Source organism: Strongylocentrotus purpuratus, unplaced genomic scaffold, assembly GCF_000002235.5.
Source record: "Strongylocentrotus purpuratus isolate Spur 01 unplaced genomic scaffold, Spur_5.0 spur5_scaffold_15, whole genome shotgun sequence".
In the NCBI taxonomy this organism is placed as follows: domain Eukaryota; kingdom Metazoa; phylum Echinodermata; class Echinoidea; order Camarodonta; family Strongylocentrotidae; genus Strongylocentrotus; species Strongylocentrotus purpuratus.
In genome coordinates this window covers 30,625,642-30,769,820 of record NW_022145600.1, presented here as the reverse complement: position 1 = coordinate 30,769,820, position 144,179 = coordinate 30,625,642, and the positions used below count along the sequence as shown (strand labels likewise).

The 144,179-nt window shown below is 36.4% G+C and overlaps 5 protein-coding genes across 13 annotated transcripts; 4 read left to right on the top strand and 1 right to left on the bottom strand.

The window, feature by feature from the left end:
* The first annotated feature begins 8,081 nt into the window (after window positions 1-8,081).
* On the top strand, window positions 8,082-45,875 carry LOC756811 (disintegrin and metalloproteinase domain-containing protein 12). Of its 3 annotated transcripts, none has more exons than XM_030986176.1 (19): window positions 8,082-8,112; window positions 9,073-9,149; window positions 14,494-14,606; window positions 16,489-16,613; window positions 17,632-17,700; window positions 18,129-18,295; window positions 19,809-19,893; window positions 20,841-20,971; window positions 21,877-22,048; window positions 23,628-23,801; window positions 25,065-25,194; window positions 25,820-25,916; window positions 26,949-26,990; window positions 27,589-27,787; window positions 28,341-28,418; window positions 29,632-29,749; window positions 36,035-36,079; window positions 38,703-38,844; window positions 43,096-45,875. In XM_030986176.1, exons 3-19 carry the CDS (start codon window positions 14,498-14,500, stop codon window positions 43,850-43,852), a joined length of 2,640 nt encoding a protein of 879 aa, XP_030842036.1. In that variant the 5' UTR covers window positions 8,082-8,112; window positions 9,073-9,149; window positions 14,494-14,497; the 3' UTR covers window positions 43,853-45,875. The 3 variants fall into 3 exon arrangements, with proteins under 3 accessions (XP_030842036.1, XP_030842035.1, XP_030842037.1); XM_030986175.1 differs by lacking the exon at window positions 36,035-36,079 and adding an exon at window positions 31,737-31,805; XM_030986177.1 differs by lacking the exon at window positions 36,035-36,079.
* Window positions 45,876-61,811: 15,936 nt separating this feature from the next.
* On the top strand, window positions 61,812-68,642 carry LOC105441785. The gene is made up of 2 exons (XM_011673251.2): window positions 61,812-62,082; window positions 66,551-68,642. Exon 2 carries the CDS (start codon window positions 66,574-66,576, stop codon window positions 68,302-68,304), a length of 1,731 nt encoding a protein of 576 aa, XP_011671553.2. The 5' UTR covers window positions 61,812-62,082; window positions 66,551-66,573; the 3' UTR covers window positions 68,305-68,642.
* A 7,061-nt stretch (window positions 68,643-75,703) lies between these two features.
* On the bottom strand, window positions 75,704-109,059 carry LOC579409 (exocyst complex component 6B). 6 transcript variants are annotated; one of them, XM_030986169.1, is made up of 22 exons: window positions 108,649-109,059; window positions 104,821-104,986; window positions 104,081-104,219; window positions 99,226-99,271; window positions 97,932-98,136; window positions 97,016-97,144; window positions 95,436-95,528; window positions 94,464-94,616; window positions 93,176-93,222; window positions 92,592-92,712; window positions 91,943-92,014; window positions 91,145-91,242; window positions 90,400-90,505; window positions 89,621-89,842; window positions 88,803-88,882; window positions 87,881-87,986; window positions 87,125-87,253; window positions 86,087-86,119; window positions 83,007-83,039; window positions 77,824-77,965; window positions 77,035-77,221; window positions 75,704-75,916 (listed from the first exon to the last, which is right to left on the bottom strand). In XM_030986169.1, exons 1-22 carry the CDS (start codon window positions 108,786-108,788, stop codon window positions 75,787-75,789), a joined length of 2,577 nt encoding a protein of 858 aa, XP_030842029.1. In that variant the 5' UTR covers window positions 108,789-109,059; the 3' UTR covers window positions 75,704-75,786. The 6 variants fall into 6 exon arrangements, with proteins under 6 accessions (XP_030842029.1, XP_030842031.1, XP_030842033.1 ...); XM_030986171.1 differs by lacking the exon at window positions 108,649-109,059 and adding an exon at window positions 107,460-107,586; XM_030986173.1 differs by lacking the exon at window positions 108,649-109,059 and adding an exon at window positions 107,154-107,316.
* Window positions 109,060-113,248: 4,189 nt separating this feature from the next.
* LOC579472 (kynurenine/alpha-aminoadipate aminotransferase, mitochondrial) lies at window positions 113,249-126,478 on the top strand. Of its 2 annotated transcripts, XM_030986167.1 has the most exons (12): window positions 113,250-113,653; window positions 115,337-115,436; window positions 116,221-116,289; window positions 117,354-117,486; window positions 118,584-118,658; window positions 119,282-119,394; window positions 120,127-120,286; window positions 120,909-120,991; window positions 121,687-121,783; window positions 122,424-122,550; window positions 123,850-124,061; window positions 124,703-126,478. In XM_030986167.1, exons 1-12 carry the CDS (start codon window positions 113,488-113,490, stop codon window positions 124,763-124,765), a joined length of 1,398 nt encoding a protein of 465 aa, XP_030842027.1. In that variant the 5' UTR covers window positions 113,250-113,487; the 3' UTR covers window positions 124,766-126,478. The 2 variants fall into 2 exon arrangements, with proteins under 2 accessions (XP_030842028.1, XP_030842027.1); XM_030986168.1 differs by lacking the exon at window positions 118,584-118,658 and having other exon boundaries at window positions 113,249-113,653.
* Window positions 126,479-133,005: 6,527 nt separating this feature from the next.
* On the top strand, window positions 133,006-138,722 carry LOC579532 (homeobox protein Hmx). Its single transcript, XM_779642.5, has 2 exons — window positions 133,006-134,351; window positions 135,804-138,722. Exons 1-2 carry the CDS (start codon window positions 133,565-133,567, stop codon window positions 136,286-136,288), a joined length of 1,272 nt encoding a protein of 423 aa, XP_784735.3. The 5' UTR covers window positions 133,006-133,564; the 3' UTR covers window positions 136,289-138,722.
* Window positions 138,723-144,179: the final 5,457 nt, after the last annotated feature.

The window sequence follows — 144,179 nt, the reverse complement described above, 5'->3', positions numbered from 1 at the left end:
TGAACTTTGACCTTGAATTGTTGAGTCTTTATCTGTCTTTACCCAGGCATTTGATGATCTTGTCTGGTAATTATTACTCTCTGTCTCACCATGTACCTAACTGGCTCACCTCTTCGCCTGACCTGACCTGAATGACCTGTCTTGAGATTGATCTTGAACTCTGAACTTTGACCTTGAATTGTTGAGTCTTAATCTGTCTTTACCCAGGCATTTGATGATCTTGTCTGGTAATTATTACTCTCTGTCTCGATCGCCCCCTCGCATAATCTGAATTACCTGTCTGGAGATTGTTCATGAACTCTGAACTTTGACCTTGAATTTTTAAATCTTTTCTGTCTTTACCCAGGCATTTGATGATCTAGTCTGGTAATTATTACCCTCTGTCTCGATCGCCCCCTCGACCGACCTGAATTACCTGTCTTGAGATTGTTCAAGAACGCTGAACTTTGACCTTGAATTTTTAAATCTTTTCTGTCTTTACCCAGGCATTTGATGATCTTGTCTGGTAATTATTACTCTCTGTCTCGATCGCCCCCTTGCCTGACCTGAATTACCTGTCTTGCGATTGTTCATGAACTTTGAACTTTGACCTTGAATATTGAATCTTTTTCTTTCTTTACCCAGGCATTTGATGATCTTGTGACTTCTTGTCTGATAATTATTGCTCTCTGTCCCACCATGTATCTAACTGGCTCAGCTCTTCGCCTGACCTGACCTGAATGACCTGTCTCGAAATTGATCTTGAACTCTGAACTTTGACCTTCGATTGTTAAGTCTCTTTCTTTAACCAGACAATCAATGATCTTGTCTGATAATTGTTGCTCTCTGTCTCACCCCTCGCTTGACCTGATTGACCTATCTTTAGATGGTTCATAACCTTTGACTTTAGCAGGATTTTGTAGAAGGATCAATTTATACTAATGAAGAAAGTCATAAATAATAACTATTCCTTTACACTATATTGGTAAAACATACACAAAATTATTGTTTAAATGAAAAACATAATATTTTGAAGACTAATAGTTGCAGATAATGTAGATAATGCTTCTTCATTTCTGTACTTTGTCTCTGCATAGATCCAAGGTAGGTCTATGGTCTCTGATATCAGTTGTAATAAAACTGAACATTTAAAAACAATTCTTACTAATTTCAAAATGTTACAGTTGGAATAGCATGACCTTCTTCTCTATTTTTAGTCAAAATCCGTTTCTATATCTACAGAAACAACATTAAAAAAAAGTTTGTGGGAGAAAAGTCAACTTTCACTTTCATCTGTACTTGTAAATTTGTTGTATTCAATGCACCCCACAAGAAGGAGTAAATGATATGAATTCAATTCTTGTGGAATATGTATTTTTGACTCTCAAGTTCTCAAGATTCCATACAGGTCATACTAAAAGAAAGGAAGGTAAAACTAAAAGGGAAAGATGAAATCATAATATGATATGCAGGATGTAATTTACCCTAGACAAAGACCTGTCTGATTCCTGTATGCAACTAGAATAGAAATATAGAAAAATGCTTTCATTTTAGAGAGAGAGAGAGAGTGTGTATGTGTGAGAAAGAGAGAGAAAGAGAGAGAGAGAAGAGAGAGAGAGAGAGAGAGAGAGAATAATAATGATGTCATTTTTTATATAAACATATGAGATTTGAAGTTATTTTGAGCCTGGTGGTAAGTTTTCAGTTTTCCTGTAGGAAATGACCATTTTGTGTTCATCAAAATGGCCCCCAGACATTGTGGGATTGGTTGTGGACTAGAAGAAGTCATGTGACAACTGGTTGCTAGATGAAACAGGGAGATGATGAAATGACAAACATTCATCACCGCTCTCTGACAATTGATGCAGATCAGTAGTTAACTTACAGTCAAACCTGTCTAGAGGACCACCCAAGGGAAACACAAAAAGTGGTCTTTGTAGACAGTTTAGTACATGTTTCAATGAGAAACCATTTTCAAGGGAAACAAAAAAAAGGTGGTCTTTGTAGACAGGTGGTTACTAAAGCAGGATTGACTGTACTTCTAATTAAATTATAGTTAAAACTGTATTTATATATTGTAGCTAAATAAAATGTTTGCGAAGATATCTAGTGTAAAAAACAATTTTTTGGGAATATTCCTTTGAAATGGTGCACTTGTATATAATAGTCCAACATCTGAGTTGGTATTTGTTGCTGAAGTAAGATTAATCGAGTCTGTTATGATATTGAAAATTATACTTGCTTATCCACTTTACAGCCAGAAAATAACCTTGACTGCCTAATTTATTCAAATTATTCCATATTTTATTTCAAACAAGTGGTTATGTCCAACCATGTAGGCCTCCATTAGATGAATAATAATATATTAACTTTTCAAATGTTGTATTTAGAGGAAGATGGTTATATTATCATGTATATATCATTTCACAAAATGGATGAAGTACCCAGGCACCAGGCACCCTTTGAAATGAAAGTAGATCATTGATTCTGAATCTTGGTTGATGTTTTGAAATTTAATGTGTGGGATTCCCTACAGATGCCAGTCAGTAGCTAGCCTTCGCTGAAATATGACCCACCAGTTAGGCATGGAGAGTGCATGACTCACTGGCTCCCTGTAGCGAATAATACAGGAACACTTCCAGAAACTTATGATAGAGAAGAGTGAAAAGACCACAGGTGGGCATTGAACCTCTGACCTGCAAGATTAGGGTCCCATGTGTAGGTGCAATTTTCGGGAATTCATTGAGTCAGAGTGCTGATGTAGATACCAGGAGTGAATGAACTTCTTACTGGAGCATTGATCCTCTGACCTGGAAGATTAGGGTCCCTGTGTAGGTGGAGGTTGGAGGAATTCTCTTAAGTCACAATGCTGATGTAGATACCAGGAGTGAATCAACTTCTTAGTGGCGCATTGAACCTCCGACCTATGAGATCAGGGTCCCTGTGTAGGTGGAGGTTTGGGGAATTCTCTGAGTCACAATGATGATGTAGATACCAGGAGTGAATCAACTTCCTGGTGATGCATTGATGATATTGACATTGGTTTGGGGGTGGTTCCCTCATATAATGATTTTAGGTCAGAGCACAGACACTAGACATGTAGGCTCAGGTCTGGACAGTAACTGTCTGGTTTATGATTGTTCCTGTGATTGTTACAGTGACTTTGACTGTGACTGCTACTGTGACTGCTACTGTGACTGCTACTGTGACTGTGACTATCACACGACTGCTACTGTCACTGTGACTATCACGTGACTGCTACTGTCACTGTGACTATCACGTGAGTGCTACTGTCACTGCTACTGTCACTGTGACTATCACGTGACTGCTACTGTCACTGTGACTGTCACGTGACTGCTACTGTCACTGTGACTGTCACGTGACTGCTACTGTGACTGTGACTATCACGTGACTGCTACTGTCACTGTGACTATCACGTGAGTGCTACTGTCACTGCTACTGTCACTGTGACTATCACGTGACTGCTACTGTCACTGTGACTGTCACGTGACTGCTACTGTCACTGTGACTGTCACGTGACTGCTACTGTGACTGTGACTGTCACGTGACTGCTACTGTGACTGTGACTGTCACGTGACTGCTACTGTCACTGTAACTGTCACGTGACTGCTACTGTCACTGCTACTGTCACTGTGACTATCACGTGACTGCTACTGTCACTGTGACTATCACGTGACTGCTACGTGACTGCTACTGTCACTGTGACTATCACGTGACTGCTACTGTCACTGCTACTGTCACTGTGACTATCACGTGACTGCTACTGTCACTGTGATTATCACGTGACTGCTATGGTCACTGCTACTGTGACTGTGACTATCACGTGACTGCTACTGTCACTCCACTGTCACTGTGACTATCACGTGACTGCTACTGTCACTGTGATTATCACGTGACTGCTATGGTCACTGTGATTATCACGTGACTGCTACTGTCACTGCTATGGTCACTGTGACTATCACGTGACTGCTACTGTCACTGTGACTATCACATGACTGCTACTGTCACTGTGACTATCACGTGACTGCTACTGTCACTGCTACTGTCACTGTGACTATCATGGGACTGCTACTGTCACTGTGATTATCACGTGACTGCTACTGTCACTGCTACTGTCACTGTGACTATTACGTGACTGCTACTGTCACTGTGACTATCACATGACTGCTACTGTCACTGTGACTATCACGTGACTGTTAAATGGGATAGGAACAAGAAGGGAAATATTAGCCACCAAGTACAGTTTGATATCTTTCCAAATAACACGATCCAAAAGACTTTCAATGAATCGGCCTAGCACAGTTTCAATAGACTTGTCCATCACATATTTAGATGTGTAAACATTACAATGACACATTACATTATTCAAACATGATTTCTATGGAATTTACATTAGATTGTTGAAATTGGGATAGAGTTGATGTTTTGAAAGTCTTTGAGGTAGCATTTAGTTTGAAATAAAGACAAAAGAAAATCAACTATCAGTTTAGTCCTTTGTGGTTTGTAAATTGTAAGGATCAATTATAAAACATTACCTTTTATGATGAGGTTTCTTCTTACAGGCTAAACTGATCATAAAACAATGGTGAAGATTCTTGGAAGTGGGTGGAATTTCCTAAGGACATTAACCATTTACTACAACCACTTTGCAAAGTTACTTCATTAAACTGGGTTCCTGTGGTTATATCTAGGCAAAAGTTTGTGATCCTAGAGTTGCCAATTTGATGTCAAAGGTAAATCATAAAAGCCCTGTGATGCAGCTGTTTTACACAATCTCGTTAAGGCTAATTAAGCTGCGTTTTGGCGTAAAATTGACAGAGAGTATAGGCCTACATATGAATTCATGCTTTTCAAGAAATTCCTTTGCCTTTTTAAGAGGTCTTGATGAAGAATAAGCCAACAATTAGGCCCTGTATGATAAAGAATCGGCATTGAAATGAATCAGTTGCAAGTCCTTCAAACTATGGCAAAATTTAATTGCTTATTTCTTGCCCAGAGTTGAGATTGATGTCCAACTTGAGTAGTACGTTTACAACATACGTACTCTCTAAAAAAAAATCGAGTGATCACGAACGTCACTCCTCTGGAGAGTGAAAATGTAGTGAAAATAGAGTGAACATTCACTCTTTTCTTCTTAGAGAGCACTCTGAAATCAATCGATTTTCACTCCTAAACAAGTGATCACGGACGTCACTCCCAAGAAAGTGAAAATAGAGTGAAAATTCACTCTTTTTTTTTTAAAGAGAGTAAAGAAGCAATAAGTAGCCTCAGGTGGACTTTTTGAAAGTCGTCTTTGTGATGATCGAGGTTCTTCAATCTGTCGGTCCCAAGTTATTCAGAAACCTGTTGACCTGGCCTAGTTGGGTGCCGGTTAGCTGGAAATTGGTTACATCTGTTTGAAGAACTAAATCTTGGTCATGACAGATGAGCTCTACCTGTGTATCTGAAGGAGCTAAATCCTTTCCCCTACAGACAACAACTGAGTTAGAACTTGACCTTGAAATGAAACTTGCAACGAAAATGGAAATTGTAGTCTGTATTTCTCCACTTTGCGCACTTGCAACACTGATTCTGTGTTTTATAGAACTTTATTTTCTTGCAGATATAGGCCACAGAGAATGTCTTCATTGCCTGAATTTTTCTTGAAGATTTAAATCTATTGGATGTTCCCGTCCCACATATTAATCACTTACTGAGGAATGCGTAAGACAACTCTCTTTGATTTTCTTCATGCACGGTTTTAGAAAAATAAGTTTAAAAAGAAACTCGTCTTTCTTTTGCTTTCTCACTTATCCAGATACAGATGCGACTTCCAAACATATGTTTCATGTTAGATTACCTGATTGTTTCCATGTCCAATTTAGGAAGAAGTAGGTCTGCTATTTACCTTCAAATATCTAAGATGTTACTATTGCTAGTTTTGAGAGCATTAACAAAATTAGCTTGACCTCAAGAAGCCTTTATATTGTTGAATAAGTAATAGGATCTAACAGTCTACTAAAAAGAAAAGCAAATTACCTTTGATCATCAGGGTACAAGGATTATTAAGAAATGCATTCTACCAGTAACATATTCTAACAGGATACAAGAGTAATTAAAGACAATCCACTGACCATGAGTTCCAAGAAACAAGAGTTTCATTCTCATATTAAACTTGATACCTAGATAGTTCCTCCGAGTTTACAGACATGCTTCACAACTTTTATGTCTTGGCATCATTGTATGCAGTCAAACCTGTCTATGAAGGCCGTCCAATGAGAACAGAAAAAGTTGTTCATCTTGATGTAAACTTTTTCCATCAAAATTTCAAGTTTCCTGATTCCATTTTTATTTTCAAAAAGAAAAACAATCTTTTTTTTGTACAAAATTTTGAGATATATAACATGAATATTTGGATGGTTAAAAATCAAAACTGCATACAGCACTGAAGAGATTGAAACATTTTATTGGTTTCAACATCTTATTGATGAAAGACTGTTTTCTGTAAATAGAACAATGAAATTAATTGTTTGTTTACTTTTGTATATAACTGTGTTTCTGTATTTTAATTCAAATGTGGAAATAAATTCAATAATACATCTGATTACATAATAACGTGAAGTTTTCTAAGAAGCATAAAAACTATAAAACATTCATGTTTTCTCTCGTGTTCCAATCAACAAATGTTAATACCCTTTACCTACTGGTAATAAAAAGTAGCCAGAAACCTCTACTATTTGGTTGTTTATAAAACATGTGGTCAAACCAGGTGTATACCTGATGTTGATAAAGGATGTATATGTACCGTTATTCCAAGAAAATGTCCCACTTCTATTTCCTTTGCTTGTATCCTTCCTACGTGTAATCCCACCCTCTTCTTGCTTTTTGATAACTAAAGGTTATAATTTCACCATAAAAAAGATACTACTACTAAAAAGATGTGCACATCCATGCATGTGTTAAAAACGGGCAGGAAGTTTGTATATAAACCGGATTTGGAGGTCAATTGGTAGTAGGCCTGTAGAAATTGGACACTTTCCAGAAAGCTTTTTGTAATAGGAGATGACTTTATGCAAAGCCTTTGGTTATCAAATTGCAGCTTCCTTCTTGTGTAATATATTATTTTCATAAATGTATGACTTAATGGAATATGGAATTGATAAATGTTGAAAGGTAATGTGTAGATACAAGTGTACTATTACATGATGTCATTTGTTGTCTTTGTTAACAAATATTTCAGGGTTACGTACATCCCATGAGATAGGTCATATGCAAATATATTGTACAATTTGTAGTTCAATAAAAGATCATATTCTTCTTTAAATGTAATGCTTCCTGGGAGAAATGTTCAAATCTTGCTGGTCCCAAGATTTTTTCTGACTTGTTTTCAATTACAGATCGATCAATCAATCTTATTTACTGGGTGTAAGCCACAAATATGTTTTTAACAAAAGATCATATTCGCTTCAACATTCACATCATTTTAATTATTCAATTTTATACATTCCTTTTCCACTCACCTGGTTCTATATTTCTTTTTATTACAAATTAATAATGGGACCCTAGCTGCTACATACATGTATATGACTCATAACAGAGCAATAATCTATTAAACCGATGATTCATTTTAAAATTTAGAGGGTAGTTTTCCCTACAGCCCCCATAAGTGTCAGCTCCATCTGTGATCATTTATTACTGGGGTAGTCTCATTAATGTATTACACATAACAAACACAGATAATATGATTATTTCTTGATCTTCTCCACCTTATCTTAATAATCATGACTCCATTTGACACCGTAACCTGGTGGATCCTGAAATATGTCTATATGAGATGAGAGGGAATTTGGTAGTCAATGGGCTGATGTTGAAACTGATAACGGTTTGAATATGATACTAATGTGACTGTACGGTCTATGTTCACTACAATCAAGAATACATTTGTATTGCATTACACGATTACCAGTTAATAGGAAATCAAAAGACATGTGATACATACATAATGGTTCTTGGCACTAAATCAAATATTTTTTCTTTTTCTTTTCTTCTTCTAGGAACCTGTTTCCGAAGCGGTACGTTGAGACGCATATAACGGAAGACGGACACGTGGTCACCAAATTACCTCATAAGCATGTGAGTGCAAGAAGGCAGTATCGTAAATTCTTTCCCAAAACATCCTTTTATTCATGGATGAACTTAACAATGTCATCTGCTGAGAACCAAAGGGATATTTATTTATGTTATTGTAAACCAGACTCTTTAATTTAGTGTCTAGACTCTAGCAAATGAGCAACAGCTCATTTTTTTTTATAATTTCTTTCTTCAATTTAATCATTTTTTTGTCAAGAACTTCCCAAATCTGGAACTCATAAATTGTGTTTTTTTTAAAAGTAATTCAACAAAAAGTTAACCTTCTTCTGGGCCCTGTTTCATAAAACTTGTTATCACTAACAAGTTACAATAACTGTAATAAGCTACTGAAATTGTGGCATTTGATTGGCTGAGAGCAAATTTGTCATGGAAATTCAGCATGTGTTATTTATGACAAGTTTTATGAAACATGCCCTGGTTCTCAATAGATCATAGATGATATACTCTCATACAATTTTTTTTCTTCAGATGCTGTTCAGTCTTGATTTTAATATTTTTTTAACGGGAGAGTTTATATATGCATTTGAGCAAATTAAAACGTTTTTCAAAAGATGTGATGCTGTATGGATAGCAAAGTTATATGAATTTTGAAAGGATAGTGAAGCGATTAAAAATATTGTGAATTAGGGGTGATTAGAATCCAAGAATGAAATATGTGGGAACGCAATGCTCAGTTCATCGCACTTAGCAGTACCAAATTTCTGGAAACGAGATGCACCAAGGTTTTTAATCAGTCGGTAGTGATTAAAGCCATTCGGTAGTGGTTAAGCCAGTTGGTAGTGATTAAGATTATGCCAAGTAATCAAATAGTGAAGTAAGATTCCATTACCTTTCAACTAAAAGGTAAATGATTCTCCATCTACATGTACCTGTATGTTGCAAGAATGTACAGACCAATGACATTCTAAGTACATTTCTGGTATTTACTTTTTATTTCCACAGCATCATTGCTATTACCACGGAGAAGTGAGAGAAGGCAATATATCTTCAGTTGCAATAAGCACATGCAATGGTTTGAGGTAAGCATTCAGTCATTAAATACTGATATATCTTTGAATGGGGAGAACGTAATAGTAGCGTTAAGTACTTTATGCAGAATTCACTCCCTTATGGCGCTTGGCAGTCATATAGTTTATAGGATTCTAAGAAAAGGATGCCACTTTACACAGAGTTGATGCTCTTGTGGCTCTCTTCAGGGGGTTTTATTGATGAAACTCCATAAAACTTTAGAGCACTTGAGTACCGGTATAGATAATGCCCTTGGAGCAATTATTATGCCGTACAAATTCTCAGGAACTAACAGTTTGTTTTTACACAGAATTGAGGCCATTCTCACTATGAGCAATTGTTTTGTTGGTGGAAGAATTTGAGAAATGTAACAGCACCCAGGTAATGCCCACTGACTCTGTTGAGAACCAAAAGGGCATTAAGTCTGTGTTTAAGTAATGAATTAATGCCTTTCTGGCTCCAGAGGACATACTATTATAATAGTTTCCGTTGAGAGCTCAGAAGGGTATTGACCAATGGCATTTTATATAGAATCAAGGCTCCTCCTGGCAGTCATTACATTGTAAGAATTTCTGGAAACAAACAGCACTTTACACAGAATTTACACCTTTCTAACTATGAGCAACGGCACTTAACATAGAGTTGACACCTTCCTTAATCATAAGCAACAGCACTTTACACAGAATTTACACCTTCCTAACTACATTGTATGAGCAACGGCACTTAACAGAGAGTTTGAGCAGTTATTATTTTGATGAAATTTCAGGGAACTAACAATGCTTTACACAGAGCTCATGCCCCTTTCATAGCTCTGAGCATTTATATTGATATAAAATCAGGTGGAAAACTAATGGCAATTTAGAAAGAATGTCTTTCAGGATCCTGAGATCCTTGCATTGTTAGGAAGAACTCAAGGAAAGGACCAGTAGGAATTTGAATAAGATCCAGGAAGTTTCATTTAATTTTCATATTATGTAGTTTTTTTAAAGATCAAGTGTAATTGTTAGGTGAAATTTCAACAAGTTTATGAACTCTGAGCATTATGCACCCTCACTTAATTATTATTGATATAGTCTATCCAGGGATATGAGAGTTAAAACACCCACCTCCCTGGTCTATCGACATACAAGTTAAAGATATCATGTTCTTTTGTGGTTTGGGGATCAAGTATGATAATTGTAAGTCTCATAGTAATAAGGAAATGCAATATGATTCTGTTCAACTTTTGAATAAACCAAAGAATAATCATAGATCAAATGTAATTGTGAGGAGAAATTAAAACAAGTCTGAATACTGAAGCATCTTTACTTAATTATTATTGCTATAGTCATATCACCAGTCACCACACAAGTTACAGAAATCGAGGTCTCTTGTGGTTTGAGGATCAAGTATGATAATTGGAACTCTTATAGTAATAAGGAAATGCAATTTGAATCTGTTAAACTTTTAAATATAGATAGAAACAAAAGAAGACTCGTAGATGAGGCAAAATGAACAGGTGCATGGCATTGTGGAAGTCTTGGTATTTTCATGTCAGTATAAAGTTCAGAGACATGCATGTGTGACGAATGGATTTTGGGATAATTGCAAATGAGAATTTTTCCTAATTATTTAAATAGTTGCAACGCTCTTGAGTGTAGATTCTATCAGGTGATTCACATACAGGCTTAACTCAGCCCACTTAACTTTAACGATGTAATGACTGTGACCTTCTCAACACCCTCGTTACTTGCAGACCATGCCTTGAAGGGTGGTCTTTAGAACCTTGAGGATGGGTGCTTGTTGGTATTGCCATCATCATTCTTAGACACCACGTGTCTCTTATAGCCTCCATAACCAACATGAACATGTACATTAGCCTGTTCACACTACAAAAAAAATTATACGAAACTTGTAATAATGTTATAAATACAGTGTGTAAAGAATCGTTGTATGACAAAAGGAGTGTACAGACTAGAAAACGACATCATGTCAAGAAACTAATTTTGAAAAGGTCAATTTGACATGGCAGCTGGCCAATCAGCAGTGCGCGCTGAAATAAGCCCCTCCCAGTTATATGATTTTTGTAGGATAAGGCGTTCAGACTAGAGAGGAGGTTGATTGTTCAACAAGTTTGCGTTCAAAATGATGCTCAATCAGGCGTTTCGCTATGCTATGGTTCATTCTACCACATTTCTTTATGCAATGTTCAGACAAGGGAAAAATTATATGATCGTGTATAGCTATATTCAGTCCTTATTTAGCTGTACGATTCTTGTCTAGCTATGTGATTGTGGTAGTCCTATCTCACTGTAACTAAGTCTGAAGCCCCAGTCAGACAGAACACATTTAACCATCATCAGTCACCACCTGAGTTATGCTCAGTTTTCTGTATTACCTGTGATACTTTAAGAAGTAGATTTAAAGGAAACAGATTTTTGCAATTCATTAAAGATAATGAATATGATCACATGGTATTTCCTTATTATTGTAACTAACCAAGTAACCATTGTGGTAGTTGGTCTTCAATGACATTTTGTGTGATAAGATTACATGTAATGTATGTGCAGCTGTGATAATTATCAGTTGCGAGGCCACGATGGGAGCATTCATGTACCAGATTTAACTTGAAGATCATCATTGTACATTACCTTTTCTCAGTTACTGCGCACTAGAGAGAGATGGGTAATTCCATATATTAGGGACCCAATTTGTGACATTTTTGGTATCCCTGTTACATAAGGAACCTACATTCCTTTTTTTTGTGGCTCTGAGTAAAGACTTGAATAGTGGAGTGAGATGGTAAAGTGGTTCTGGGTATGAGGATGCAATATTATGCTTGGAAATCACTTTACCTTTAAATGTAACAGGGACACCAAAAATTTCACAAAGTGGGTCTCTTATTTATGGAATTACCCATATATTCGTTAGCTTCACACTTTAAAAGTTTACTTGAAGCTATAGTATAAACCACTAGTTAAGCGTGATAACTGCGGAGCGTTGCGGAGCGAAAGCAGTTTACTTTGAGGTTACGTCAGCTTGTAGTTAAAATGACTGCTTACCCCGACTTGTAGTGTAAAAACTTTGAATACTTGTTTCGGTCCCATGTGTAATCTTATCATTGTTCAAGTGGAACATTGTTTATTATCCCTTTACTCAAGGAATGCCAGGCAACGTCTTTTTAGTTGATTTTATACATTAAAGTTATGTAAGTACACATTTATCAATTTTCCAGGTGATTAGTACACTTTAAAGCCCATCTGCAATACTTATAGCTACTTGCGCCCTCTATACAGCCAACAGTGCCTAAGCGGTACCCGTTGATCCCCCATTATGCACTTTTTCTTATGTTAATTGAGAGCTGATTTGATGAGATAACCACCTGCCAGTGACCTCGCAGGGAGGTCTAATCCCTCCATGCCAAACTAGTACAGAGGTGCTGTAAGAAGTACTGAAAAAATGATTTGAAACTAATGTGAACAAACCCTTAGAATGAATGAGAAGACCTTCCTTCAATGACATGCTGCTTGTGTGTCCTTTCAAACTGATAGTTTTCTCATGTGACATGATGTGACCTTGTATTGAATCTACACTGGGATCTAAAGTAGTGTCTTCATTAACTTAAAGAGAAATGAAAGTAGAGTACTGGTTAAAGAGAAGGTTGCGTTCTGGGAAAGATAAAAAATATATTTGGGAGCTTCCTCATAGTTTCTATGTCAGCTAGGAAGAATATTATCGTAGAAAATAATATTCCCTAAATGGATTGCGATGCTAGTGTCATCATATTAAAAAAAAGGATAGGAAATAGTTATAAAGTTTGGTCCAAATATTAATGTGTAGTCCCACACATCAATTTTTAGGTGCAATCCATGTGGTTTTAGCAAGATTATTGCTTTTCATATGATCATTCCAAAACTCAACATACATACATACAAACATACACCAATTCCTAAAATAATCAGCCTTTTCCAGTTGCTTAATTCCACACAGTTTCTTTTACAATGAATCACATGACCAGACCTAGCTCAACTATAGCTTTAAGCTGAAAAAAAGTGAGCTTTCTTACTTTTTATGAAATTCTTGTACTAAAGGATATCAAAAACGCAATACATACGATAAGGATTACTAAAAAGAATGCTCTCATGTTTCACAAATAACTAGAATTTGATCGAAACTTTTGAACCATATTTTACTATTCAATGTCATGTTTTGTGGAGTCCAATATAATCAACTCCCTTCGGTGTGACATGTCATGAGCACCATTATATTGACATCAGACCTTGAAACTACATTATTTTGTCAAAAATGCTTTTTCGCCAGATAGATTTGTTATCCCGAGGCCATTGTGATGATTTGGTTAAGTAATTCAGCGTTTTTATGAATCATGTTCCATTTATTTGGAGAATGTCTATCCCATCTCCATATTTGAGGCCTTTTTGTTGATTTGGTTAAGTAATTCAGCGTTTTTATGAATCATGTTCCATTTATTTGGAGAACGTCTATCCCATCTCCATATTTGAGGCCTTTTTGTTGATTTGGTTAAGTAATTCAGTGCTCTTATAAATCATGTTCCATTTATTAAGGGAATGTCTATCCCATCTCCGTGTACATGCAAGAAGAGATTCTGTAAATCTACTGTGTTCATATCTAATGAAGATGGGCATCTCAAAAAAATGAATATTTTAGGGACTTTGTGACTTATGCAATAATCTCAATAACATTAGGTCATACTTTTTTTTTGTTTCTCTCTTTAGCCCTACCTAACTCCCTCTCTTCCTTTTCTTCCTCCTGCCTCTTTCTGATGTTCTCTCTCCATTTCTCCATTTTTATTATACGTTCTATCTTTTAGTGTCTCTTTCTCAGTCTGCCTGTGTCTCTTTCTCATCACCATATGCTTATAAGAGGAGAACCCTCAGGTTTTCAGGTCTAATGAAGATAAGCATCTCACAGTGCTGAACATTTTAAATACTTGGTTACTCACATGACCTCGACAATTATTAATACAGTTTTTACTCTTCATCTCTCTCTTTCTTTTTTTCTTTTTCTTTCTTGCACTCTCTTCATCATCTTTTCTGCCTCTATCTTTCTCTTCTCCAACTCTCTCCTTCAGTATAGTTTTTGTCGTTAACCAAAACACTTTTGTGAATTTCCAAGGCACTTGGTTGGTTGGTTTCCCAGTGCTAAATTGCCTTTATATACCTTGAATATACCTTGAACGCCACACCTCGCTATCATGGTGATGAAGATACAATAGATATATAGAAGTGTCTGTTTTTATTCACAGTGTTAAAATCAGAGAATGATTTTATGTAGTACCCTATTCCCTTTGATAAATCAATCATTGAAGATATTTTTTCTTTGTTTTTGTATTTACAGTGGTATGGTGCATGTAGATGGGGAGGCTTTGGCAGTAGAACCTCTGGAGGGGTCGCCAAGGCAACATGTTGTTTATCATCAGAAGGATGTAGTTAGCAATGGAGAGAAATTGGGTGAGAAGTGGTCCTTTGTATTGTGTTTAATTAGCCATTGATATCATTTGAGTCGAGCCTCAAGCGTCTTAAATCTGTGTAGAAGTAAAACTATTGTGGCTCCAAATAAACATTGTACAGCGAAACCTGTCTATGAAGACCACCCAAGGGAGACAAGAAAAGTGGTCTTTATAGGCAGGTGATATTCATGTACAGGTTCCATAAGTACATGTTTCAATGAGAAACCATTTTCAAGGGAAACAAACAATTTGGTCTCTGTAGACAGGTGATCTTTCTATACAGGTGGTCACTAAAGCAGGTTTGACTATACGGTATAAAGGTGTGTCGATGTGTTTTAAGCAAACTACTGTACATGGCAACATTGTGCCATAGATTCAGACCATGACTTTTTGCTTTCATCTGTGAGAAGTGGCATTGTGGCCAGGGAAAGGTCAGACTTTGGAACAGTTCTCAACCTTGATTGGGCCAGGGCTTTAGTGTTTATCTGAGGTGATATATATCTCTACAGTTGTATAATTGATCTAAATTTGTAAAGGATACCAAGGATAAATCACTGTGCCTGGAAAGACACACTCCCAGAAGATACATTGTGTAATGAATTTTAACAATTGTTTAATGTATACAACTTGTATATGTATATGTATATTGTTTCAAGAAAAGTATCGTGTTTGATAGTTTCTAATGAGCAAGTTATCATAACATTTGATTATTGTTCCACTTTCATTGTCTCATATTCTTAATTTGTGAATATAAACCACCTTCATAGTAATCAATGCTTCTTTGTGAATTAAAGAGAAAAAAGTTCCTGAATATGTTTTCACTTGTAATAAGAAAATCACAGTCCACTAAAGAGGAAATACAACTTGGCTATATTGGTTTCTAAACTTTCTATTCAGACTTCCCTTGAGAATTATCACTTTATGGTAATACATCCAAAGCCCCCAAACCCCAAGATTATTCTTGTTGAACCATGACTGTCATACACGCGCAGACCTTTAATTTCACCAGACAGGCCAAGAATGTTGATGAAGCATAGATGTAAATTGGATTTATCAAAGCTCTTTCTCAGACCCCTTTCAACATGAGGTCAAATTTTCTTTCATCATGTGCAGGAATGCCCTAACTGAACTCATCTGGATAAGACATGAATGTTGTTGAAAGTAGAATATAAATTAGATTTTATTCAAGCTCTTTCTCAGACCAACTACAAGAGAACATGGTCTAAGATCGTGAGTAAGAAAACCTTGAATTGAGTTAGACAGGAAGAACATGTTGTTGAAACTTGAATCTAAATTAGATTTATTCAAGCTCTTTCTCAGACCATCAAAATGAGGTCATGTTTACTGGTATTAGGTATAGGAATGTCACTCATGTAGTCCCACTAATGCTAATTCTTGTTACAGGTTTCGACAGGGTGGCCTCTCTCTGGGGAATGCATTTCTAGTCTTTGTCTTGCTCATGGGACCATAGATGCATTCAGATTCAATATTATTTTCAAAACCAGTCTGTGTTAACAAAGTGATAATATTAATCACATGAAAAATGAATTCTACTATGCACCTGTATTGAATGTATATTTCTATTTTTTCTAATATTGAATCAAGTTGAATCTCATGTGAAACTGCATTCACTGATAACTCTCAGGATTCTCACCCCCCCCCCCCCCCCCCCCCCCGCTTATTATCAGGAATGAATAATTTACAGGTTTGATTTTTAGTGTTGAGTCCTGATCTGATTATTTATGTCTTGTAAAAACAAAAGTACCAGAATAAGTCACATTTTTGGGGGCCTTTAAAAAAAAAATCGAGGTCAACCAGAAATGTGAAGTTATTTATCTGTCAAAAGAGATACTAACCACTTTATACCATCCTTTTTATGACAGTGATGGATATGAAGTATGAATCTGTTGGAGAACTGCCGGACATTTCAAGTAAACAGCGCCACCGTAGGGATATCTTATCCGAGACTAAATACGTTGAATTAGCCATCGTCAATGATGATGCTGAGGTGAGTAATGCAAAGCAAACAAAACTTATAAAGTACATTAATATACAATATAATTTCCTCTTTTTAAAAATAAAGGACGATTGTTCTAAATTGATAATTTGTTGAACGATAAAGAAGTGACTATTACAAGTTGTTGGATTCTACTGCTTATTCACATTTGGGTAATCCATAAGTTAGGGGCCCACTTTGTGACATTTTTGATGTCCCTGTTACACGTATTTGTGGCTCCGAATAAAACTTAAATATGGGAGTGAGATTGTTAAGTGATTTCCAAGCATACAATTGCATCCTCATACCTAGAATCATTTAACAATCATACTCCACTATTCAAATTTTTACTCAGAGCCACAAATACGTGTCTGAAGATGTAATCAAGGGCCTAATGCATGCACTGGTATCAAATTGGCAACTTTTTGATACAAGATTTCTCCTATTGAGATTCCTCTATGTATAACCCTCTAAGCATAAAATTAGAGTTTAGAAAGAAGAAATTCTACACTTATAGTTGGTAAAATCACATTGATTAATTATATAGGTCATCAATGAATGAATTGTTTTGAAGATGGAATCTACAACAGTTTTAATCAATCAACATTTATAAGACGTTAAATGATGTCATTTATAACAGCCCTTATCATGTTATCTTATCTCAAAACCTTTGAACATATATCAATGTAACAAAGTTGGAAGAACAATTCAGTGCTGATTATAGTTGTAATTCTTTTTAGCAAACTCAGTGATTTACACTGAGATTGCAAACTCAGTGATTTACACTGATTTTATATCATTAGCTGATTTTAACCTTAATATTTATGTTTCATGACTAGTAATTAGCCAAACTCAGTGATTTACACTGATTTTATATCATTAGCTGATTTTAACCTTAATATTTATGTTTCATGACTAGTAATTAGCCAAACATTCAAGTTAAAATACCTGTACAAACTTGTTACTGCTAAAATATGCACTTCTTTACAGTTTCATTCTATATTGACATAATTTTGTTTTTGTCATGCAGTTCCGGCTACGAGGAGGTATAGCGGCTGTACAAGAGAGAAGCAAACAACTTGTAAATGCTATGGATATGGTAAATATGATGTGTGATATCTGGTTATTTTAAAGCCTGTCTGCACTAGTTTGACCAGGAGGAATTAGACCTCTCTTTGTGGTCACTGACAGGTGAGGTTGTTATCTCATCAAATCAGCTCTCAATTAACATAAGAAAAAGGGGATCATGGGGGACCAATGGTAACCGCTTAGGCATTGTTTGCTATATAGAGGGCGCATGAAGCTACAAGTAGTGCAGACAGGCTTTAAATGATGGAATTGGTAGGAACTTTAGAGATGGAGAAGTCAGTGTCCTGTTGGCCTGACACAAGTTTAATCCTTCAGTTACAGAATGACATGTGTATGAGAAGAAGCCTTCTTTTGAAGCCACATTTCAAGTACAGATTCAATCCCTTTTAATTCTAGTTACTGCAAATGTACTAAATCAAACTGATTTCTTGAATGCAGCTTTACAGAGCACTGAACGTCAGGATAGCCCTGGTTAACGTGGAAGTTTGGACGAGTCCGCAGATAGAGATTACCCATGATGCTACTGCAAACCTCGGAAGATTCCAGATCTGGAGGAAAGAGTTGTACTCTCCAAGGATGCATAATGACAATGCTCAGCTCATCACGTAAGAAACATGACAATAGGCCTGTCCTCATCAGCTCAAGATTGCCAAATATCCCGCTATTTCAATTATCCAGTTAATTAGCTGGATATTTGGTTGAGATAATCATCCCAAGATATCTCAGGCTATTTTGCAAAATATCCCGCTATTTGTCCGGTGCGTCTTGACCAGCCCGAAGACTCACACTATGCGCGAACGCTGAGCAAAATATCTTGAGCTAATTTCTGGAGCTCCAGTCTCGAGCTGATGAAGGCGCGATTTGTAACTTCAGGATTATTTCCCAATCAGAAATAGTGGGCTATTTGGCAATCTCGAGCTGATGAAGACATACCTAATGTTTGATTGAGGTTATCAAATCTTTTATAGAATATTAATAAGTTCTCATCTTCAAATTGGCAACACTTCTCTTTTTTCTTTCATTGCTTTAATGTCCTGATATAAAGTATATTATATCTATAGAAAACATGGAAAGGAATGGTCGAAAGACTTAAAACGGCACTGATTTGTTTGGATAAAAAGGGATTTTACACTCTTGTCCATGTTGTCAATTTAAGTACCTGACCTGAAATTTTCTTTTACAAATCCCTTACATCTGACACCATATAGTAATGCAAAAAAAATGGACACATTGTTGGCAGATTATTGTTCTTCATCTTCCTTTTTTAATATCCTTTTTTTTGTTGCTAAATGCTTTTTCTGCTCTTCTGTTTTTGTCGTCTGAAAGAATGAAAAAATCACTGAGCCAAACCACAAAATGTGGGCCAATGTTCGGAATGGCTAATTTTTCATCCTTAGATTTTTCATATTTTTTCTTTCTGCATAGTGGCATGTTATACTTGTAATCCTCAAGAAACAAAGGAAAATTTGGAAGAAAAACAAAAAACTCCGGTAAAGAAAAGAGACAATGAATCGGTAGAGTTATAGTATATTTGTAAAGCGCTAAGAGACATTTGTATTAAGCGCTATCATAAAAATTAAATATTATTTTTTATTTTTATTAGAGTTGTTTGGCAATTGTAAAATCTTTGATTTGATTGTCCTTTTTAAAATGTGAATTTTGATTTTATTGGATCAATTTTAAAGCAATCCAAAGATTATGTTGCAATCTATTATATTTTAAAGACCATCAATACTACTGGGCCAGAAGGGATTAGACCACACAGCAAGGTCACTTACAGGTGGCTATCTCATTAACTTGGCTCTCAACTAACATAAGAAAAAGAGGATCATGGGGGGAACAACAGGCACCGATTTGGGAAGTTTTCTATATAGAGGGAGCAAGTAGCTACAAGTAGGACAGTGAGGCTTTAATTTCTGTTCAATATTTCAAAGCTCATAATTTTCAAACCAGTTATAAAGAAGGGCTGCGAAGAAAGAGAGAGTGGAGGATTTAAAAGAAGAAAAGAAAAACATCTTGCAAGCAACTTTCAAAATTGAAGATGAAACCTGTGGCTAGTAGCTTTCTATGATATGAAAACAAGTAAAAACATATGAATTATCACATTTGTTCTTGTAGAGGAATACCTTTCCAAGACAGCATTGTTGGTATGGCTGAGCATGGGAAAATGTGCACCGAAGACAAGTCATGTGGAGTTAACACAGTAAGTCATATCTTTTAAAGGTATAGACCAGTTCTGGTCATGCGATTGCGTTGTGAAAGAAACGTTGTGGAATCGATCAGAAAAGGTTGATCATCTAGCATATAAGTATTGGTGTGTATTGCAAGGTTCTGGAAATGGTAAGAAATTGGGCCCAGTCTTGGTAAAGTTACAAGCACTGTACACAGAAAGATGTATATGGGACTATGCCACACGTGCGCGATATCTATCCGGTCTGGATAGATATGATAATTTACCAAATATATCAATTAGTAGGCGGTTTCCCGGCAAAATTTGTATCATCGAAGCATATTCTTTCACATGATTGGTAATAAGAGCTTCCATTTCATTTTTTTTGAGAGGGGGCGTTTCCAAAACTTGTCTGTACCTTTTACAATAGTCAAAGGAGAATGAAGAAACAATTGTGCTAATGAATGTGGTAGTAGTGTTAATCATGACTGCTGCTTATAGCACATTCCAGATTATCAATCAAAGTGCATTAGCATATACATGTACTTTATGTATCTGTGTGGTCATTGCAATTATGGTTAGTCTTTAAAGTGATAAAGACATGTACATTTAGTCATTATTATAGTTTTGTTGATTGCTATTCTGCATTCATTGCAGGCCCTTCTCCAGTATTTATTGTAACAGTGATGAAGATGATGGTGATGATGATGATGATGGTGATGGTGATGAAGATGATGATGGTGATGGTGATGGTGATGATGGTGATGATGGTGATGATGATGATGGTGATGATAATGATGATGATGATGATGGTTAATGATGATTATAGTGATAGTACAATTGAAACCATTTTAATTTCAACAGTCATTGTTACACTGATATTGTCAATAGCATCATATTTATATAACAAATTAAAAAAAATAGTTGCAGGTGAAATAAATTGTCAAACAACGCACTTTATCTGTCCCACTCTCTTGTAGGACATTGAGCTCGAGCTATCCAAACAGGCTGTAATCCTTACTCATGAGATGGGGCATAACTTTGGTTTTCATCACAATGCTCAGACATGCTCCTGCCCTGATAAGTCTTGTATCATGGATGATATACTAGGGTGAGTAACCATGACAACCAGTATAAACTATTAGACCTCATGTTCATTTTTGTCAGTATTAAAATACAAGAAATGAATTAAACTTTTTGCAAATTGCAAATAAAATTAAGAATTCTGGATTTGTTTGTGCTTTATATATGTAGGTGCTTTACAGATATCATTATTACCCTGGTCATAGGATTCGTTCATGCACAGTGTGCACCATTTCCACTCCCTGGGGATTGTTCCTACCATATGGTCACTGTGAGGGCAAACTTTTGTGAAGTAATTAATTTCTGTCAGTACCCATTGACCCCATCCCTGTAGAGAGCAACATATGTAGGTTAATGTTCTTGCCAAAAGGACATGAGTGCTGCAGCTGTGGGATTGAACTGGGAACCTTCTGATCCATAGCCTGGTGACAAACAGTGTACCCACTAGACCACGACCTCTAATCCTATATATCAAACTGTTACCAGAACTCAAGATTATCTTAAAGAAAATGCTCTCCTTTAAACAACAAATTATGTATACAGTGAAACTTGTCTATGAAGACCACACATGGAGACAAGAAAAGTGGTCCTTATAGGCAGGTGGTCTTTATATACAGGGTCATTTAGTACATGTTTCAATGAGAAACCATTTTCAAGGGAAACAAAAAATGTGGTCTTTGTAGACAGGTGGTCTTTCTATACAGGTGGTCACTAAAGCAGGTTTGACTGTATATATATATATATAGGCATGAAGAAAATGGTCTAGGAACGTGAGACGTAGCTGTACTTTACAATTTTATTACGAGCTTTCGGCTTGTGAGCACTTTTATATATATATATATATATATATAATCACAAAATTGTTCAATATCCCTTCACCATTTTAATTGTGATTATCAATATTATAAAGCTTTCTTTCTTTTTAAATTGCAGAGAACCTCCTTCCACCCAGTTTTCTAGCTGTACTTTTGACACTATGCAGGAGGTGCTTCAAAAGGGGTACGGGGTGTGTCTCCTAGACTACCCGAAAGAGTTCTTCGGAGGACCGGTGTGTGGGAACAAGTTCTTAGAACCGGGAGAGGAGTGTGACTGTGGAACACCTGATGTAAGAACCCTGATACATTGACACAAATATATATAGATATATATATTAGATAGCTTAGACAGATACCGAGATGTGATTGGTCCAGAGCTCGTCACGTGATATCAATTGCGAGGATTCAAATTGTTATATTTTCCTGGCCGGTCACTTTTCGGTGTTATATTAACCAGCTGGTGAAATGAATATATTTTTAATCAATGCATGTCGCCCTCTTGAGGACTGTATTTCACTAATTACACACATAACACCATTACAGAGGGTCATTTTTTTTTTTCCCAAATTTTTTGTTGTTGATTTTTTTTACCCTTGAAAATTATTTTTCCACATTTTCTTTTTTTCCCAAAAAATGTTTTTTTGGGGTAAGAATTTTTTTTTTCAATTTTTTTTTTCCCCCAATTTTTGTATAATTTTTTGTTTTTAAGTTGTTTTTTTTTCTTGAACTGTCTCGACAGATTATTTTTCCGTAATTTTGATTGTCCCCGAAAAAAATAAAAATTTTTTGGGGAAAAAAAATGGACCCCCCCCCCCCCCCCCACAAAAAAAAACCAAGGCTATCTAATATAACAGTTATGGACTGGCAGGGGGTATATAACATTCTTTGGACCTGAAGGGAGTTATATTTTCCCTCAGCGCTGCACGCTTCGGGAAAATATAACCACTTGGGAAATATAACTCCCTTCAGGTCCAAAGAATGTTATATTACACCCCTTGCCAGTCAATAACTGTATAATATATATATAAAAACATTATATAAAGCCATTCAAGAGAGATACAAAGAACAGTGTTAAGGGCAAATGATCAAGATACGCAGGTTTAATTAGCACACATTTCAGTGAGAAAAACTGTCGAAGAGAAACTTAAAGTAAGGTAAAGATTGATAGTTAAAAAGATTGAATTGTTTCATGCCAAGTGTATGTGATATAATAGTAATGATAATAATGGTCATCTATACTGTGCTGTATACACTAAGAAGCTACATAGAGCTTACAATGTAAAAAAACAAAAACAGGAAAAAGACACACAAAATGACTAGCGATATGGAAAGAGATGGGTCTTCAGTTACTACACTGGTTATTGGATTCATTCTATACAATGTGCACTACCTCCACCCGCTGGGGAGTATTTCCACACATATGGACAACGGGAGGGCATCTATAGGCAATTACTATCACAAATTCAACCTACTGGGTCCTCATTTCTCTCCTGGGTATGGAGTGGCAAATGTAAATTAAAGTCTTGCCAAAGGACATAAGTGCTATGTCAGAGATCGGACCCACGTCCTTTGAAATCAAGTCAAGTCGTTTAACCACTCGACTATGACACTTCTACATGTCATGCCCCTCCGTCCTTCAGAGGAGGCATGATAGCTGAGTGGGTAGAGCAATGGTCTCGTAATCCGGTGACCCGGGTTCGAAACCAAGTCGATGCGCTATTGCTCTTTGGTAAGGCATTAATCCTCATTACCACGTCCCTTGGAGAGGACCTTAATTGGTCGGTCCTCTGGTTGTTTACTAACAAGCATTCATGCTTTCTTAGCAGTCGTGTAAAATATCCACTACTATCCACTACAATCTCTTTACAGGAATGTGATACTAAATGCTGCGTACCCGAGACCTGTAGGTTCCATGTGAATGCTACGTGTGCTGAAGGAGAATGCTGCGATAGTGAGTGTCAGATGTTATCAGCTGGTACCCTGTGCAGGGATAAATACAATCCATGTGATCTACCAGAGTACTGCACCGGAACTTCTGCTGAGGTAAGTACCATGTCCTCACTTTTCGGAGCAGGTGGCCCTGTTGCACAAAATTTACCATTGATGGTAACTTTGCCATCATTGGTAATTAACTACCATGGAAACCTTGATTTTGATTGGCTGTTGAGCCCTGTTACCATGGTAGTTGCCATTGATGGCAAAGTTACCATCAATTGTAAGTTTTATGCAACGGGCCCAGGTGGCTCTCGCTAATCAGGACCCCGTTGCATAAGACTTAGCATTGATGGTAACTTCCATGGAAACCTTGATTTGATTGACTGTTGAGTGATGTTGCCATGGTAGTCAATATCAATGGCAAAGTTACAATCTGGGCCCTGTGTTACAAAGAGTTGCGATTGATCAAAATCAATTGCAAGTCCTCAAATCAATCGCAAGTTAGCAGTCTCATATCTCTTATGTACATAGTGGCGATTGAGATCGATCGCAAATAAGTTGCAATTGATATCAACTCTTTGTAAGACGGGGCCCAATGGTAAGTTTTATGCAACCGGGACAAGAGAGGTTATGACACATGCGCCGGTGAAATTTGTTCCAATACTAGCCGACTTCTATCTTCAGCTTTGGGCCAAACAATATATACGGCAATTCTTTGCAGTGTGTCCTGCAGGACATATGTCTCTTTAGCCAATCAAAGAGTTATAAAAGCCAAGAAATATCATGAGGTATAAATAGAAAGGATATGTCTCCAGCTGTGGCTTTAAGACTTGTGTCGATCATTTGAAAAATATATTAAAAACAAGCGAGAGAGCCCTTACAGGAGTGTGTCTTATAGCCTTTGGGCATTTGATAATGCAAGAGTTTGAGAGACAATTTATCAATGTATCCATATTTAAGATGGTCACCTCCAAGTTTTCTGAAATGATGAATTATTTAATTTACTTGTACTGTGTGGAGTTCACTTGCCATACATCCGTTGTTGCTTTGTTAAGTGAACATTGGACTAGCGTTTGGATGGGAAGAGTATGTATACAATCTGATGTGTATCAGTATGTTGTTTAAATCTCTTGTAAATTTGTTGAGAACCTAACACTATACAGCTAACTCAAGAATGAAAGGTGGACTGGTTCAACTAGGGCCTTCATTGAATTCTTTTAGATGTAAGCTTTAATGTGTAACATTCCATAAATGGGGACAAATCAATTTTTCACTTATTGAAAAAATTACTAAACTTGCTAAGGATATGAATAATTCAATCGTTTACTGAATGTGGAAATATTTGCATTATGTTTCATTCCATTTTGCCAGTGCCCGGGTAACGTTTACCTCCAGAACGGAGAGAAGTGTGATCGGAGAAACTCTGATTCTCTCTGCTATGACGGGCAATGCCATAGCTACCAACAGCAATGTGAAGAAGTATGGGGTATTCAAAGATCACGTAAGTATATAGCCCCTTCCTTTTTAATGCATTCATCTTGTAAATCATATCTTTACCACAACAAAGTTAGTGAGGTTTTGATGAAAATAGGTTACAGAATGAATCAATTTGTTATTATATCACATATCTGAATGATAGTGATCAATTACTAAAGCTAGCATGCTTAAAATTTTGAATTGATGTTTGGGCAGGATCTTTAAAGCTTTATAAAGATTGCATGTATAAGGTGTTTTAGATGCCGTATCCCAAATATGAAACAATATCATTTTGTTTTTAATACTCTCGAAAGGAACAAGAAACATTTTACAGCATTTCAGGGTTGAGTTAATTTAACTAATCAATGTACATGTCAGGTTATAAGATTACTATTTCTTTCAAGTGTGGTCTTGATCTGGTTACTTTGGCACTTCTTCGTATGAAGCGAAGCCATTAGGTTATCAGTGTTTTGTTTGCTAATACCTCCAAAATGAAATGTAGATAACTGCTAATAGATAAATGCTAAATATCTTGCAAACTTAAAGCTAATATGTACACCAAGACAAAGATATAAGAAAAGTCTGGACATGCCCGTAAAGGAGGCAATTTGGTTCTCATCATTGATGGCAATATTTTTTTTTTTTTCTAGCTGTGAGGGCGGGGGTTGATGAGTGTTACGCTCTGAACGAGCAAGGCAGCCATTTTGGAAGCTGTGGAGAGACGGACGTTAGACCATGCCCAACGTCGTAAGAAAAAGATGTTTCTTTTATATTTCATACTACTGTCAGATTTTGTTTCAGGACTTTTCATGTTGTGTTTATCTTGGGCTAGGTTTAAGTTGGACTTTCCTATATATGTATTTAATTTGTACCCACATTTGGGGCCTGTCACCACGAAATGAGTCCAGTTGGTCAAAAATTTTATTCCTGTTTTTAAGTATTATATGAATCTACATTAAGTAAGCTTTAAATTAAGGGGTCACACATTAAAATTGATAAATTAAATCCAGAAATATGAACAAAAACCTAATTGGACTTTATAACAATGGGATTACCCAGTTTTGAGATAATTAGGTGTAAAGTTAATGATGCGTAACATATTATAGTCTGGTCAACAACAACAACATAGCAACAACACACTTCCCATCATTCGATTTCAATGAAACTTTCAACAAACAAAGAAATAATAAGTCGATTTGGGGAAAAACCTTAAATGTGGTAGGTGGGTCAATTTTCAGTACATACACACTATACATGCTATTACTACGATTGAGCCTAATGCGACACTGGACACATTTCGTGGTGACTGGCCCCATTTGTTGGTCCCATTAGTATTAAGTACCATAAAAAAAAATTTAATAATTTGTGGGGAGCTGAATTGTTTTCTTATAAGGTTTACACTTTTTTTTTATCTTTCAGCATTATCAAAGATCAAACTTGATGTGATTATTCTGAAATCTCTCTCTTCAAAAGATGTCATTAGTATTGAGTGTTGAATAATTTCGATAATATCATCTATAAGATAAGAGAAAGATGATGGTCGATGGACTTTCTTTTCGTCTACCGATAAATTAGAAATAACATTTCTTTTACATTTGTTGGCTTGGTATGAACAAGAAGATCTAATATTCTTCTTAAAATAATTTTTAAAGTTAATTCATCTTTATTTTTGAGGCTGCATTTTATGTTAGATTTAAACATACATTCACTGGTCAGACAGACAGACACCAATATTTATGAATGTTTTTTTGAACTGTCCAATTATTTATTTTCTGTTAGAACTGCTCCTGATGGAAAGTGCTACAAGGCTTGTGAACCTGAGTAAGTAATCTTATTGTACATGTTGAAAGTGGTAAAAACAAGAGTGAGATTAGGAGTTGGGATTGAGATTCACAATGTGGCATGACTCACATACAGTGCAATTGTATGGTCTTACTTTTCACCATGCATTTTTTAAAGGCATCGTTTTACAATGTTAAATCTGAGATGCACGGCCCTACGTGTTATCAGTGTCAGTGATATGTTGGAATATTGAAGCCGTAAAAAATTTGCGCTTCAAAATGATCGAGAAGTGCCTCAAAAAGTAAAAAAATTTGAGTGACTGGTTTTAACATATTCCTTTTTCCCAATAGACTGTAGTGTTATAAAAACTGTTAGGAAAACGCAAAATTTGATTTCGATTTCCAATCATAAATATCTTGATAATCAGACAGGCGATCAGCTTATAAAAGTCATGGGGTTCCTGACTGACCTAAAGGTTGATAATTGCAACATGAGCTAAATCCAGGATTTTGTTTCAGAATCTGAGACAAAGTTACTGGATCCCTTTAAAGGGATTGGGTAGCTTTTCCTCAATTAAATGTTAATCATTAAGTTGAATGTTTATAAAGAAATCCTCTTCCTTACCTCATCCTCCTAGGAACATGAGGTGTGGACGTCTGATGTGTGAGAACGTACCCGCCAGACCCGTCCTATCCAGCATCGCCACCATCGCTCCAGCACGGGTCTATGATTCCAACAATCAAGTTCACATCTGTAAAACGGTCTCTCTTAACTTTGGAGCGGACGTTCTTGATCCAGGCTATGTGGCTGAGGGAACCAGTTGTGCTGAGGGAAAAGTATGTTCATTTCCATATAGTTCTACTCGTTTTAATGTTATTTATTTTCTTCCAGTATTTTATTTTTTCTTTTCCAGTTCACAAAGTATTCAAATAGTATATAGATTGCTTATAATTACAAACAAATACTTAAGTGCATTTTCTTCTGTAAAATCACTATCAATTCTTATTGAAGATTACATACTACTGTGAAAAGTTATTTTTATGTTATTGTGGTGGGATCTGCATATGGGCACCTGGGGCCGTTTCTCAAAACCGTTATAAGTAACTTCTAAGACGCCTCATTGAAACGTGTGTTATAGAATTAACACATGTTTCAATGGGATGTCCACGAACTTAGACTAATGATGGTTTCAAGAAACTGGCCACTGTGAAACGTCCAAATGCCCTCCAGCAAAATGGATAGTGTTCTTGGTTTTCTTTTTCTATTTTTTTTCTAGAGAGTAAATAGTTGATCAAATTATCTGTCTTTGTGGTATATATATATCTCAAAAACTTCATTTGCTGCTTTATTATCACATTCTCTTGTTTCTCTGTCTTTTTGTCCAATCAGATATGTTTGAACTTCCAATGTCAAAACATCAGTGGTGTTGGGATCAGACCCTGCCCTTATAACTGCAATGGCAATGGAGTGAGTATGAGGTTCACGAGTCCTGCATACAATGTTTAGTTCATTTAATACAGGTGTAGATTAGAAGTTTATGTAGGATTCATTATACTGTATATTGACTTCAAATATAAAATATGCAAATACCTGAAAAAATTAAAATAAATAATGTAAAGGAAAAGCTGTTGAAATGATGATTTAAAAATGATATTGAATTGCACCTTGAGCTTTGTACGCTTTTATGTTGTACGTTGTAGAGGTGTCGTGGTCTGATGGAAACATTGCCGGACTGTGAATCACATGGTTTGCAATTCAAGTCCAACAATACAGTCATCTACATTCTCCACTCTCCACCCAGGTGTTCAATGGGTACCCTATAGGATGCGAATGTTAATGCGGTTGGGTTGGCATGTGTGCACTTGTTAAATGGCTTCTGGCTGGAATACTCCCCAGGGAGTGGAACATGTGCAGTGTCATGTGCGAATTAGCAATTGAATTCAATGACAGGGGTAATAATAATTACTAGTGCTGTAACATCACGGATATCTCCAATTCCGTTTAACCGCCAGTCAAAACCGGACGGTTTTCGGTTAAACGACTCTGTCGGCAACTTTCATTTAACTGCGAGGTGCATTTAAAGGGGCCGATTTGTGCTTGTGAAATTGTCACAAATAATAGTAACAATGTTGTTTTTAGAAGAATGTGTAAGATCATTAATATAAATTAAAAACAGTAGAGGACCTAGGACAGAACCTTGTGTAAAAGTTGGATGAATTATTATTATAAACTACATATTGAGATGATGAGATCTATTACAAAGATTACTTTCAAACCAAGATGACAGACAAATTGGAGTGTTGTTCTAGTTTTAGAGTGGTGAGTCAACACACAGATTACTGAGCTGGGAGACATTGCCAGGCATAGTGCCAGGTGGAGGGGCATAAATCGAAACTTTAAAAAAAAAAATTAAAAAAAAAAAAAATTATATAAAAAAAATTAAAAAAAAAAAAAATTAAAAAAAAAAAAAAAAAAATCGGGAAAACGAAACCGTCCAATTGAAAACGGAATCCGCCATGGGCGGTCGGATACCGGACGGTTAAACGTTTGACTACAGCACTAATAATTACCACATGAACCACTTAGAAACGTGGCATTAAGCGCTATACAAATGTGACTATTATTATTATTTAAATTTCTCGGCTCATACACGTGCATGTATTTTTGTTTGTTCTGCCAGGTGTGCAATAGTAAGAGTCACTGTCACTGCAACCAAGGGTGGGCCCCACCCCTCTGTAACACCGTAGGCTACGGGGGCAGCATCGACTCCGGACCAGCTTTACCCCGGGATAACATTGGTAAGAAACATATCCTGCTGCGACGGTATGCACAAGTCAGTAACAGTGTTGCCATGATTTCCCTTTTCTGTTTGGTGACTTTTCATTTGCTTCAGTGACTTTGATAAGCTTCAGCACAGTTTGCTGTAGAGGCACTTGCTCCAGTGACATTTGCTCTGGAGGCACTTGTTCCGACAAACTCTTGTTCTGCGACATGTCCCTCATTCTTTATTTCATCAGACACGTAGGGTTAGAGTTGGGTCATAGGTCAGTGAAGGGTGAAGGTTGGTGTTACGGTTAGGTTAGGTCAAGTGTTTGGTCCGAGTGTGGCCTTCCAGATTAGGATTGTACAGCCCCAGCAGGAGCTGCAAGTAAACCACGAACCAGACTGACTTCATAGACGCGAAATCCATTGTCTCTTGAGACGGGAGGATGCCACTATGCTTGGTACAGGTTTGATGTTCTGAGTTTGATAAGGGTTGGAAGTTGATGAAGGAACAAATGTGACTGGAGCATGTGTGGGTTACATCTATCGATGCACACATATATGTGGAGGTGTCATGGGCTAGTGGTAACGTCACAGGGCTATGGATCACATGGTTTGTGGTTCAGGACCAGCAGCTGCATCACTGATGTCCTTTGGCAAGACATTAATCTATATTTGCCACACTTCACCCAGGTGAGGTAAATGATTACCTGGCAGGAATATATTCCTTGAAATGGCAGCCATGCTAAAGCCGGGGTAATAATTATGGAGCGCCAGACATGCCAAATCTGACAATCATAAACTCCTTTCAAGAACCCACTATTATTATTATACATAACTGTCTCCAAATACAACTTTCAAAAGCTAAACAAAAACAAAAGCTCTTCTCTAGTACATTTCCGTATGAAAATTGTGTGAAGAGTTAAATTTAATACAGCTGTGTACTCATGATCTGGCCAAAACATCATTCTTTATTTGGACTGTATTCTTAACTGAAGCCCTAAAAAGTGTATGCATCAATAGAAAGTACATCATTGTTGTAGTTCTTTGTTTAAGAATAGATTGCAGCATTGCTTGTGTGTACTTGTGATTTTTGCTGTGCTGAATTTGCTTTGTTTGCTATTTTACCGCTACATTGCACCCGTATGTGAATGCAGGTAGCCTAGCAGATAAGTGTTCGTACTGACACAAGTGTTAGTTTTTCTTGTGTTTTAATGGCTTCTAAGTTGCTTATGACTGACATTTATCAACAAGATAGAAGTGTGATATGTTTCCATAAGATGGTCTTACGTTTTATGTTTTCAAAACTGTTTTTCAGTTGACAACTCCAGTTTGCTCCATCATGCGTGAATGAGCGTTAAAGAATAACTTGAACCACACACATTTTTGTTCATACTGTGCCATTGATATTTAAACTGTGGGATACTAACCCTGTGAATCCTTTTGTTGGAGTCTATGGAAAGTGTGTCTGATACCAAAATCACATCATATCTAATGGGTTGACCCTAAAATGGGATGGAGGGGATGGGGGGGGGGGGTGAATTTCATTCCCTGTATTTTTTTCTCTTCACAATAGCTCTGCAGAATTTTTTTCTCTGACCCTGTGCTTTCATGTCTATTAAGACTTTAGGACATCTTTTGACACCACATTCATAAAATTAGGATAAAGGGTTACAGCGCAGCATCCAGAAATTTTACACTATGGGCGTCAACATTCCGATCTCCCTGTACACAAAGCCCTGATCGCAGATAAAAGATTAATTAGGCGATTAAACAATACTTCATACAAATTTCATATTTATATTTGTATCGAGTTACTTATTTACGCCCCATAATCTGCCCCCCCCCCCATTCCCCCAACAGCTGTGGATTCGCGGAAATAAACTCAGCTTTTTTAGAGACGTTTAATTTAATCAGCCATCTTGATGTTGTGAAGAGATTACTATAGCCTACATCACATTGTTGTGTATTTCCTACCCCTCCCTACATTTCCTCCACCCCACCCCCATGGTACGTGTGCAGTTGTAGTCACCCATACCGTGACTAAAGTGATAACCCGCTATCTACCCGTAAGTGGCCCCACCCTCTTGGGTAAGTATGCACCCTTGCATGGGGATTGGTACCCACCCCCCGCTGGTCATGGTTTACCCCCCTCTCTTTGTTTCTTGTCATGTGTGGATCAGGGCCCTGTTTCATAAAACTTGGTATCAATAACAAGTTACAAGCTACTTGTTATAAGCTACTGAAATCATGGCATCTGATTGGCTGAGAGCAAATTTGTCATAGAATTTAGCAGTTGTTATAGATTACAAGTTTTATGAAACAGGCCCCTGATTGAAGAGCTGGTCAGACCTCACTGATAACGAAATATTTTCAATTAAAGGTACCCCCTTCTATGTTGTGTATGTATTTACCTGAGAGTATGCTCATGTATGTTAATAACAGGGCAGTTTATATAGGGTCTACCTTTAATGAAAAGTCTTGTTATCCTTGTCTGACCCGCTCTTTACCGTCTGTTCCAAGTACCCATGCATGGCCCAAGTCCACAAGTCATTTGTATTGTATTGTATTGTATTTATTTTCCGTCATTTAAAAAATACATCAACATAATTATATATATATATATTTACAATCATAAAGACACACTTATAAAAAAAGAAAGACGGAGGGATGGCCCTACTCAGCGTTGTTAGCATAACAATGCTGGTTTACAGAGGGGTCCCTATAGAAATAGAAAACATGAAAATAGTTATTACAAAAGTAAGGAAAACTTACAGCAAAATAAGAACTTACAATAATAATTACAAATTCGAGTAAAACAAGAAACATGAGAGAAATATTTACGATATTTATACAAGAGAGAAAGCTAGACAAGTAAATTATTTATTTAAAAAAAAAAAAAAAAAAAAAAAAAAAAAAATACAGCTACAAGAAGTCTGGAATAGTATTGTTTAAATACTTTTTGAATGTTTGAACAGTTTGAAGTAATTTAGTGGTAGGAGGAAGAGTATTATATTGAATTGAGCTTCTGTATTGGGTAGTTCTGCGACAATATTCAGTTCTAGGTTTAGGGAGAACAAAGTTACCGGAATTGCGGAGGGAATAAATATGAGAAGGGGGTTGAAACATTTCATTCATACTGGGAGATAACATATTATGGACTGATTTATAGACAAATACATTAAGATTTTTCTTACGCCTGGATTCGAGAGATGACCATTTTAAAAGTGAATGAATTTGTGCGTTAGAAATGTGTTCATATGGATTAACTTTCATTATTATTCTGCCCGCGCGATTTTGGAGAGTTTGCAGTTTCTTAATATATTTTTTATCACATGAATCGATTAAAATGTCTGCATAGTCAAAAAGGGGTAAAATAATTGCTTTATATATCAAGTTCAAATTCGTCTCATTAATAAAATAACGTAGTCTAGCCAAATATTTTACTAGGTTTCCAACCCTCTTACATAATTTATCTATATGGACATCCCACTTAAGTTTGCTGTCGATAATAAACCCGAGATATTTTACACTGTCAGTCTGTTGTATTGCAATATTATTTATATATACATTTAATTTATTACATTTACTTAACATATGTCTAGAGCCTATGAGTAAGGATACAGTCTTATCAAAATTCAGTGTTAACTTATTATTGCACATCCATTTATAAATATATGACAAGTCATGATTTAGTTTATTTTGAACACTTTCCACATTAAAATCTGAAAAATAAAGAACAGTATCGTCAGCGTAAAGTTGAATGGAACAATAATGTGTATATTGAGTTAAATCGTTAACGAAAATAATGAAAAGCAAAGGCCCCAAAATGGAACCCTGCGGTACACCAAAAGAAATGGGTAAATGAGATGAAAGAGTTGAACCAAAATAAGTGGAAATAAACCTGTTATGTAAATAATCATTAAACCATGTCTCATCCTTGAAAATGTTACCACCCCCTCATCAGAAGCATCCCCCCCCCCCCCCCACCCAGGAAAGGAGCTGTCTTGTCTTTGGACTAAATTTATCTTCCAGTGCTCCCGCGACATTTGCCCCCTGTCGTTGTCCTGCTATGATCCACCTAATTCTTAACCTCATAAATACACTCAACCCTAACCCTGACTAAACATAAAACCCAATTGCAACCCCAAGCATGAACCTATACCTGCATATTTTAGTATAGAGTAAGTGTCAAAACCTTGTGAATGTCATGTCACCCATCCAATGAACGTTCCGCTGCTTGAAGAAGATCATGAATTGCCCATTTGAAAGATCACCCCCCCCCCCCTCCTGTATATACAACCTACATGTATGTATGTTTCTGGTATGCTTCTCCCTTTAATAATCCCTGCTGCCTTCTCCTAAAACTAATTTCCATCAATCCTTTGTCCCTCTTGTAATCATCTGCTGAGAGCCAGAAGCCTCTTAAAGGCACACTGTCCTACTTGTAGCTACTTGCTCCCTCTATATAGAAAACTTCCCAAATCGGTGCCTGTTGGTCCCCCATGATCCTCTTTTTCTTATGTTAAATGAGAGCTGAGTTAATGAGATAGCCACCTGTCACAGTGACCTCGCTGGCTCGCTGGGCGGTCTAATCCCTTCTGGCTGAAGTAATAAAGCCTGCCTTTAAGAGCATTCTACGTCCCTGGACCTTAAGAGCATTCTACGTTCCTGGACCTTAAGAGCATTTTACGTCCCTGGAACTAAGCTGTGGAATACCCCTCCACCATCTATCAGGGTCTATGTTAATGTTCTTGTCAACCCTCAAGACTTTCCTGTTCCCAGCTACGATGACATCATCTCAAGAATGATACCAATGCCAACAAAGACTAATGGATAGTAATATGAATTTGAAACACCGACCAAGAATTTTGAATTTGTGAGACATTGTAGAGCAAGCGTCAGGAGCGACCATCAGAGTCGGACACAGAGTTTGTGCCCGTTGGCTCTCAACAGATGTACTTACTTGTTCCTGCATCCCTCTAACGGACATCTTAAAAAGCCCTTTGAGCCCCGCCCCGCCACTCCCCAAATCCAATCCAATATTGATCACCCCTTCATGCATAATCAATTGTAGACATTAATACATTATTTTTTGGTTAATGAATTGTGCATTTTTATATCTTTGTTTCAGTTTTATTGACTGTGATTATCCATATATTTAAAAATCACTGCACTCCAGTGGCCCATGTATTGAGTTGCGGTTGATTTGAATCACTCAATCACAAACTGTGCACTTGGGACGTAGGAGAATTGCGATTCGAATCAATCACAACTCTTTGTAAGACGGGGCCCTTTTTCTATTTCATGAATGATTTTGTGGTTTTTGTTATTATTATTAAACACTTAGCAACTGTTTCATGACATCACCCTTGCACCATGTTTGGTTTGTGCATCGATCATCACTCCCTTAATGTGATAAGTCTTTTTTTTTTAATTCCCCTCGCCTGCTCCCGCATTTCCTGTACCACTCCATGTGAAAACAAAATACACAAGAATTTGATTTCTTATTTTAATTCATCTACATTTGTACTCTCATATTAGTGGTGATGCATGTGTAGTAGTATGGTAGACATTTCTTTTTTTTCCCAATTCTCTTTACCGCCCCTTTCAAAGTCACCCTTTCATTATGTATCATGCATGTTATATGTAGTCGGGTTGTTGTTACATTCAGTGGGCAGGATAGTTCACGGCTAAAGCCATACCGAACTGATGAACTTTCTGCTCTAGCGCACTGTTTATTGCACAGCGCCATCTCGTGGTCAACTTGCCAACAGTGCATAACCCAGAGGACTCTATGCGAGAACCAATAATGCAGCGGGTTACGGGACCATACTGCTACAGCTGACCTGAGATGGCGCTAGAGAGGATTTGTGGTAGTGCTTCTAGTCCAGTGTGACTTTATTAAGTTAGAAAATACAATAGTATCGACTACATGAAAGTGTATTTGATATTGATTATTTGGAGTTGCCAGTACTCGTGTTAATGATTACATTAATGTGTGGGTTATAGGCCAGTACATGCAATGTGTCCCATATGAATTAATTCCATTTATTTCATCCCGAAATGGAAAATCTCTTAACGTGATAATAGCATAATGTTAGTGATACAAGAAACAACCATTACTCAATGGTCATTTAAAGAGATTAACGTCATAGGTCATACAAGACACTTTGCACAGAATCTCTCTAAGCCAAGAAGATGTGGTTGATGGCTATCATGGAGAACAGGAGATACGTAGGCAGATAGAATTATATATTTCCACTTTAACTTTATACCTGTAAATCTTTCTCCCTCCCTCACTACCAAAAATCCTCCAGGAGAAAAAGGAAAAGGAAATGAAGGAACTGGAAATTTTCTGAGTGGTGAGAACCGATAAAAGTGATCAGATCATTTTCAAGATTATATTTCTCATGGTCATTCTCAGGCTCATCGTCAACCAATCATGGTGTATTTTAATTGAAGCATTGGGATATCATCTTCGGATAGTTATCATTATGGTTCATGTCAGCTTTACATATATATTTTTTTTTATATAAACTCCAATTATTAGTGTAATAAAAGCACATTGTCTACGGGAATTTCAAAAGCTTTTTAGTTCAGCTCTCTTGATGGTCTTGATCAATGCATTTTCATGTCATGTTAGCATTTATTTCAGTTTTAATTTCAAATCTCAATGTACATATATTTGAAAAGAGACCAGTCACCAAAAATAACTAAGTATGAGGCACTCAAGTGGTTTATAGATCAAATGATATGAAGGAGGAAAAGACATTATAACAAATACAATATTATCAAAGCTTATTGTTGAATATATGACAAAAGTATTGTTTCAAATATACGATAAAAGGATTATTCAAAGCTATTTAATATATTCAACAAAGCAAGACAGATGTTGGTGATTGGTCTCAACTGTCTCATTCAAAGCTTTAATTTTTCATTTCATCTTTCTGGAATTGGTAAAGATTCTTTGTCTGTCAGCTATGCAAACTTCATATCTGCTTTCCACTTTCAACCGTCAGCCGTCAGCATAAGATATCTCTTTTCTAAACTGCTTACAGCTAGCTTTTAGTACCTGAGTCTTTCCATAGGGAATCATGAATCATATAAGTTGTATCTTCTTTTTTCAAAGCTTCTAAATTGGAACTAGAATTCTGGGGCTGTATTCAATTCAGTATGCGTATAATATTAAGTCAGAATTGCACTTGGCATTTTACTTGGCCAGGTTATGTGTCTCGTCTCATATACAGATCACATCTAAGCATTCTACTTTCGCAAGCCAACATCAAGGCAAAATGACATCACATGGTCAATCATGTTATTACGTTCATGCTAATTAACATTATTTTCACATCTCGGAGGGTCTTAAGTAACACAAGATGAATAGCATAAACCAATGGTTGATATACTGAGTACTGAAATAGAATTATAATCTCATTATGTTGGACATCCTTACAATTTTTCCCTTGGAGATGTGTATCACATGTATAATATTTCTATTATCATTTCTCCAACCCTATAACTTCTAATATCTAATAGGTCACAATACATTATCGTGAAACAGAAAAGTGAATATTTACAAAGATGAATCTATCGTAATAAGTATACTTTATACATGGATTTGCTCATTGGAGAATGATTGTAAAATGGTTGCATAGTGTCACCTTTTAGAGGGACATTTAAAGTTTACCTTTTGATCAAGAATGCTCTGAATGACAAATATTACATGGGCAGAAAGTGCAAAAATCACTGAAAATTTGAAGCCATATCTGTTGCAGTACGTGATGTCATTCATAAATAAGAGCAATTTAATTGAAAAATGTTCAGTGCCTCTAAATTGGCAATGCAGAGTAAAATTTGCAATCATTATTTTTGTGTTCAAATTGTTGATTTGATTTTTAAAAAACTTTCGTTAACACTTTGACATTTACTATACATTGAATAAAGAAAAAGTGGAAAATGCAGTGAGATATTGCCAATTTGAGGAGAAAAAGCTGATTCGTTTAAACCTTTAAAAAACTCTGAAGTTCTATGGGTTAAGATGGCCAGTGTGGTATTGAATTTAGTTCAAGTGCAAGTCCAAAGTATAGTTCCTCATGTAATAAATTGATTAACAGATTTAGTTTGTGTGACGATTGCATTGAATTTATTGATAGCATTACAAGAAGGCTGACCTGGCCAAAACCAGATCAAATGATGCTAATTTATGTTGTTAATTAATAATAAATGTTAATGAAAACTAACTTGGACCCTTCTTATAATCCATTCTGTGAGTACCAAGTCAGAAATACACGTACCTGTTTTGTTTTGAGCATAACATGCACAATGTTGTTTGTTGCACAGTAATTTGAGTCTCTTGTTGCACGTACGTGTATGGTCAATATATGTCTTGTAAATGTAATATCTTCTATTTGAATTTCTGATTATGCATTTCTGAAATGTGCATCTCTTTTTTACATTTTAAAGAAAATCCATGGTTTGGAGCAGAATTATGTGTATTATTTTGTATTATTGTTACTTTTAATACTATTAATAAGAAGGAATCTCATATTACACCATTTTGTTTCACATGAAGTTCTAAACTCATTTCACAAACCCATAATCGTAGAAAAGTGGTTGGAATTTTCTGAAGTTAGCCACAAAATTCATCCACAATCATGGATACTAGCTACTCTGATAGCAATTCTTCAAATATTTGTTATAGTGTAGGATAGTCTGGATTAATCATGCATTAATACAGATTAATTAAGCTGGATTAATACCTTAAAATTCCTTACCCAATATCGGAACTTTAGAAATAACAGCCATTACCAGTATTTAGCTCTGTATAGAGCATTCCAGCCATTTTGTAGGTAAATGATCCGAATAGTTGTTCATATTCATATGTACTTATAAATTTTTTTATAAGGAAAATAAAACCAACCAACTAACTAGTTATCATTCCAGAGAGAAGATAAGATAATCTTGACCCTTTATTTCCTCTTGCAGGTGTGTCAACTGGAACCGTCGCTGCTCTTCTCGTTCTCTTCATAGTCATCTTCCCTCTACTGACCGTCTGTGGTGTCGTTATCTATTGTAAGCGACAGAGACTTCGTCAGATGCTCAACAAGAGCCGGGAGGCTAGGACTGGGTAAGTCAATTAATTGAGGAGAAACTCCTTGTTATTCATTGGGAACTATTGAGGGAAGGTGAAAAATAAATAGAATTTGTTTTCATTCTCTTATTATGTTAATGTGGAAGAATATGGAAAAAATGTCTCCTGAAAAGGATGGCTCTTCAAATATATTTCTATTTTTGTTTAATACCCCCTGAAAAGTATGGCTTTTCAAATGCAATCATATTAAAAATATGATAAGAATATATTGAAAATGTTTGAGTAGTCCCATATACACTTGTACTGTGCATGTAACTTCCAGCAGGGATGAGTTGATTTCTTATCATTTTGATGAATTCAAATCCTCACAGTATTCATCTATTTTTATGTGCTACATTGTTACCCAATCCAATCGCATGACCAGAACTCAACTCCAAGTTGTAATAACTTTTACCCTCTAATGCTGTGAGTACCAAAATCGGTAGCGCATAGAGTCAGGGTATTTGGAGTGCCTTAAGCACCTTGCGTGGTGGATACATGCACAATAACAATATCTGACAGGGTATGTTATATACCCGATGGTGTATTTTACATGTATGAGACATAGGGCGTGTTTATGCTTAACTTTTTCTGGCCAGAATCAGGCATCTGTTACGCGTTTAGTTTAAAACACGGTTGTGTCCATGCTCACTTTTGTAGAATCACCGAAAAAACGGCGATCACGATCGCCGATCGTAAACTCACAAAAAGATGCGTTTACAATTTGTAAACGCGTTTAAATGGGGTCAATGCACTGACCTCTAGTGGGTCTACGTAGCATGCGCACACAGGTTTGCGAATCCAGCTGAAGGCCACCCAAGGAGAATTGCCTGGAGGAGCAAGAGAAGTGAGCATAAACAGTGCACCGTGGAACTGCGATTACGATGAGCGTTTACGATGAGCGTTACAAATCGCTCATTCTGCCTTCAAAATTTAAGCTTAAACGCACCCTTAGATGGAAGAATTGTTTTAAGAAGGAGATACATGGAGAAGAGTTTATGATGAAGTGCTTCTATTAGTCTGCAGTGCAGGCACAGACACATAGTAACACATATCCATAACATCTTGAGTTGAGCCTAGCACTGTCAGTCTCTGGCTATAGTACAGACCCTATGGGGTGCAGTAGACCGTGCAGTAAACTTAGTCTTCTAGTTCAGACACTCTGCTATGCACTACGAGTAATAAGGTTTGTGCCTGCAGACTGCGTCTATCATCCTGGAAGGAAGGATTAGACCACCCAGTGGGGTCACTGACAGGTGGTTATCTCATCAACTCAGCTCTCAATTAACATAGGAAAAAGAGGATCATGGGGGACCAAAGGGCACCGCTTAGGCAATGTTTTCTATGTAGAGGGAGTAAGTTGCTACAAGTAGTGCAGTGGGGCTTTACATGCCCAGTGGAACCTCATCTTGTTTAAAAACGTGAAGATTTGGGATGGTTTGTGAAATGTGCTATAAATTTGACTATAAATCTTGGTGTGTGTTTCTGGATTATTGTAGTCGTAGCAGCACATCAGCTGGTGTATCCCATCATGCAGTAGTGACATCCCACAGCCAGGAGGACGGAGTAGAAGAGATTGATCGATGGAATGATAAAGATGGGATTGAATATTTCAATGAAGACAGTTCTTTTCTTGACGAGGAGCCAGAAAGGGTGATTCTCCCCCTGTCTCTTTTTGTCTCTGTCTTTTTCTATCTATCTCTCTCTCTCTCTCTCTCTTTCTCTCTCTCTCTCTCTTTCTCTCTCTCTCTCCTTTCTTTCTCTCTCGTCCTTCCTCTGTCTTCCCCTCCTCTCTCTCTCTCTCTCTCTCTCTTGTCTTTCTTTCTCTCTTGTCCTTCCTCTGTCTTCCCCTGTCTTCCTCTCCCTTCTCTCTCTTTCTCTTTCTCTCTATGCCTCCCTCTGTCTCTCTGGACCTAGCCCATATTGAGAGAAAGGGTGGTGTAGTTTATTCAGACTGAACTGATCTAAAGTTTCATCATTCAGCTTCTTGGCTGTCTGACGTTCACAATTCTTCAAATTTTCCCTTGATGGGGATCAAGAAAGGCTGATTCACAGTCTCCTGCTACACTCTATTTAGGTTATCTCTTCTTGGCAGCAATCGATGGTGTGTGGTCTTTCTAAAACAGTTTCTGAGACTGAACTTATCTATAGTTTCATCTTCAAGCTTTTAGGTCTGTTTGACATTCTCAATCCTTTTTTTTCTTCCTTGATTTGGATCCAGAAAGGCTGATTCACAGTCTCTTTCTCTCACTCTCTTAGGCCTGAATTCACAAAGGAGGTTTAGATTTATCATTTAACCCATAGTTTAAACCCTCATTTACATAACCCATGATTTAAAATAAGCTCAAAATAAGCGCGACACAAGTCAGAGGTCCAATATTAGATGCGGCAAGGTATGCTAATTTTGCGCTAATTTTTAAACCATGGGTTATGTTAATGAGAGTTTAAACCATGGGTTAAATCTAAACCTCCTTTGTGAATTTGGGCCTTAGAGTCTCTTTAGGTTATCTCTTTTTGAGAGCAGTTGGTGGTGTTTGGTCGTTTTAACAAGATTTGTCAGACTGAATGGGTCTTCGGTTTAATCTCCTTTTGTCTGCCTGGTGTTTTTTAATCCATATAAGCTGTGCATATGTGCAATGGAGGGATGATTTTAGCTCTCTCATTTAAGATTCATACTTTTATTTCACTGAGAATGTAATGAATGATCAGTCTGTGTCTTAATTTTAATGGATTTTAATCTTGGAACGCTGTATTTGACTGTTCAAATCTATGGTATCATCGTAAAGTTCATACAGTCTGTCTCTTTGTCTCTGCTTTCATCTAAGCTGCAAATAATACATGTACCTGATACTACCTGGTTTGTTCTGCTCTTTGGTTTTGCGGTACTTTTACAGTTTCCATTTTTGCAGTTGATCTGTCCGGTGGTCTCAGATTTTCATCGTACGCATATGACTTTGTCATATTTTACTTGCCATATCTCTGTATTGATGGTCATTCCTATTTTTTTTAAATTGTATTACATTTTACCCTATTATTGCTCTAATTTTGTATTACTTCAATTTGACAAATTTGACTCAGTTTCTCTTCAAGGTGATGATGGAATTACATGATTTTGATGTACTTTACATGTACATCTTTCTTTGTACGGTCAACCCTATATTCTGCATTCTGTTTTATAGAGTTTTTAAAAGTGTTACAAGCTGTGTGACTGACCTCCTTTTGGTACAATTCTTTGTCAAATTGTTTGGTTGTAAACAATACCGGGTACATTTGGTTTTATATTGAAGATATATGTTTTTTGTTTTCTTCAATTGAGTTATATGAGCCATTATTTTCACTCCCCATTACCTTCCATTTAACTTTCTTTATTGGTGGATTACCTGTGTATTTTGTCATCTGTTTGTTTTATTTGGGAGTTTATCAATATTAATTTTGACAAGTTAAAAGCTGAGAATAATGGAGGAAAGTTATCTTTGTCATCTTAGATTTTTAAAGTTTGAATACTCTTTTTAAAGGCATTTTAAAACAATGTTTCCAGTTTTACAAATCTGAGATGCATGGCCCTATGTGTTCTCAGTGTCTGTGATATGGTGTAATATTGAAGCCCTAAAAAAATTGCGCTTCAAAATGATCATGAAGTGCTTCCAAAAAAAATTATAATCTTTGAGTGACCGAACTCATTTTCCCCAATAGACTGTAGCGGTATAAAAAACTGTTCAAAACCATTTGGCAAACACTTTTTGACATTTCTAATTCCAATCATAAATATCTTGATAATCAGACTGGCGATCGGCTTGTAAAAGTCATGGGATTCCTGACTGACCTGAAGGTTTATAAATATGATTGCAGCATGAGCTTAATCCAGGATTTTGTTTAGAATCTGAGGCAAAAAATACCCAATCCCTTTTAATAACACATGCATACACGATCTCACAGAATAAGGCGCGTAAGAAACATAAGTTAGATTTGGATTCCGTGCCCATGCACCCTATATGTAGGGTTTTATGTTATCTTTTTATTTTCCTAATACTCCATAATTTTTACCTAAAGAATCCCAGTTAGTTTTTTTAAATAAATTAATTATACCTTTACACATACACATTATTTTTTCAGGTGATTGGTCCACTTTAAGGTATGTTTGTTTGATTATCAGAATTTTATTGTGTATGGACAACTGTGCACAGATAGAATAAGTTGTTTGATACATGAATATGACAATTTTTTGACACACTTCAATTTCTCTTGCAGGCATCAGTCATTTAGGAACAGCCCTGGTAGCAATGGAGCAACACGTAAGACTGTGACTGTCACACGCACCCCATCAGTTCGAGCTTCCCCTCCGACCATAGAGCACATCCCAAACAAAAGCACCGGTAACGTGGTCCACGACGTCTACCCTCTTATCCCAACGGGACCTAGCGTCAGCTACAAGCCTGATAGACCACCAGCAAGACCTAGTTCCCCACCTCCAGGACAGACCTCCAGACCACCACCCTTACCCTCAGCAGCACCAACGCGCCCCTCCCAGACTCCAGCCAAACCAACAGCCCCTCCAAGCCGCCCACAGGTTCCTAGGTTCAAACCCACTGCTCGGTCCCAAAGCTTTAACTTTCCTGCCAAATCAGAACCAGGTTCTGGTGCGAGGTCGGTAGCACCGCCTGGGCGACCCAAACCGCCAACACCCCCGTTTAAGCTTGCACCACCCCCATCATCACCCCCACCTGTGCCCGACTCGCAACCACCCACCATGAACATTACTGGTGCCAGAGCGGCGCTAAAACCCATATCACGGCCACGCCCAAACGTGAATTCCAACAACTCAAAGGACTGTGATTGGAAGCAAGGTGGTAACCTCATTACTAAAGACAATCAAGAGGGGGAGCCCTTCATCGCTAAAAAACCAACAGTAGCCAAGAAGCCATCGATATCCAGAAAACCTCCTTTGCGCCCTGGTAGACCCCCGCTACGCACCCAAAGCATGAGAGAACCTCCTGCATCTCATTAATCATCTTGAAAAGGTGACCTTTGACCTTTAGTCGTCAAGGAGGTCATCTTTCAGTGTGTGTTACTCTCTGATTTGTCTTTCCTATTTTTATGTTCTTTTATCAAGTTACTTTCAGACTATCTAAGCAATACACATGTAGATATTCCTTGTATATGTTTTATTTTACTTGTACTTTTCATTCAATCTTGTATTACCCCCAAATTTTTTTGAATCGTTGTGAGAGGATTGTTTCTTATATGCAAAGTGATTTAGGTCTTTAGATTCTTACTACTTGGATCATCTTTTTATATTTAGATATACAAAACAATTTACTTGTGTATCTATCATGTAAAAGTGATTAATCATACAAATTACTTTGGATTGTTATTCTATTTGATGTATCCTTTTTAAAACTGGCCAAACCCTGTTATCGCGATGCTTAGATACCAGTGTATTTCCTTCTTCTTTCCTCCTTTTCTATATTTGATATATTCATGTATTTGAATATGAAACCTGAATTTTCTTTCTCTTTGAGCCTTCAACCATAGTGTATGTCTTGATTTGCTAAATTGCATATTAAAGCAAAAGATGACTTGTGAAGGCAAAACCTTCCACTGTTTGATTTTGATTATGCCAGGGGTTTCAGCAAGCAAATGATACCTTTTCTTTCTGTTTTCATTTTCTTCTTTCTAGTTTACCCTTAATGTCACTATGACTAAGAACCTCCATAATACCACCAAAATATATTTTATGAATATGATTATTTGAGACAGCTAAATAAGGTTTTATGAGACTGATTTTTTCTTAAAGTAGTATCATTTTTTTAATTGTTCATTTAAATACAAGCAATGTTTCATTGTATCTAATAAGTAAGAAATCTATTATGAATTTCAAGAAAAAATGGCAAGCTTTTCATTTTCTAAATACAATATATGACGTTCAAATTTGGCTGGTTTATCCCACCTATTTGAATAATAATAGTGGGTTCTTGTACAGCGCTCATGTCTGTCATATGTGACACTCCTGGCGCTCCCAATTATAATATTATATTATAAGAATAATTGGGTAATCATAATTCAAAATTGAATTAGTTAAAGAGAGAATTTAAGTCTGAATATTTGTAAGGTTCATGTGTGATTTGAAGTATTTGCGACATGTATGTTCATAGCTTCTGAAGACGTGTTTTTAATGATATATTGCTGCTGTGTGCTTGACATTCCATTATCAGTACTGCATAATTGAAGAGAAATGAAAAGATATGACTTGTGCAGTGGCTCTTATGCAGAGGGGACCTTGTGTCATTCATTTCAACTGCCCACTTTGAATAAAGTTCAATAATTTGATGAAAGATTGCAGCTTATGAGCGGCAATTGGCCTGAAGCAAATGTAGCTTGTAAATCTATTCAACTCTGTATATGCAATCCTGTCAATTTGTCAGTTGTTGATTTCGATCTGCAAATGAAAAAATTGATTTGAATTGCTTGTATCCTGCTAAGTAAAAAGCTTAAAAAGCTTAAAAAGCATAATGAAGTAGTCCTGTGCCAAAATGTACTGACTGGCAATCCAAAAAGGGTAGAAGTAGGAACAGAATAAAGTACAAAGCAAGTAGAGAGTTGCGTATTTCACTTGGTGCAGGATACAGTTATCTGTGGGATATGATAGAGGTGTAGTATTTGTATATCTATCATGCTTATGATTCGGTATGTGTAAAACAGTTGATGATTTCAAGTGTATTTATTACATGCAGGAAACAGTATACAGTTTGCAATTTTTGTATGATGGTGCAATGCAATATACAACTCAACCACGATTTACAACCAGATTTAAAAAAAATATAAGGTATGATTTTTTTTTGTATTAGCTACATAATATCTTTTGATAAACTGGGTTCTTCTCAGCTAATTAATTTAGCTGTTACGAATACTTTCTCATTATTTCAAAGAAAGGATATCTTTCTTTTGAAATAATTTCAGTGACAATTGATACATCATGTTTCAGATTTTGGATACACCTGACCATTAGAACAGATCCATTAAAAAAAAAAGAACTCTGGATTTATATAGCCCTTAATACGAAATACTGTCTCTTAGTGCTTTACAGATATATTAATATTGCCCCAGTCACTGAATTCATTCACACACAATTTGTACCATCTCCGCTCCGTGGGGAGTATTCCTACCATATTTTCACCATGAGGGGAAATGGCAATTACTATCACAGAGGCTTTCGTCATCCTACCAGGTTCCTGTTTCTCCCCTGTGTAGGGAGTGAGAATTGTAGACTAAAGCCTTGCCAAAGGACATTACATGTAGTTCTGTGTCTGGGTTCAAACTCACGACCTTTGCATTTCCGGTCAAGTGCTCAAACCACTCGTTTACAACACCTCTACAATACAGTACAATATATATATATATATATATATATATATATATATATATATATATATATATCAGAGGAAATAGACATCAATAGATTAATAATATGATTTAGCCCTGGAAAATTCAAAGATCTTTGCAAAAGAAAAAACAAATTTTCAAATTAACTTGGGCCATTGTTCTTGTGGGAATAAACCCACCATGATCATAAGATTTTTTTGACACTGGTAAAAGTACTGGTAAACATATGATTGGTAGTGTGATTTACGTGATTATTAAATACTTTGATACCTTTAGATGATCTGCAAAAATGGAATTGTACATACATATGTTTATTTATTGCCCAAATAATTGCTGCTTGTATGAGTGACAACAGTCTTGTAAATTATGCTTGAATGGGCATTATCCTGTGCAGGAATAAAAATTCAGTAGAATATGGTGTGGCCATACATTGTCTTGACCATTAAAATTATTTGAAAGTTGAAATCTAAAATATGGTGCTTATGCTTTCTTTCTCTTCTCCCCTCTCTCTCTTATTCATTCTCTCTCTCTCTCTCTCTCTCTCTCTCTCTCTCTCTCTCTCTCTCTTCTCCCCTCTCCCTCTATCTGTCTCTTCTACCTCCTCTATCTCTCTCATTATCTCTCTCTCTCTCTCTCTCTGTCTCTCTGGAGTCTGGGAGAATGTGAAAACACATCTAAGAAATGTGTTGCTGCCATCAGTATAGTCAGGGTAATGTCATTAATATAATTAACTGCATATATATATATATAGTGTTGTGAGAGAAAGTTATCGTTTCAGTTTTAAGGAGGAAAAAATGGTTAATCCTTATATACAATATTTCATTCTGAAATAAAAAGCTCAACATACATCTCAGAAACCTTGTGTTCTAATCAGACAGTATTTTATTATCTTCTTTTTCAGTTCTGTATGTCTTAATTCTTATTGGCAGTTTTAGCTTTTCTATCAGCAAATAAATATGTGAATGTCAAAAGTACATGAATGATTATTATCTTCTTTTTTTTTTACTACAATGTAAAAATGAAATATACGTCACATGAGAGAAATTGATAACCTGGGAATAGTTTGACAGTTTTCATGCAATGAATTCATTCATGATCTTGTCTTTTCTTTTGTTGAAGAAAAAGATTTTATATTTTTGTCATCGTTTCAAGTTTGAACTGTTGCTGCCAAGATGATGAATTCTGGGAGTCTTGTCAGCATCACTGATTTTGTTTTAAACTAGCCAATGTAAAGTAAATTAATTGTTCCTATGGAAATACTTGTTTTGTATTTAATCTTTTTACCTTTTTAAGTCACATTGGTTCTTCAATATTACTGGGAATATGATTAATTTATTACAAGTCTTTAACATTTTTATCTATGTATACACATATACCTTTATATGTATGTGATATGTGAATATTATATGCTCACATTCTTGCCTTAAGTTCCCAGTCCCATTTATAGCAGATGTATGTGATGCTTATTACGGTCTCTTGACATTATATCGCAGTACAAAAACCAGTATGTGCAATAAATATTACATGTGTACATGCATGTTATTGCTACGATAAATGCTGGAACAATAATGCCACTTGTGCTAGGTGTTCAAACAAATGAATTCAGTAAAGCAGTGTTAGGTGAATTATCCACCTAATGTTGCTGGAGAAAATCAAATGTAGAATAAAAAATACACTGCTAATAACTTGGATTGCCCACATTAGATTTATCATCTTCACCTATATTGCCTGTTCAGAACTAGAAGGGCATGAACTCTTTGTTAAAGTACATGACTTAAAGGGGAAGTCAACCCTGATAACAACGAGAAAAATGAGAGGAACAGATCAGTGAAGGTTTGAGAAAAATTGGACAATAAATAAGAAAGTTATGGATTTTTTAAATCCATAACTTAACACTGCATATTTTTCATCTTATATATTTATATAAAACTATTTTTAGTCTTCAAAGGTTGGCAGGTATGATATTGTACTACGCTGTGTCTTGAAAACCATCACCATTACTGTGGAAAAGAAAAAGAAATAAAAGACTTAAATGATTAAGGTTAAAATTAATTAATTACACTTGCCATGCCGCTTTATAGCAATAACAGACCTCTTGAAGTGAAGTTTATATGTAATGTTTCATAATCTCTGTAAACATTTACAGGAAAGATTTAACTATTCTTGCTGAATGTATAGAAATGGCTTTCTATGCAATTGTTTGATAAAAGATAGTTACATTTTGGATTCATGTTATTATGTATGAGCATGTATATGTTCATAATATGCATACCAGTAAATATCAATACTGACTGAAATCCTAGATTTCTTGTTGTCGCGGGCAGCGTTGCCTGCGAGTTCCAAGATTTCGGCAGTGAGGTACTCTAGGAGCTCGAGCAAAGTGTTCAAACATATTATTGACATTTTATTTATTATTTTTTTCTGATGTAGGAGAGAATCTATAATACAAGGATCTACGGTATACAAATGACCCTTACACCGATGATTAAACAATGTTCTTATTTTATGGGCATTTGGAATATTGATTTCTGTATTTATAAAACAAACTAAGGTTTATTTATATATGGGGGAACAAGGTTATAGGAATAACTTTCTGGATTTATTTGGTGCCTTATGAGAGGCGAATTTTTACAAAAAGTAATACAGTGCTTGGAATATATTTAGTAGGTAAAGCATTCATCATAGTTATTATTAACAACTAATGGGAAGTGTTTGCAGTAAGATGCTTATAAGTTGTTTTGACAGAAGGTATTGAATGACTAAATGTGATAAACTCTGATTCAGATTGCTTTCATGTGTTCGAGAACATACGAAGTAGAAACATTATTGTGTATAACTTTGGGGATTGAACAGTAAGGCAGTTATGAATATTGAGCTAAATCTATTTGGTAATTAAAGGGGCAACCTTTCAAATTTCTTGCTCATAGGATGTTTAATTTTGTTTGTATGTATGAAATATTACAGGAAATATATAATACATACAAAAGATGAACCCCCCCCCCCTCAGAAAAAAAGGAGGAAAAATCCCCAAATTTCTAATGTATGTAGTATGCAAATGTTTATTTGAGGTGGCATCTAAAAGTACAATTTATGAGATATGTATTGTATGGAATGAGTTTTTATTGTTAGTTACTCATGGACTTTCTTGATAATCTTTCGACTTATAATCTCTTTGTATTAAAGGTATGAATGTATTTTCAAAAGATTGTCTCTTTGGTTATTTATTTTATTACAATGATGATGATGATGATGATGATGATGTTGTTGGTGTTGGTGGTGGTGGTGATGCTGATGATGATGATAATGTCCATTTATATAGTGCTAGTTTAGGCACCATGACAAAGGAACTCAAGCATTCAAGGAATTAATCCTATACCAAGTACCCATTTTCTTCACCTGGATGGAGAGTGGCAAATTTAGATCAATGTCTTGCCTTAGAACGTAGAGCATAATTTATACTAAGTGTAATCAGAATGAAAAGAATGTACATTAAAGTAATTTACGCAATAACCTTAATGTAGATGTTGTTTCATATTACATGTACATCAAAACAATTTAGGAACTTTCTTCCTTTTTATGACAATACTCACTTAGATAATGACCTCTCAATAAAGATGATAAGTAAACTTAACTCTCAAAAAAAAAATACACATCTACACCGTTCTTTACTTACATTCAAATTTTATGGATATCTTTTAAACAAAAATTGTTCTTGACAACTTGAAGGCTTGTCCGAGAATTACCCAACATAGCAACAAATAATGAATGCTGACTCGATTCCTATTAAATGTAGTTCATTCATTAATAAGAGGTTGATGGAATAACTCTTCATTATATCCCTAGGAAAGAAACCTATATAAATTTGAATATGTTAGTAAACTGCTCTATTGACTCCAATCGGTTTAAACAGATTGACACATATTTTTAAAATATCTCTTTTTAAATTGTATTCCGGAGAACAGGGGTTAAAACAACAACAAACGCTCACAACCTCCTTTTCCGATAAACCTTGAACCGCCCCTGCTTGGTCAAACGCTTGGTGTTTTAATTTTGTCATTAAACTAATTTTCTTGTTTGGGGTATAAAAAACATGATCGCAACTACTTCACAGAAATCAACTTAAGGTGATTTCAATAGCCTTCTGCATCGCATATAGTGTACCAGGTTTATTTTCAGGGGGCGATCGCCCCTATCATTTTCAACAACAAAAAGGAAGAGAAAGGGAAGGAGAAAAGAAGGAGGAAGATAACTATAAAATGTCAATTATGACGTAAGAGTGGGTGGGGGAGAGAGAAACGAAAAACATTAGACTCAAATAAAGAAAAAGAGAGAAGCAAGTCAAATCAGGCGATCAGCTATATAGAGGCATCATTATTACATTCATATTACCGGAAGTTCAAACATTGGTTGACGACGAAGAACCTTTCACCAACTGAAGAAACAAAATCAAATCAAATCGATCCCTTGTATCTTCTAAGCCTGATGGCTTATTGTTCAATGGAAACGACATATTCATCTATAACAACCCTTCTGAAAATTGTAGTGACCTTCGCACTTACTAGTATTTCTGCTGAGCGTTCATATGAACTTCGATTGCTGAAAACGTACTTGAGATCAACAATGACCCAAGAACGTTTGTCTTCACTTCTGGTCATCGATTTAATCAGAGATATTGATAAAGATATAAACAAAGTGATTAATTTGACCGAAAACATCCCCGTAAATGATTGGAGTTCCTTTGAACAGAAGTTGAGCTTAAGACTGTTTTTCTTTTTAATTAGGCAAAAAGTATGCACCAAATCGAGCCATTTATGCATCAATCTAAACAAAACAAAAAATCTTCAACCATTCGTCCCCCCCCCCCCCCCCCGACGAAATAGTGCCGCCCCTGCACACACACAACGGCTGAAGAAAATATATATAGAAAACAATCTCCAAGTTAACTTTTGGGAATTCAAGGTAACTATACGACAGAGCTACTTTTAAATCTAGAGCATGTTGTATTTTTTAAATAGACTGTTAGCAGCTATATACTAATTTGAATAATTACAAGATTTGAAGTTGCAAAAATAAGGGGTTTACTCGGGGTTTACTGGGAACTTAATATGTCCATTGTTCAGTTTTGTCCAAATTACCATCCATCATGGTAACCATGGTATCAAAAAATGAAATTCAATGATAATTAATCATTTCATTGTTTGATACCATAGTTACCATGGTGGATGGTAATTCGGACCCAAAATATGGTTACCATGGTGAACCTCGTGCTCTGTTGTTTAGAACCAGTAGCGTGAAGTCAAATCGAGAATCGGGAATTCCCCTGACGCCATGTCGCATTGCGGCTTATACATGTTTGCGATGTGGAGGCAGTGCACAGTGTCTATCCTCGCGCCTCGCTCTCTTCTCAAAGTCGGAGCTGAAATCATTACGCCAAGAGTTGTGATGGTTGTAGATCTGTTGGCTTTGCAAACTTTTAGATCATGAGCAAATAGGAGCCGGGTCACCCGAAAGTAAAAGATTATATAGATATGTCGGCTGAATGAAACCTATCCTAATAATGCAAACTCCAACTCGTCAAAGTAGTCGGACACTCAAACTTCATTGTTACTGTGAATGTAAGTACATGGTGATGGTTATTGTTAATTAATTGTTCAGCGTTATTGACGCTGGAGAACCCATAAATGAGATTCATCGATCGTATTTTCTCCTTGTCCTACTCATGATGACTGTCTCATGTTTAATTTTGCTAGTGCTCTTCAATTCAGCCGAGGGTGGAGGGAGGTAGCAGCCTCAAGTATTCTATATAAAAAAAGATCTTTGTAAATTTAATTTGATTGGATATATATACAGAGGCATACTATACTTAAATGTCACTAGATAATCATTGTTCCAAATCTGAAACCACCAGTGGAAAGAGGATCCTAAAATTACAATCTAATAAACTTGCTTTTAAATGGTGCTTGAAATTAGGAAAATATTGACAAAAGATCAGCAAATTTTGCTGTCTATTGTGTCTGTTTAGAAAATGTTGAACTTACCTACAAAGGTCTAGGAATCTTCATATTAAAGGGATATAAGCTTAAGTTGTGCGTTATATAAGCAACACGAAAATGCCAACAAAAAAACCAACATCGGCATTGGCTGAAATACGACGTAAAAGGCATTATTTTGTTTTTTTCAACGGTTTTTTCAAATTTTTCAAAATAGCTAATATTTGTGTACGTGGTACACAAGTATTAGAAATCGTTATATTTCAGCCGTCTCTGAACCGATTTTGATCAAACAAAGATGATTTTGCCATTTAAATATTATGTTCTTTCAAATTTGACACTCAGTTTTTCATTATCTCACAAACAAATTATTTTGTGTAGCGCCCTCTGTTATAGAACTCAACTATCCCTTTAAAGGTACTATGTCCCATTTGCAGGCCAAAAAAATGAAAAGGTTAAATTCCAACTGCATTTGAAAGATAATACTAATTTAGAACTTCCCTTAAAAAGGTGGGGCTTTAAAATGTCTTCAAGTGGGAAAATAACGACTACTAGTTGTCAAATCGACTTTAGGGCTATATAGAGCCCAAAAGTAATAGTCTTGATTTTCAGACAATTGTACCGAATGGTCATACGTTTTATGCTGCGCAAAGATTCAATCAGTTTAATCTTTGCCATCACAAGAAGTGGGTTATTGATGTAGACAAATGCTCATGTACCCTTTACAACTCTTTTCATGTATGTTATTACCATAGAAGAAAAAAAGCCAGTCAGTCACTCAATAGTGTCTGACAGTGAAGTCTAGCAAGTAAACGGGTTTCCTTGCATAATTTGAATATGAGGACACTGCTAACGTTTAAATTTCACAGATTGGACATACATGACATATTCATAATTCCTGCAAAGTTCTACAGCATTTGAGGTTGGCTGCAAAAGGGACATAGTACCTTTAAAGGTAATACAAAGTTTCAGGAAATTGTGAAAATTGACTGGATAGGGATTCTTTACAATTTTGATATATTTGGATGCCCCTGTGGATGTGTTATAAGCACTAGAAAATGTAGCCCCTAAAACACTTCTGCTTTTGAGATAAATTGAATATAAAAATTTACCGGTGCTCCCGGGAAATTTTGTAAAATTTAAAATAGCGCCTACGGCCATACAATTGACAGCTGCGACCATGAAAATCTCAGAATATGTAGTTGTGTCACCCTTTAGCACAATTTATTTTTTATTTTTTATGTAAACAAATTTAGGGGGGGGGGGGATTAAACCCCCAAACCACCCTCTGCGTATGCGCCTGTTGGGGGCTAATGGTGGGGGGGGGGGGGTCTCTGAAGGTATATTAATATATATCTGATCATTTTTCTCTTTGTCACTGTCTCTCGATTTTTATTTTCTATTTTTTATTTTTTTAAACTTGAACTTATAATTACGTATCAGGTGCCTTCTATTTAACAAGCCTTGGGCTTTTTTAAAGTATCCTTAAATGCTTAAAGGTGAAATTCAAAGAAAATCACAAATATGTCAACTAATGTATCACTAAAAACTGGTAAGCTAACAGATGGCCATCGTACAAGTTTTAGGTCAACTACATATCGGGTGATTTATAAAAATACAAATACAACCACCTCCATAGCAACTGGGATATACGAGAGATTCGCCAGAAAAATAACGATGGTTTAATGATGACGTCACAATATGGACCAATACTGCCCAAGCAGACGACATCCCATAAAGAATGAACATAGTTGCAAAGCTATTTTTTGTCAAATTATAATGAGTTTAGTGTATAGAAATGTAATGGCATGTCAAACCATTCAAAATGGGATATGACCCGATTCCGATAACTAAAATCTTTTGCTTGAAAATACACAGGATAGGGGTTAATTAACAATCAAAGAAACAAGACTTTCAAATTGAAAAACCCCCGGAATGATATTAAGGACGGCATTTGTTCCCTCTTGAAACGCCGAACATACCGCGGTGTGTGCAGCTGAATATACAATGGCGTCTTATTTTGTTTACAAGCGACAGATTCCTTTATTGTTGTATCGCTGCATTTGTCATCAAAATAAAACCATGCAGGGGTTTTAGAGTGAGGCAATAGATTATACATTTAGCCTGACGGTAGTAAAGTAAGAGAAAGAACTCAAGAGAAGATGAAAACACAGGCACGAAAAATGTGTGAGATGTCATGGGACATCGTCTGCTTGTGCCAATCATGTCCATACTGTGATCTCACACATCTCAGCAGCGTTCGGAGAGCTCTTCAGGTGCTATGCAATAATGAAAATAAAGTTAGTTTTTAAAATCAATGAATATCTTCTTTAATGAATTAATGAAGAGGAGGGAACTTTCAAAATAATGAATCTACCGACACAATGGACTTCATCACTAAACCAGTTCTGTACGTTCATTCTTCAGTTCGATGTGATACCTGCAGAAAACATCCTGCTGAAGCAGCTCGACACTTTTGTGGTCATGACGCTTGCAAAGAACACATGTACATGTGCAACAATTGCAACTCTTATCATAACACGTTCACAAGACACAGTGAATTTCTGCAGAGTGTCGTAGTAAGTGAGGTCGAGAGTAGGTGTTACAAGCCTGGACATTCAGAGCGCCTTGCCAGTCACATATGTGTCCCTTGCCAGAAGCCTCTTTGTGATGATTGTCGTGATGACCATCATGATCGAGGGCATGATTTTACTGAGATCCAGAGCGCTGTTGCTGCGATTAAGATCAAGATCAGTAAAAGCTTGGATCAACTGAAAGATCAATTGAAACACAGTTGGGAAATGCTTGCTAATGCGTCAGAACTTGAGGCAAAAGTTAATGACAAGTTTGATGTGTTAAGCAAGGATGTGAAAACAAACATCAATAATGTTGTGCAGCTTGTTAAGGATCATGAAAGCAAACTACTACATGAACTTGATGATAAAAAGCAGCAGCTGCTCAAGGATCTAAGGTCTTCTGTCAAACCTATTCAGGACCAAACAGCTTTATCTTCAGATTTCACCTTAGACACACAATACTTTATTGATGACAGAGATGCAACAAAGATCTTATCAAATCATGATAGGATACTGCAGAGCACCAAGGAGGAAGAGGAGAGTGTAAGAATAAGTAATGCTAATGGCCTCTTTCCTGTCGAGAGTAAAATGTCACAAATAAGTTTAGTTCCAGATGAGAGAGCCTTTGACCTGGGTCAGGTGAGATATGTAAGGGATCAGGTGTGTAGAAGTGGGTAAAGCGGGTTCCATTCAAACGCCTCTTCCCACAGGTGGCTTTGTTCTGGGAGCATCGCACAATGTCTCTCAATCCCATACATCTGCAGCAGGTCTGTTTTTTGCTGAGGAGCAGGTTGAAATGAGCTGCTGTGATACCAAGCTTTTCATCCACCCTCTTAGAAACAGATAATGGAAAGCCCACTCACACAAAGGACATTTGAATGCTCTTGGGAAATGGGACGGTAAGGGGCATCACTGTTCTTCCTTGTGGTGAAATCGCTGTTCTTGGAAAGCAGTTCTGGTGAAGTGTTAAAAAACAATCTTAAGAAATATCAGTTTAATTTAGCTTATAATTGATTACCATAACCTTTCATTTCTGTACCTTTCCTATTGCACTTTTGTATGTACATGTATATCATGTATTTCATATTATGCACAAGCTTATTACAGTGATGCTTATTACAGTTTCTTGACGTTCATTATGATATCGCTGTACAAAAACCAGTATGTGCAATAAATATTACATGTCGTCGCCTGGCTGGCAGAAGGGCATTAGCTCGAATTTCAGGTAAAAAATAAAGCCTTAAGCAGAAGGGCGTTAGCACTAAATCGACTCAAATTTTTATAAAACTGACTTATTCCGAAAATAAATTTTGGCCGTGTTCTACTATAAAATTTCTATTGGTCTTTTAAGTTTGAAGCCAATTTTCGGGACGGAAAGCAGTTTAAATATAAAACAAATCTTTAAATGCAAATAATTTGAAAAGTAGTTTTCGAGGCGCTAACACCCTTCTGCCAGCCGGCTGACGATGTGTACATGTACATGCATGTTATTGCTACGATAAATGGAACAATAATGCTGTATGTGCTATAGGCGTTCAAACAAATGAATTCAGTAAAGCAATGTTAGGTGAATTATCCACCTAATGTTGCTGGAGAAAATCAAATGTAGAATAAAAAATACACTGCTAATAACTTGGATTGCCCACATTAGATTTATCATCTTCACCTATATTGCCTGTTCAGAACTAGAAGGGCATGAACTCTTTGTTAAAGTACATGACTTAAAGGGGAAGTCAACCCTGATAACATGGAGAAAAATTAGAGGAACAGATCAGTGAAGGTTTGAGAAAAATTGGAAAATAAATAAGAAAGTTATGGATTTTTTAAATCCATAACTTAACACTGCATATTTTTCATCTTATATATTTATTTAAAACTATTTTTAGTCTTCAAAGGTTGGCAGGTATGATATTGTACTACGCTGTGTCTTGAAAACCATCACCATTACTGTGGAAAAGAAAAAGAAATAAAAGACTTAAATGATTAAGGTTAAAATTAATTAATTACACTTGCCATGCCGCTTTATAGCAATAACAGACCTCTTGAAGTGAAGTTTATATGTAATGTTTCATAATCTCTGTAAACATTTACAGGAAAGATTTAACTATTCTTGCTGAATGTATAGAAATGGCTTTCTATGCAATTGTTTGATAAAAGATAGTTACATTTTGGATTCATGTTATTATGTATGAGCATGTATATGTTCATAATATGCATACCAGTAAATATCAATACTGACTGAAATCCTAGATTTCTTGTTGTCGCGGGCAGCGTTGCCTGCGAGTTCCAAGATTTCGGCAGTGAGGTACTCTAGGAGCTCGAGCAAAGTGTTCAAACATATTCTTGACATTTTATTTATTGATTATTTTTTTCTGATGTAGGAGAGAATCTATAATACAAGGATCTACGGTATACAAATGACCCTTACACCGGTGATTAAACAATGTTCTTATTTTATGGGCATTTGGAATATTGATTTCTGTATTTATAAAACAAACTAAGGTTTATTTATATATGGGGGAACAAGGTTATAGGAATAACTTTCTGGATTTATTTGGTGCCTTATGAGAGGCAAATTTTTTCAAAAACAAATACAGTGCTTGGAATATATTTAGTAGGTAAAGCATTCATCATAGTTATTATTAACAACTAATGGGAAGTGTTTGCAGTAAGATGCTTAAAAGTTGTTTTGACAGAAGGTATTGAATGACTAAATATAATAAACTCTGATTCAGATTGCTTTCATGTGTTAGAGAACATACAAGGTAAAAACATATTGTGTATAACTTTGGGGATTGAACAGTAAGGCAGTTATGAATATTGGGCTAAATCTATTGGGTAATTAAAGGGGCAACCTTTCAAATTTCTTGCTCATAGGATGCTTAAAAAGTTGTGTATGTATGAAATATTACAGGAAATATATAATATATACAAAAGATAACCCCCCCCCCCAGAAAAAAAAGGAGGAAAATCCCCAAATTTCTAATGTATGTAGTATGCAAATGTTTATTTGAGGAGGCATCTAAAAGTACAATTTATGAGATATGTATTGTATGGAATGAGTTTTTATTGTTAGTTACTCATGGACTTTCTTGATTATCTTTCGACTTATAATCTCCTTGTATTAAAGGTATGAATGTATTTTCAAAAGATTGTCTCTTTGTTTATTTATTACAATGAATAATGATGTTGATGATGATGATGATGATGGTGATGATGATGATGATGATGATGATAATGATGATGATAAGGCCTACGATAAAAACTTGTTGTATTGCCCTTTGCGACCGACCCAAAAATCTGAAAATCTACTGTCAGCATTTAAAATTTTTTTTTTTTTTAAACCGTTTTTTGTTAAAATTAATGAATACAAAAATATGTATTTTGTTTGTTTAAATGGGATATAAATGCATAAAATCAAATTATTCCAAAATTCTCACTCGTGCAAAGTGCAAACCATGGATGATTATGAGGTGAAAAAAGATATCAATGGAATGATGACGTTGAAACACATGTATTAAAGCATTAAAAACTGAGAAATATCAGCCAAAAGAGGGCGACAAAAAAAGTATTAACAAAAAAAAATTCCGACCGACCCATGTTTTGGCACCCAAAGGGCAATACAACAAGTTTTTATTTTAGGCCCGATGATGATGATGATGACGACGATGATGATGATGACGACGGCGACGGCGACGACGATGATGATAATATGTTCATCTATATAGTGCAGATACTACGTGAATATACTCTTCTGTGCCCCCGCTGTAGCTGAGCCACCATGAAAGGCGCTAAAGGCCTGGGTGGAAAGTGGCAAATGTAGAGGACATAGAGCTTAAACTTTAGTATAATCAGAATGAAAAGTAAATGTGTACATTAAAGTTAATAACGCGATAAAAACCTTAATGTACATGTTGTTATATATAGACAAATATAAAGAACTTTCTTCCATTTTTATGACAATACTCACTGAGCTAATGACCTCTCAAAGAAGATAAATAAGTAAACTGAACTCTCGAGAAAAAAATATGTACACCCTGAATTCTTCGCCCACATCCTCCCCCTTTCTGGTAATCCTTGAGCCGATCAGATATAGACGCGTCATTGTTACATTGACATTACCGGAAGTTCAAACATTGGTTGACGAAGAAATTAATCCCTTGTATCTTCTAAACCTCATGACTGATTGTTCAATGGAAACGACATATTCATCTATAACAACCCTTCTGAAAATTAATAGTGACCTTCGCACGTACTAATATTTCTTCTGAGCGTTCATTTAGTGAACTTCGATTGCTGAAAACGTACTTGCATGGGTATCGATCCCGGGGGGATGGGGGGGATATATCCCCCCAATATTTCGGGTAGGGGGGGGGGGGTGGCCTGTACAATCATCCCCCCAATAATTCGCCATCAACAACAACAAAATGAAGAGAAAAATTAATGATGAGAGCTTGATGAGAGTAGTTAGTGGTTATATCTCGCAAGATGACAATCAATATACACATTTTGCTATCTCATTTTCATAATACATACGTAAATGAGACAACCGTATATGAGATAAGAATAAATTGAATTCTAGCTCTAACGGCTTCATCAGGAAATGATGAATTTATTCAATTTATATATAATCAACAGCATCATAGAAATGCAGTGCGCCAAATGAAAAGCCGCAGCGTTAAAAAGCAACGAGTTAAATGTTAAGCGCGAAGCGCAAAAGTGCAGAAAAAAAAGTAGATAGTGGGAGAGAGAGATAATGAGAGACAGAGAGGATACAGGCGCGTAGCTAAGTTGGGGCAGTGGGGGAGGTCGCTCCCTCCCCCCCAAAAAAACCAGTCAAAAAAAAAAGAGAGAGAGAGAGAAAAAGAAAAAAGGAAGATGACATAGGAAGAAAAAGGTTTAAGAGTCGAGAACGGTACAACGAATCGTCATCTTTCTCTACTAATGTAATGTAACTTCAAAGCTTCCCCGCTTTGCGCGGGAAGGGGGAGGGGGCGGAATTCAGACAAGGATTAAGAGTCGAGAACAGTACAACGTATCGTCATCTTTCTCTAATAATGTAATGAAACGTCAAAGCTTCCGCGCTTCGCGCGGGAAGGGGAGGGGGGGGGAACTGAATTCAGACAAGGATTAAGAGTCGAGAATGGTACAACGAATCGTCTTCTTTATTTAATAATTGGATGAAATACCAGAGCTTCCGCGCTATGCGCGGAGGAAGGAGAACTTGATTCAAACAAGGATTAAGAGTCGAGAATGGTACAACGAATCGTCTTCTTTATTTAAGAATTGGATGAGATGCCAGAGCTTCCGCGCTATGCGCGGAGGAAGGAGAACTTGATTCAAACAAGGATTAAGAGTCGAGAACGGTACAACGAATCGTCTTCTTTCCCTAATAATTTAATGAAACGTCAAAAGAAACTGAATTTAGACAAGGATTAAGAGTCGAGAACGGTACAACGAATCGTCTTCTTTCTCTAATAATATAATGAAACATCAAAGCTTCCGCGCTTTGCGCGGGACGGGGAACCCCCCTCTCTGCACCCACCCGCTACGGAGCGCGCTCTGTAAGTAATTCGCACGCTTCGCGTGCTCACTACCGCCCCCCTAAAATAAAATCCTTGCTACACGCTTGAGAGGATAATAACCCAAGTTGCAAGCCCATGTGGGACCCACATGGGTCCAATATTCTCTGAAATGTTTTCTTTATTGAGGGTGACTAGAAAAAGTGAATAACTTGTAAGGGAGGGGGTGCAACCTGCCACACGCTTCTACCTCTTGGTTGCTTTGATCCATTGCCGAAAATATTTTGGCACCTATCATCCCCCCAACCACGGATACAAATCGACACCATTGCGTACTTGAGATCAACAATGACTCAAGAACGGTTGTCTTCACATTGTCATCAATGGTCATCAATTTGATCAGAGATATTGATAAAGATAACTGTAGTGATTGGCACATTTTGACCGAAAACATCCCCGTAAAATGGAGTTCCTTTTGACAGAAGTAAATCATAAGTAGTGCATGTTTGTGATGCTGTAAGACCCGACCGTGTAATTTGCATTTCCCATCATTAAAGGTAAGCCAGCCTACATTTGATTTGAGGATGTTATTGTTAGTTGAGCTTAAGACAGTTTTCTTTTTAATTTGGCAAAAAGTATGCTCCAAATAGAGCCATTTATGCATCAATCTAAAAAAAACACTGGCTAAATGGAATAATAAAAAACAAAAACAAAAAACTCAAAGTTAAGTTTTGGAAATTCAAGGTATCTATATACGACAGAATACTTTTAAATTTAGAGCATGTTGTATTTTTTAAAAGTATCAAATGGAAGCCCATCATAATTTATTCCATTCCTTTATTATTACAAATATATAAAAAGAAAAAACAATGCTGTGTGACTTCTCACAAAAGGAAATAAATGTATATCATGTTGATGAATAATATCCCTTACAAAAAAGTACCGTGGTAACCATGTTTTTTTGTCCAAATTACCATCCACCATGGTAACCATGGTTATTATGGTACCAAAACAATGAAATACATTGGGTCATTAAACAATGAATTTCATTGTTTTGGTACCATGATAACCATGGTTACCATGGTGGATGGTAGTTTAAAACAATTACATTTTAACAGTATACAATGTTGTAAACTAGCATGGATTTTAAACATGAACACCAGACCATTGCCTTGACAGCTACTAAAGATTTGAAGTTGCAAAAATAAGGAGTTTACTCGGGGGATGTCGTCTACCTAGAATTAGTAATCAACCTCACAGCCCAGGCTTCTTTTGCAGTATTTCTAGCTTATTAACATGAACTTTGAACTTTGTCACGGTTGATGGTCCAAACAAATAAAATTTGCCCAGCTTCAGCTAGGCCCGTTGTTTGAATTTTGCGGTGATCCTCGTGCTCTGTTGTTTAGAACCAGTCAACTTCAACGTACATTCAAATCGAGAATAATAGGGGATTCCCCTGACGTCATGTGGCATTGCATTGCGGCTGACATGTTTGTGGAGGCAGTGCAGCTCAGACGTGTCTAAAATATCCTCGCTCTCTTCTCAAATTCGCGGAGCTGAATTATTATATCATAACGCCCACAGTTGTGATGATTGTAGATCTGTTGGATTTGCAAACTTCTACATCATCAGCACACAGGAGCTGGGTCAGCCGAAAGTGAAAGATCGTTTAGATATGTCGGCTGAATGAACCTGTCCTGGTTATTAACTCCAGCGCTCGCGCTCGTCGACCTAGACTGACACTCAAACTCCATTGTTACTGTGAATGTAAGTACATGGTGATGATGGTAACATGTTGTTCAGCGTAATTGCAGCTGCATGGATCACCTTTCTCCTTCTCCTACTCTTGTGTAATGTTGTTATTACTTGCTCTTCACTTCAGCCGAGGGTGGAGGATTGAGGTAGCAGCCTCAAGTATTCTATTTAAAAAAAAAGATCTTTGTACTGTAGGCCTACATTTAATTTGATTGGAAATAGATCTAGATCTAGGTCTAGAGGCATATATATATATATATGGAGGTCACTATTATTGATAATCATTGTTCAAAATCAAAAGATTTCGAAAATCTGATACCACAGTGGAAAGAGGATCCTAAAATTACATAAAGACAATCTAGACCTAGATCTAATATACTTTCTTTTAAATCGTGTTTGAAATTATGAAAATAAGGAGTGTCGTGGTCGAGTGGTTTAAGGCGCTTGACTTGGAGATGCGAAGGTCGAGGGTTCGAATCCCGACACGGCACTAATATCCTTTGGCAAGATATTAACCTGCAATTGCTTCTCTCCACCCAGGTGTTAAATGGGTACCAGGTAGGATGCGACTGTCATTGTTGGTCAAACAGTTTTTTGAGCGTCATGTAACGCCTGGCTGGAATGCTCCCCAGAGAGTGGAGATTGTGCACACATTGTGTGCGGGCAAGCACTAAATCGAATGACCTGGGTAATAGTATATTTGTAAAGCGCTTAGAGACATTTGTATTAAGCGCTATATAAAAATTAAATATTATTTATTATTGACGAAAGATCAGCAAATTTTGCTGTCGACTGTGGTCATTTAAAAAAATTTGAACTTACCGAGGAGGGTCTAGGAATCTTCATATTAGGAGAAGATGTCATCAAAATTCTAAATAAAAAGTGATACAAACGGATTACATTTTGCGGGGCAAATTATGCAATTATCTTATATTTGACGGATTACTTTGCGTTAATTAAAGTCTTGTTTTTCATTTTCAGTAAAGGTATGTCAAATTTTCTGTGTGTGTATTGGGGGCCGATGTGGGGGGGGGGGGGTCTCTGAAGGTATGTTAATATATATTTGATCATTGTCTCTTGATTTTTATTTTTTTTAACTTAAATTTATATATGTATCAGGTGCCTTCTATTGAACAAGCCTTATGCCCTTTTAAAGATCAGTTTTTGGGAACGCCCCCCTCTCAAAAATTGAAATTAAAGCTCTTATTACCAATCATATCCCAAGACGAAAATCCAATTGAATCCCCATTGAATGTCCCCATTGAATCCCAATTGAATACCAATTGGCAATTTGGAGTACATGGAAAGTGAAACAATGGGTAGGCCTACCTATTGAAACCAATTGGCAATTGGTTTAATGGGGACCAACTGGTAATTGGTTTTAATGGGGACTAATTGCCAATGGGTTCCAATAGGTACCCATTGTTTCACTTTCCATGTACTCCAAATTGCCAATTGGTATTCAATTTGGATTCAATGGGGACATTCAATGGGGAATCAATTGGTAAATCGATCCAGTTAGAAGAACCAGTGATAAACTGATACTTCCTAATCATTATCGACAACTGTCCACCAATTAGGCAATTCTAATCTCAATTGCATTAACTCCATCACATAGATTATTTGAAGTGCATTTAAGATTAACTTTTGAACAGATATAGGCTCGTACACACATATAAACATACATGTTGTTTCTTGGTTATAGAAATCAAATAATCAATATATCTATTGCTAAAACATGAATGTAATTGTAACATGATCGGACAAATAATCTATTGGTCAATATTAATTGCAGAAGGAAAATAGAAATCACAAAATTGATGTGCATTGTCATAATTTGCTTAACAAATCATGATAAATGTATTTTCTGTGACACATAATAAAGTATTATACAACACCTACGTGGATCCCTGTCATTTGATTGGAGGATTGTTGGTCACATGATATTCAATAGATGGTATATTGCACGGTCGTGCATTTTTGGTTATATGCGCCATGCATTTTTGGTTATATGCAGCCTGCGTACCTCTCTGCCGTGCGCGCGCGTATCCCTGCGTGTATCTGACGCGAAGGCAATCTGAATGTAATCGAGAAGGCTTGAATCCAACTTGAATTTATCTTTGATATAAGGAGTAAAGCATAATTTGTTGAGTAACGTTCTATTAGATCTTCTTCGATGTTGTATAAAACAAATAATGAATGTTTTTCATTCGTTCAATGGTGCGAATATTTTAATAAGACGCCTCGTTGAATAGAATGTTAATCTTTCAACTCATGAAAATATTCGCACTATTGAACTCATAACCATTCATTATTTGTATAATAATGAATATGCATGAGATACATAGATCGGTTGGTTTCTAATGGTTTCTATTGGTTTCTGTTAGTCCCATTGGGTAATATTGGTCTCATCGGTTTCTATTGGTCCTATTGGTCCTATTGGTTTCTATGGGTCCTATTGGTTTCTATTGGTTTCAATTGGCCCATTAATGGGATTTCAATTGGACCAATCGGCCCCATTAGACTTTAAAAGGTTTTCAATTGGTTTCAATTGGGCCAATTGAAATCCAACTTAAGGCCAATTGGTCCAGTTGAAACCAATTGAGGTCCCATTAAAGTCTAATGGGGCCGAGGCCAATGAGGCCAATTGAAACCATCTGAAGTCCTATTAAAGTCCCATTGAAACCTGTTAAAACATATTGAGACCAATTAAAACCAATTGGAACCACTTGAAACCAATTGGAACCAATTGAAACCAATTGAAAATTCAATTGGTGTTCAATTGGTTTCAATTGGATTTTCATCTTATGTGAAAGACTATGTTTTAAATAATACATGATGATACAAATTTTGCCGGGAAACCGCCTACTAATTGATTTGGTAAATTATTATATCTATCCGGACTGGAAAGATATAGGGTAGTCCCATATACATCTTTCTGTGTACACCCATAGGGAAGAAATGAGCCTGCCGCATACTCCTGCGTCAGACTTGCCGCAGATCTGCAGCAGACCTGCCGCAGACAGTCATCTTTTTCACATGCAAATTAGTTTTGCCGCAGACTTGCCGCAGACTTGCTGCAGACCTGCCGCATACTCTTTCAGTATGATGAAGAGTCTGCGGCAGGTCTGCTGCAGACTTGCCGCATACTCTTTCAGTATGATGAAGAGTCTGCGGCAGGTCTGCCGCAGACTTGCTGCAGACCTGCCGCATACTCTTTCAGTATGCCGCATACTCTTTCAGTATGATGAAGAGTCTGCGGCAGACCTGCCGCAGACTCTTCGTCATGAATATTCATATCTCATATAGACCTGCTGCAGACCTGCCGCATACTCTTTCATATCCAGTACGTGGCAATAAAGTATGCATGTAGAAGAACCAGTGATAAACTGATACTTCATAATCGATATTGGCAATATCGATATTACCAATTAGGTAATACCAATATGTACTGTATGTCGATATTACCAATTAGGTATATTCTATTCTCAATTGTATTAACTTCATCACATTGATCATTTGAAGTGTATTCAAGAGTAACATTTACACGTATACACATATACATTGTATATACTAAATATGTATATTGTTTCTTGGTTAGTAATCATAGTTTCTTGGTTAGTAATCAATATATCTATTGCTTAAACGTGAATGTAATTGTAACATGATCAGACAAAATAATCTATTGGTTAATAATGGCAAAAGAAAATAGAAATCACAAAAATGATGTGCATTGTCTTAATTTGCTTAACAAATCATGATAAATGTATTTTTCTGTCACACGTGTAAAGTAATAATGAATATGCATGAGATGATTGGTTTCAATTGGCCCTATTAGACTTTAATGGGATTTCCTGTGGCAGACCTGCCGCAGACTGTTCCTGTGGCGTACTGGTATGCGGCAAGTCTGGAGCAAAGTTTCGCCCTGCCGCAGATCTGCCGCAGATCTGCCGCAGACTGTTCCTGTGGCATACTAGTGTGCGGCAAGTCTGGAGCAAAGTTTCATCCTGCCGCAGATCTGCCGCAGACTGTTCCTGTGGCATACTAGTATGCGGCAAGTCTGCAGCAAAATTTCATCCTGCCGCAGATCTGCCGCGGACTGTTCCTGTGGCATACTGGTATGCGCCAAGTCTGCAGCAAAATTTCTTTCTGCCGCATACTTCGGCATACTCTTTGCCGCAGACTAAAAGTCTGCGGCAGGTCTGCGGCATACTTTTCACTTTCCTATGGGCAGTACTTGTAAGTTGTAACCTTACCAAGACTGGGCCAAATTTCTAGTCATTTTGATGATTCCAGAACCTTGCAGTACACACCAATACTTATATACTAGATGATCAACCTTTTCTGATCGATTCCACAACGTTTCTTTCACAATGAATCGCATGACCAGTACTGGTCTATACCTTTAAATGCTTAATGGATTAATGAAGAAGAGGGAACTTTCAAAATAATGGCTTTTCCCCCCTCTCCTTCTGCTTAGGAGCCTGAAGATCTACCGACACAATGGACTCCATCACTAAACCAGTTCTGTACGTTCATTCTTCAGTCAAGTGTGATATCTGCAGAGGACATCCTGCTCGACACTATTGTGGTCATGACGCTTGCAAAGAATACATGTACATCTGCGACAATTGCATCTCTGCTCATAACGCATACAAGGCACAACACAGGGACTTTCTGCAGAGTGTCGTAGTAAGTGAGGTGAAGAGTAAGTGTTACAAGCCTGGACATTCAGAGCGCCTTGCCGGTCACCTATGTGTCCCTTGCCAGAAACCTCTTTGTGATGATTGCTGTGATGACCATCATGAACGAGGGCATCCTTTCACTGAGATCCAGAGCGCTGTTGCTGCGATAAAGATCGAGATCAGTAAAAGCTTGGATCAACTAAAAGATCAAGTGAAACACAGTCAAGAAATGTGCGCTAATGCTTTAGACCTTGAGACAAGAGTGAATGACAAGTTTGATGCGTTAAGCAAGGAAGTGGAAACAAACATCGAGAATGTTTTGCAGCTGGTTGAGAATCATAGAAGCAATGTACTATGTGAACTTAAAGATGAAAGGCAGCAGCTGCTCAAGGATCTACGGCCTTCTATCACACCTTCTCAGGACCAAACAGCTGCATCTTCAGAAGTCATCTTTGTCGCACAAGAATTTATTAATTGCGGAGATGCAACAGAGATCTTATCAAAGCGTGATATGATACTACAGAGCACCAAGGAGGAAGTGGAGCGTGCAGGAATAAGTGATGAGTTATGCCTCAATCCTGTGAGGAGTAGAATGTCACGAATGAGTTTGGTTCCGGAGGTGAGAGCCTATGACGTGGGTCAGGTGAGATGCTTGTGGAAGCTGGTGTGTAGTGTTCCATTGAGTGAAGTGGGTAAAGCGGGTTCCTTTCTAGCGCCTCTTCCCAAAGGTGGCTTTGTTCTAGGAGCATCACACAATGTCTCTCAATCCCATACATCTGCAGCAGATCTGGTTTTTGCTCAGGAGCAGGTTGAAATGAGCCGCTATGATACCAAGCTTTCCATCTATGCAGATAACGGAAAGCTTATTAACACAAAGAACATTGAAATGCTCCTGGGAAATGGGTCATTAAGGGGAATCACTGTTCTTCCTTGCGGTGAAATCGCTGTTCTTGGAAAACACATCCAGATCTATGGCTTAGATTTAGAGTTTCTTCGTGACTTTAAACCAGTTGCAGGTCACGACTGGTATTCCATTGCTGTTGGGCCATCTGGCACACTCTTGGCTGGTGATTGTCTGAATGGCTGCATTGATTTTCTGTCCGCAGAAGGCCTGATTGATCACTCCATTTCATGTTCTGGTGTGAAACCTAGGCAGCTTCATGCTTTACCTACTGGAAATTTTGTCATCTCACAGCCAGGCATCGAGGACTCTGGACCTATCATCAAGATTCTGAACCCTGATGGCAGTGAAGCAGTGTCCCTATCAAACAATTCTTGGCAGTATGTATACTGTTCCGCAGACAACTGTGGTAGTCTTTACGTTGCTGATTTGAAAATAGTGCCGAGCAAAGAGGACATCGGAAATACTGATGCTCCAGGGGCAATTAAGGCAAGATTGACTTTTGACAAGTTTACTCAGCACGGGAAAAGAGAGGAAATCCTGAAAGATGAGATCATTGAAAATTGTTTATATATCAGCATTGCTGCTCAAAAGCATGGCAATCATGTAGCGCTGAGTTCTAAAGATAAGCTTTGGATATTTAAGTAGAATGAAGGGCACAACAGATTGGATACAAGCATGTACAAAGTGTCAAAAAAGGTAAAAAGAATGTGCTGAACCCCAAAGTAACAATTATTATTCAGAAATCCTTATCCCTTAATACCCAAATGACTATTGGGGTACCTCAGGACTCAATATTAGGACCATAAATTTTTATACATATTTGTTTCTAATAATCTTCAGTATAAACAAGCTTGTAACTAGAGGGGGGTGCGCTGGAAAAAACAGATTGTGAATTGATGGGCCAAGTCAAGCCACCTAAAAATACCTCATACCGTATGTCTTTTTGGTGTTCAAAATTGTACCCAAAAATTGATGTTCAGACATCCTCGCTCAGGTGATTCGAACCCTTGAAAGGGTCCACCTAATATAATGTCCGCACAAAATTGTCGACCCTGCCAACAAGCATCTCACTTTTCAGTGTGTCCCACCATGTACTTATGTGTTCAAATTGATTATCAAAATTGAGATTGATTTTTTTTCTTCTATGTTTCTATACTTTTCACATTTCTTAAGCAGATGTGTACTGCTGAAGGTAACTTTCACAGACTGCCTTTATCTGCTGCTTCTTGCAATCTTCCCTATCAAGTATACATGTATTTCTTCTTAATAATAGTCATCTTACATTATGCTTGAAGATAAGATGTACATTCTAAGTACTACATGCAGCAGTACTTTTTAAATGCTTGCAACTCTATGATTCAGATTGAATTTAAATGTACAATCAGGAAAGGGAGTATTACCTTCCAGTCAAAAATTATGTGCAGAAAAAGGTATTTCCATTGATCTTGTGTATTGATGAAATGTAAATATACTTGTGGTTATCGTTTTTGTTATCATTAATTCCAATAATGCCATTGTGATATGGACCATATTCCTTTCATTACATACATGTATGTATTCTATGATTGTAAAACATTTAAAGAAAAGTAGAGTATATTTGTTAGAAATTCAAATCCAATCTTTTATATTTGCTTGTTATAATTATGTATGTATTGTTAAGTTTGGGGTCAATGTACTATAAGGCTATTTGCTCTTTTATGTTGACCCCTCATTCTCATAATTGTATCCCCTGGCAGTTTGCCAGAGGATACTTTGGATTCAGTAACGTTACGCTGCCTTGTCCGCCGCGTCATATTCTTGTGTGCGCTCTAACTGCCACATTTCTTGACAGATTTCTTTCAAATGTTTATATGGAAGTATATCTTGGTATAATCTACACACCTCTAACTTTTGGTGATGCTGCCCCCAGTGTTTCGTCTTCTATAGGGTAAAAGGCCATATTTTTGAGGATGGTTTGTGTGCGCTCTTTAGGCCACATTTCTCAAGGGATTTTATTCAAATTTTAAACGAACGTGTATCTTGGCATAATCTACAGATTTTGGTGATGCTGCCTCCAGTGTTCCGTCTTTTATAGGGTCAAAGGTGATACTTTGATGTTTTGCGTGAACTCTAGTGTGCCGCCTAACTGCATCAATTTCTTGACAGATTTCTTTTAAATTGTGTATGGAGTTGTATCTTGGTACAATCTACACTTTTAGGTGATGCTGTCCCATTGTTTCGTCCTTTAAAGGGTCAAAGGTCATACATGTATGTCTTTTACATGTATGCTGTACCACATTTCTTTCAAATTTTGTATGGAGGTGTGTCTTAGTAAAATATATACGTCTTTAGTGTTTGATGATGCTGCCACCTGTGTTCCGTCTGTTATAGGGTCAACGGTCATATTTTGGTGGATGTCTTTTGAGCTATTTCTTGACAGATTCCTTTCAAATTTTTTATTGAGTTGGATTATACTCTAATCTAGACAGCAGGGAGCTGGGGGAGAGGAGATCTTTGTCCCGCCCTCGAATATAAGGATGACACAAAAATCGCTGCCACTGCACGGCAATACAGATTGCGATATTTGTTCTAATTTCTCTGTATTGATTTTTATTGGTATTACTCTGTTATGTATATATTTTATGTTTGTTATCTTTAATAAGAATGAAATAAAGACTGAACTGAACTGAAATGCCTATTATAGAAAATTTAAAAAATGACAAGTTATACCAAAAAAAAGCATTGTTGTATACAACCAGACTTTTTAACATGGATGCATGAAACTGTCACAAATTTCATGATTGGTTAAGACCTGCAAAAGTTTCATGCTGCCGTATCACATTAAATCACATTCACCACAACACAAACTTTCAGAATGTTATGACATTTCTTTTTTGTCATGAACATAGCTGTTGTGTTTTTAGAAAGTTTCTGGTTGTATGATAGTATTGTGTAATGCATGTACATAGTACAATAAATACATGTAATACCAGGGAGATGTGAGTTTAAACATCTCCCTGGTAATACTAAGTACATGGGGCTAGCCATAAAGACTAGATTTTCTGTGGTAGATATTTGTACAGTCTCTTTTTATATTTATATTTATGTGTCTAAAACCAGAAGAGTATGATCTCATACAGTTTAGACAATTCTAGCCCCCAGCATGACTTCAGGCTTTATTTTATTTACAAACTTATGAATGGGCTCAAATTGGACTTTTATCGCTTTGATAAGACACGCTGTGTGAACTTACATTGTCAAACTATGATCTTATGTTGTAAAAAGTATTTGTAAAATTGAATTTTACTATGACATTGTGGTGCAATTGCAATTGAAAAATACATGTATTGTTATGCCTCCGCCCACCAAAGGTGGTGTCGGAGGCATTACCAGTAGGTTTTGGGTTTGTCCGTTTGGGAAATGGGTCAGTAAGGGGCATCACTGTTCTTGGTCTGTTTTCATTGTGATATGTCACAAATAATTCCATCCATTTCCTATACTGAATTTAGAGCAAATGCATATAGGAGATGAAGACGCATTTGCCTTGCTTTACATGTAGTAATAACATTTTAGATACAATGTAGATATATATTCTGTATCAATTCTGTCATAAAAATTTGTACATATTGACCTTATACTGCCAGAAAGACTTGGGAATTTATTACAGAAGAATCATAATTCCAATATTTGTATTTCGGGGCAAAGTTGGATGAGATTTTGATTAAGTGGATAGGTCACTGGACTGTGGATTACATGCTTTACGCTTTTTAAACATCCTCTGGCAAGACATGTATGTACATTTGCCAATCTCCACCCAGGTATTTAATGGGTTATTCAAAATTATTATTCAATAGAAAATCAGAGTGATTCTGGTGCCTTATTGATTTTAGAACTCGAGTCTTCTGTCAGCCTCCGTACTTATTCTAACTTTGAATTGTTTTATAAAAATGAAGAATTTGTCTATGAGTTTGACTGCTAGATGTGAAGCTTATTACACTTCAATACATCGTACAGGCCCCTCCTAATAAGCTACTTTGCTTTCTTAGGGGTCCTTCAATGTATTTTTTGTATGTATACATTATGTAATTATTGTGTTTTGAATGGACAACAAATTGAATTGAATAGTATTGCATAATTAAAATAGTTTTAAAAAAACATGCTGCAGGTTACCAGGGCATATCTTAAGACCCCCCCCCCCCCCCCCCCATTTTGAGGCGAGGGTTTATATCTTGATCTGTAATGATGTCATCCAAGACTAAGTAACAATGTACTTTAATGAATCCGGTAACCTTTTGGATACTGCGATGATCGAAACCTCCACATCACAATGAAAAGATTGAACCCAAGATAACATGTCACTGATGTTCAAGTATTTATTTACACAATACATAGAAATCATATTCAGTTGGCAAGCATTGTAAAAGTATTATATACATGGTAATGTAATGCATACATAACGCATATAAAGACACGCAGGTCTGTCTTGTCGAATAGCAGAAATATGACACGTAGCTTTAGAAGACAATTTAAATTAGATTTCTGGAAACTACTTTTTTTTCTCTTCATGCGACAAAGAAACAACTATGTTGTGTTCCATTATCGGAATCATGGAAAACTTTTAAGGAAAAAAAGATTTATAATCATGGCTACATTTTCCATTAATTTAAACATTTAATATCCATACTACATGTATAAGTATTTGTACCACCTCATACATGTATAACAATAATGAACTGCTTATTGTTGGAATCATGTACATGTATCAACTCACAATGTGTGCTTACTTTGATAGCAGCTAATGTTGAGAATAAAATGAATTTATTTTCTACGAAAAAAAATTGAATATACTTTGTTGATAAGAACATCATTTAAAAGTAGTGTAAGAAACTAGGAGATTAAATCATTTTTATTTGCTGCGATTGAAATACCCATCATTTTCAAAAACTACCATTCCATTTCTGAAATACTTTGTAATGCGAATACTTAATATGCACAACCTAACATCTCATCATCTCGATGTGTTCATAAGATGAATACATATTACTATCAGGGCGGTCCTCAAAAAAAATTCGCACATTTTAATTTTGCAACTTGAAAAGAGTATGAACGTGAAGCGCAAAGTCCCTCACAGCCCAGTTCCAGGCCTTTTAAGGGAGCCCTGGAAGCTCCATACTTTGAAGGATTTTAATGACTAATATTGAAGAAATAGTTTTGGTTAAGAAGGAATTTTAACTCGTCAGTGATGTTCAAACATGTAATTCTAAGATTCAAACCTGTCGCTGTTACATGTTAAACTTAAAATTCTTTGTGTCTGAACCTTGTCTCTATCATATTTTTTCCGGATTTTCAATATAAAGTTTGCCAAGCAAACATAATGTAAGTTTTATGTTATGAATTAAATTCAAAGAATTGTATAACTATTTTCCTCAGTTGTAATTATTTTGTGTATTCTCCCAGAGAGAGAGAGAGAGAGAGAGAAGGCGGGGGCAAGGTTGGGAAGAGGAGTGAGGCATGAGAATCAAGATATTACTAACACATGAAGAGAAAAAAATCTTAGTCACACTGGAATCACTTAAATACAAATTAATCAACTAATCTGACACTATACAATGTTTAACGTACAAAGTGCAGACAAGACACTACAGACACACCAACAAGCGTTCAGCTATCAAAAAGTAAAATAGATTATAGATTTTCACAGTATTCATATATCAATATATTTCTATTTCTTTTGCATTTGTATATACAATTATACACTATACAATATTTAATCTATCAGTATTTCTGTTTCATTTATCCTGTTCTACAGACATTTTGTACACTGGACGTACACACACATACAACAGGGACTTTTAGATTTGCACGAAGACAATGTGGATTGCTACGGTCGACGTCCTTTTAATGCACTGCCTTAAATGGACGTCACACGTATCAGTCCACACATATCTAAAAGTCCCTAATAACATAAGAAGAGACCTAACAGGCATGCTAAATAATAAATAAATATGTAAATTATACTTTGTATTTCATAATGATACTACATTTAAGTCTCTACTAATGATACTAAGTCCCTTTCAAATAACTAAGGCGATATTCAATGCAATAATTGCTTGGCTAGGTAACATAGCATTGTTTAAATCGCATTCAGTCTCTAAAAATGTGACTTATTTATTGAAGGGGACAAGTCACATCAAAACAACAAAAAAGAACTTCCTATATCTACCGGTACTAAGAAAATAATTTCCTGCTGAGTAACATTTCTATTACTCATTGAATGCAGGACCACATCCTAAGAGAGGATATCATTTCCTGGTAAAGCGCGATGAAATTGTGCAATAACATTGCAAGTGACAATGTTGAGTCACTGTATGCATCAGAGGGACACACAGGTGTGCCTTGCAATTGTTTGCTTTATTGTTACTAATAGCAATCTAACAATGTAAATGATGGGATAAGCGAGAGCATTGGAGGAAGAAGTCGCTGATGTGTAGCACATAAATTACAATGCAACTAACGTTGACAAGCAACCAACCAAACAATCAACCATTTGTTCCATTAATTTATTGAAGTCTGTAAAGAGTCGACTCTATCCAAACAATTATTCCATATTTGTTATAGTTTGGGCTCAAAACAAATCTTGATTCACAGCCCTAAAAAATAAACCAGAAACACAAAAAGAAAGGGCCAAAATGTCTGTACACAACATATATTGCATTTGATGTTAGGAATTTCAAAGAGGAAAATAAGTTTTAAAATCCTTAAATTGACAACACCACGTTGAGAGATTAAAAATTGATCATTTTTCAATAAATACTTTTTTTTACAACATCCTCACCCATGGATATTGTTTCCATAGACATTGTATTTTATTTTATCACTGTAGTGATAAAGGAAAAATATAATTGTTGCCAACTCGAAGAACAATACATGATCAATTAGCTCTAAAATAAAATTCTGCCCTGAAAGGATTAAAGGGAAAGCTTACCTATACATCACGTTTAATAGGGAGCACAAGTTGCTTGCTTTGCAACACATCATGAAACAGTAACGATTCTATGCCTTGTACATATTCAAAAGAAACATGTAACTATATAAATAAATAATCATCTTCATGATTTCATAAATTCAGACCATTATATAAGAGAATCTCAAGCTGGCATATTGGTCTTGAATTTTGAACATTTGCAATTTCCAGGTACTTTTAGACAATTTATATCCTTGCTCCAGAACCTCAGAAATCATACTTTGCATCGAGACTCTTTGAATGGTATTACAAAGAATATAAAGTAAAAAAGGATTTGCTCACATTCTCTTTATCTCTACATCAGTGAACTAGTCAACTGTTTTTTAATGACTCATTTCAAATTGATTTCACGGTGTTGGGCATGTATAACACATACATGTAGGTGGATAACATGATGAGAACCATAGAGTGGTGAACTGTAACGTCATCAAAAATCTATTTTTAGAATTTCTCAATTTTTTCTTCATTTTCCGATAGAGCATCAAAAATGGTGTCCGAATGTCAAAAACCAATTGAATTTATTAAGTATTGGCTGAGTATTGACCATCTGAATAAATAATGTCCTATGGGAACTCACATGTTATGTTATGTTATGTTATGTTATGTTATTAGGAACCAGAGCGCTAAAATACTGAGTTCCCATAAGACATATATTTATTCAGATGGTTATATCTCAGCCCATACTTAACATATTCAATCGGTTTTCAACATTCGGACATTATTTTTGATGCTCTTTTGGAACATGAAGAAAAACATTGAGAAATTCTAAAAATAAATTTTATGATGTCACAGCTTCGGTACTCTATGGAGCCTGGTTCACAGATGTTACTTGTAGCATTGTTTTGTGTGTACGGTATGTGAGATTTATTAAAGCAGGCTGTGTTTGATTGTGTGTGTGTGTGTGTGTGTGTGATTTAAGCATACTACACTTCACACATACATTCCTGTTTTATAGTATCACTTATACACACAGACAATTTCAGGTAGGATGACATATCTGAACGTGACTGCATCAATACACAGTGCAGACATCATTCCAGCTCTTACTTCTCTTTGCGATCCTGATCGATTGCATGCACGGCAGGAATGCATCGGGAGGACTTCACCTTTGACCTTGTGCATGCCTACTTGTTGTTGATAGAGGGCGCCAGAGCTTTGAGCTGCTTCAGGACAGTGTCCATGAGCTTCTTGCGATCTCTCTCGTTCTTCTTGAATGTTGTGAAGAGGTTTTTCTTCTTGTCTGTATCTCGCATTCTGAGGTTTAAGACATAATAAGATTTTGATGAGTAATTTCTTTTTTAATTTAACCAAAAAAACATTTAAACAAAATTGCATACCATTATAATTAAATATTTGTTGTAAGATCACTGGTGAAATCTAACAAAGTTATAAGTCAAATTTTATCTACATCCTTCAAACATTTTCAAGAGTGCCTGAGGAAGGCTTTTTTTCTTGTTTTATTAATTTATCTTCCAATTGAAAATGCTAAAATTACACAACATGCCCACCCCAAAAAATCAAAAAAATCTAAACACAACTAGAAATAATTACTTGCCCTCTGTTAATATGTAAAAAAAACTTTAGTTCCAGACATGACAGAGAAATAAAACTTACACAGAAACCATAATATGAATTGTATATTTAAAACTACAAATAATATAAACAAGTGAACAAAACTAGACTTAAAATGTTAAGTTGTAAGCAAAGAAAAATAAGTTTTCATGGGCAAGACACAACAATTCTTGCAATATCAAAAAACTCTCGTTCAAGAATGCTGGTGGCTTATCGAATAAAAATGATACGTACATATCAAATCAAAAGAAACACATTCTTATTTCTATCAAACTATTGTATCAAGTCAAAAAGTGGAGTTTGTAGCAAATCCAACACTAAGCTAAGTAGCGGTGTTGTGGTCCAGTGGATAAGTTCTCGGACTGTGAACCACAAGGTTCAGGGTTCAAATCCCTGTTGCAGCACTAATGTCCTTTGGCAAGACATTAATCTACATTTGCCACACTCCACCCAGGTGAGGTAAATGGGTACTTGGCAGTAATCGGTTCCATTAAATGTTTGAATGCTGTAATGGCAGCCATGCTAAAGCCAGTGTAATAATAATGTAGTGCCAGGAGAGGCAATGTGCCATACATGAGCACTATACAAGACTCCACTATTATTGCTTTTAAGTACAGTCAAACCTGCTTTAGTGACCACCTGTCTACAAAGACCACCTGTCTACAAAGGCCACATTTGTTGTTTCCCTTGAAAATGGTTTCTCATTGAAACATGTACTAAAGGAACCTGTCTACAAAGACCATTTTTTGTGTTTCCCTTGGCAGTCGCTATAGAAACGTTTGACTGTATAATAGACTTACTTCTCTAAGACGTTAATGGCAGTCTGAGCATTGACTCTGTAGTATTTTCCCGTAGACTGACCATAGTCAGCAAAGTAAGATGACCAGTCCCAAGCCATGAAGAGATCAAGCAGTTGCCGGAGCTCTAAGAATACCATTTGAAGAGCTCCGTCACGGAAACCAGGAACGGGCTCAGAATTGGCAAACTCTGTTTGGGAACAAGAAAGTACAGGGAAATTTGAGAATGCGATAGGCATAAGGATAAGTTTCAGTTGGAACAGAGTCCCTCAGAAAGGATGTAAAATGAAAGCCCAATGTGTTGGAGAGTCACCACCTATGGATGTTCAGAACTTCTTGTACTCTTGGTGTACGAGGTTACCAGTGTGCATTCCAATCGGTCGCATTGGGAGCAAAAAAACCTGCAAAGGAGGCACAATCGGATTGTCGTAAGGCTCTCATGATTTTTGTCATGCGCCTGGGTTTGAGTCCTGGGCTGAGCAGACAATGATCCAAAAATGATTGTTGCCATGTTGTGTGTAAGTGTGCTCCTCCCTCCCCTCTGTTCTCGATGCAGGCTCATGTTTGGGGGGAAAGGAATGTAGTCATGATTAATGACTGATTTAAACTCTTGCTTATTTTAATAAACTTCGTATAGATTGGAACTACTTTTTGTTTGGTTTTATTATTGGAATATATACAAAATTCTCTTCTTATTTTCCAATGTAGAATCAGTGCTGGCACTGGTGATCCCAAACAAATAGTTACATAAGAAAACTAAAACCACTGTGAAAGGAATGGGGCTGTACTCACGTTCACATTGAATGACGTCAAGGCTGAACTGCTGAATGGCCCCCATGGAAACAAACCTGGTGTTGGAGTCCAGTAAGAAGTACATGAGCGAAGAAGCCAAGTGCTTACAGGTGGACATGCATGCTGTCTGTGCTACCTTCCCCTGTACAGATATCAGGAGATAGATAAAATAACAATAATAACATTAAAGGCATCGTTTAACAATGTTAAATCTGAGATGCACGGCCCTACGTGTTAGAAGTGTCTGTGATATTGTGTAATATTGAAGCCCTAAAAAAATTGCGCTTCAAAATGATCATGAAGTGCCTCAAAAAGTAACAATTTTTGAGTGACCGGTTTTACCATACTCGTTTTTCCTCAATAGACTGTAGTGTTATGAAAATCATAATATCTTGAAAATCAGACAGGTGATCGGCTTGTAAAAGTCATGGAGTTCCTGACTGACCTACAGGTTTATAATTATCATTGCAGCATGAACTAAATCAAGGATTTTGTTTCAGAATCTGAGACAGTTACCTAAATTCTTTAACCCAGACTCTGGGAAGCAATCCAAAGGGGTAATATAAGCATAGTCCATCCCCACAACTGCAATGTGAATGGAATGCAATAAAAACTCTCTCTTAAATGATAACGTTCGTATTAGTCAACTATATTTCCCTCTTGATCAGGATCAGAACAGAGACAGATTAATACACTGTTTCTGATATAGCATCCTACCAGTTAAAACAACCAACAAAAGCACTTACACTGCTATTACCCCAGTTTTCACTGGTTTCAGAATGTTTGAATCTGAAGTTTTCAATTACTAGTACATTTTTGTTAAGCAATGATACATTGTACCACACTAAATGACCAAGCTCTATAATAATTTTATATAAATCTATTAATCTTATCCACTAGTGTGTCGGGTGGGGGAGCTTTGGGGGCTGAAGCTCTCTCATATGCGGATGGAAAAAAATGAATGCTCCTCGGTGACCAATGATTTTAAAAAATAAATTGCGAGTAGCACAATGTTCTTCCAGACATAACGGGCCGTGTCATTGAAGAAAAGGGTCTAAACGCCCTACTTTCAACTACCGGTAGGTTTTGGCCTATTAATTAATAGTCAATGAAAGCAAATAACATTTGGAGCCCGTGCAATATAACATCTATTGAATATCATGTGACCAACAATCCTCCAATCAAATGACAAGGATCCACGTAGGTATTGTATAATACATTATATTATTTACTTAATGCATTATATGTCATGTTATTACAAAAAGAAATATAGAGTTTCTGCTGGATATAATTTTCCTTCTGTTTTGCTATATACACTGCATTGTAAATTGATTTATATATATGTTTACAAACAGAATATTGATTTGTTACATTACATTGTAAATTGATTTATATGATATATATATGTCTCCAAACAAGATATTGATTTGTTACATTGCATTGTAAAGTGATGTATATGTTTTCAAACAGAATATTGATGTACATCAATGAAGAATACATACATGTATTTGTAAGGAACATGGAAGAGATAATATGGGATGTTATTTTACAGTTTGTGGTATTCAACAGGAAGGGACCACAACAGGAAGTAAAGAGCTAAATAACAAAATGCAAGGTTAAAGGTAATGTAGACATGTATGTCATGATCAATGAGTAATAACTGATTTAAACTCTCGCTTATTTTTATGAACTTTGTATGGATTGGAACTACTTTTTGTTTGGTTTTAATATTGGAATAAATACAAATTTCTCTTCTTTTTTTCCAAGGTAGAATCAGCAATGTGCAAAGATTGATTCTTTAAAGGTAATACAAAGTTTGGGGAAATTTTGAAAATTGGGTGGATAGTGAATCTTTACAATTTTGTTATATTTGGATGCCCCTGTGGATGTATTATAAGCACTAAACAAATTAGCCCCTAAAACACTTCTGTTTTCGAGAAAAATTGAATATAAAAATTTACAGGTGCTCCCGGTAAATTTTGATACATTTCAAATAGCGCCTTTGGCCGTACAATGGTAGCTGCGACCATAAAAATCTCAGAATATGTAGTTGGGATACATAATTTCCAAACGGAAATAGCTAATCGGTCGATTTTAGTCAAGAAACATTGTTTCATAGCTAAATTAATATCTTGACCTCGAGAGGGAGCTATACAACATAAAGAGTTTATTATTTATAATTTCACAATTTTAGACTAGATTTCAACCGCGATAACGATCAATGAATATTGTAGGAATGCATATGCTTCCGAAATTGTTAATTTGAACCAAATTTACAACCCCATACCAAAACTTTGTAATACCTTTAATAATATGCTGCTACATATATTAAACCTCTGCATTGAAGTGCTCTTCCCCTGTAAATCCTTCCTTTTCACATGGAATATCTGTGTTATACTATCCTTGAGGTTTAATATATGTAGCAGCATATTATAAAAACATCAATCTTAGCACATAGCTGATTCTACCTTGTACAACTGATTTTGCGACTGACTACATTGATTACTATGTGCAATCGATTGCATAAATCAATGGTACGGTCAATTGCTAAGCTTTGTGTTATGTCCTAAAATCCATCACACTATGACAGATCTTTCCACGATGCATCCTTTAAAGTCGCTCAAGCGTGGGTATATAGAGGGCAGCACACAGACGTACGCACAGGAGCGTAATACCCGTTGCCTCGGTGTTATGTAGTGATCGCCAAGTTGCCTACTTCACGAACGACCATATACCCACACATGAACATCTTTCATGCTGCTTTTCCCTTTATTAGATTTTGATTTGTTATGGTTTATTGATTAGACAACTTCCACCGTAGAGAGGGGTGTCCAGGGGGGCGTTTCACAAAACTTGTCATCAGTGACAAATGACAGTTTTTGTTACAAGCTACTGAAATCCTGGCTTCTGATTGGTTATCACCAGATTTGTCACTGATTTTTGTTATTTGTCATTAAAAAAATGTTTGTGAAACGCCCCCCAGAAGGTGGCTGTGCTAGAATCCATTGCAGTTTAGACAGCCTTCCCACAACACATCCTCTAACTTGCCATTGGAACACCAAGGATAAGATTATTGAAGTGAACAACTTCCACTTTACTTTTAAGATACACTGTGCATATAATTGAAACACACTTGTGTTGACGAATCATGGACTGTTATCCAAGTTGCAGGAAGAAAGAGACCGAGAAAAGAGTGAGATACATTGTAAAGACCATGGAAAACGGTGAAGTGTACGACACGTTTCTACAGAATGTTAAACCTTGCCTTACACTCTACAAGATTTGAGGTGAAGATTGTACATGAAGTCCTAGAATACCATACCTGATATACATACAAAAACGGATGAACAAAACATAAGAGTATTTGTGATCTGATATTCACTTCCTTAGAAGAACAAAAACAAGTGAGTTACTTTCCATATACCGTCCCACATTTACATTACAAATGTTAAGATATCAGTCAGCATGAGAGAGAGAAAGAGAGAGAGAGAGAGAGAGAGAGAGACATCTGCTAAGAACACAACATGTGGGTTAGTTTTCCTCAAATCCCATAACATTCACAAGTGATAACATATTTGTCTATACAGTGTATGAGGGAGAGAGACACAAGAGATATAGAGAAAGAGAGTGATATATATATATATATATATAGAGAGAGAGAGAGAGAGAGAGAGAGAGAGAGAGAGAGAGAGAGAGAGAGAGAGATAGAGAGAGAGAGAGAGAAAGGGGAGAGAGAGAGAAAAAGGGGGAGAGAGAGAGAGAGAGAAAGGGGAGAGAGAGAGATAAAGACAAGAGAGAGAGAGAGAGAGAGAGAGAAAGACAAGAGAGAGAGAGACAGAAAGAGAGGGAGAGGTAGGTAGAGGGAGAGGGGTAGGTAGGTAGGTAGAGAGAGACAAAGAGAGAGAGAGGGGGGGGGCAGAACATAGAGTGCCTGAGATCCACTTCACTTTAGTAGAACAACAACACAAGAGGGCTATTTCCCCCTAAAATCCTGTTACATTCACACACACACAAGTGACGAAACATTTATGCCTTGATGAAAGAGAAAGTGAGAATGAGAGAGAGAGAATGAGAGAGAGAGAGAGAGAAAGAGTTATACACACAACATATTAAAGTCCCATCCCCCCCCCCCAAAAAAAAAAACACATATATTTTAATATAACGGTAGAGATAATGCCCCTCTCTGGCTCAAAACAGATAGTATGATGACAGTATTTGAGTATTTATTGCTTTCAGATTGTATCAAATTCTGCTTTTTTCCACAAATATTTGCATGTAATGTTCATGTATCTCAAAGTGAAATGTATGTAATGGACATGTTCATATATCTATGGCATCTCGCCCAGGGGTATGAATATGAAAGTTTGCATATATGGTCAATGCAATTAATACTGTTTTTCTGATTTATGGAATGAACTGCCTCCCACAAGGATTCAGTCAATTGAAATGTTCCTGCTATCAAGTGGAATTGATCATTTGGTATTACTAAAAAAAAACGGTTGTGATGAACGATTTAGAAGAAGGAGGAAGTGTATGGTAGCTATGGAAACAGTTGTTTACATTGAAAGGTGCAGGGTTAATAATCTGCCTTCTTAATGTTTACACATGGGAATAATAGATTTTAAAAGAGGCGCTAATGTCCTTTCGCACCGGTGTGTTTCATTCCGTCACACGTAAGTTAAGTGTAGTCTATGGAGAGGGAATGACAAAACCAATACGTGTGACTGAATGAAGCACGGCTCGACAGTTCAAAAGGGCCTTATTAAAAATGATAGGATAGGCCTTTTGAATTGTAAGGGTTAGAGATTATTGTGCTATTTTTACTCAAACTTGCTGTTCTCACTTCAAAACAGTTGGATACATTGTCAATTTTGACACAGCAATGATTTTGGCTTCCCAAAGATGCTTTTTAGGGATTTCAGTAACCCGTAATGCATACTCTAAACCTTTTGAAACACTTTAATACACACCATAACGGTGTACATCTCTTATGTAGATTTAGGTTGGTAATGTACGCTTCCCCCATCGTATATATATATATATATATATATGAGCTATACCAGACAACACAGATCATGGTTTGTGGGACTACAGTGTTAAATGAAACACATATTAATGTGATATGCTAGGATGTTAGCAAAGAAGTCATGTCTGAAGAGCATTTAAAAAAGTCACAAACTCACCACAAAATCCAAAATACATGACGTGTCACTTCTCTGTTGTGGGAAACAAAATATTGTAGAAGTCGAAAATATCAGAAAGTAGTATACCTTAGCATTGCCAAGAAGCATATATATTCCAAATTGATTGGAGTAAATAATTGATTATTATCTTCTTAGTTTAATATACTAGTAAATAATAATAATAATAATAATAATAATAATAATATGTCTTGTTTACCCAGGGTAACTTCATCAGTATTCACACTGTTCTCCCTGAGGGCCCTGCAATCATATTAGTTCACGGCACTGTACATTTTTTCCACCCAAGTGATATTACGAAACATCTGGAGATCAATTATGATCAATGCTTACAATAATATGTTTAGCTGCACTAGCAGATAATCAGGTGAATAAATTGATAATAATTAAAATGGATCAATAAATACATGTACATAAATATGTAAATAATACAGATATACTGTATAGGTCAATAGTGCCCAATATTTGAATAAATAAAGAAAAAAATGTACATGTAGGTAGGACATGATGTACTGACTTTTTAAAATAATGAATAATAAATAAATAAATTATTGAATACGGTAGACAAATCATGATATAACGGCAATAAATTTTTTTTTAAAATAATGTCATGAGACAATTGTCAGGAACTTCTAGTGTTATTGTGTAAAAAAAATACCATGGTAATGTCACAAAAACTGACTAACTATTTACAATCAAAGAAATTTCAGATTTCATAGGAAGTTCATATTGATTCTACAAACAATGTGAAATATTAAACAGTCTTAGACCCCGTTCTCACTCACTTCGTTGGAGCGCTCTGGAGCGCTCTAACTAAGACCCGCTCCTCAGGAGCGGGTCTTAGGTGAGTGAGAACGCTCAAAGTGGTCCAGGAAGCGGACTTCTGGACCACTCCAGAAGTCCACCTTCCGAGGTGGTCTTGAGGAGCGGGTCTTATTAAGAGCGCTCCAGAGTGCTCTAACGTGCAATGTGAACGGAAAGCATACTTTGAGTGACCTTCAGTGCGAAACATGTAGTACGGTACATACGGTTTGGATTCTGCGCGCGAAAAAATTGACCCGCCTACCTGAGCTGCCATAGCAACAAGACCACTTTGACTCGTGGAGCGGTTTGAGCCATAAAAACTGCTCGGAGTGTGAACGCTCGCAAACCGTTCCTCAAGACCCGTTCCTCTGGAGCGGTCTGGAGCGGTCTAACTAAGACCACTTTCAAAGTGAGTGAGAATGGGGTCTTAGTTTTAATTCAGGTGTATTAGTTCCCCAAAATAAGAGTTTAGGTTATCCTGCCCATGCCCGCTCAAAGCAAACACAATTAACCTCCTTTCCAGCATGAATAATTAAACCTCACCAGCCCCACTGACATAAATGCTTGTTTCAAGTGGCACTAATATCCTTTGGCAAAGCATTAATCTACATTTATCACTCTATGGGAACCTAAAGCACTTAGATACAGTATTTTGAATCAAGTGCTCTATCAATCCAAATTATCATTATCATTATTGTCCTGTAATAGCTGCTTTTCCCTTTAATATTGACAATTCAATACACTCATTATCACTGTTTGGATCTATATAGTTATCATAAACATTGTAAACATTAAAAAGATATGGTTTTTCAGAGTCTGGTATTGAAGCAAAAGTTAAGTTGTCAAAATTGATTGTTGTGAATAAAATATGCATCCAGTGAACACGTCTGTTCGTTTAGGATGGCAAGTCATGATGCAGATCGTGTTGACATAAAGTTTGTCAAAAAAGAGATTTATGTGGTCCTCAAATTATTACAAAATTGGATGATGTTATTTCTTTTGATGGGATACATTCTGCGTTCAATGTTTAGAACTATTAAGATCTCCTTTCCCCCACTTTTTAAAAATTTGAAGACCTACTTCTCCCCTACTTCTTTTCAACATTTAATCCTTTTCATAAACTATTGTCATTTTAATTGTAAGCTAATTAGTATGTACTGGATTAATAAGCACTTGTAATTAAGTTATTATGCAGAGAATATATCTACAGAGATTGCTACAATAAAAAGTAATCTGGAAAAGAGAAGTAGAAGAATAAGTTTTAGAGAGAATTATTGATATATCACTTTGGTAAAATAAGTAGTCCACCACACACACCGTATTTAAAAAGAAAATTAAGAGAAATAAGATCTAAAAGAATTAATTGTTTGATAGGTTGGCTGATGGATAAATCTATGTACAACTTAGTACATGTGTACTTTAAACCCTATTCTTTAGTTTCAAGAATGGAAGAAAAACGATCAATCAACTGGTGTCAAAGATCCTACGTATTCTTGTCGACCATATGAAGAAGTTATATGTACTATAAAGACACATGCTTAACACCACAAAGGGTTAAAGAGATATTGATTGTAATTTATTAGTGTAATGTGTAGATATATATATCTAGCAGTTGTGGCTCAGAGAAGCGAACATAGGCTACTACATCTAAACCATGTCTGATCAGCTTATTTCAGGTCAGGGTTATTTCAGCAATTTCAATGTCTGATGAACCAAGGGTGTTCCATTCTACTCCGAGAGAAAGTGCAGCCAGTATCAGATAAAACTGTTATGTATTGTTTTCAGTTTATACATTTTCTTTGGCTTGTGCATAAACATGTAATGTATACCAACACGTCATGTGTCCCGACAGGCTGGTTATCCGGACAGTTTGTTTCAAACACTAATTTGAACATTTTGGAGAAGTTTACAAGCAATGCTTCACAAAACGTTCAAGACTTGAGTTGGACTTTTTGTAAAGGAAAAATATGTATGTTGGTTAGTGTCATTTGACGCTGAATTTTGATGAAATTCAACAGCAACAAATGTGACAGCTTTTGTTTGATTAAAGTGTCTGGATATACACACCCACCAGTCCTACTTGTTGAAACTACAGTGATTATTATATTTCCTTTGCGTTATTCAACCTTGTTTTGTACGTCATTTGATCAGGTTAGTTACGATTAGTAGGCTCAGAGGAGTTAATCCACACAATGATATAATAGCACGCTGTAGTATAGGAGTAGAGAGGTCAAAGGTTAAAATCAAAGTCTTCACACCTTACTAGTGGGAGCAGGAACCCTCATACCACACTAAAATAGGGGAGAAGGGAGAGGAACACAGGGTGAGTTTCATCTTTTATACAGCACAAAATTGTATTGTTGGGCATGATCATGTTTTTGGAAATATTTATATCAGGAATTTTTTCCCAGTTTATATTATAAAAAGGATAAGGGAGAGGAAAATGGGTAAGTTTCATCTTTTAAGCAACAAAAAATATTCTTTATTTCTTTATACTCGTTATTTTTTAACAGAAGTTTTTTAACGGTTTATTTAATACATTCTAGCTGTCCACAAATTATCGTTTTAAGTAATTGGTACACTATAAAACACCACCTTTAGAAGCATGAAACCCCACACAAAGACGACTTACCACCAAGATAGTGTATGTGAGCTCAGTGCAGTATAGAACCCCAACACAGCATTCAAGTATTATGCAATAAGGAAGCAATTTCCAATCCTTATAATCAGCAAATGCACTCAAAACACTATTTTGGAAGATTCTAAGGGGTAATTTAAGCCTCTTGACGATAAGTGCTTTATCAAGTATTGATCATCTTGAGTGGGAAAATCCATTAACTGATTTTAATAGACAATTAGAAATTTGGAAGCATTTGGAAGCATTTGAAGGAAATAGAGGGGGGGGGGGGCTAATATTTTGTATATTAATAAGCAAAGAGTCAGAGCATATTAAAGAAAATTGTCCCTTTTGGCATCTTGGGAATATAGTTTTTTGATATTTATATGAAGGACTAGTTTAATTGAGGATGGATGTATTGAAGACACAAGGGGGCTAGCCCTCCAACTTGCTCTTGAAGACCTGGGGGGTGTTTCACAAAAATCCTAAGTTGGACTTAACCAATTTAGTGAAGTTTGACTTATAATCTTTGTGAAACACCCCCCTGGAGTGTGGAAACCCATTTTTAAGACCCTTCTCTCTGTCCGGTGAGTCCACTGCCTCTTACAATTAAAGAGTTTTTCCAAAGTATATTTGTTGTAACTTGGAATGGGGGGGGGGGGGGGGAGGGATAGTTTACCGGTAGATGATTGAATGCCTTGAAGCTGCCTTCCAAGAAGCGGATGATGTCAATGATGTAGCCACTAGCTCTCCCTGCGGATTCATCCAATGACCAGTCATAGGTGGCCAGCTCCAAGAACTCATCCACCTACACAGGAGAAGAGAGAAGGAGTGCAAATATGAGACAAAGGCATAAAAATAGAGACGTACAAAGAGAAAACAAGACAGAGAGAGAAAGAGAGAGAGACACACACACAGGCTGAAAGACAGAGAGATGGGTGAGTTAGAGAGAAACAAACATACAGATAAAATTAAAAATAAGGAAAAGGGCAAGTAAAGAGAAAAGCAAAGAAGAAAAGAAAGAAAAAAAAGTGAAAAAAAGAAAAGATCAGATCATCCAGAAACATAAGATATAGAGAATTGAAAAAGCAAGAGAGATAAATACAGAAAGAGAGAAGAAAGGAAGAAAGAACAATGTGTTTATTAGCAAAACGGAATCAATTCTTCTAAAGATTGAAAAAGGTAATCTCATGTGTAGTTTCATCACTAAAAGAAGAAGCTGCACTTAGCTCCTTAAAGGCAGTAGTAAAGTATACAAATGTAGACCATTGGAGACTAGGCTGTTCCTGCAAGGCCCTGTTGCATAAAACTTACCATCGATGGCAACTACCATGGTAACAGGGCACAACAGCCAATCAAAATCAAGGTTTCCATGGTAGTTACCATCAATGGTAAGTTTTGTGCAACAGGGCCCTGATCTGATCACCTGACCTACCTTCTCATTGAGTCTCCTGTAGATCTCGAGCTCTGCTTCACTCCTGGCATCTCTGAAGATATTGGTGCTTTGCAGACCAGCTGCATGAATGTTGTCTCCCGTTGTCCTATATTAGAAACAAATTTTACATCAGGGGGGTGTTTCACAAAGATCCAAAGTTGAACTTATCTCTAAGTTGGACTTAACAATTATGGAAAGTCATTAGCATCTTTGAAAATATTTTGTAAAAGTTATGTTAAAAGGCATAAGATGTTGATTCAAATCATTCATATTGTCTATTATCAAGGAGATTTCATGTTCTCGATGTGGAATTATTGAAAAGTCTAAAATATTTGATTTTTTGCTTTTGAATAATTTCATTTTAATGCTACAAATGGCTCTCCATAATTTCTAAGTCCAACTTAGAGTTAAGTTCGACTTAAGATCTTTGCAAAACAACCCCAGTTATTACAAATTTGTTGATTATAAACACAGATCTCATGATAAGGTACCCAAAAGATTTGTAACCTTTTTTGTATGCTCTATCAACATTACTATCTGAATATGAAATTGAAAGTAGAATCAATGACTTTACACAAAATTTCTATTTGCTTATTAAAGAAAATCCTCAGTGCACCAGAGCAAAGAGTATGCTAGAACAAATAAAGTTTTGACTCAATAAATGGGTTGCCCCCAGTCCTGCTACTCTTTTGAACCATCGATTTGCCTCATTTACCATGAACAGCCTAGATACAGAATGATGGGAGATATGTATACAAAATTATGTTTGTCCAATTTTGTGACATACAATTTTCTCTATCTTTTTTAGAATTTTAAATCGATATCTGAAACCACTTCAAACATTTTTAAACAAAATAAAATTCTGTGACATTTTGAGTGTTTCTTTTTTGATATTTTAAACAAAATAGAATACAAGATTTACCCTGTGATATTTGAGATGAAGTCCTCCAGATATTTACAAGCATTCTCTAGGTGGATGGTATTCACAGTGACTTGAACCAGCTGAAGAATAAAACAAATCTCGACTGTTAGCATTTCAAAGACCGTCAATACTACTGGGCCAGAAGAGATTAGACCACACAGCGAGGTCACTGACAGCTCTCAATTAACATAAGAAAAAGAGGATCATGGGGGACCAACAGGCACCGATTGGGGAGGTTTTCTATATAGAGGGAGCAAGTAGCTACATGTACAAGTAGGACAGTGGGGCTTTAATTCAAAACATTTACATGGACAAATTAAAAATAGGCAGGTCAAGCATATAAAGACAGTGATCTTTCTAATGGCCCACTGGAAGCGCGTCAGGCAAACTATTTATGAAACAGCAGGCCTACTCTCTCCTTTTTTTTTGGGGGGGGGGGGGGGTAGGAGAAATCCTGATTTACACATCTGAAAGCTACAGTGAGGTTCATTTTCAATGCCAGGGGGAGGCACCTTCTATTTGAAAAATAGGGGTAATCTTCTAATTTTATTTCAGGGAATTCATGATTATACCATTAAAGGTGGTGTAGCATAGCAAATACTGGCTAACGCCATCTACGACTTTTGAACAACTGCACGTAAACGAATGGACTTGACTAACGGTCAGCGGGCTCTAGCGTTCGCAAAACAGACCGAGTTCTCCTCATGCTTCGGTACATGTAGTCCCGTTGTGCTACACCACCTTTAAGTTTTATTGACATATTACCAGACCATGCCCACAGTAACATTCTGACTAAGTTTTAGAACATGCTACCCTACCTCTGTGAGCCCGAGACATCTCTTTCGTATAAGAGCATTGAGGCATCCGCTGAGTGTCCTGGTGAGGAGAACGTTGGTTGATTTCCTGATCATATCATCTCTCTCTGTCTGTGTCAGGTGAAGATCTTGAGAGAACTTATGACATGCATAGATAAACTCCTTGATCTGTCTGTAGACCTTGGGGACAAACTCTGAGAATGGCAGCCTGCGTGGGTATGGTGCCTGTTTCAATAGAAATGAATAGATTGTAGGCCTGTTAAGCTAAAAACAGAAGTGTGTTACATGTTCAAGCTGATTTCATGATACATAATTATAATAATAATAATAATAAAGATTCATATAGTGCTTAATACGAAATAGCCTCTCGAATGGCTTAACAGATATTATTACCCTGGTCATCGGAATCATTCACGCACAGTGTACACCATCTCCACTCCCTGGGGAGTATTCCTACCATAGGGTCAACATAAGGGCATATGGCAATTGCTATTAACACAAAGGCTTTCGTCATCCTACCGGGAGCCCCATTTCTCTCCTGGGTATGGAGTGGCAAATATAGATTAATGCCTTGCCAATATACATTAGTCCTGTGTCGGGGGGATCAAACCCATGACCTTCAAATTTCTAGGCAAGTGCTTAAACCACTCGACCACGACACTTCTACATAGATAAGATTCAATTATAGATATAAAATCATGAAGTGTTTGAGAGGCAATATCTAGATTTTCCAACACTGCTTTAATACCTACACTTTGAAAGGAAAATGTGATTTCCCTCACCTTATCAATCTTCTCGTCTCTGAATGGGAATGACCTGATAAGGTCAAGGTACTCTGCCTCAGAGTTCACTGCCATAGCAGTGTAGTTATCCTCATCAAATATATCCCTGTGAAATGAATGAAGAGTAAATCATTTGACAAACCTCTACGTGATAGACGTAAAAATAAGGACAGGCTTTGTTATTCCGATGAGCATTTGAATTTTTGTAAAGTGTTGAGTTTTTGGCATACAATTAACAACTAAATTATTCACACCCCTTGTAAATGTTTGGTGTTTTTTATAACTCAAGAATGAAATGTGGACTGGTTTGATTAGGGCCTTTGTTGAATACTTTTAGATTAAAGCTATATATCACATTCTCAATCAATTCTTCACACACTTTTAGAATTCTGACATCAAATAAATCACTTGTTTTCTCATCATACACCAAACCAATACAGTACTTTTCATCAGTTTGATAAGATTCTTCTCTTTTATGAGATTAGGCCTAAAAAAAAAAAAGGTGTTGTATTGCCCTTTGCGATCGACCCAAAAATGATGAAATCTATGGTCGGCATCTTAAAAAAGTTTTTTTTTTTTTTTTTAACCATGTTTTAGAGAAAAAAAGTATTGAAGCAAAAAAACAACAACTCAGAAATATCAGCCCAAAGAGGGAATTTTGTTAAAAAGTTTAAAAAAAGAAAGAAAAGATTTCCATGTTTTGGCACCTAACGGGCAATACAACATCTTTTTTTTTAGGCCTTACCTGAAGACTTGGACCCATTTCTTCATGAGGATTTCATTGTATTGATCCTTGAGATCCAGAAGGAACTCGGTTAGAGTTGTGGTGTTGAATCCATAGCTCTGAAAGACAAGCAAAAAGATGTCATTATAACATGCTTGAGATCCTGTAAGAACTCAGTTAGGGGTGTCATGGTTGTAAACCTAAATCAAGATCCAAATTTGCACGATCCTAAGAAGATACCATGATTGAAAATACATCTAGTATTTCACACAGAAAACACTGTTCACAGTAATTTATGCATGTTTCAGTTTTTCAGTTTAATTTATTTCTCCTCAAGAGATTAACATATAAAAATACATATATAAACAGACAAATGTATGACAATGCATAATATGAATTATAAAAGTGAGGAGGGCAGTGGCCAAAAAGGAAACAAACCTTGTAAGAGGCCAACCCTTAACAACCCATGTGATGAGCTTACATCTTTTATACAAATACAGAATATGTGAAAGGATTGTATTTTTTAACAGACAGTAAAACAGTATAAGTTGATAAGATATCTATAATATATTAAAGCTCAAGAAAGATTACCAACAGTCCTTTTCAGGACCACACAAACACTCAAGAAATAAAGATTACAGACAGTCCTTTTCAGGACCCCAATCCTCCCCCCCCCCCCCCATCTCTCACATAGTGCAATTGTAACCATACTGTATATCTATAATATATCAAAAATGAAATGGCTACATATGTTCATACGTTGTAAAATAAAAGAGGAATATCTTATCTTTGAATGATGATCAATGGATATTTACTCACATTTACTGTCTGTACAAAGAGGACTACCAGGTTCTTGATGTGTAGTAACAGTGTTGCATCAGTGCATATTGCCTGGAGGGAAGGAAAAAAAAAAGGGAGGATTTTTTAAATAAATAAAATTGTACAGGTATCAACAGAGCCATTTTACATATGAACAATGTTGCTTGTGGTATACTTCATACCTCAGAGGAGTTTGTGTATGTGAAGCAAAAAAGACAATACAATGTGCCAATATGAAGGGAGAAGTAAATATTAAACAATATGATATTCATACCATGATGGTATTAGCTTAATTAAATAAGTGTAGTTGTTTTCTCTTTTAACAACTAAAATTGCTGTTTTAATAGTAGTGACACAAGAACACAATAATCTATTAAAATAATTTGAGAACAAAAATTATTTTATAAACTTTTATTAAACATGTTGAACAGAAATTAATAATTTGTTTGCCTTTAAATAATAATGTTAACATTACAACAGTGTAAACCCAAAATGGAAGACAGCTCATAAAATAATCTTGGTGGATTAAAATCTAATTGAATCGTATCCTATGTACTCTGATCTTTGACAAAATCAGTGAAATTTCAAAAGGAATTTCCAACCAAATAGGTTTCTAGAGATATAAACTGTATAGCATTTGGCTACTTACTGAATTATTTCTTAGTGTGCTTCCAATCTTTGATAATGCGGTGTTCCATAGATCATCTAGGTATTCTCTTGTAACTAAGCCCTCTGTAGTACTTAATACATGGTCTTCTAGAACAAAGAACCTGAAAAATATATATCAGACATAAAATACTTCATGAAAATGTGCTGATATGCAGAGTATACATGTATAAATATCTAAATATAAGTTTGGATATATTTGATGATGATACAATACCATACAATAGTATCATACATTATGGATCTGAATGCAAACAGTGTACATTTCCTACGTTAATATGACCATTCACATTAGTCTGTGATATCCTAAGTTCACCAGAAGGTTTAATACAATAACATTATGTAGCTCAATTGACTTTAAAATATTACCGGTATATATTTTCTCAGAAAAAAGGATATAACATTTTTGACAAATATGTAATGCTTGAATGACTGTTTCCTTGAAGATTAACGTACAAGTTCATTGTATTGATGACGTACAAGTATAAACCAGGAAAATGTTAATCCTAGTATAGAAACAAATCCTAGAAATCCTGGTATAGAAACAAAATGTCAATTAAAACTTACCCTAGTATCTGATGAAAGTACTTCTTGTAGTGATCTAACGAATCATACTAAAAAGGAATAAGGAAAAATACTTCAATTTCAAAAGATATACTGTATATTGATCAAAGGGTCGTGATCTAAAGTTGTTTATAAATCCACTTTAAAGTTATTAAAAACAATTTGGCACATGCCGGTATATGAATTGCAATATCCCATATGAATACATGACTTTGTATCAATATTTAAAAAAAAATGTTATGTAGGACAACCAAATTGAATTTGTTTGGTAGTACGAGTGTGTTTGCCAGACCAACATTAATTTACAAAAGTTGATATGACATTGAAATAGAGATCTTTGTCTAACATTTAAATATTGAGATCTGGAGTTAAATATTAACCAATACATATACCAGAAACAATTATTTATCAGCGTGACACAACATTTGCAATCAATATAAGTGTGCCTCGTATCTCAAAGTGCTCAAAACATGTTTTGCTCTTGATGTAAGGGATTACATGTTGCTATACTGTATTCAAGATATTAGCTTCAAATATTTCATTTACAAACACTCCTAGTGCATACCATTAAAAACACCTTGTTGATTAGACAACTTAAGGTAGGCATAAACACTAGCATAGAATAAGACTCGCACAGAACCCAGGTCCAACTTGGGTTCCATGCGTACCCTCTACGCAGAGTTTTATGTTATGCTTTCTTTTCTTCATACTCCTTTAAACTGTTTACCTACAGAATGAAAGGTCAAGCCTTTAAGGTTGATTTTATACATTCTAGCTATACACAAAGTCACAAATCATTTTCTTTCAGGTGATTGGTACACTTTAAAGATAAACTTGAGTTCTGGTAAATATACAAAATAAATTCTCACAGAATCCAAAGAAACTTACACCGAATATTCAAGATTACAAATACATGACATGTGCCAAATAATTTTGGTTGAAAATGTTTAGTGGCTGAGTACCGGTAGTGAAAAATAGGAAGAGAAGGAAATCCGGATAGGTAGGCCCGACACCACGTGCTTAACACAGGTCACTATGTGCAAATGGGAGGGTTTTTTTTTTAATTGAAGATAATGCCCAGTAAGTTTTTGTGCATTTGTTTGTATTTAACTGGTTCAAACAACCAATCTACTGCAGGATAAACAATCCAGAATAAATCATAGCACTTTTCTCTCAAAATATGATTCCCATACCAGAGCTCAAGATTAGCTAAATACTAGATGGTATGTCTGTGTCATTGAATGACATTGGGAAAGCCTGTGACAACAAAACAAGACCAGACTGGACTTACCGTGTTACCCTGAGGTTGGATGGCAAGTTTGGACTGCTTCGTTCTCTGCTTGCGGTAGTAACTCTCAAACACTTCTCTCTCACCAAGCACAGAGTAGATGTGTAGACAACGGTAAACCGGAGAGAAGTCAACCTTGTCCTGCGGGCTCACCTCCTATGTAACCATGACAACGATGCAGAGGATGAGGATGATGATGATGATGATGATGAAATAAATGAGAAGAAAATATGGTTAACATATAGTCTTGAAATAAGTGGACGAGGAAGCGATTGGTAAGAAGAAAACAAATCAAAATAGCTAAGGCAATTTTTCTTGAAGCAAAGCACACTTCCGACAGCAAAGTGAACATTTTATTTCTACTTCTACATGAAATGATGAATTAGGGAACTACCATGCACTAAGCTGACAAATTTCCCTAATAATGATCTTACAATGACACTGAATTTCTATTTAAAGATCCCCTGTCATCAAATCAACTTCTCTGCAGTTTGCTTTATGGCAAGACTGATATATTTATTAATTTTGTGTGCTATATGTCACCAAGTTTTATGGAATTATGAACATTAATACACTAAATTTATAAGTATAATTTTACTCATATTTGGTCTACCATTAATTTCATGCTATCTCCTACTAATCAAAAACATTTGATGTTATTGGTAATATTCAGGGCATAACAGCTTGGAATTACTTATTATTGTTAAAGTGATGTTAATTTTCCCGAATATTTATTTTTAAATTAATCCTTTGTAGTATAACTCGGAAAGTCAGTAGCGCTCTGCATGCATTTAATGTGCGACTGTTATTATGGTTTTTTGTGTTAACTCTTCTGAGAAGTTGAAGTAGCAAGTATTGATAACCCCAAAATCCCCATACAATACATGTTTGTGTCAATATAGTGAAAAAGATATTCTGCCTTATATAATTTTTCCAAAGGACTCAAATGGTCTGAAATTGGAGGGTGGAACTTACAAAATCGAATGTAATCCGCCGCGAGGCCAGCCTTCGTGGCCGCGCAGCGTACTTTGCGAATTCTGCCCGCGCCTTCAAATCCTGTAACACAACCTAGACACGTGAAACAATGACATATACCCTTTAATCGTGAAGTATTTTGATGCAGGTACATGCCATGCTTTTCCAAAAATTGATCTACAAAAGTAAATCATTTACGATATAAATTTATCACTTTAGAATGTCTAAATTGATCTCCCTAACACAATGTATTCAAATTATCTCGCAACATGCAGCATGCTTCAATGTTGTGCAACATGCAATACGCCTAACTGCTGGTAAGATATTGCCACGCCGGCCCAATAAAGTTGTATCCTTATACCATACCATACCCCGTTTGTTTTTCATTTCATAAGACTACAGCTACATTCTTGCTGTGCTGTATGTTTACAGTGTTTTACAGAGAGCTTGCTTGACTTTCTTTCTACATAGGATGTCATAGGTGTTTCCGAGCAGTAAGACGTTAGGTGTTTGTTTTTTCCACCTAAAAGTTATTTTCAAGTTAACATCTTAAAAACATGATTTTCTTTGATGATATTTCAACATCTGGATTCATCAGAAGTTTTTTAGAAAAAAATGTCTACTTGAATTTTGTAAGCTTTTCTGTGTCAGGGGACCTTTAATAACACTACTGAAATTACATGAAACAAAAAAATATCATGCATGAATAATGGTCTAATGATTGAGGGGCAGAAAGCTTTACTAAAGAAAAGATGATAAATCTATTTAAAGGGGGAAAGGTTTTACATTCTGGCAATGAATGAAATAATAAATACATGTACATCAATGGTTGCAAGGCTCATGTCATGCAGGCACACATGAGAAGGGGGGGGGGGGTTGATTAATAAGGGCTGTGTAATGTTGCGACAGGATATGATTATTCTCAGGTACCTATGTAGGTACAATCAATGCTCATTTCTGAATGTTGAACAATGAGCCATCAAAATTGCAAACATTAATTTCAATGCAGAGTTTAAGAGACTGGTGCTCAAGTGTGGCTGATTTTCACATGCTATACAGTATCTTGATAAAGGTCTGGTTTTTTTGAAAGATGATCACAATCAATGAACTGCCTTTAATTTTTCAGTGTGGACTGGCTCTTCTTAGTACTGGTAGTTCAGAATGGAGTCGGTATGGAGTCAGAATGGAGTCTGTTTAGAGTCTGTATTAAGTCAGAATGGAGTCGATTTAGAGTCGGTATGGAGTCAGAATGGAGTCGATTTAGAGTCGGTATGGAGTCAGAATGGAGTCGATTTAGAGTCGGTATGGAGTCGGTATGAAGTCGGTTTAGAGTCAGATTGGAGTTGGTTTGGAGTCGGAGCGGAGTCGATTTGGAGTCGGTGTGGAGTCGGTGCGGAGTCGGTTTGGAGTCGGTTTGGAGTCGGTTTGGAGTCGGTTTGGAGTCGGTTTGGCGGTGCTACTAAGGTATTACAGCTTAGTACTAAACCATTTTTCTTTAAAGTTACATGGAACTTCTGGGGACCCCCATGACTATTGGTGTCATCAGAGTGTATCAAAACAAATTATTCACAATCTCATACTTCTTCTTCCTCAAACATGAAGTCTCCCACTGAATCCTTGTCAGCTTCGGTGAGCGGTGACTCGGCCTTGACAGTCCGATGTCTAGCTCTACTGAAGGCTGACGTCTCAAGTGCACTTCTCTTCTGAACCTATAAATTGACAAAGGAGAACAGTAATGTCTCACCAATTGAACTTTGAGCAGCGAAGTATGGAAAAAAGACAGAAAACTTGGTGAACGATTTTGAGACATGTCTAGCCCCTCCTCCCCCCCCCCCCCACTAGTTCCTGATTTAGGTAACTAGACATTGGGAAAACAAAGTCAATATGTACAGTATCTCAATTCATCTGAACTAAAGCATTGCATTGTACTTTATTGTTTGTTGTGTAAACACTATTTCTTTAAACACTCATCATCATGATTTGAAGATTTTCCTTTTTTTTCCTTTTCTTAATTTTATCCTTCATAGTAGGTAAGGTCAGCATTCTCAATTCATTAATAGGAATAACTCCTTTGTTCTTCCTATTCTATCTCATGTTTTCATCTCTGTAGTAGGAACCAAAAGTAAACTCTTATTTTTATCTTAGTCTGAAGAAGAAAAAAAATCAACAAATAATTTTCTGAATTCCTGTCTAACATCATTTCTCGATAACACATAACTATTTACAGAGACTTTGGCATTTGCTTTTAAACTCAATTTGTTACAAATATATTAATAATTATGTCAACATCCCACCACTTTCCAGTCTTTTCAGTGGTAGCTGTTTCATGACTTTATTTCCTTTGGAATTTCAGATGCATTCATTTTTAGGACAGATTAAAGAACAGATGGGGCATCATTTGAGTCCTACATACAGGCCTATCTGTATATGTACAAGAGGTTTACCCAACAACAGCTGCAGTTACTACTTTGTCACAATTAATCGATTGGAACGTACCTGCTTCATGGCCTCCTCCCCGATCCAGTCTGAATGCTTGCGGATGCTCTCCAGGAAGTCTTTCAGATCACTCATGGAAGCCTCCTTGATGTTTTGTCTGATCATAGGAATGTTGTCTGCCATACGCTCGCAGAAGCGATACCGCCTCACCCTCGGCAGGTAGGTGTGTTCAAGCTGCTCTAAGGTCTTCAGGGCAGGATAGTACCTATAGAAGATAAAGTAATAGATAACAATCTGAATGATTGCAGATACAGTCAAACCTGCTTTAGTGACCACCTGTCTACAACAAGCACATTTTTTGATTCCCTTGAAAATTGTTTCTCATTGAAACATGTACTAAAGGAACCTGTCTACAAAGATCACCTGTCTACAAAGACCACTTTTTGTGTTTCCCTTGGGTGGTCGCTGTAGACAGGTTTGACTGTACTCTCTAGGAATCTTTGAGATCGCTCATGAATGCCTTTTTGATGGTGTATTCAAACTTTTCTAAGATCATCAGGGCAGGCAAGTACACCTATACCTGTGGAACATGATGGGATAGTAACAGTCAAAGTTCATGCGGATACTCTCAGGGAAGTCTTTAAAATCACTCATGGTTTTCTTTCTCTCTCTCTCAAATTTAAAAAAAAAAAATCATTTACTTATTCTACTATCTTATAATCAATTTAGCTCAAATCAAATTGAGAAAGGAAGTTGACTATTTTTTTTTCTTTTATTGAAAGGGATACTTACTATAAACAAAACTGGGCCCAGTTTCATGAAACTTGTTATCAGTAACAAATGACAAACCTACTTCTTGTATCTTGTTATTGATAACTAGTTTTTATGAAACAGGGCCCTGAGCTGTTAACCCTAAATACTGTCTAGATGGTGACCTGGGGGGTGTTTCACAAAGATCCTAAGTCGAACTTATCTCTAAGTTGGACTTAAAAATTATGGAAAGCCATTAGCATCTTTGAAAATATTTTGTAAAAGTTATTTTGAAATGCATTAATTGTTTATTCAAATCATTCATATTTTCTATCATCAAGGAGATTTCATGTTCTGGATGTGGAATTTATAAAAAGTCTAAAATACTTGAATTTCTGCTTTTGAATATATTTCATTTTAAGACTCCAATGGCTGTCCATAATTTTTAAGTTCAACTTAGAGTTAAGTTCTACTTAGGATCTTTGTGAAACACCCTCCAGGATACATGAACGAATTGATAAAAAATGACAAATAGAGTAGTAGACACATCAGTCTCTAAATATGAATGCTAACGTGTATTCATTTCTCAAATATTGACACTTACCTCTTGCTTTCTATTTGATCATTCAGTTTGCAGTACATCTCCAGAACTACCAGACAGAAAATGAAAACAAACAATGTGTCACTTCTACATGTACATGAATATGATATTGGATGTATTCCAATGAGAGAATGGAAAACACAGTCCATGTATTCAACCAAAGTAAACGCAAAATGATATAGCTTTAAGTTTACCAGTCACCTAAAATCCTAAATATATTTTGTTCTGTACATGCATGTTTGGGATTCCATTTGGCTGTACAGGTGTAATACATTCAAGCATCATTGAAAGAGATACTGCAAGTCTGAATACACTCTCAAGTAACATGAAAGTGACCTGTGAGTGGACAACTCGACACACCCGTATCACTGTATGTGATTTAATAGAATAGGGTCTGCATGTTCTGTGCACAATTATCCCTTAGCCTTCAGAATGCCATGTTAATTTTTGTGTTGATTTGTATACATTCCAGGCTTCCCACAGCCTTACTTATATTATTTTGTTTAGGAGATAGGTACACTTTGAGCTTCATAATGAACATATGGTGTTCATCATATTTTTGCACATGTTATTCATGTCCAATTAAAGATATACATGTACAATGTAAATATAGACAGATATATGTAGCATGTTGACACACAAAGGGAAAATTATCTTTAACATTTCATAATCAACATTTATTTATTACATCAAATCGATTGAGCATTATATTCAGGAATTCATATACCGGTATATAATTTCATTCTCGATCACGTGTCCCAAGAAGTTAATCCCTGCCTGGGGTAACATGTACAATACATGTATATCCTTGGACAGATCATTTTATCTAGAGGCCTCTCTTGACCCAGGTGTAAATTAAATGCCTGAATCCCACAGCAAAAAGTCAAGGCAGTACTTTCAAAGCTTCTTGGAAGAGCATAAATATGTTTTTATCATACTTTACTGAGGTTTACATTTTTATATTGTTTATATGAGAAAAGTTACTGTCAATCCAACACAGTCATGTACAGACATGAATACAAATGTTTTACATGCAAACATTCATATGTTTAATGAGAGCTCACTCTATTGATATGACAAACTAAAGACTGATATTCCAGACATTACCAGATTACATACATGTAAATTCATCAGTTTAGAAACAGTTCATTGTTTATTGTTTGTCTAGCGATCTCCTGATAAATGTGTGCAGTGCCCAACCTAGTTGAACTTACACCATGCTTAATATTCCAACAAAGATGAGAGAATAAAAAACAAACGCAAATCTGAATACCTGTAGAATGAGATCACGTCCTATAGATAACAGAGCTTCAAGTAACAACATGCTTTAGAGGCATGGTCTCACGGCTGCTTACTCTTTTTAGGGAGACATATGGCTATCAGTTATCATACTAAAAGATAAGGAAATTTTCCCTATCTTTTAAAAGCAGTTTCAAAAATATTTCTTAAAGTTGAAGACATAAACATAGGGTAACACTGAATGTCTTTCATTATCTTTGTTTAGCAGCATACATGTAATATAATATACAAATTGTCTTAAATATACCATTGAAAACTAAACCTGAGCGAACCAGGGCCGAGGTCTATGATAAAGGAAAATACATGTAGGTTTTGTACCAAAATCAAATCACATCCAGTGCATTAATAGAAGCCACAACTTTCATGCCTGAGTCGTCAGACAATGGTGGTGTTTATTTAAAGGTTGGGACTCGGTGACATTCACAGGGAAGATGAAGTGATTGGAATGTTCATAAAAAAATATTATTAATACTCCTTACATGTACATGTAAGTCTTATTGCCGTTCACCTTTTAACATGTATCTGAAAAATAAGCCCGATTGTGGGGGGGGGGGGGGGGTCTATGGAAAATAGATTTTGTACCAAACTCAAACTCAAAATTAGATTGTATCCATTATCCAATGGGTCAATTGAAAAAAAACAAATCTCATGCCTGAGTTGCCAGACAATGGTTAAGAGTGTGTTTGGAAATCAGTGACATTTACAGGGAAGGACAGAATGAGTCACAGAGAAAGAGAGAGAGAGATAGCAGGGGAGATTATAACGGCCGATGATTACTACTCTGCTTTCAGTACAGGAGGCTCACCGGATAATGAATCATATCACGTAGAGAAATGCCTGATAGAATACAACACATGGCATTACTTACTGGTTTGGTTTTTAATACATGCATGTATCCCTGTATTCAAGCTACCAGAATTTGTTGTATAGCATCACAACAATAGGCCATTTTCGTAATGTAACCAAATTTTAATACACTTACATTGTACATTGTAAGTGCCCCAATACAAATTATTGCATTCACCTGGTACAAATAATTGTCTTTCAATAATCACAATGCAAATTGCATATATTACGGTTTGTTAGGTAGAACAAGCCATTATGGCTTGTTCTACCTAACAACCTGTTAAGTGTATCGTACAGTCTACCAACAACTACAGTTTGCAATTCGAATTATGACTATCGAGATATATTTATTCATTACAGGTTAATGAAATACATTGTAATTCACATCCATTTGCCTCATATTGGTTACATTATGAAAATGGCCTAGATTCTGTAGCTATACCAGGGTTTCACACTACCTTTTTCGGAAGGGGTTTTGAACAGAACTTTTTTTACAGTCTGTATGCATGAGCCCTACATATGTACGCTGTATGGTTAACAAACGCATGAAACGTTCGTTTGAGAAAGAATCACTATCAGGGTCCAGCTCTAATATGAACGTTGTATCATACAACAATCATATTTATACCAGGTGGGGTTTAAATTGTGAGCTGGTTATGAGCCCATTATTTACTGATGATTGGCCAGCTGTCATGCCAATTAACTTCTTCAACAACAAAAAAAAACAAAATAATCATTTTTTTTATAAGATGTTTCTTTAAACGATGTTGTTTTTGCGTCTGCATGCTCCTTTTGCTACACAAGCAATTTCTTATATGTAAATGATGTTTCTTAAATGAGTTTGGTATACATTTCCTACAGTCTGAACAGACCAGATGAAGGTGAGTTGGTTAGTATGGCTGGCTTGGGAGACAGATGCAAGTGCATGCTGCATGACAGTGCCCAGTCATGTAGCACGTGATGTGTTCACATCATGGAATACTGTTAACCCATGGTCATGATGGTTGACCAAGGACTGAATTCTCTCATTCTCATTAACTGTATGCATTAAAATGCAAGGATCACTCAGTGCTTGTAGGAATTGGGTTAGGAAACTGTTCCAAGTTTAAATGATTCCTTTCAATTGTTATCATAAACAGAATGGCACTGAGTGGCATTGAATAGTAACCAATTTTCGCAGATTTGTCAAAAATATTCTATAAAATACCACTTTCCTGTTGTAATCCTGTATAAATATTAGAAATAAATAAATAAATAAATAAATATAACAATACATACCGAGAAATCCTTGTGAACTACTAAGGAGCAATTTGAAATTACAGGATAACAAAATGATTGATGGTAATTAGGAATAAAAATAATTACTTGTGACTTAATACATGTAATAGTGATCACTGTAGACTATCATATCATAACTGCCATATACATTTATCATACACTTGATGTCACTATAGCCATGATAAAAGTTGATTATAGATTAGCTATTCTACTGTGTACTGTTGCTATAATTACATTACTTATGTTACTTGGCACACTCTCACATATACATACATTGTACCTTAAAGCTTTAATTACAAATGGACCAATGATATTTCAAATTTTCTTTACACTTAGCTACATACATTATAAATGGACAACAATTAAATATATTGTGACAACTGAACTTGTTACAAATTGGACAAGAGCAATTCAGCTCTCTGAGACCATGAAAATAGCAGTAATATATATTGTTCCACCATATTGTTGTACCTTACTTGGCTTTAAAAATAAATAAGTATATAAAATTGAAGACATTTCCACCCTGTCCTTTGATTTTCTTGACTATTTTGCAGTCCTTAAAACATATTACTCTGGATTGAGCTTGCATCATTATAGCTGAGCCCTCAAATGACTGTTTAGATTACAATTCAATGCTTCATGAACTCCATTAATTAAAGGCTGGCACACCCACTAAAATACTTCCTGCTAAGCAAAACTAATTGAAATTTCCTGGCAATATGTCATAAAATAGAAAGGGTACCTCAATGTGTTTTCATTTAATTACTGACAACACATACTTTATTTTTTTTTTTAATTTGATCACAGTATCATCAGCTTGTGGGGTTCAAAATTATTTCCTTCTCAAATATGAAAATCAGAGCTCCACTTTGTGAAAGGGGGGGGGCTGGATTTTTATGTTGAGAGTCTCTATGCAAGAGCTCTAGATCTTTGTAAAAATTATGAAATTTGGGGGTCTGGCCCAAAAAACTTCAATCCACCCCCCCCCCCCCCCCCCCCCCCCCCCCGAAAAAGTTAGTGTAGAGCCCCGTCTTAGGGATGGTGACATGGAAGAAATAATAACATCTGCCTGATAAGATATCCCTCACACTCTGATTCACATATTCAGTCAAACCTGTTTTGGTGACCACCTGTATAGAAAGACCACCTGTCTACAGAGACCACATTTTTTACTTCCCTTGAAAATTCTTTCTCATTGAAACATGTACTATTAAAGGAACCTGTACATAAAGGCAACCTGCCTAGATAAAGACCATCATTTTTCTTGTTTCCCTTGAGTGGTCTTTATAGACAGGTTTCAATGTATTACTTTCAGTTCTGCTTGACTCTTCCTACAGTGTATACTAGAGACAAAAAACTGCACCAACTGAATGTACACAAGTCCCATATATAAAGAATAGCATGTATGTGGCACCAGAGGGTTAATGTAGCTTACCTGGCAGGCATGTTTGAAGATGATCGACCGTTGCAGTGATGTTCCGTAACGTAGTTCTTGTTGTATGTAACTCTTCTGCCTTCTCAATGACCGGATTACCAGACTTCTGCAACGATTGGTTGGTTTGTAGCACCCCATCCTGAAAGAAAAACAATTCAGTTAATTAGAATATTTGAATGTGGCAAGGGGGAGGGAGGAGAGGATGGGGGGGGGGGGGGGGGGTCAAATTGCCATATATGGTTAGAATCGATGATGAATAACAGGTTGGCATTTATCTAGATTTCTCTCTACATTGTACATCCACACAAATTAAATGGTTCGTTTGATTGTTTAACTAATTTACTTTTTTTGGGGGGGGGGGGTCTCCAAAAATGAAAGCCAGGATAAAGAGAGGCTAGGGTAGTATAAGAAAATAGCATTATGACTATTATATAACACAAAGTTCTCATTAAATATCAAATATAAGATGAGAAAACAAACTGATATTCCCTTCCAGCTTTAAAGATACTATGTCCCTTTCGCAGCCAACATCAAATTCTGAAGAACTTTGCAGGAATTATGTTTTGAGGGAAATTCTAAATTCTAAATTGTCTCCCAAATGCTGTTAGCATTTAACCTTTTCATTTTTTTGCGCTGCAAATGGGACATAGCATAGTACCTGTAAGTCCCAACAGTGTTTTTTTTAATTTCAAACGATGAAGGGATTGATTTCATTTCACTATGTAAAAGCCAATACGAACCTTGAGTTTCTTTGCGTGTGCCCTGACATGTAGAAGCTCACCGACACTGTCTACGAACCCCTGGTAATGGAAGTTACACATCCTCTCGATGTCCCTGTCATGGTCCGCGATGCGAGCTTTGAGATGCTCCCCAAACTCCTGCTGACCTTTGCCATCTTGGATAGCTCTGAAAACACAACAGGTAATAGTGATGATTAAATTGAATTTGAAAGAAAAATAAAAGGAGAGACCCTAGGAAAGACATTAAAAAAAAATCAAATGTTGGTGCAAGACTTATTACATGACAAATACATGTACATGTATATAACTTACCGGTATTCAAATTTTAAACATTACTCAAATCTCAGATTTGTTGTTTGTTTTTTAGATACAAGTATATTCGTCATGATCACCAAAATATACTCCTTTTTAATGATTCTACTCCAATCCATACAAAATTGATTTTAAAAAAGCAATAACATTTGGTAGGTTATTAGGGGGAAGATAAGACAAATAATTTATTTCATACTGACTCTTGAAAAAATTCCATATACACTGTAATTGTATGTATAAATTATTATTATTTTCTACTTACAATGTACTACTACCATCACTAACCTACATGTACATGTATCTGATCATGAATAACAATGTACCATTCACATACATGTAACAGGAAATATCATACAAACAAATTACTACACTAATTAATAACTGTGAGTAAATCAAATATCAACCATATTTTGTTACATTATCTCTACTCGTGTAGAATTTATTGATGAGTAGAGTTTCATTTTCACATCCTATGATCTACATGTATGCATCATAGCATGAGAAGTATTGTCATAGTTTTCTCCACTTTTTTTTTCTCTTCACCAATCACAACAGGGTCTCTAAACCCACAATAAAATACATACGTGCACATGTAACTACCTTCAAAGAAAATTTACAATTCTCTCTCAAATATATTAGAGGTGGTAAACAACACAAAATCAACATCAACTGAACCAATTTAGAGCTACATGTACAGTTCATGTACACAATCTGCAACCTATGTTTAATCTAGTTACGCGGTTAGAAAAAAGTTAGAAAAAGACAATCTTTAAAAATGAACCTTCTTACAAAGTGTACATGTACAGTTGTGTACACTGTACAGTATGTGTAAAAATATAACAAATACTGTTTTGGCAAGTACACTGTAAATAAACAAAACATGTACTTTTTATTCCAAGGAATATCAAAACAATTGTCAAAAGTACATGTAGGCTTGTCTGATGTAAAATAAACAATAACAATAATAAAAGAATAATAAAATAAAAAAATAGGTTTACAAAAAGTAATTTAAATCTTTTGAACAGCTGAACATACGCTTAGAAGAGAACCATAAGTTTGAATGAAAAAAATCTCGTCAACAACCATGATTACGAAGACTTCAACAACAAAAAAATCATCTGAATGGACAAGTTTCTTTTTACCCACGAACATTGAGCATAAAAATCCATTCCTCAGCATGAAGCACATAATCAGGCTGTGTAATATGCTTGAAAGCACTAGTTATCCAATATTTCAGATTTGCTAGCATATTTAAGTCATGGTAAATTCCAATAGCAACGATGAACAATTCGTCTGCACAACGTTCCTAAATGTCTTCACGTCACAAGATACAAGTTGTTTGTAAATTAGTTTTTGAATGACTTTAGAAGGATCGATTGAAAAGGAAAGCAAGGCTTTTATTATCTGTTGATCTGACATTTAATGATTTTATTTTGGCTTGACACAATGCTAGCTTGAGAATTAACAATGGATAAAAGGGGGAAGGGTTAGAAATTAGAATCAACAGACACTGCTGAAGATAACACAACTTCACAAGACATCAAGTTTTTGGCCTTTTGCCCTGATTTTCCAGCGATAAATAAACTCATTCCCTGACTGATCAGATATCATGCAGTCAAGCCCATTTTTCATCAATACAGATCATTAGTTCTTTCGTTGAAACAAAAACTTGTCTGATATGATCTTTATAATTTCTGTTCCTTATCTCTGTTCTATATTTCCTGGTCATGAAATTAGACAACTCTAACAACAGCTGCAGGACTTAGAAAATGCATTCTCTTTAGACTTATCATCATATTAAAATCACCCAGTAAAATATTTGAGATGATATACAAATTGAGAAGACTGAAAACTAAAATGCAAGACAGCTGAATGAACAACCCTACCTGGCCTCAAAAATACCTGGCACATTCTCGCAATTGTTTTATTTTCAATTGAAATGCAAATGAATCTGTTCAAATAAAGATAGAGACTGCATCGCAGAAAAATTAAGAAAAAATGAAAAAAGTAAGGTTACATACCGCACTAGCAAAGAAGCAGCTGTGCTGTAAATAACAGTTGGACAATACAGCATTTTACCTCAACATGCACCGAACCACAAACTGACATTCAGCTTTTCAAGCCTTCACAACACACTAAATTCCCCATTCGGTAATTACGCAGCGCGGCTGTACTGTAGCACTAGCTAGCATGCACTGCACAAAATTCTCCTCAGCCCCACGCACGTATTTACAACATTCACTGAGTCACAGTTTTATTCAACACTTCCGCTGATCCACCTAAAGTAATGTATTTCAACACCCTGGGTAAAAAAAGAAGAAATGAACCTGAATATCTGGCCGACGGAGGTTGAATCAGAGTCTTCGATGATATGAATAAGCCTTTCTCGGTCGTGTTTTGGCTCTTCGAGTGATGCCATCATTTTCGGTATCAACAAACCAGCACCTACATCACATAGATCTAGGTTTATTGTGTGTATTGATGAAGGCTTGGTATAGCTAGGCAGGGCCTAGGGAGGCTCAATACACGCCCAGCGCTTGTGCAGAAAATGTATATGAGAATGTGTATGTGGGGTAAAATATGAGCTAAATTTGACCTGCCGAAAGTTATAATTTATTCAGGGAAGTGGGTTAGGGAGCAAAGGGAGTTATCTTTTCTTATCAGGAGTTCGGTAGATTGAAACCCCACTCTATTAAATCCAACGCAAGTATGATTACATAACAAAAACCCAAATGAAATCATCATGGAAAAGAGATGCTGAAAGTGTTTTTTATACCAGCTACGGTATCGTATTGGTAGGTTAATGCATTTGTACGAAGGCGCCATTTCACCAGTCCGAGTCGCCTGCAATTTCCCCGAAGCAGAGTCGGAGGAACTCTGAAGAGGCGCCACAAATCTCTGCCATGTTCCATGTACGGTCTCGAATGGCTTGTTTATGTTTTCATACCATGGGAAATAGATAGAATATCCCACCAATAGGGTTTATGTAGGGCCTACATAGGCCTATACGTTAAAGACCCGGGTTATAGAGTTAGAGTTAGGATTAGGTTCAGTGTTACTTAATAAGTCTTCAGATTTAGCCGGATATGCAAAGAAAATGAAGGTCTGAGGTTTCTTTTTTTATCAGAAAAAGTGCCAAGAATAGAATTCTCACCACGGGCCTATGATGCCAAAGATAATTACGTTAAACGTATACTGGCGAAGTTTCTCGACTACTGAATCAGTTGGTCACCATTACTAACAAATCTACCAATTTAAAAGGTCACAACTTAGTTAGGATTTCAATTTAACTGATCATAAACGAAAAGGTAGTTTTTCGCCATCGAAGAGAAAATGAAACAAAAGTAGTATATAAGGGAATCATAAAAGTCGCGATAGTCGTATAATTCAAGTTAGTAGAGTAGTTAATTATACATTATGGAAGATACAATGTAGTATAGACTGGTATACGCCTTTAAACGTGTATATATAATTATATACCTGCCTGTAAATATAAAGAATGACAAAAGTACATACCTGTTAACTGGTGCTATCAACTCATCTGAATTCTCTATGTCATCTATGACAACCTCTGTATGAGTAGCAGCTGCCTCCTCGCTAATCATTGTCGCAAATGACATGACAAGTCCAACTTTTTTCCATCGTGCCCCCGCCATTCTTGTCAAAAGAAACCCAAGTATCCAGAGTCCAGAGTCCAACCAGGGCGTACGATCGACACCTCTCTGTCTGCTTTACCTACCCACCGTGGCCCAGGCAGAGAGATTATTGTGTACTTTGTGAGTCGGTATTTACTCAATGTCCCTCATGGAAAAGAGCAATTCGTTCTAGAGAGAGAACAAAAAATCAATGCAGAATCGTACTACAGAGTGGGGACAAAAGTCCACAATATCATTGCTTTACATTTTCCACTTCACTGATTCTGCTGAACAAAAGCTCTCTGCATGCTTGATCCATTCCAAAACTACCCTGGTAATACTATGTTCGCATATTATAGGTAGAAGAATGCTGTATAGCGTGTATAGGAGGTTTTTTTTTTATTATTTAAAAGAGAGCTAGACTCTCGGAAAACGTTGTTGACACAAAAATCGATTGATTGGAATAAAACGCTTGATGAGGAAATACCATTTGACGTAAACACAACGGTGGTAAAACGCCTTTAAACACGGAGTCCGCAATTATTGACCAACGATATGCATAATAATTCGTTGTCAGCTGCAAAAAAAAATAATCCCTGGACTACTGTAGTTTCAGGGAAAGCCAAATTACTGCGATAGAAGGAGGTTGAAATGGTTCTAAATAGATGCGTTATTGTATGAACAGATTAAATGGCATCTTTTGGGTGTTTCCCATGTTTCTTCGTCAACGTATCCATAAATAACTGGAGTGAAAACAGCCTTCTCCTTCTGGAGAGAAAATAGCAAGCCCAGTCTTAAAAATATAGTCATCGCTGCAAGTAGATTTGTAAAGGATGCCGTTCATAGTGATAGATTTCTTCAGAGACCCCGGCGTGAATAGGTTTATTTCACAAAAAAACATATATATTATTGACAGTCACCGCTATTAACCAGTAGCTATTTTGTAAAGCATGACGTCTAATGATAGATATTGTAATGAATTATTCAGAGACGCAATGAATAAGTTTATTCCTGGCTTATTCCATGCACTGACTGCATTAATGTGCAAGGACTCTCATCTATACGTGATTTATAGCGAGGTAAAAAGGCTTAATTTATAACACCAATCAAGTCTCCTTAATTGGCGGAACGAGAAACAAATTGCATCAACCAGTGGCATAGCATGGTTTTAGCAATAGAAGGGGTGTTGGTATCATGGGCGGGTGGGGGGGGGGGATACCGGTCATACGTCTTGTAAGTTAATGAAATGCGAAAGAAGGAGGCAGTCGACTTGAGCAAGGGTATGGAAAGGGTGTCACCATCTTCTTTTAACCATACACCTCCTTTTTTTCTCCCTTTCTTTCTTTTTTCTTTTCTTTCCTGCTTTTTCTTTCTTTCTTTTTCCTTTTCTCCTCGATATCTTAATTTCCCTTTAAATAATTTCCCGCTTTTCTTCGAGGGAGGCCTGCAGGGCACCCCAGCTCCCTAGTATCTTCGCCATTGATGTCACCGATCAGTTTAGAAATGAAAGGGTGTGGTCATATTTAGTGTCAGCGTTGCAAGCGAGACTTTATTCTTAAATGATAAGCTCCAATATAGGGCCTACAGAGACCTCTTGTTTGTTTGTTTGCTATCACGAATAATAATAATAATAATAATAATAACATGTCTTGTTTACCTCATCAGTATTCACACTGTTCTCCCTGAGGGCCCTGTAATCATATTACAGTACAAGATTTATTGCTTTTTCGTATCCCAAAAAGTATTACACTGAAATGTATTACACAATTTTGTGTGAAAGTATACATAAGCTATAGTGATACAAAACATTGTTTAAATAACTAAAATGACCTCTTTTGCTTTCTCAAAATACGACTTTGAGATTTATGATTAATGTTTTATACATGTATTGGCAAAAGAATGAAATTAGAGGACGGTGGGATAGGATATAACCCTCAAATCAGTGACAATGATTAGATAATGGGGGAACTTGCCCCTGTATGTCTTTCTTGCTGCCTACACCATCATGGCTATGATGGTATTAATAATTGTCAACAAAAGGTATTACATGTATTACAAAACCACCTCACTTAAATGTAATCACAAAAGCGCAATCTGAGTATCATAAGCGAAAAGGAAATCTATATTAATCAGCCTCCCATGTGAGTCGCAGAATGGCCTTTGAGGTTCAGAATTTTTGTTTTTTAATGCGGAAATCGAAACATAACAGATTTTATATACATATTGCTGAATTAGTTTTAAAGGAAAATCCAAACCCATTGGACAAATTAATACTCAAAATAAAGCAGATAAATCAGAGAAGCGGACAGGTGAAAGTTTGCTATTTTCGCTATTATGTTTCTCTTCCTTTTCTGCTTTCATACACATAAACTTAATAGTATTACAAAGGTTGGATTGCCTTTTCAGCAACATTTAAATTCAGCTGAAATTCCAGATCAACTCTTTAAGCACAAGAGTTTTTAATCGATAACGACACTGGATAGCAAATTTCTGTATCTCGAAATGCTACACATAAAAAACAAAACGAACGAATATCTAATGTCCATTTTTATCTTTAAAAAAATAATATTAACTTATCGTTCCCCTACAGAAAGTATATATGAATACCAAGAATGGAATGTAAATAAAATGATGCTGTGGATTGTTTTAGATCATTTTGTCCCCACATGTCTTTTTTTTCCCCTTTTAATCTTCTTAATGCCATATCTTAAATATTTTTAAACACAAGCTTAAACTATTCTATCAACTAACGAATAAGTAACCCCTTTTACCATACCTTTGTTTATTAATTTGTTTGTTTGTCCCTTTCTATAAGCTGTAATGTTTTTTTGCACTGACCTCATATTCCATTTCCCAACATTTGTCTTTGTGTTTTATGTCATATAACCTTCTATTTATTTCAATGGATTTAAAGTACATGCCTAATTGGATTGAATAGGTCCAACTTAAGTTTGGCTTTTAAAAAAGGCTCGTACTAGCGTCAAACACAGAATAGCTGCTTCAGCCCGTTGCTTGAATGATTTCGCGGTGAACCTCATGCACAGGCTCCGTTGTTTGGAACAAGTAACCCGGAGTACAATCGAATATGACTCTAGAACTTCGGTAAGTAGAAAGGAAATTTTTAGGGGTCATTTCAGCTTGCGCCTTTATCAAGACAACACGGATTGACAGGAAAGCGGAAAGCCAAATCAGTTATTTGGAAGGGCATAAAAGTCGACCCTATACGTTACAATCAGTAATACGGAAAAATAATCATAGGTCTATTATAATGGCTGATGAACACAACATTGGGTGAACATGTGTATGTTAACCCTTACTGTACTGGGGGGGGGGGGGCCTGGGAGGCCCCCCCTCGACATTTTCGGAGATCGCGCCGAAACCGCTTGGAATTTTGAATTGTCGTTTCATGACTTTTTTCCCTCTAGTCTTGCGCACATTTTGATACCATTTTCGTCAAAATCGGATATACCTGTAAGGTATTACATAACAATTAGTATGCGCATGTCATCAAAAAAGTGCTATAATTGCATATATTCACGTACAAGCAGAAATGTGAAGATATGAATTGATATCAAATTGCTTTTATATGTTTCTCAGAGTAACTTGATGTATTCCAGAACAAAAGAATACATTAGAAATAAAACAATAGATATAATAAGAAATAAAAAACAATAAAATACATAAGAAAATAAATAGTTGAAAATCGCATCAAATTGGCATAAATTATCATTATTAATTACATCAAATAACTATTTTGTGTTAGAAAAGATGTTTCATATGAATAATGAGTTTCAACATTCAAAAAGTGAAGTCTGACAATTCTTGTAATGATTCTGGTTCCCTAAATGTAGTTCCAGATTTGATATTCATGAATGCGTAATTTGCGTATTCATAATTTATGCAAATTAACCTATGCATTTTCAAATATCATAAAAATAATGAAACCTCATGAATTTGAGATGAAGGAAACATTAATTCAATACATTTTCAAGATTTTTCACAAGTCTACGGACAAATATGTAGAGTTTTCTGTAAAATGCATAAAATTAGCATTTTGCATAATTAATTAGGCTATAACGAGAAAAATTTGCATATTAGGAAAAAACTAATTATACCATCTTGTTCCTTACCTAAATATCTACAAATATGCAAATTTTCGTGTTCATCGGACATTCGACGGCCGAGATCATAGGGGGGGGGGGCCTCCCAGGCCCCCCCCCCCCCCCAGTCAGCGGGTGCTCAAAATAGCCCAGTACAGTAAGGGTTAAACAGAATACAAGCAGATACAATGTATTTTTTATGCGAAAAAAGAAAACATTGCTCTTTAGAAATATAAAGAAAATAATATTTATGAGAGGGGACCCCCCCTAATTTTTTTCGGGTGGGGTCTATATAAGCAGCTATGTGTGGCTACATTTCAGACTTGTATTTGTCAACGATCCATTTCAGGATGGTGACCCCACCCCCCCCCCCCCTTCTTCATACTAAAGCTGTGAAAGTATTTGATTACCTAGTAGTAGCCTACAAACCAAAGTACAAGGTACAAATTACATTACTACATCACATCGTTATGGTGTGAATGTATATGCCTACTCCATCGTCGTTGTACTGCATGATTCAGCACTATTACCGTATTGGATCGGAAGTAATTATTGTCTTCTGGTCTTTCCTGACAAGATAAAACATCTTTAAATAAATTTGGTCCTGTTTAAAGGTGTACATGTCACGAAGATCTTCCACGGCATTTACTGATTGTTCGTTCGTCCACTCAAGACACCAAACCGCAACAAAGCAAGATTTAACGCCCAGCACCTTAACAATGGATTATGACAAGTTTTTGACTCGACGGGCAGTGCTGTCACAACCGTCACCTATCCGCTTGTTCCGTAAGTATCTGGAATATCACTATTACGAAAATAACATTATGCAGTTTCAGCACTTTTATAAATAGTTTCTTTTTATTATTGACAATTGTCATTGATAAATATGATGAGTACACACGTAATACTTTCCGCAGCCGTCCATTGCCATCTACACCAGGGACATTATCTAGGACAGGCCTGGTTCTCTAACTTTTCGCTTGACGGTCCAGATGTGATTTCCATTCGCCCGAATACTTAACTAGGTAGAACAATGTACAATAATTGTATTGATTGCTGGAAAGCCGAGCCCGGCTCAAACATTTCTCAATTTTGTTTCAGACTCGGAGAATCCACTCCTTGATTTACAGTAATGGCAATTGTATACTTAAGAAAATGAGGCTAGATTTACACGTAGGTCTTTTGATCAAAGGGGAATTGCTACAGTTTTTAAAGAAAGCAGAGCTACCCGGGCCAGTCCTTGGAGTAGAACAATGAATTTTCTAGAATTTGATGGATCAACACCATACGACTTGTCTCGGCTGTCGCACAGGTTTATTATCTTCAAGACCCCCCCCCCCCAAAAAAAAAAGTGTATGAGAGAGGCTTAAAGCAAGAATAATGTACAGTTTCTCAGCACAACATGGGCATCGCCATTTTCTTAATAACGTGAAGTACTGTGTGAAGTCGTTTATAAAGTAAATGGCCCGAATTCACAAAGCAAGGTTTGAGCTCAGACCAAGGTTTGACCTCAAACCTCCTTTTGTTATTTACCAGGTTTGTAAATAACAAAAGGAGGTTTGGCGAAACAAAAGGAGGTTTGAGGTCAAACCTTGGTCTGAGCTCAAACCTTGCTTTGTGAATTCGGGCCATTTACTTTATAAACGACTTCACACAGTACTTAAAAGTGACCTCTTCGGGGTCATGTGCCAGAACTCAAATTGCATAAATAGGTTGGTGCTCTTCTGGGCTGAAGGTCTTTATAAATTAAATGAAATTATATTTAAGTATTTTCAGCTGTAATTTTTCATCATTGAAAAGTAAAGGTTTGTTATTGATTTAAAAAGTCGTTCCAACTAAAGCTTGGTGCATGCACAACTTCAACTGATACGCCACATTTTCAAGAAAATGGCTGCGCCCATGTCATGCTAAAAGGCATCACATGATGCCAAGAATATCTCCATTAAATTTGTACATAATATCTCTTGTACATTTTCGTGAGGGATATTGTACATCAAAGGGCAGGAATACATCTCATTTTCCAGAATACCTACACTTATTCTTTGGGGTGAGGTTTCCTGTTATGGAAATTTTACCAACGGAAAGCCTCCGATGCAGGAGCCTCGTTTCTCTAACTTGTTTGACTCCTACTCTCCACATTGGATAAAGAAAATTGATCTTTTTATATATAGGGGTGGATGTAGCCAGGAAGGGGATTAACATTTACATACTAACGTTTAAATATTGATATTTAAAGATTCATACTATTAAAATAAAAGGCGTATGATCCCCCAGGTATGACTGTTTGTACTGTAACACTGGCGTAGCATGGATCCATCCATTGAGGGGCATTGGCACGGTGGGGGGGGGGACCTGTAAGTAAAAGCACAGTGCCCCTATACCTCCCTTGTAGCTGCGCCATTTGACTTTCACCACCAGTGTCTCTTGTCATTGATCACCTTCGATAATTACTTCCGGTTGACCGTTTAGATAAGATGGCCCTGGAGAGTTCTGAACCTGTTATTAACATGGTCCCTGGATCACCTAACGATGATCGGACGTATCTTGTTGGAGCAAAGTTCAATCTCAGGTTCGTATAATTATGAGACCATGGACGTTTTGACCTGCAAAGAATAGGTCAATGATGAATCTTACTATTACTTTATTGTTTCCAAAATGTTTTCTCGGGTCTTTATCATTATGGGACTCACAATATACCATGAATTTCACAATTGATTGTTTCCAAAACAGAATTCGTCGGTTTAGTCTAGCCAGAAATCTTGTCTTGCGATAACAGTGTGAAAGAAACGATGTGAAAGAGATTGGAAATGGCTGATCATGACGCAAAGATGTGGCATGAAAGTTGTGGTCGACCAGCTAATTGAGCTGTTACTTGTCATATTTCGAATATGAGGGGTATTGAAGCACAATTCGGTTCAGGGGACATTTTTTCCATGATTCTCTTCCACGCTAACATAAAAAGAACAAAAAGTTCACACACACATTTGTGTCCACCTTTCCCAGAACTCGGCTTTCTCTGACCCTATATGCATTTGACGAAATTGATCCCGGGGTGATTGATGCAGGAGCAATTTCTTTTCCCAACTTTTTGGGCCCACCGACAGGCCATTTTATTGAAAGTAAATCTCTGAATAACATATTTGAATACAATGTACAAAATAATTAATATCATAATACTTCAGAATAATATATACATAATGAATATCAACCACAATAAGCGATGACTGAAAGCAATCCATATTGTTAATAATATAAATATATAGAACATGGGAATCAAAACTATTTTTAAAAATATTATTAAAAATGAGCAAATGTTGTGTCTCGTAATGGTATGTTTTATTTGTTCATTTCAGAGATGGAGCAACAATGGAGTTGGATGAGTCAGATATGAGAGTAGCCCAGCAATATAATCTTTCTGATGGGTAACCCTATTTATTCTTATCTCTATAATCACTTAAAATTATGTACAGGACATGGAGGGAAATAATCACGAGAAGGTGTTTTGTTCGGTAGTATAGTTGGTATTTAAAAAAAAAATGTAATGCTGATGCTGATGATGATGCTGCTGATGATGATGATGCTGATGATAATGATGCTAATGGTTACGATGATGATCGTAACGATGATAATGATCATAACGATGATGATGTTAATGATGATGATTACGATAATGTTGATGATGATGATGATGATGTATTACCCCCCCCCCCAAAAAAAAAAAGAAAAGAAAAGAAGAAGACATCCTTTAAATGCTTGACTGCATTATCAGGATAGCTCGTCTAAAACAGGATAATAATAACACCCTATAGTATCCTCGGGATAAAGCGCGTATACTAACCTGACTAGTGGCAGTGAAATGATTTTGCATATTTTTGGTCTAAGTGTTGTGGTCTAGTGGATATGTCTTTGTACTGTGAACCACGAGGTGCGGGGCTCGAAGCCCTGCCCTAGCACTATAACGTCCTTATAAGTAAGATATTAATCTACATTTGCCACACTCGACCTAGGTTTAGTAAGTGGGTACCTGGTAGGATTTATTCCTTGAATCCACCTTGAGCTCTATCGTTGCTGGAGCTAGACGGGTTTGGAAGCGCATACAGAGATGTTATGTGATATGCGCTATAAAGAACGGAATGTAGAGGTGTCGTGGTCGAGTGGATATTTCACCGGACTGTGGATCATTGCAAGGTCCGCGACTCAAGTCCCGCCGCGGCACTTATGTCCCTTGCCATGGCATTAATCCACATTTGCTACTCTCCACCCAGGTGTTAAATGGGTACCCGGTAGGATGCAAAAGTTAATGTGGTTGGATTAGCGAGTGGCGCTTGTAAAATGGGAGTGGAAAATGTACATACATTGTGTTGCGGGTAAGCCTGAACACGACGACCGGCGTATTATGTGTTGCTCCTAGAAACAAAGTATTAGGCGAATTATAAACTTGTGATCTACTATCATTATTATTATTATATGATTATTACATTGACAGGATCATCCCGTTTCGTGAATGGTTGACAGAGCTGACAGTAAAGCTGCATCATCCTCCGACCTATGGGGATGAGAACAAGGAGAAGGCACTGAGGGTTATCGTGAATTGTGGAGGGATCCAGGGCATCAGTGGAGTAAGTACGAAAGAGAGAGATAGAAAGAGAGAGAGAGAGAGAGATATTGAAATCATAGAGAGAGAGGGAGAGAGAGTGAGAGATAGAGAGAGGAAGAGGGATCTACAGAGATAGCAAGAGAGATATCAATCACAATGATAGAGAGAAGAAGAGAGAGAGAGAGAGAGGGGAGAGTGGGAGAGAGAAGGGGGAAGAAGGATGGTGGTGGTATGTGATGATGATTGATGATGATGATGGTGGTGATGTTGATGGCGATGATGGTATGATGATGGTGATGATGATGGTGATGATGATGGTATGAAGAAGATGATGATGATGATGATGATGATGATGGTGATGTTGATGGCGATGATGGTATGATGATGGTGATGATGATGGTATGAAGAAGAAGAAGATGATGATGATGATGATGATGATGATGATGATGATGATGATGCTGTTGCTGCTGCTGATGATGATATGGTACGATGATGACGATAATCAGGGAGATAGTAAAGTTGCTGATGATCAACGTACGCCATTTTAAACTGGTTTTGACATTTCAATACCCTGATTGCCAATTCGAATAATCTATATCACTCATTATATCCTGCATCAAAAATTCGTTGGCTTCTGATTAGTTGAGAGCTCGTCACAAGACCAAAAATATTTGAGCTATTTTTAGAAAGTACTATATGAGAGTACTATTTTGGTCTACTATTTGGGAGTTGAAAAAAAAATGTGATTTTTTTTTTTGAATTGAATCAATTTTTTTTTTCAAATCTTAATTTAATGAAAACAAAATATTTTAAATCTTTTTAGATAAAATTTGACATTTTTTTTGTTCTAAATTTTTTTCTTCCAAAAAATATATATATATATTTAAAAAAAAAAAAATTTTGTGATGCAGGATATAAAACAAATATACCATGCCTTCTATTCGAAGTACTGGTTAAACTATGGGCCTCGGTGACTCCAAAAGTACCATTTGCTTCGGGGCTGCGCCCCTCAGCAAATAGTACTATTGGAGTCACCTCTTGCGCATAGTTTTAACCAGAACCTCTCAAGGCAGTGTATATTTGTATAATATTTTTGTTTACTTTTTTACTTTTATTTAGGCTGTGTCTGTTTTCGTGAACCCCGGTGATAAAGTTCTTGTCGGCGATTACTTCTATGCTACATTTACAGAAATAGTGAGAACAATGTTGTCAGAATCATACAATAATTTAATTAGTGGCCTAGCGTGTGTCCTCCGATGGATAGGGCATTTTAGAAATATTGTAGAAATTGGGGGGGGGGGGGGATCTACAGCATATATTAACAGTTATAACTATAGAACTATGAATAACTACATGTATATCTATATAATCATAACTATATAACTATTATTATTATTATCATTATTATTTTTATTATTTTATTTGTCAAATCAAGTCACATAAATAATAAACATGAATTAAGACAAAATCAATATATATAAATATATTGCAATAGCAGGTGCGTCCTGTCAAGCTGCCCGGGTATGGAAAAATTTAACCAAATTACTATGATCCGCAGACTATAAATACAACTACAACTATATATATATAACTACAACTGCGTCATCTCCCCGATGATTGCATGAACGTGACTTACTTTAGCACGGATCAAATTCAAGATCAAGGGAAATATTCAGTCCTAATTCAATGTCTGTTACGGTCATTCCTCCGATAAAATTTGTAATATATGGGACGCAAAAATGACCAAATTCACGGACTTGCCCTTTTACCTGCCCGTTTCACATTTTTCTATCTCGTTAAACCCCGATTCTGTGAAGCTACGACGTAGTGAGGCAGTGACTATTTCCTTGAAATCTGAAGAAGATGGACTAAACATCGAGCAGCTTGAAGAGATACTCTCTCAGTATGATCCAACTGATCAACAGAAATGGTGAGAAATAATTAAACCATCCCTTAGCCAGCCCCCCCCCCCCCTTTTGGTGGGGGGGGGGGGGGGAGGGGGGGGGGGGCGAGAGGGATGATGGTAAGCTTGTAAGCAAACTTTACATACATAAGGGGATTTAGCGTATACAGGTGACATTATATCCAGCGTCAAAATAGAAAAAAATGAAAATATTAAAGCCCCCTAATCCATCAGTTTAGGTTTTAGGTGACTGAATGCGGAATGACACCCTTAAACAGATTTAAGATGGTAAGATGTAAATAATGGTTGCAAGGCTCTCAGGAAGAACAGCACTGATGCTCGTGAGGCTTTTTGGTTAACAAAATTATTATCATATCTTATAAGATGATGACGTGGATCCTAATAAAATGATTGGTTGAGAGCGTACACGTGACCAGGCTTTTATTTTACCTAACGCGTAATTTGGCTAATGACCGGTCATTAGTAAAATCATGTTATACAACATAATTTTATAAAACAAATAAAACATAGTCTTATAAAACAAATGATACAGATCATTTTGCTCGGGTATTAGTAAAATTACCCACACCCGGTACCTTCAAAACAGTCGAAACAGACTGTTAGACTGTTTCAAAGTTACCTTGTATGGGTAATTCTTACAAATTTATATTCCATTTCATAATACTTAGAATGTTAAATAATATTTTGCAACCATACTGCAAGCTTCTACTTATTCATTTGATGTTATTTCTATGTCAGGTGTGAGAGACCTAAGGTGCTGTATACAGTACCAAACGGCAACAACCCAACGGGAAAAACAACGTCTTTGGAAAAGAGACGAAAGATATACGCCCTCGCACAGAAATATGATTTTATCATCATCGAGGATGACTCCTACTATTTCACGCAGTTCAACGAGGTATTGCGTTTCTCTAATCTTATCAATATCTCTCAGTATTTGTAAATGTTCTTCTTCAATTCCCTTCTCCCTTCTCATTATTTCCTTTCTCCTTCTTTGCCTCCTCTTCCATGCCTCCCCTTCAATCCTCTCTTACTCCTTTTCTCTCATCGTCATTATCATCATTTCTTCTTCTTCTTCTTCTCCCTCTTCCTGTTCTTCTTCTCATTATTATTACCATCCTCATCCTCATCATCATCATCATCATCATCATCATCATCATAATCGTCATCATAATCGTCATCAGCACCATCATTGACTTGAAATGTTCAGATATGCTTTTATAAAAAAGTTAAGAATAATAACGCCGATCGGTTCAGTAAATGGTCAGGTAAAGGTGAAGCTTGCGCCTTTCGATATGATGTATGAATCCTCAATTACCACGTCCTTCGGATAGGACTTAGTGAGCTAGGTCTACAGGCAAGATACTGTTCATTATCACAATAACACTCACAAATAAAGTTGAATATAAACATGCAACGATTCGTCACTTATCTAACGACTCATATCTAATGACTCACATAATATACCTTGGTAATAATCACGGTATTACAAGCATTGTTTTTCTTCTTCTTCCTTTTAGCCTCGAATTCCGTCCTACTTATCTTTGGATGTTGACGGCAGAGTTATTCGGTGTGACAGTTTCTCGAAAGTGATAGGTGCTGGGTAAGTATAGGCCCACTAAGTAATCACAACCAAAGGCGTAGCCAAGAATGTTCACCAAAGGGGGCACATTGTGTCCACATTTTCTGACAGTTTAAAGAAAGGTACTCAACCAAACAATATTTCAGAGCCATTTCTATATCTCAAAAGTCTATAGAAAATAGTAACATAATGCAGAAATAATAGCAACAACAAAAACTATTTGAAATTTCATGGGTTCATAATTATGTACCCCCATAACCTACTGAAATCGCCTCTACATTACATATTACGAGGCAGCTCAAATTAGATCATTATAGATATAAACAAATGACACCGACTTTTATCTTTGGAATTGATGGTTTAGTTTGACTGTTTTGAAATGAATATTCGTTTACAAGTAAAACGACAACGTCTTGTTAGTTGTATAGATCATATAACGTTAAGAAAGTCAATAGAATAGCACATAATTAGTAAGACTTCCTGTCATTTAAGCAGGCACGTAGCACGTAGCCACGGGGAGGGGGGGGGGGGGGGCATGTGCCCCCCAAACAAATTTCCAAGATCGGCTGAACTTTTTTAGACCCCTCCCCAGGACGTCGATCGATTACAAGTCATGTATGTGTCCTTCCCCCCTCCCCCCCCAAAAAACATCAAACTCTGGCTACGTGCCTGCATTTAAGCCATCAATCAGCGGTATTAATTTGATTTGTAATCAGGTTCCGACTAGGCTGGTTGTCTGGACCTTGTGCACTAGTAACACGTATATTCTACGAGCTACAATATACAGTCCAACATGCAAGCATCTTTGCACAGGTATGTATACGTCAGTTAATAATTTAGCAGAGCTAATTTTAATGACAATGGCAGAAACATGTGTAAAGACTATCCGATGAAAAATACAACTTTATATCAGTGGAAAGCTGAATGAACATAGAATACAAATATAAAGGAATGTTTCATTTTATTTTCAGTATTGCACAAAAGCCGATGAAAAGGATCAAAACCGTGTCGATGTGCTTTATTAGTGCCCTTTTGTGGGGCATTAATCCTCATTACTGTCATTTATGACTTAAGGGCGTAGGTCCCCTATTTGATAAGCATAGAAGCATACACATGATTTAGCAGTCACGCAAAACACACATTTGCAAATTATTATTCAATAAAATCTGAGAATGTATACTTTTATCTAGATCTATTATTTTTAAATTATTTTAAAATAATTCCATAAATTGGGGTAAAACAAAAATAAAACAAAAATTACGCAGTTTTTCATCAACCTTCAACAATGGTACCGGTTCACTTTAAGTGCTATATAAATTCATTTTTTATTATCATTACTATTAATCTGATTAGTTGATAGTCCGATTTCCTCTCATGCATGCCTACGATCATGATTTAATTAGATTAGAAATAATTCGTTCTTTGATAAATTCAACTTTTTTTAATTTTAAAGGTGGTGGTGAATAAGCTTGTGAGACAATGGGGAATAGAGGGTTTCTTACGTCGAGCCGATGATTTAAGGGACTTCTACCAGCGCCGTCGAGACACCGCGGTCCAGGCTGCTACAACCCATCTCACAGGTGCAACTTTATGGATTTTTATTTTTTATTTTTTTATTGAAATATATTTATTCAGGATAACAAGAATCAGATATACATTGTAAATACAAAATCTCTTTTGAGATGGGGTGGGAGTGTAGGCACTGGTGTATTTTAAGGAATGACGGGGGAAGGGGAGAGAGAGAGAGAGAGAGGGGGGGGGGGTTGCTCCTCCTGACGGGATTTCAAACAGGAAATGGGAATACAGGCGTCCTATAGTTAACAAGTTTGGGAATCATTATTTTTTTTGAGATTATGATTGAAAGATTGCAACTGAAAAAGCCCCCCCCCAAAAAAAAAAAAAAAAAAAAAAAAAAAAAAAATGTATATATATATATATATATATATATATATATATATATATATAAAATCGTGTTAGAAAAACATGTTTAGCATTTGGTTTGGGAGGCACCTCCCCCCCCCCCCCCCGTGCTGAGCTATTATGAGACTAAATATGTCTGGATATGCTACTGGAAGTAGGGATGTTATACGATGATGAGGGCATTTCACTTCGCTAAAAATACCTGTTATAGTAAATCTAAATATTTGCTAGAATAATAATGAATAAAAGTAAAAATAAATAGATATTGAATATAAATTTAAGGATACAATTTTTTTACATTTTTGCCCAACCAACGCCATCCCATTCAAATTGTTCCCGTATGTGAGATTGAGTTGGTCTAGCGGTATTTGCACCTGGTCAGCTCTCTGTCTTCGCCTACAAACTGGTTCAGGGAGACCCTGGTTCGAAACAGAGTCACGTCTTTCGGATGGTGACGTTAAAGATCGGTCTCTAGACGTAAATAATCATATCTGATTGATACACGTCTGTAAAAACACAATTACACACACAATACGATCGAAAAGAGTTTCGAAAAATCAACATTCATTGAAATGTGCGAAAATGACAATGACGAATAACGTTATCTGAATATTATTTTTATGGGATATTCAATACACAATTGAAATATTGTCCTTGCGTTAATAATTTTTCGACAATAGGATTTTGTTAGGATTAAAGTTTTAACAATTAAACTTAGTCAACTAGATCTAGCGTTTATTATCCCCCTCTCTCTCTCTCTCTCTCTCTCTCTCTCTTACTATAAATGGGCGTTACAAGAAAGTTGAGTTGCGATCAATAATATTGCAAATTTGTAATTAATCGCAAGACTTATACTTGATTTTGGGGGATGTGCAATATTATTGATTGCAACTTTCTTGCAACGCCCCATAAGTGATGCACCTTCTCTATTGTTACACGCCGTTCTCTGTGTTTGCCAGGACTTGCTACCTGGGTCGTTCCTCAATGTGGTTTGTTCCTATGGATGAAGTTGACAGGCCTTGAGGGAGACTCCACGAGTTTCATCCGTTCCTTCGCCATCAAGAACCAATTTATGATGACTCCAGGAGGACTGTTTACCCTAGAGAAGCGTGGGCCTTGCCCCTATCTTCGGGCCTCCTTCTCACATGTATCGGAGCCTGAACTCGAAGAGGTAGGTCGTTTCGTTAGGGTAGCTAGGTGCCTGAAAGCTGGACAATATGTGAGCGGTACATTCAGCATTAGTCATGCATTGTGGTAGCATTTCAGAGAGGCATTTGCACACTAGTAGCATTTCAGAGACTCACGGAAAAAGTGCCTTTCTGTCATTCTCTCTCTCTCTCTCTCTCTCTCTCTCTCTCTCTCTCTCTCTCTCTCTCTCTCACACACGCACCCAAACGCACGCACACAAGCGCGCACACACCATCACTAACATACGTTTTTCTTTCGTCTCTGTCTGTCTCTCCCTTGTCATCCCTTTCTCTTTTGTCACTCTCTCTCTCTCTCCATCCATTTTTCTTCTTTACATTTCTCCCTCCCCTCTCATTCCCTATCCCTGCCTCTCCCCTTCTCTCTCCCCCGTCTGTCTGTTTATCCTTCCATCCGTCTCTCTCTATCTCATTTGGAGATGTTCTAATAATTATCTTATAAAGGGAAAAATCAATGCACAGTAAAACTATCTAAAACTATTTTACATGTACATGTATCTTCCGTATCCAACTGTCTTTAAAAACAACTCCAGATTTTGTGTGTTTTTATATTATTTTGATCTTCAGAATTTTGAATTAAAAAAACAATTGTGTTGATGTTTTTCAGGGCATGAAGAGATTGGCAACATCACTGAAAGAAGCGTCGGCCCAACAAAATGAAAATGCATGAACACGCAGTTTGGCTTGCTACGGGCTCATCAATCAGAACACCGGACAAACTGATAGAGCGCCCTCTACAAAATATTGATAGTCATATCCCAAGGAGCAAGATTTCACATTCTTCATCATGTTCATGTTTTGAGTGTCTTTACAATTTTTTTTTCTCCATCCAACTCTGAAGCAGTTGTCATTTTTCCACTGCACGACTAATTCAATCGAAGATTCAGCCAAGAATATTACCTCATTATATACAATAACTAAAACATATATCATAAGAAGACTGCGTCAAATGTAATTCTATGAAAACAGGGAATTAAAATTAACTCAGAAATTAACTCAGAAATATCTTCTTTAAAAGTAAACGCTGTGGAATCGATCAGAAAATGTTGATCATCTAGCAATTTTACTACCGATATTCATGTTCATACCTCATTATCTTGTCCATAAAATCCAGGATACTATTATCATTATTATTATTACATATAATTATTGTGAATTATTTGTACGTTTAAACTATATTGCAACTTTCTGATATCTTGAAGAAAAAAACGTGTTTCGACATTCGTTCTTCATGCCATTGTATCGTGTTGAGAAACCTTCTGTTTAACCCTATATTTAATGTAACTGCTGCATCCATTACTGCAGCATCCATTCTTAATTTTCACGAATCATTATTGTTACTTTAATATGAAAATAAATTATTGTTTCCCATAGCTATCAGTAATGAGTAAATCAATTCGGATGTGTGCGGATGTGTGCGTGTGCGTGTATATTGTGCAATAATTGCAAACAATAGCTACTCAAAGCACCTCTTAAAGTGTTAGGAGCCCCAACTTCGCTAAAAAATTGATAGCAAAATTTCACTTTCATTGTATCATAATGTGAAAGAGGATTTTGCAAAGTCCCCCCCCCCCCCCAAAAAAAAAAAAAAAAAAAAATGTGTTTGAATTCAAATATTGATAAAAGAATAAATAATTTGGTTTGGTTTTCTGTTGTGCGCAGAAAACCCCAAATTTGTATTCTTTCTTCAGTATTTGACTTCATACACATTTGTTTTGCAAATTCTTGCAGAAATGTGTTTTTAATGACATCATCTTTCATATAATGATACAATAAGTGATTTTTGCCATCAAATTTTGGGGGCTCCCAACACTTTGGAGGGGCTTTATCAAGGTTTCAACCGTTATGTTGTTGACTGCTATAGTCTCGGGGGTAGCCCCGGGAGTAGTCCTAAACAAGCCAGTCATTCGATTTCGCTGCTGTTCAGCACTGATGTGTACTGACTATGAATGGAATATTGATTCATATTGCCTATGAAAAAAAATATGTTCAGAAGCATTATAAGATGATTATTATCCTTATACTTATTGATTAGTTTTGTGAATAATTTTATATGAATAATTTACTACATTTTTTTTGGGTATATATACTGATAGTGATATAATTACGTGTCAGGTCACGATGAGAGGCTTTTACAGGAACAGGGGTTCGTTTCATGAAATCGTCATGCACACAAATTCGCCGATATCTCAATAAAACGTGTGTTAAACTTAACTTCCAACGGGTTGTCGACGAACTTGAACTTATGACGGTCTCGTGAAACCGGCGCTGCCGATTTGTGTTTTGTGTGTGATCCAAAGGCACTAATGTCTCAGGTTTCTTTCTTGATTTTGTAAACTCATTGTGTTCCTGAAAATGAAATAAATGAAATAAATCAAATAAATTTATATCTAGTTAATCTCGTTTCATTCATTTCAGATGTTCCTATAGTATGACCGATATGATCAAATGACTATACACGTAGTAGGCTGGTAAGATTGGTTCCTAGTTTCTCGTTCGGATTTTTTTTGAAAAAGAAGAGAAAGGGGCTCCATTTTATTTGATATTTGATATTTGTTCTATATTTACATATGCCATTAGGTCGACATCAACACAAATTATGTTCATTCACATTTAGTCCGTACATTCATGCACTACAGAGGTTCTGTAGCCATTTGTTCATGATGAAATTGCGATTAGAGACCTATTAGTCATTTTTTTCCTCCTCCCGTTGTCTATAGGCCTAGATTTGATTTGATTTTGATTTGATTTGATTTATTGGTTTCTGCATCTTTTTTCTTTTTTTCATCATACATTTTCATGAACATAATATGGCTTGATACAATATTTGAAGTGTATATAATTTTATACAGATAATAAACGATATTAAAGAAATATATTGAATTTAAACAAATATATTGAATGCATAATTAACATACATTAGATGCAGGAGGGCTTCAGAAATAAGCAAAGTAGCTTGACGTGCCCGCAGCCCTCAACTTAGATACAACAATACAAATAAAAATAAAAATAGATGTTCACGGATACTAAGTTATTTCATTTAAAAAACAAAAAATTGAAATATAACGCCAACAAAAAAATAGCTGGGGCCTGCTGAGCCCCCAAAACGAAGCAGGAGGATGAGAAATATGAACTACATGTAATTTCATTTCATCCTTATCATTATTTTGAAATCTTAAAAAGAAACTAGCATTTTCATCTTATTGGGCCAATATGATCAAGCAGAAAACAGCATTGCAGTCAGGTTCTGAATTCCCCAATAAATTTGAGATTTAGATTATCAAGAACCGGATCTCGTCATTGCTCTCCACTTGACCTCCAAGATGCGACATGATTGGCTGAATGAATCCTACATCTGACCAATGGTGGAAGACGTTTCATGCTGCTTAGACTTTACGAAAGAGTATGATTTTGGTGTATTTTTGAGGCTATGATTGATTGAAAGCTGAACTGGGGACCAACATGAAGACTTTATCTAAACAGTCTTGAGAAAAGACCACCCATATAGCTTTTTTTCAATGAGAGTACTGGTGGAGTCCATTACACGTATGACATCGATTGTCATATTTCCTGCTCTTCTTACCATCCCCCCTTTTGATGTAAAAGGAAAATAATTACCCTCACACAGTTTTCACACTTCAATCAAACTGCCAGTTTCATTTTCACTTCGAACTAACTTTTGGTCAACGCCACTGTACAATCTATCTCGATAACCATTTGAAACTGAAAGAATTGAGGAGGCGCGATAGCTCAGTCGGTAGAGCAGTGGTCTCGTAATCGGTTCGAAACCAAGGCGATGCGCTAATGCCCTTTGGTAAGGCATTAATTCTCATTACCAGGTCCCTCGGAGAGGTCCTAAAGCCGTCGGTCGTCTGGTTGCTTACTTACAAGCATTAATGCTTTCTTAGCAGTCAGGTAAAATAACCACCACCATTCCAAGGTTGTTGTCTTGTTGATCTGTAATCCTATAAGAAAAAACCCAATGTAGCTGAAGTATATATAAATAATTAAGTAATAAATTGTAAACATCGACAGTAATTATAGTTTTACATTCGTAGATATAAAGGGGATTAATACACGTTTGCCCTATAATAAAGGTACATTATGAAAAGGTACTTTTGATTGTACAAAACTTATAGCTGATTATGACTGTATTCAGCTCATATTAACATTTGTCATGTTCATTCAACAGTTGTGACATCAATGCTTAGAAGGTTCTCCCATCTTTACCCCCAGCCAAAATTTTAGTAAAATTTAAAGTTTTGATAACCATCAGATCATTTCTCTGCCAACTGACCTTCGATTTTTCATCTTTAAAAAAAAGAGAGAAATACAAGGAAAAAAGAAAAACAAAACGAAGGGGGAAACAAAACAAAACAAAACTAACAAAAACAACAATAAAATAAACAACAATCCTCAGAGTTTCTGGAGGCTTCGACTCCCAGACCTTACTAAGCCTTTGCCCTTGGTCCTTACCCGTTCCTCTCTAATAATTTTCATTTGCCTTCAACTCCTTCTCTCTTTCCCCTTCCTCCCTTTCCCTCCCCCTCTCTTACCTCCTCTTCCAGCATTATCGTTCCGGACATGATGATTACTTTCTTATGATCATTCGCCGTTTCCATTTGTTTCCCATAATTCTTAGATTTCATTCCTCCTTGCTCTCCAATCGTCCTTCGATTAATGTCAAGTGTAATTACTTCCCTTGATATGTATATTAAAACATCTTGTAGCTTTGGAATGTTATCGTATAAGCAAACTCCTGTATAAAATCATCGAACTTTTTGTCTTCTACACACTCAAGATTGCATCCATCTGAGCCGGAGTATGTGTTGTCTGAGGTTTCAGACTCTATATCTATTCTTGAAGAATGTTCAAGACGTCTTCAATCTATCAGTCAGGTCTTTGCGGTAAATGCCCTTTCTATTTGTTTGCGAGTTTCACTGCGAGCTTGAATTGAGTGTCATCAACTGCATATTTAATTATACATTTTGATAAATTCATGATTGTATACAGACGTGTATAACCTGTAAGGTGTGGAGGTGAGTGACTCAGATTCGAACCCGATTGGGAATACCAGAGGGCCGACCACTAAACCAGCTAACATCTTCCATTCCTTCCTTTATCTATATTAGAACTTCATCGTCTCTTGAAAAAGCTACAAAGTCCAATGTGAATACCTGTTTAAAGCTTATACATAAAATTGACTGTCAGAAAGTCGTGATTCTATGTAACAAATATCTATTAAAATTTTTCTTATTACAATGTTCTTTACGTCGTTATAAATTGCACGTGACTTCTGTTGGATAAGAGGTTTCCGAATATTTCTAAGGACTTAAAAATATATTGTTTAAAATTATAACAGCAACGTGTAGATTATTTTCTTTAGTAGATTTTTGCTATTTTCTCATCCGCGGTCTATATATATTTTTTAAACAAACGACAAATTATACCAAAGATACATTCAAATTGTTTGAGCTCTATGTTTGCATATACGAAAAGCCATGATTTTTGCAATGATTACAATTATCTAGGGCACATGTATCGCAACATGATGATTTTCGTGGTCGAGAAATAATTCTCTCACACGTCGAAAAAAAAAACACAATTATTACGATAATAATTTTTGTCTTGAATCCTGACTCTTTTATATATTTTGTTTACAGATCAGACCGCCCTCTTCACGTCAATAGTAAAATTTATGTGATCGTAGGCCTACGATTGGACATTTTATTTAGAGAAACAAAAATGTTATGATCTTTATAGTATTGGTAAATGGGAAGGGGAAGGGGTGTCTTGCAAGACATATCACAGAGTTGTAAATTTGTGTTTGATCGGTTGCAACTTTTAAAATTCAAAACTTTTTAAAATTTTCAATCAGATTTTGCTCAAACTTTCACTGATCTGTTCTCTGTTTCCGTTTGTTTGTAATAAAGCCAATTTCACATCAGGTTGAACTTCCCCTTTCAAGAGTATTTTCTGTTTCATGTACTATCTTAGTCGCTTTTGATTTTTCTGTTGCAATTTCAAGGAGATTTGAAAACGTTTTTTGTAGACATATATTTTTTTATAATAATTATTGTGGGTTTTTTTCGAGACAGAAGTGCCCCTCTGCTAAACTGGTCTCGTCTGTAAGACCAGTTGGAATGCGCGCGTGACTTGCTCAAGAACCACCAACTGGGCTTTAGAAGACCTAAGTACCAATTATCATCCACAACCTTGACTAGTCGCAATCCTTTCCTCATCATCATGTCATTTCTAATCACAATTTTCCACCAAACAAACAAATTTAAAGGGAATTAACCTCTTTATCTGTATCACGTTTCTGCTGTAATCAGTCAAAGATTTTCGCCGAGTGTCTGCGGTTCTTGGAGTAACATTGGATGCCGTCTCGCTATACGTATCGTTGGTATGGTTCCGTTTACTTTATTTTCATAATTGGACAGAATTTAGACGATGTATATCAACTTTTGTATTCTCAAATTACTGTCGAGTACAATTACGAATATAAAATGAATTTAATACTCCTCTTTGTTTAAGTTACGTGTTTTTGTTACGCTGAGTGAAATATAGGAACTTCAATGTTCATTTATTTACAAAAAGACATTTATGGCTCTCTTTATTTACTTACCCATTTCTGGTATACAAGGTAGCACATTGTCACCAAAAGAAGTGGTCTTCCATTAGGCCCTGTGGTGAAACATGATATTGAATAACAATTATGAATAAATTCTTAACAACATCAAAACAAATACAGAAGACATCCTAATAAATTTGAATTTTAAAGAAAAAAGAAAAAATACTGAAAAGGATTGACATCCTTCTGGCTCTCAACATGCAGGATAGATGAGCTGCGTAGACCTATCAAGATTACATGTATTTAGAAGGAGAAGGAGAAGAAGGAGAAGAAGATTAAGAAGAAGAAGAAGAAGAAGAAGAAGAAGAAGAAGAAGAAGAAGAAGAAGCAGTTGAAGAAGAAAAAGAAGAAGAAGAAGGAGAAGGAGGAGAAGAATAAAAAGAAGAAGAAGAAGAAGAGGGAGAAGAAGTAGAAGAAGAAGAAGAAGAAGAAGAAGAAGAAGAAGAAGAAGGAGGAGAAGAATAAAAAAAAGAAGAAGAAGAAGAGGGAGAAGAAGTAGAAGAAGAAGAAGAAGAAAAAGAAGAAGAAGAAGACGGAGCTGAAGAAGAAGGAGAAGAAAAAGAAGAAGTAGAAGGAGAAGTATGTATACAAGAATCACACAATCGTAAACATAATGAGGCACCAAATTGCCATGTTGTAAATAAAATATAAGTTCCGATGTCACGTCAACTAAGAAAGATTTTTTTTAAGTGAGCGAAAACTCAGAATAAATGACATATTGAAATGTTTTAAGTCAATTGTAGTCATTCCATTTTGCCTTCTTCACGTGGGTTAATAACAAGACATATATCGTTGTTAATTGCTGTTTTCATTTCTTTGGTTATCATAGTTATCTTACTTTCAATTCGGATGTTGCATTGGACCCCTGAACCTGCCCCCCCCCCCAACGAAAAATTAAATACATAGGTATGAGATAAACTAAATACTATTTTCAGCGATACTAAAAATGTGCGCAATGTGCTTGAGGAGTAGTTCGTACTTCTGCAGTTATTAATCCCATATGATGCTTCAAGTATATTGGCGTCATTCTACATTCCAATTACGACATATTGAATCGGTTTAGAGCAAAATGTATTCTAGACATCCCGGTTCCATTCTAAGGAAAAGTATTATCCGGAAATAGAAATAGGTTTGAAAACAAATTCAAGGCACTTCTGCGCGCGTTTTCAGTGTCAAGGCTCATTTATATCAAGCATAATGAGGCCGAATTTCGTATGCAAAAAGGTCACACGCCCTCATTAGCCGAGACAGTAAGATTGGGCATAAAAAATGGCTGTTGTTTACAATACGAGAGATCTTGAAACAATGAACAATATCAAACCATTTCATTTATTCTTGTGTTTTCATATTTCTTATTATTACCATCATCATTATGTAATCCTCATGCAAATTATACGGTTGATTTCCCGGGGATTGGAAGATACCGAGGCAGCATTGGAGTGAGGTATATCAAATTGGCAATCGTTATTGAATGTAATAATATATCAAAATAAACATTTAATTTACTTGTATTAAACTGTTGCTGGGCTTAGGCGCCATGAGCGTCCCTGTAAGGTGTGTGCGTTCAATAAGTTTACACTATTATTATTATTTATTTATTATATCGAAATCTATAATAATTGTGACCTATATAACATCGTCAAACAAAGACCGAAAGAGAATGGGAGAGAGCGAGAGAGAAGCGAAATAAGGGGTCGATAGAGAAAGAGAGAGATAGAGGGAGGGAAGAGGGAGAGAGGAAGGGAAAGAGGGAGAGAGAAAGAGAGAGAGAGGGAGGAGAGAGAAGGGGTGACGGCACAGTCCGCAGAGAGAGAAAGAAATCAGACAATCCATAGTACTGTAGAGTTACCACAATTCCTTGATTTTACGTTTAGTACCAATGTTTTTCATCATCGGCTATCGGCAGAGCGAGTGTCAATAACTCCCATCCTGTCATATCTGATTGCAAGGTGTTGGATATTGGGTAATCACCTGAAGTAAAGCACCAATTAGATTCATGTCGATACGAACCATGTACTTCGCTGCTTCCTACAACCCCTACAACTCCGGTGAACCTCCACCGGGTGCCGATCGAGCAGCGAAACTCGACTCCCTACATCTTTTGTTTGAACTGGCATCCGCCCCGCCGCGTGAACCAATAGCATGCGTTGATGGGACGTCACGGGGGTATCTCTCCGCCCCCTCAGGGGGTTGTTATCCTAATCGCTGGTCGCCGAGCTGTCAATCTCCCGACCGCCTGTCAGTTTAAGTTGTGATTATCCCAACAAGAATAATGGATATTGTCGAATAAGCCCACCCCTACACGTACTCGTGCGTGCTCCTACGCTTGAAGAGCCGTGGAGTTTAGAAGACAGTCAAAGTGGATGTGGTATTGGTAGCGAACTTGAAAGATGAGACAGAGAGTAAGAGGGGGAGGGTTGGAGTAGATCCGAAGAAAGAGGAATAACGCGATAAGGGCAGATTAATGCTATGATTGACGGGAGCCTTAGGAAGACCACCATCATCATCATAGCTCCTCTTCGCTGAACTACGGGGTCAAGAGACTCCAGCTCTGCGCTATATGGTCAACACATTCCTTCTCATCGGTCAGTTAAAACGTCGCTTCTTGGACAGTGAAGGCGCTCAAGCAAAGTTTGGCCGACTTTCACTGGACGATAAAGTTGCTCGGATAACTTTGGTGGATATAATATCTCATGACCTGTAGTCAATCGTCACTCGTATTCGAAGTAGACAGCATCACTATAGTTCTCAATTCACGAAACAGTGTCCTGTTCCCGGTTTTATTTTCTTCTTTCGAAATTGGAATCCATTTGGATCGCATCATTTCAGACCAACATGAACGAGACTCACAGTATTCTCAAAGACATGAAAGAAGACAAGATTGAGAGGGGTGTCTTGAGTGATCGTTTGGAGGAAGAGATGGAACATGAGGACCAGGATTCAAACAAACTCACATCATTTTCAATTTTGGATATCCTTGGTAAATCCAAAGAAATCAGCGGGACCTGCAACATTTCAGTCGCATCGTCATCGCCCAATACAACATCGGAGTCAGCATCGGCACCGTCAAACTTACAACTAACTGTCGCGTATCCGTTTCATCATCACAAGCATCGTCCTAATCATCATCTTCATCATAAAGGGGAATATCTTCATCGTCATCCGATCTCACACGACCACCTTATGCGACAACACCATCATCACCACCACCATAATCACCATCCCCGTCATCATCCGTATCGTTCATCGTCGCAGACAAAAATTTCGACGAAAGACGAACCGTTGGATTTTTCTCATCCAGGTGATTTAATGCTCGCCGAGAAGCAGAGACTTGCCTTACGTCTTCAATCACCTCCTCATCCGCCTAGTCACCTTCGTCGTCAACTCGAATCCCTCGACGACCACAACGATGACGATGATGATCAAGACGATCATATTGATACGGTCGATGACCTCTTTACCATCAAGCGAGAATCGTTTCGTGACGGTAGAACAATTTCCTCCTTAAAAGTGGATGTTGACTCTCAAAGTATCCATGGCAACAGCATCGTTGAGGATGATGACGAGGAGATGACGAGAGGTCGACGATCGCCATCTCATTGTTCATCACCGATATCATCAGGCAAGTCAAGAACATCATCTTTTTTAAAACAGTTATTTACTTATTACAACCTCGGCTCAGGTGCTTTTTTCTGTAGAAAGTATATTATCAAAATTGAAATAATAATGATTGAAAAGTAGCAAAACAATGTTCTCCAGGCTCGATTGATCAACATTACCAGTCCTCTTATCGTGTATATATGTTAGCCTCGATCAGTTTGTTTGAAAGGAAGGGGAACGACTTACAAAAAATGACATTTGTTATTCATGCTGTCTGCTTTAAACTTTTCCTTTACATACAATTATAAAATAGTTCTAATTGATCCATCTCAGACTGTCAGACATATTATATCCACCCCGCATAGCTAGTTCGCGATGTGACATCACAATATTGAAATATCAAAAGACAGAAATCTTCTGTCTACCCGACTAGCCCTTTGTTGACATACGATTAAACTTTCATTTTCTCGAGAAATAAATGGGAAAACCAATAGGAAGACTCCAAAGAGCGATGGGTCACGTTCGCCTTGTCCATCTGTAATTTTTTTATTTCCAAGTTCCTTTATTGTCTTCGTGGTCACCTTGACAGTGATATTAATTGCTTGGACACGGTCTGTTCGAGCACGGACCTACCAGAGGTCTTACGGTTCGGGGTACCCCTAACAGATAGTACAAATATCACGTGGAGAGGGTTCAAGTGAATTCACGTGACGCGCACCAAGATGGCGTCACTGGTCCGCGAGACACGGCGAGACCGTCGCAGAGTTTATTTAGATATATCCCCCGAATCGAAGTACATGTATGACTGTTCATAAATCAAGATTAATATACATGAAGATGAGAAAGATTATGATTATTTGGGTTGGAGGAAAAAGAGTACGTATAAATAAATGGAGCATAGAATTGCTCTTTATTTGCTTTCAACACCGGATTTTAAATACTTTCGAAAAATTAACCGAAGGCAGATTTAATAGCCCCATCCATCACTCACTTACATTGAAGTGAATTGCTCTTGAGTTGATTTTTCGAAACTAATTGCGATCGTGTTTTTAGCAGTGAAGATGAATGTTGAAACTCGACACCCGGTAAAGAAACAAAATAAATCCTGAGTAAAATGGTTATAGGAGAAGAAGAAAAAATGTACCCAGGTGATGATTTAAAACACATATGTTTCATGAAGTTACCTGCAATGAACCATATAAAGTGTTATACTAAAGACAAAGAAACTCAAAATGTATTCTAACACTTTGTCCCTAATTATAAAACATTTGAGAAGGAAAAAAATATATATATGTTAAGTAAATGAGTCTTATCTTATCAACGCCGCCTGTTGTCCCTTTTAAAAAATAAATAATCCATTTCTTTTTTTTCTTCTTCAAATTTATTATTTTTCCCCCTCAAAATGTAAACCAAATAAATTATGGCTGTGTTTTGCCTAAACTTTCATCTCTATCTCCTGTCGTTTCATTAACAGGAATAGACCAGGATTCGAGATTCGACGACGATGTCCAATCGTCATCGTCGAAGACAAGAAAGAAGCGATCACGGGCTGCCTTTTCCCACGCGCAGGTCTTCGAGCTCGAGCGGCGGTTCAGCCACCAGCGCTACCTGTCCGGCCCCGAGCGAGCCGACCTCGCCGGCGCTCTCAAACTCACCGAACAGCAAGTGAAGATTTGGTTTCAAAACCGTCGCTATAAGACGAAGAGAAAACAGATGGCGGTCGAGATGATGTCGCCGTTGCCGGCCAAGAAAGTCGCTGTCAAAGTCCTCTTCAAAGATAGTCATCATCTACCGATTCCTCATCCGCATCATGCGCTGGGTTTTACTTCAGCGGGTATCGAGCATCTCTTACCAGCATCCATCGCTCATCTTTACCCGCAGCTCGCGGCGTACCATCCATCCGCCAACCCGCTGTACCACTACTCCAGCGCGTTGCACGGTGTTCTTTATGGGCACTGAGTAAGCATATAGAAATACACCTTAATTTGTTACAAGAGACCTTCTTATAATTAGATCTTTGTAATACACTATAATTGTCAATATTCGGAGTGAGAAGGGCTTTAACTCTGTATAAAAGCCATCCGGACTCCAAACAGAATTTATAATATTGGAATTCTGGTGGCACTGTATTACCATGCGCGTACGAAGGGGTGTTTTGGTTTAGTTAAACACCCCCTTTTGTTTCTGTCCCTAAAAAAACGAAGTATGGAGGGAAATGAGAGAGCCAAAAAAAGAAAAGAAGGAAGTTTCCGGAATTCCCGCTAAACTTTTAAAATGATGATTTCACACGGAAACATTTATCTTTTTGTTTTCTCCAAGTAATCTTATGCAGCTTGACCTTCGTGGATTAATCTTGAACTAATTACTATATCCATACACTTGATGTTTTGTTCAACGGTGCCTTGCTACTAATATGCTCGGATGACTATTACGCATTTTAATCAGGTAACTCTAAAGGTATTGGTGCTAATGTATTTGCATACAAATTTCTCTTTTTCACTCAAAAGTCACTCTAAAAGAAATTATGAGATAATTTGGCAGTAAGAAGTAAGAAGCAGTAAGAATATTTATTTTTATAACAGTGTCCCAAGTAAAACTTGTTTCATTATAAGATAAAGTGGAATATGAAAATTGCTCTTGATCCCGAAAATTAGGATTGTTTTATTTGTCAGTCATAGAATCAAATTAAATATTTTTTAAATGTTCAAAAAATGAACAATTCTTTTTTAGCATTTCTCTTTTTGGTGACTTTGATTACTGACGAAATGGTTATGACGCAAGATTTTGAAATATTTCCTCAGTAAGTTCGTTTCTCATTCACAGTTATCAATACTTGCTCGTCCTCATTGAAGAATGTCAAAATCAACATTATCGAGAAAAGTGAAGAACCACTTTTCATTACAAACAACAATTCTACAAACCACACATCAAAATATTAATATAGTGTGTTAAATTCCTGTTTTATTTCTTTGTTTATGTTTTGCCGAAACACCCTTTTTCGACCTTTTTCTCTACCTCGATACTTGTCAGTCATAAACTCTTTTCTCCTAAAGATGAAGAAAGAAGAGAAAATAATGTTTGAGTACTGACGCACTTTGAGGTTAAAGACGCTACTTGCGGTTTGTTTATTTCTATGAAAATATCATCATAAATCATAAATGCAGTTTTTCTTGCATATTTGGGGCTGGAAGAAAAAGGAAGATCTGTCTGTATATACCAGCTTTGACGTTAGGTACCGTAGTTCGATAGAGAACCATTTCGGTTCAACTCAATAAATCATTTTTCGCTTTGTCTTTGCTCCTTCAGTGTTTGTAGGAAAAGAAAGTTTGGAAAGTTTGAAAAGTTTGACTCGCATGTTTGACTGGTGGCTAGAAAGAATATTCTGCATCAAATGTTGTTACATGCTTAGACAAGCGAAAGTCCATTTTCCTTATTTTGGTTAATATTTTTATTGAGATTACATGTTCATGTCTTCATATCTTTGAAACCTTCGGACTGAATATTCAATATTCGTAAAATCATGCGATCAGAACGTCTACCCTTCTTTCTTTGTTTCTCCTTTCCCGGATGAACAAATCCTACAGATTTTTTATTCGTAAACAAAATTGTGGTGACTTTTAGAATATCCAAATGATTCGACAGATCACGAAAAATTTGGTAATATTTTACCATATGAACTGCTTAAAATGGTGTTACGAAACATCTTGATATTTCATAAAAGTATAGTTACATTTAATTTTACGGGCATACCCTTAATTTGATTTCCCCTTCATTATAATCATCACCATCATCATTTTAATTTACAAATTTACTCTTTTGAATAAGGAGTATAGACTAAGATTTCATTTTTTCTTTTCTTTAATATCTCTCTCTTCAGAACAAATAATCTGTGTTTAATTTTTTTTTTAATCATTATCAATATAAAAAATGATGAATTGTATCTTTTAATGAAGAAGTCATTTATAAACAAATTTCTGCATCAGAAATACACAATTAAAGTGATTATATAGGCCAATAATACAATGGATTTATTGTGTGTATGAAACAGAACATGATGGAAGCTGTTTTTTATAAAAATTGCAGTGTATATTGTGTGATGTGATGTATGTTGTGTATACTGAAAGACTTTTCTTGTATAGTTTATGTTGTAGCAATATACCGTCCGTTATTGGAACTTTTTTAGGATTTAATGTACATAAGGGTGAATTTTGATTTGTGAGTGTTAATGAATTCCCCAATGGTATATAGATGTTTATGTTATGCAAACCCTGTAAATATAATGCCACAGAACGCAATAGAAGATATAGAGGTGCGTTTTTTCAGAGTTGTCTGTATATACTTTTCATGCGGAAAAATAAATTGTCTAGTTGCCAGAGATAATGTTCATAAACTATATTGACGTGTTTTTCTATTTTCTTTGTTGTAGAATTAAATATTTCAATTTGGAATATTTCATATAGAAATCCAATACCATCTTCTGTTCGATATACATTTTGTTATAAGATATATCATATATCATTATAATTATAGACCAGGTTGAATACTTGTCTGTTTCACTTGCATTTGACTTTAAGACTAGCACTGAGAGTCAGAAAGGCTTTAGGTCATAATACTAATCGTCTCTTTGGTGTCAGAAGGGCGTTCAGGTTTGCTCCGAACAGACGACAATGTTCAGCGCCTTTCTGGCTCCAAACAGATTTAACGTAAATATATAAAAGGTTAGGGATCAAAAAGCAGAGGAAGAGGGAGGTGAGCTGGGGGAGGGGGGAGGAAAGGAAGATGAAAGTACAGAGATGAGAAGAGAGAGAGAGAGAGGGATATATATATAGAGAGAGAGAGAGAGAGAGAGAGGGGGGAGGGGAGGAGAGGGAGAGAAAGAGAGAGAAGGACAGGGAGAGAGAGAGAGAGAGAGAGAGAGCGAGAGAGAAAGAGATAATAGTTTATTGGTTTCCACAATATCTCATTTTACAAAGAGTGTAACAGCATATTGAAAAATGATTATAATATACATGACTTGTACATACAATACCGGCACACACTATTAAAAAAGTTGTCCTTCAGTAGATATAGTGGCGGAGCCTATGGAAAAGCAGAGCTTGTTGTGGATAGGTTCCTGAACGCCAAATGACATAATTAACTAAAAATAGGTTTATAAAATACAATGCACCCTAAAACAGAGAGAGCCAGAGTGAGAGAGAGAGAAAGAGAGAGAGAGAGAGAGAGAGAGAGAGAGAGGGGGGTGGTGGTGATGGCATGGAAGCAAGAGAATGAGATGATGGATAGTTAATTTACCTTCTGTTTCTATTATTTTACTATATCCACAAATTATTAGCACAATTAGGGAAAGGTACAGCGAGAAATAAAGCAAGGCTGTAAAAGGAAAGAGAAATGGTATATCATCATGAAATACATTGAATCATTTTAGAATTAGGATGTGGATGGATATCTCCATTGATTTGGCCCATTTTCTTTACTTTACTCAAAATTATAACTAAAATATAGCAAGTATTGATTGAAAACGCCATTAATTTCAACAACAACAACAATAAGAAAATTGAAATAAACTGAAAAAAACTGAAATAAAAAGGGGACAAAGTGTGAGAGTGTATTCTTGGCATGTTAGGCATATTGGAAAACGGGGGGGGGGGGGCATGCTGGTGACTTCATCTTCCCTCCCTGTTTGGTTCTAAAGGTCCCTCATCATATCACCTCATCTGTCTTCGAGCTGGCTCCATCACAACCAAACACTGAGATCCTACATCGTGACGCCGTCAGTGTCACCTAAAGTTTACATCCATACGGCTTCGTTCACACTTGCTAATTTAAACTTTTGAGACTCATGAAACAAACTACGAGATAAACAACAAAATGATTCCAAACTTACGAAAAAAAAGTTATTTTTCTTCAAACGAAATTGCACAAAATTTCTCTTTACAACCTTTAACAAAAAGAAATTAGAAAGGAAGTTCTCGTTTTAATGTCCCATAGAATATTTTCAACTAGATGTCATATTTTTGAGTAATTTAACTTTTTGACGCAATAATAAATTTGATTTGACTGATGTGTATGATTATCCACAAACTAAAGTACATCATAATAGTCTCATACTTTCATGTATACAATTTACCAAGGCGTATTGGCTGAGTTTTTCGTTTTCCCCACAGTTGACTCGAGTATCTTTAGATGTGTTGCGTATCAACGTATAAGGATTCTTACTTTATTTAAGAAACATGGGCCAACTTGATAGAGTATGAACGCAGCTTTTGTTTCTTCTCCCGATCGCTAGTACCATAACATATCAAGAATTGTTTCCCACAGATTGTTCCTTACTCCGCGGAGTAACTTAATATCGCCTGAGAGGTGTCACTATGCTCTTCACCTACACCCAACCACCAGTTGATATTAAAGGGAAATCTAACTTTGATAGCAAACTACTCTTAGGAAAGCAGAAATATCAGGGAAGAAGGCTGATGAAAGTTTAAATGAAATCGGACAAAAAATTGTTTAATCATTAATTTTGTATCACTCATAAAGTGAGCGTCTGACAGTTTCTATGAAATCATTTTCCTCTAAAAAGTATGATACAACGACTGAAATAACATTCTCTGTTTTATTATTGTTGTACAATCCAAGGGCAGCACAAAGAAAACTGTGCATAATTATTGATTTGATATCATTGTAAAATCTTGAATAATTTTATGTCATGATTTTTAAAAATGCTATCAAATCAACCTTGCCTTACACCAGATTTCTTTCCTCTATAGTCATCACGTTCCAATACTATAGGAGCACAATGAGGGGCACTTTCCACCTAATGCGTAATGAAGATAAATATACGGTTCATGGTTTCTGTCACATGCCCCCCACCCCACCCACCCCCCCCCCCCGCGTCCCCTCCCCTCCCTCCTGCTTTGCTCCGCCAATACTTTCCTCGTACCTCTCCTCCTCCTCCTCCTTCCTTCTTCCTCATCTAACTCAAGGTAGTTTTCCACTTTTTTCATATTGAGTGATACACTTTAACTCCACCATACTTCTTGCCTAAAAGCAGTGTTATCCTAACCATGTTCCCTCCAAGACTCGGGTTACGATCAGGTCTATCTCGAGTCGAATACCGTACTATTGACGAGGTGGTGACATCAAATCCTGACAGCTATCTAAAAATCTGTTTTCTTTCCCATTTTATCTGCCTTTATTCACTTCATATTTGATCTTCATATTACTTACTGGTGCTCAGTTTTCTAGAGTCACGTGATAAATCTTTCATGTCAAACACTATACAAAATTACACGAAACTTGTTAGAATAACATTCTCGAAAATAATATCGCTAGTGACATTCGTTTGTCTCGCAATGTATGGTCAACAAGGGATCAAAAGAACACGAATGTCACTATCGATATTATTTTCGATATTATATCCGCAATGAGTAATATTGGCTATTTAGCATTAATAACATTCTCATTTACAAATTTTCGTCTTTCTCGGTTCATATTTTGTTATTCATATTACTTATCGCGGTACTCAGTTTTCCAAAGTCACGTGATGAATCTTTCATTTTAAACTCTTGGATGAAAATCACATTGAATTTATATTAATAATATTACTATATCGCTAACTCTATTGTGAACAAGTGGATAACATATTCATTTGCTTTCTGTCATAATACGAAATGAGAGGGAAATCGATTATTTGATTCAGAAAATTTCTGTTATCATTGTTATAGGTCTATCGGGTAAGGTTGTCATGGACTTTTTCCTGCATATCTGAAATAGCTCAAAACAGTTGTATGCGCCCAAAGAAAATTATCAAAACACATAATGTAAAAGTTAAACCATGATTTAAGAAAAAAAGTCTTCAGTCCAATGGATGCAGTTTCGAGGTTCATTCAGTAGACCGATTTACTAACATATTTTGAAACAAAGCTTGTCTTTTGACAACCTGAATGCTTGTTCGAGGCTCGCCCGATATAGCAACAATTAATTTATGCGGACTGGATTTCACGTATTGTAGTTCAATGATTAATAAGAGGTTAATGTAATACCTTGTCACTATATAGGTCCCCTGCAAAGATTCATTCATAATTTAAATATGTTGGTAAACTGGTCTACTGACTTTCAATCGAGGGGATGAGGGCTCGAATACCAGCACATTACGTCAATTTTGTCGTACATGTATTTGCCTAGTGCACCTGGATCCAGAGACAACTCTAGTCAGAATTATTTGCCTATTAATATGTTTGAGTTTTAGCCCCGGCTAAATCACGATTGTAACACGACCTTGTCAAGATTACAAAAAATAAAAAAACACGAAGTTTTAAAATGTAATTATGATGATGATGACGATGATCATCATCATCATCATACTACTACTACTACTATTACTACTACTACTAGTACTACTATTATTTCTACTACTACTACTACTACTACTACTACTACTACTACTACTACTACTACTACTACTACTACTACTATTACTACTATTACTACTACTACTACTACTACTACTACTACTACTACTTCTACTACTAATAATAATTATAAAAAAATAGAATAATAATGATGATAATAATTTAGATCCATCACATCCCTATACTATAGTCAATACTAGAAAATCTGTATTCTGATTCTTCTCGAAAACAAACCCAACACAAATATGAAATTGATATGTAAAATGTCTGAGCAAGAAAAGGTTATTCCAAAGTGAGGTTTGTATACCGGCGCATGGGGGTTCTAAAAAATCACCCTCTCCGCTGTGTCGTTTGTTAGTAAACACAACGCAACAACGCGTGATCTTCCCTCCAAATTTGATGAGCTTGTAATATATATCACATCAGCGGACTTGAAGACATGGTTTACGGAGTCCAAATCGGATTATTTATATAACGTGATGACCTCGGAGAAAAGACGAGATCGTGAGATGCTACTACGGTGACAAAACGGCGATCATGTAACACATTTGGAATGCCAGACGACGCGGTCGTGGCGTATCCAGGCAAAGGGGGTCGCCCCCTCCCCCATCAAATAAAATAAAAAAATATCCAGGAAAGGTACGCACTTGCGTTATAGAAATGACCTCAGATTATAAAGAAGGCATGTGTATTTTTAAATATTCTGAGAAAGTATGGCCCTGGACCGCCTAGCGCTGTTAGGCCTGGGGTATATGTCGCCCCCGCCCCCGCCCCCCCCTGTTTCTTCAAATTCTGGCTATGCCCCTTAACGGGGTATAATGTGTCGGAGGATGATTGGTTTAAGAAGGGATCCTTAAGTTTAGGCGGGTGATTAATGATGACAAATTCTGGTTGTGTTTATTTCAACTCCAATTCCCAAGTTTCCTTCATTTATTTTCATTCACTCAACTAAGAGGTATGTCGAATTACACGGCTGACACATAAACCAAATGAAATCTTATACTGCTATCAGAAGATGGTCTGGAGGTGTAATTTATCATGTCATTGAATATCACAGATATCTTTGAAGTGATGTTGAGATGGAGATTGAGCCAGATTTTTCTAAGTAAAATGAATACCTCAAAAAAGTTTAATATACATTTGATTTCATGTTTTTTATTCGCCTAAAATTCAAAAGCACATAATTATCATGTATTATTTAGCCTAAACATTTAACTGTAATCTGTATTTTAAGTATGTTTTATTATCCTATAATAGACCCTTCAATAAAAGTGAAATTAACTTTAGCTAGAGGTTGGGAAGGGTGGGTGGTGTGGTTTCTGGGAATATATTGTTTTTTGTTTTGTTATGATGATAATCATTCATATGTATACGCGCGCTGTTCCATTTTTTGTTTATATTTTCATTATTATAATTATTTATTAGTTAATCAATTCATTTTA

What these genes read in the sequence shown, in the direction of transcription:
- LOC756811 (XM_030986175.1), top strand. Translation starts at nt 14,498, where the DNA reads ATGGTGCATGTAGATGGGGAGGCTTTGGCAGTAGAACCTCTGGAGGGG. An exon ending in GTTAGACCATGCCCAACGTC is followed by an intron (nt 25,917 to 26,948) that starts GTAAGAAAAAGA and finishes ATTTTCTGTTAG; the next exon opens with AACTGCTCCTGATGGAAAGT. An exon ending in ATAACTGCAATGGCAATGGA is followed by an intron (nt 28,419 to 29,631) that starts GTGAGTATGAGG and finishes TTGTTCTGCCAG; the next exon opens with GTGTGCAATAGTAAGAGTCA.
- LOC105441785 (XM_011673251.2), top strand. Translation starts at nt 66,574, where the DNA reads ATGGACTCCATCACTAAACCAGTTCTGTACGTTCATTCTTCAGTCAAG.
- LOC579409 (XM_030986169.1), bottom strand. Translation starts at nt 108,788, where the DNA reads ATGGCGGGGGCACGATGGAAAAAAGTTGGACTTGTCATGTCATTTGCG. An exon ending in TCTTTGTACAGACAGTAAAT is followed by an intron (nt 91,243 to 91,942) that starts GTGAGTAAATAT and finishes CTTGTCTTTCAG; the next exon opens with AGCTATGGATTCAACACCAC. An exon ending in TGACGTCATTCAATGTGAAC is followed by an intron (nt 77,222 to 77,823) that starts GTGAGTACAGCC and finishes GTTCCCAAACAG; the next exon opens with AGTTTGCCAATTCTGAGCCC.
- LOC579472 (XM_030986167.1), top strand. Translation starts at nt 113,488, where the DNA reads ATGTCACGAAGATCTTCCACGGCATTTACTGATTGTTCGTTCGTCCAC. An exon ending in TCGAAAGTGATAGGTGCTGG is followed by an intron (nt 120,992 to 121,686) that starts GTAAGTATAGGC and finishes ATTTGTAATCAG; the next exon opens with GTTCCGACTAGGCTGGTTGT. An exon ending in TGCTACAACCCATCTCACAG is followed by an intron (nt 122,551 to 123,849) that starts GTGCAACTTTAT and finishes TGTGTTTGCCAG; the next exon opens with GACTTGCTACCTGGGTCGTT.
- LOC579532 (XM_779642.5), top strand. Translation starts at nt 133,565, where the DNA reads ATGAACGAGACTCACAGTATTCTCAAAGACATGAAAGAAGACAAGATT. An exon ending in TTCATCACCGATATCATCAG is followed by an intron (nt 134,352 to 135,803) that starts GCAAGTCAAGAA and finishes TTTCATTAACAG; the next exon opens with GAATAGACCAGGATTCGAGA.